At 55.2% G+C, this 130,901-nt stretch overlaps 14 protein-coding genes, 1 long non-coding RNA gene and 1 pseudogene across 30 annotated transcripts in view; 11 read left to right on the forward strand and 5 right to left on the reverse strand.

The window, feature by feature from the left end:
• Positions 1 to 262: 262 nt before the first annotated feature.
• Positions 263 to 7,477, forward strand: NOTUM (notum, palmitoleoyl-protein carboxylesterase). The gene is made up of 11 exons (XM_061392537.1): positions 263 to 660; positions 1,807 to 1,859; positions 1,942 to 2,037; positions 2,555 to 2,615; positions 2,870 to 2,928; positions 3,334 to 3,436; positions 4,103 to 4,294; positions 4,421 to 4,521; positions 5,092 to 5,239; positions 6,456 to 6,503; positions 6,735 to 7,477. The coding sequence occupies exons 1-11, from the start codon at positions 329 to 331 to the stop codon at positions 7,039 to 7,041; spliced, it is 1,500 nt and encodes a 499-aa protein (XP_061248521.1). The 5' UTR covers positions 263 to 328; the 3' UTR covers positions 7,042 to 7,477.
• Positions 7,478 to 16,277: 8,800 nt separating this feature from the next.
• On the reverse strand, positions 16,278 to 23,310 carry LOC133232745 (uncharacterized). Its single transcript, XR_009731450.1, has 2 exons — positions 20,886 to 23,310; positions 16,278 to 16,690 (listed from the first exon to the last, which is right to left on the reverse strand). It is a non-coding gene; the product is annotated as an uncharacterized LOC133232745 (long non-coding RNA).
• MYADML2 (myeloid associated differentiation marker like 2) lies at positions 18,191 to 20,471 on the forward strand. Its single transcript, XM_061392547.1, has one exon. It carries the CDS (start codon positions 18,328 to 18,330, stop codon positions 19,249 to 19,251), a length of 924 nt encoding a protein of 307 aa, XP_061248531.1. The 5' UTR covers positions 18,191 to 18,327; the 3' UTR covers positions 19,252 to 20,471.
• Positions 23,202 to 27,912, forward strand: PYCR1 (pyrroline-5-carboxylate reductase 1). Of its 2 annotated transcripts, XM_061392545.1 has the most exons (8): positions 23,202 to 23,289; positions 23,714 to 23,826; positions 24,068 to 24,138; positions 24,898 to 25,077; positions 25,328 to 25,549; positions 25,860 to 25,952; positions 26,105 to 26,268; positions 27,100 to 27,912. In XM_061392545.1, exons 2-8 carry the CDS (start codon positions 23,760 to 23,762, stop codon positions 27,263 to 27,265), a joined length of 963 nt encoding a protein of 320 aa, XP_061248529.1. In that variant the 5' UTR covers positions 23,202 to 23,289; positions 23,714 to 23,759; the 3' UTR covers positions 27,266 to 27,912. The 2 variants fall into 2 exon arrangements, with proteins under 2 accessions (XP_061248529.1, XP_061248530.1); XM_061392546.1 differs by having other exon boundaries at positions 23,273 to 23,826.
• Positions 27,913 to 32,446: 4,534 nt separating this feature from the next.
• Positions 32,447 to 41,507, forward strand: MAFG (MAF bZIP transcription factor G). 5 transcript variants are annotated; one of them, XM_061392552.1, is made up of 3 exons: positions 32,447 to 32,762; positions 36,497 to 36,560; positions 36,657 to 41,507. In XM_061392552.1, the coding sequence occupies exons 2-3, from the start codon at positions 36,525 to 36,527 to the stop codon at positions 37,107 to 37,109; spliced, it is 489 nt and encodes a 162-aa protein (XP_061248536.1). In that variant the 5' UTR covers positions 32,447 to 32,762; positions 36,497 to 36,524; the 3' UTR covers positions 37,110 to 41,507. The 5 variants fall into 5 exon arrangements, with proteins under 5 accessions (XP_061248536.1, XP_061248534.1, XP_061248538.1 ...); XM_061392550.1 differs by having other exon boundaries at positions 32,450 to 32,766; XM_061392554.1 differs by lacking the exon at positions 32,447 to 32,762 and adding an exon at positions 33,131 to 33,152.
• Positions 41,508 to 41,580: 73 nt separating this feature from the next.
• On the forward strand, positions 41,581 to 47,833 carry SIRT7 (sirtuin 7). 2 transcript variants are annotated; one of them, XM_061392540.1, is made up of 10 exons: positions 41,581 to 41,724; positions 41,795 to 41,932; positions 42,018 to 42,122; positions 43,832 to 43,902; positions 44,000 to 44,072; positions 45,125 to 45,223; positions 45,295 to 45,531; positions 45,664 to 45,744; positions 45,928 to 46,034; positions 46,482 to 46,653. In XM_061392540.1, the coding sequence occupies exons 1-10, from the start codon at positions 41,632 to 41,634 to the stop codon at positions 46,489 to 46,491; spliced, it is 1,014 nt and encodes a 337-aa protein (XP_061248524.1). In that variant the 5' UTR covers positions 41,581 to 41,631; the 3' UTR covers positions 46,492 to 46,653. The 2 variants fall into 2 exon arrangements, with proteins under 2 accessions (XP_061248524.1, XP_061248522.1); XM_061392538.1 differs by lacking the exon at positions 46,482 to 46,653 and adding an exon at positions 47,144 to 47,833 and having other exon boundaries at positions 41,583 to 41,724.
• Positions 47,834 to 48,097: 264 nt separating this feature from the next.
• On the forward strand, positions 48,098 to 55,339 carry PCYT2 (phosphate cytidylyltransferase 2, ethanolamine). Of its 4 annotated transcripts, XM_061392541.1 has the most exons (14): positions 48,113 to 48,280; positions 50,075 to 50,163; positions 50,748 to 50,909; positions 51,167 to 51,233; positions 51,895 to 51,979; positions 52,118 to 52,162; positions 52,357 to 52,410; positions 52,849 to 52,987; positions 53,253 to 53,335; positions 53,574 to 53,651; positions 53,842 to 53,907; positions 54,073 to 54,138; positions 54,419 to 54,507; positions 54,593 to 55,339. In XM_061392541.1, the coding sequence occupies exons 1-14, from the start codon at positions 48,192 to 48,194 to the stop codon at positions 54,702 to 54,704; spliced, it is 1,224 nt and encodes a 407-aa protein (XP_061248525.1). In that variant the 5' UTR covers positions 48,113 to 48,191; the 3' UTR covers positions 54,705 to 55,339. The 4 variants fall into 4 exon arrangements, with proteins under 4 accessions (XP_061248526.1, XP_061248527.1, XP_061248525.1 ...); XM_061392542.1 differs by lacking the exon at positions 52,357 to 52,410 and having other exon boundaries at positions 48,098 to 48,280; XM_061392543.1 differs by lacking the exon at positions 50,748 to 50,909 and having other exon boundaries at positions 48,111 to 48,280.
• Positions 55,340 to 57,423: 2,084 nt separating this feature from the next.
• NPB (neuropeptide B) lies at positions 57,424 to 60,026 on the reverse strand. Its single transcript, XM_061392555.1, has 2 exons — positions 57,775 to 60,026; positions 57,424 to 57,694 (listed from the first exon to the last, which is right to left on the reverse strand). The coding sequence occupies exons 1-2, from the start codon at positions 58,015 to 58,017 to the stop codon at positions 57,569 to 57,571; spliced, it is 369 nt and encodes a 122-aa protein (XP_061248539.1). The 5' UTR covers positions 58,018 to 60,026; the 3' UTR covers positions 57,424 to 57,568.
• Positions 60,027 to 60,176: 150 nt separating this feature from the next.
• On the reverse strand, positions 60,177 to 66,493 carry ANAPC11 (anaphase promoting complex subunit 11). 4 transcript variants are annotated; one of them, XM_061392556.1, is made up of 3 exons: positions 66,413 to 66,493; positions 64,843 to 64,963; positions 60,177 to 60,524 (listed from the first exon to the last, which is right to left on the reverse strand). In XM_061392556.1, the coding sequence occupies exons 1-3, from the start codon at positions 66,473 to 66,475 to the stop codon at positions 60,379 to 60,381; spliced, it is 330 nt and encodes a 109-aa protein (XP_061248540.1). In that variant the 5' UTR covers positions 66,476 to 66,493; the 3' UTR covers positions 60,177 to 60,378. The 4 variants fall into 4 exon arrangements, with proteins under 4 accessions (XP_061248540.1, XP_061248541.1, XP_061248543.1 ...); XM_061392557.1 differs by lacking the exon at positions 66,413 to 66,493 and adding an exon at positions 65,476 to 65,566 and having other exon boundaries at positions 64,843 to 65,017; XM_061392559.1 differs by lacking the exon at positions 66,413 to 66,493 and adding an exon at positions 65,350 to 65,469.
• On the forward strand, positions 65,637 to 69,502 carry ALYREF (Aly/REF export factor). The gene is made up of 6 exons (XM_061392549.1): positions 65,637 to 65,969; positions 66,446 to 66,577; positions 68,062 to 68,209; positions 68,761 to 68,824; positions 68,924 to 69,101; positions 69,196 to 69,502. The coding sequence occupies exons 1-6, from the start codon at positions 65,733 to 65,735 to the stop codon at positions 69,208 to 69,210; spliced, it is 774 nt and encodes a 257-aa protein (XP_061248533.1). The 5' UTR covers positions 65,637 to 65,732; the 3' UTR covers positions 69,211 to 69,502.
• A 21,852-nt stretch (positions 69,503 to 91,354) lies between these two features.
• Positions 91,355 to 93,786, forward strand: ARHGDIA (Rho GDP dissociation inhibitor alpha). Of its 2 annotated transcripts, none has more exons than XM_061392564.1 (5): positions 91,355 to 91,544; positions 91,646 to 91,729; positions 92,085 to 92,161; positions 92,242 to 92,305; positions 92,424 to 93,786. In XM_061392564.1, exons 1-5 carry the CDS (start codon positions 91,355 to 91,357, stop codon positions 92,621 to 92,623), a joined length of 615 nt encoding a protein of 204 aa, XP_061248548.1. In that variant the 3' UTR covers positions 92,624 to 93,786. The 2 variants fall into 2 exon arrangements, with proteins under 2 accessions (XP_061248548.1, XP_061248549.1); XM_061392565.1 differs by having other exon boundaries at positions 92,556 to 93,786.
• LOC133232751 (proteasome assembly chaperone 3-like) lies at positions 93,479 to 99,574 on the reverse strand (annotated as a pseudogene).
• A 105-nt stretch (positions 99,575 to 99,679) lies between these two features.
• On the forward strand, positions 99,680 to 109,810 carry P4HB (prolyl 4-hydroxylase subunit beta). Its single transcript, XM_061392560.1, has 11 exons — positions 99,680 to 100,041; positions 101,110 to 101,316; positions 102,669 to 102,802; positions 102,937 to 103,074; positions 106,674 to 106,778; positions 106,951 to 107,076; positions 107,260 to 107,460; positions 107,579 to 107,699; positions 107,783 to 107,964; positions 108,050 to 108,136; positions 108,894 to 109,810. The coding sequence occupies exons 1-11, from the start codon at positions 99,891 to 99,893 to the stop codon at positions 108,972 to 108,974; spliced, it is 1,533 nt and encodes a 510-aa protein (XP_061248544.1). The 5' UTR covers positions 99,680 to 99,890; the 3' UTR covers positions 108,975 to 109,810.
• Positions 109,811 to 114,351: 4,541 nt separating this feature from the next.
• PPP1R27 (protein phosphatase 1 regulatory subunit 27) lies at positions 114,352 to 115,563 on the forward strand. Its single transcript, XM_061392566.1, has 3 exons — positions 114,352 to 114,694; positions 114,774 to 114,924; positions 115,207 to 115,563. Exons 1-3 carry the CDS (start codon positions 114,505 to 114,507, stop codon positions 115,328 to 115,330), a joined length of 465 nt encoding a protein of 154 aa, XP_061248550.1. The 5' UTR covers positions 114,352 to 114,504; the 3' UTR covers positions 115,331 to 115,563.
• Positions 115,564 to 116,258: 695 nt separating this feature from the next.
• On the forward strand, positions 116,259 to 123,893 carry MCRIP1 (MAPK regulated corepressor interacting protein 1). 2 transcript variants are annotated; one of them, XM_061392568.1, is made up of 5 exons: positions 116,259 to 116,350; positions 121,827 to 121,882; positions 121,966 to 122,084; positions 122,711 to 122,812; positions 122,997 to 123,893. In XM_061392568.1, exons 2-5 carry the CDS (start codon positions 121,875 to 121,877, stop codon positions 123,059 to 123,061), a joined length of 294 nt encoding a protein of 97 aa, XP_061248552.1. In that variant the 5' UTR covers positions 116,259 to 116,350; positions 121,827 to 121,874; the 3' UTR covers positions 123,062 to 123,893. The 2 variants fall into 2 exon arrangements, with proteins under 2 accessions (XP_061248552.1, XP_061248551.1); XM_061392567.1 differs by lacking the exon at positions 116,259 to 116,350 and adding an exon at positions 117,091 to 121,558.
• Positions 123,894 to 129,455: 5,562 nt separating this feature from the next.
• Positions 129,456 to 130,901, reverse strand: part of GCGR (glucagon receptor) — an 8,531-nt gene continuing 7,085 nt past the window's right edge. For both annotated transcript variants that reach the window (XM_061392562.1, XM_061392563.1), the window contains 4 exons: positions 130,674 to 130,762; positions 130,398 to 130,536; positions 130,286 to 130,327; positions 129,456 to 129,964 (listed from right to left, as the gene is read on the reverse strand). In XM_061392562.1, coding sequence (XP_061248546.1) covers positions 129,743 to 129,964; positions 130,286 to 130,327; positions 130,398 to 130,536; positions 130,674 to 130,762 — 492 coding nt within the window. In that variant the 3' untranslated portion in view covers positions 129,456 to 129,742. The remainder of the gene's footprint in view (positions 129,965 to 130,285; positions 130,328 to 130,397; positions 130,537 to 130,673; positions 130,763 to 130,901) is intronic.

The raw sequence follows: 130,901 nt of genomic DNA on the forward strand, positions 1-130,901 counted from the left end.
GGCCGCCGCGGCCCCCGCAAACTACGCCCAGGCTCGGCCCCCGCCGCTCATTGGCGCGGGCCGGAGCCAGCGCACCCAGACCCTGCGCTGCCCTCGGCCGGCCGCGCGCGGAGTCCCAGCTGCCCAGGCCGACGGCGCCCGGCCCCGAGAGCCTCGACGCCGAGCCGCCCGCGCCTCCTCGGCCGGGCCCAACGCGGGGAGCGGGGCGAGCGAGCAGGCGCGGCTGGCGCGCCGCGGCCCGGGCGCCCCCGGCCTGGCGCCCTCGCCGCCGCGCCGCCTCAACGCCTCCTGCTCTCCGCAGGTGGCCGCGGGCCCGAGCGGTGCGGCCATGGGCCGAGGGGTGCGCGTGCTTCTGCTGCTGGGCCTTCTGCACTGGGCCGGGGGCGGCGAGGGCAGGAAGACCTGGCGGCGCCGAGGCCAGCAGCCACCCCCGCCGCCGCCCCCGCCGCGGGCCGAGGCGGCCCCGGCAGCCGGGCAACCGGTGGAGAGCTTCCCTCTGGACTTCACGGCCGTGGAGGGCAACATGGACAGCTTCATGGCACAGGTCAAGAGCCTGGCGCAGTCCCTGTACCCCTGCTCGGCGCAGCAGCTCAACGAAGACCTGCGCCTGCACCTCCTGCTCAACACGTCGGTGACCTGCAACGACGGCAGCCCGGCCGGGTAAGGCCTGCACCCGCCCGCCGCGACCAGCGAGCCCCCGTCGGTGGCCCCGGGACCGCCGGCTGCCTGGTCGCCAGCGGGTGCGCACCACCCGCCTCCCTGTCCCCGCTCAGACGCACGGAGCCTGCATTGGACCGTCCTTGCTGGCCGCAGCGGTGGTCGCCCACAAGGGAAAGGGCTCCCGTCGGGCCTCGGAGGCGCTGGCTCCGGGTAGGGCCCTGCTAGGCGACTAGCTGAGCGGGGGTTGGGGCAGCGTTGGTCCTGGGCCAGCCCCGGGCACTGACCCCTCGGCCACCGGTACCCAGTCCCTGTGCTCGCGTTCTTCGTTCCCTGGGCGGGGAGATGGCAGTCCGCGAGTGGCCCTGACTCCAGCAAGAGGAGGTGACACAGCGGGGCGGAGAGACGCCTGCCGTCCGCACCTCCACCCCCATCCCAGCTCAACTCGCCCCGTCTGCTCCGGGCTGCTGCTGGGACTGCCAGAGATCCAGCCAGCCGGAGGAATAGACAGGGGGCGCAGGTGGGACAGAAGGACCTGGGGTGCGGCATTCACCCCCTCTCCAGCCCCTAGCAGATAAAGGAAGGATGCGAGGCTGAGGGTTGGGGAGGGGTTAGGGCTGCCCATGCCCTCAAGTGACTGCACAGCCTGAGGAACACGACGTTAGGTCCGACCTTGGTAGGAAGGATGAGACGCCGCTTCGATGGCGCCCGCGCCCCTCCACGCCCGCCTGTGCGACCCCGTCCCCCTGCCCCACGCACCCTCGAGAGTGCTTTTCACTCTCCAAGCTCCACTGCGCATCCCAGGAGGATCTGGAGCCCTGGCGAAGACCCCACCCCCCACCCCGCCTGGCCGCCTGCGCCGGGGTTACAGCGGGTCCCGCGCGGGGCGGGCCGTGGGGATTTTCCACGGACCACACAGCCCCTCGCCGCCCTTCCCCGCCTCGCGAGCGCCACCTCCCGGGACTGACCGCCGCTGGCCCGGCCAGGCGCGCTCTTCGGGGGCCTGTCCGCTGGCGCCCCCGTGCGGCCGGCGCGTGCCCGGCGACAGGTGGAATGACCCCTATCTCCCCGAGCTGGACCCTGCAGCCCCCGCTCGCCGTCCCCCCTACCCCCCGCCATGACCACCCACTCCACTCACTTCCCTTGCAGCTACTACCTGAAGGAATCCAAGGGCAGCCGGCGATGGCTACTCTTTCTGGAAGGTGAGTCTCAGGTGCGGATGCAGCGGGGCAAGAGGAGGGTCCCCTCGGCACTGGACCCTGAGGTTGTGGGCTGTGCCCGCAGGAGGCTGGTACTGCTTCAACCGGGAGAACTGCGACTCCCGATATGACACCATGCGGCGTCTCATGAGCTCCAAGGACTGGCCCCGCACTCGCACAGGTCAGCGCGCCAGGGTTTGCCGAGGAATCCCCAGGAGGCGAGGGGAAGGGAAAGGGGCTCATAATTGGAAGTCCTGGAAGAAGCTTCTTCTCCTTCATTCCCTAGATCCCCAGAGAGGCCCCACCCCATCCGTCCCCCACCCCACCAAGATTAGGGAACATTCACTCTAACATTTCATTCTTATTCCACAGGTAACTTCCCAGGGCTCACCCTGGCTACACAGTACAGAGCTGGTCCCTGGTCAAAGTAGCTGGTGGAAGGGGGGGAGGTTGAGGGTCATGTCCAAAAGTCACAGCCCGGCTGGGCGTCCTGGTCATGGAGACTCCTTGGAGTAACTAAACCCATCCATTCCCCACTTCCCCGGCAACCTTAGTTCAGGTGGGTGTCACCACCCACCTCCTTGCTGGAGCTTGGTAGGATCCCTCCACATCCGCTTACCTTCCTGTAGTCTTCACCCCTGCCTGCATGCCCTGCTCCCACCAAAAAGACCTACTGCCTCTGTTCTTCCCTGTCACAGGCACAGGGATCCTGTCCTCCCAGCCAGAGGAGAACCCCCACTGGTGGAACGCCAACATGGTGTAAGAGGGAGCCAGAAGATCCTTTCTGGGGGAGGGGAGTCCTGTCTTGGGGGTCCTTTCTGGGGGCTCCTTCCTAAGAGGTTCTTAGGGGAAGTCCATCCTGGGGGATCCTGTCCTTAAGGGGATCTGGTCCTGGGAGAGGTCCTTCCTAGGGAGGTCCTGTCCTCAGGAGTCCTTCCCGAGGAGGGTGATCCTTCCTGGGGTCCTCGGGCAACAGAGGAGCATGGCAGGCTCACACCATCCATGTGTCACAGCTTCATCCCCTACTGCTCCAGCGATGTGTGGAGTGGGGCTTCATCCAAGTCTGAGAAGAGTGAGTCCCATGCCTTCCCCTCCACCCCCTCCCCCCCACCCCCACAGAGGCAGGGCAGGGAGGACAGCACTTGTGGGGAAATACAGACGTTCAGCCTTGTGACTCCCTCTAACCCTTCGATAGTGTGTCCCAGGGTGCACGCCCCCAGCGCCCACTGCCTGGCTTGTCCATGGCTGGCCTGACACTGGGGGAGGGGGTTCCTCACTCCTAGGTGTTCCCCGAGGAAGGGCCCCCAGCACAGTCTTGTGTACCTGACCCACCTTCCTTCAATCTACCCCTGCCCCTGTTCCCATCCTGTGGAAGACCCTCCAGACACCCAGCTATACCTGACCTCCTTCCAACCTGGGGATGGGAGGACTGGCTGTCCAGGCCACCACTTGAAGCCAGCTCTCCTTCTCTGTGCAGATGAGTACGCCTTCATGGGCACCCTCATCATCCGGGAGGTTGTGCGAGAGCTCCTGGGCAAAGGGCTGAGTGGGGCCAAGGTGCTGCTGCTGGCAGGGAGCAGGTGGGCTGGGCAGGGGCTGGGGTGGGAGTGTGGATGGAAGGGAGAAGATGGGGCTGAGCCAGGGCAGACGCATGGCCAGGAGGCTCAGCAACATGGGGCATCTCTGAGGTTTGGCTCCCGAATGCCATGTGGCTGGAAGCTGTCCCGCAGACGCTTCTGCCTCCGTGGTTGTTGGGTGTGAGGGAGGCTTTGGATCACAGTGACCTAGGCAGTTGACTAGGGGCTAGCTGTGGACCAATGCACCGCCAAGGGCTGGGGTCCCTGTAGGCAAGATCACTTCATTGTATCCCAGTGGGCTTGTATCCCAGTAGGGGACTCAGGGGTTGTCTAAGGAATGGACAGAGGGGCCTGGACCACAGAGTTCACCTTCATTTTCAGATAAGGGAACTGAGTCAGAGAGTGAGAAGGGGGGGAGGGAAGAAGGGGTGGGAGGAAGTGAGATGACCCAACACTTAGCTCTGTGTCAGTGCCTGGAGCTCTGCCAGCCCTTCTCTGCCTCCAAGACCTGGAAGGGCCCAGGGGCCTTACACACGAACCCAGAACGTGGTGGCAGCTCAGAATGCTCTTGGCTCCCTGTGCCCTGGGGAATGGGCTGGGGCTGGGCAGGCCTGGTGGGTGAGTGTCCTTCCTCAATCTGCCCGGCTTGACCTCCCACCTTCCCTGCAGTGCGGGGGGCACGGGGGTGCTGCTGAACGTGGACCGCGTGGCCGAGCAGCTGGAGGAGCTGGGCTATCCAGCCATCCAGGTGCGGGGACTGGCTGACTCCGGCTGGTTCCTGGACAACAAGCAGTACCGCCGCACAGACTGCATCGACACCATCACCTGCGCGCCCACAGAGGCCATCCGCCGGGGCATCAGGTGCCCCGGGAGGGAGGGCCCATTCTGTGCAGAGGGCCTGGGATTGGGTGGCATCAGGGGGTGGAGGAGCTCGTGGGGGCTGGGTGGGAGGGGGGAGAGCAGCCTAACCTGCAGTGTGTGGCCTAGGTACTGGAACGGGGTGGTCCCGGAGCGCTGTCGGCGCCAGTTCAAGGAGGGCGAGGAATGGAACTGCTTCTTTGGCTACAAAGTCTACCCAACTCTGCGCTGTGAGTGGGCACGCAGGGAGGTGGGGGGGGGGGGCTGGGTGGGGTTTGGCGGTGGGTGTCCAGCCTTTCTGTGTCTGCTGGAAACCCAGCCTGGAGTCCAGTCCTTAGAGGCTAGGCTCAGAGACCATTGCCACACCCAAGAAGGGTTGACAAAGTCATCTGAGCCTGGCCAGGACTTTCTCAGTTTTAGCACTAAAAGTCCACTCAGTTCAAAGCAAACTAGGATGGTTGGTTACGCTGACCACACCCACGGTGAGGAACGTGCCTTGGAGTTGAATCCCAGTGCTGTCCCTGCGTGGGGCCTTGGCTGTCCCTCGCCAGCACCACACTCGAAGCAACATAATCGCCATGTTTTGGTCAAAGCGGAGTCCTTGGAGCCAGGCCAAGGTGGGAGGAGGGAACGAGGCACCTCTTCAAGGCAGCGTGCCAGGGGGACTAGTCGCCAGCACTCTGTAGCCAGGGCCTGGCTGGGCTGTAAGCCTGCTGTGGAGCTGGCTTTGGCCTCTGCCCCTGGAGCCTGGGGTGGGGGGCAGAGCTCCGAGGCGAGGCCCAGCTGAGCCATCCCCCCAGGCCCGGTGTTCGTGGTGCAGTGGCTGTTTGACGAGGCCCAGCTGACTGTGGACAATGTGCACCTCACGGGGCAGCCGGTGCAGGAGGGCCAATGGCTGTACATCCAGAACCTGGGCCGTGAGCTGCGGAACACACTCAAGGATGTGCCGTGAGTGTGTGGGGACCCCACTTGGCCCCCCAGATACATAGTAAACCACTTGACTTGAAAAGAGAGGCCGCAAAGATGGAAAACAGGAAGCAGCCCAGGGGTCCTTGAGGTGATAAACTGTGGTCAATGTAGACAAAGGGGTACTACCCAGCGCTAGAGAGGAGTGAGCAACTGAGCCGCGAAAAGAGGAGGAACTGTAAATGCATGTTACCAAGTGAAAGAAGCCAGTCTGAAAAGGCCACATGTGGTGTGATTCCAACTCTGTGACATCGAACCCAAGTCTTTTGCATCTCCTGCATTGGCAGGCGAATTCTTTACCACTGTGCCACCTGGGAAGCCCCTATGACATCCTGGAAAAGGCAAAACTGTGGACACAGTAAAAAGATCAGTGGTGGCCAGGGGTTGGGAGAGAGAGGTATAAATAGGTGGAGAACAGTAGATGTTTAGGGCTGAGGAACTGCTCTGTATGGTACAACGGTGGACACATGTCATTGCAGTCGTAGTAGCGTTAGCCGCTCAGTCATGTCCGACTGCGACATGTAGCCTACCAGGCTCCTCTGTCCATGGAATTCTCCAGGCAAGAATACTGGAGTAGTAGCTGTTCCCGTCTCCCTCGGACCTTCACAAGCCAGGGATTGAAGCCTGGCCTCCTTCATATAGGCAGATTCTTTATCATCTAAGCCACCAGGGAAGCCCATGTGTCATTATACGGTTGTCCAGATTCATAGACAGTACAACTCCAAGGATGAACCCTGATGTAAACTACAGACTCTGGGTGGTGATAATGTGTCATCTAGGTTCATTGATTGTAACAAACATACCAACTGGTGGGGGATATTCATGATGGAGGAGGCTGTGAATGGATAAGAGCAGGGGATGAAAAAGAATCTATGTCTTCCATTCAATTTCAATGTGAACATAAAGCTTCTGTGAAAAACTAAAGTCTATTAAAAAAACAAATATTCACCTGTCCAGCAGAGCCCCTACTCTGAGCAGGATTTGGAGGCAGAAAGGGACAGGGGTTAATAGGGCACCTGGGAGCTGGTGGGGATAAGGCGTAGGGGGAGCCACTGGCCAACACAGCAAGCAGCAGGAGGGAAGTAGGAGCCAGGTAGGGGACAGCCTCCCAGGAGAGGAGCTGTGACCTATGCGCTTTGGGGTGGGGAAGGAGCTGAGGTGTGATGTGGTTGCTCACAGGTTGCCTTCTTCCTAACAGGGCCAGCTTTGCCCCCGCCTGCCTCTCTCACGAGATCATCATCCGAAGGTCAGTGCCCCCTGGCCCCAGAACAGCTTTTATCCATGGCTCTCAATCCAGACATCTGCAACGCCCCCATCCCCAGCAGGCCTGCCCACCAGCCTCCCCAGCTCTGGCTTCTTCTGAGGGTTTTCAAAACCACTTGCACAACCAGCTGTGTGGCAAGAACTCAGTGGTGGCAATGCCGTCCCCTGCTTTGGCCACACCCGAGTGATCCCCAACCTGGGTTTCTGTCTGCAGCCACTGGACAGACGTCCAAGTGAAGGGGACCTCGCTGCCCCGGGCGCTGCACTGCTGGGACCGAAGCCTCCACGACAGCCACAAGGCCAACAAAGCCCCCCTGAAGGGCTGCCCCATCCACCTGGTGGACAGCTGCCCCTGGCCCCACTGCAACCCCTCATGCCCCACCATCCGGGACCAGTTCACGGGGCAGGAGATGAATGTGGCCCAGTTCCTGATGCACATGGGCTTCGACGTGCAGACGGTAGCACAGCAGCAGGGCCTGGAGCCCAGTAAACTGCTGGGGATGCTGAGCAGCGGAAGCTAGGGCCCTTCGCCCCGGCCATCTCCCCTCCAGGCCCTCCTGCCCTCCTAGGACCGCAGGGCCCCTGCCATCCCCACCCTGGGTCTGGACACCCTCCCTTGGCAACCTTCACTGTCTCTCTCCTACTGCCTCTGAGGGGCCCCAGCCAGAGATGGTGGACCTGCCATCAGCCTGGCTGTGGTCCTTGGCCCCCTCCTGCCCCGCCCTCCTGACACCCCCCATCCCCATCGCCTCATTCCTAACCGCCCCATACTCCCTCCACCTCCAACCCACGGTAGGGAGCCAGAAGCACTGGATTCCTCAGCCTCCAGCCCAGAAGGCATACTCCCCCAGCCCAGCTCCCCAGCCTCTCCTGCCCTTTTGTATTATTTTATAAAGTGACTTTTTTATTAATTTTTTAAAAAAAGAAAAATAAGCAAGAAATATATAGTGAATGATATTGTTTTGTAACATATTTTTTTTAAATAATGAAGAAAAGATAACAAAAGAGCCTCACCCTGGAGACGTGTTTATTTGAGGGGGTACTTTGGCTGCTTCACACCCCGACCTGACCCGGACCCCTACAAACCCCGGGCAGCAGGGAGAAGCTGAGAGGGACTCCGGGGCCTTTTCCAACCCCTGCTCCTTCTGTTCATCCTTTCCACACACAGCAGTAACGGGCCTGTCTCAGACAAGCCCCCAGCATGGTTTGAAGCTCCCTTTCCTCTTTATTTTGATCTTGGGGTGACATTCACGCCACACCTCCTCCATTTCTAGGGGCACGACTCGGCATTTGTACATCGACAGTGCTGTGTCTCCAACAGCAACCTCCACTTTCAAAACTTCATCACAAAACACTCCCTACCCAGCTAGCACATTCTTTGAAGTTTGTATTATATTTATTTTCACAACATCACACATGCACATGGTCCAGAATTTGAAAGAGGCAGAATTTTGGAGGGTGAAAATTCTCCCTCTAGGCCAGCCCTTGACTCTGCTTCTGTGGTTAGTCCCAGAGGACACAGCCTCCCCATAAACACATACACACACACACACAAACATACACACATAGACACAATCTTGTCCTTCACGTGTGACTGCACACCATACACTCGTTGCCTGGTTTCTACCTCCTGCTGCAACTTAGGACTGAAGAGAACATTCCCAGTCTTCAGTGAGCTCTGTGCTTCATACTGTCTTCAGGTACAAAGGGCCGCGTGACTAGTCTGTGTCAGCGCCACTGCATACAGGCTCACGGGCCGGCATCTCCATGGAGGCACCCCGAGGTGGCATGTGCATCGAAGATAGTGAGCCCCTGTGGGTTTTGTGACATACTGATAAGCACCCCCTCCAAAGGTGGCCGGGTCATGACTCTCCAACAGACCTGGCTTCCTCAGCGTTCCCTGCACTAGGTGCCCCCCACACATGACACCCTGATTCCCCCGGTGCCCAGCAAGTAGGTCTTATTACAAGCCTCAATTTGCAAATTGGGATACTGAGGCCCTGGGACTTCCCTGGTGGTTCAGTGGTTAAGAATCTGCCTCCCAATGCAGGGGACACGGGTTCGATCCCTGGTTGAGGAGTTAAGATCTCCCACATGCCTTGAGGCCACTAAGCCCCCACCCCCCGCACCCCCAGCCACAACAAATGATCCCACATACTGAAACAAAGACTTGATGCAGCCAAATATCTTAATAAATATTAAAAAAAGAAAGAAACTGAGGCCCAGAGAGGCTATGCGAAGGGATAGAGGAAAGACTTGATGCAGCCAAATATCTTAATAAAAATTTTAAAAAAGAAACTGAGGCCTGAAGAGGCTATGTGAAGGGACAGAGGAAGGATTCATGCCTGGACCCTGCTCCTAGCCTCTGACCACCCAGTCTCTCTCAGGCAGCCTGCAGCTTCAATCCCAGAGTGGGGAGCATCACGGAGACCTCATCCTCTCAACGGCCCCCCAAGACTGGGAGTATGCCCTGAAGTCTGACCAGCTCTGGACCCACTGAAGTTGGCTTCCCCAAGGGGAGCTTAAATGGCCCATTTGTGGTTTCACTGACCCAGGGAGACAGTGAGGTCAGGGAGGGGTGTGGCCAAAGGCTGAAGATGAAAGAAGGGGGACCCTGGGGTGGCTGCTGGCTTGGGGAGCAGCCTCTTTGGAGAGGCATGAACAGGGTTCCCAGCATGACAGTGGCCTTCCAGTGGGAGAGGGGGCTCAGTTCAGTTCAGTTCAGTCGCTCAGTCGTGTCCGACTCTTTGCGACCCCATGAATTGCAGCAGGCCAGGCCTCCCTGTCCATCACCAACTCCTGGAGTTCACTCAAACTCACGTCCATCGAGTCGGTGATGGGGGCTGGGAGGACCCAAAAGGGACCTGGCCTTCACCTACCAAGGGAGACTTGCATGGAGGGAGGGGTCCATGCTGCGGTCAGAGCTGGGCCTCTGGGGGAGGGACCCCAGAGGCGCTGGCTGGAGGCCAGTTCTTTGTGTGGAGAAGGGCAGCAGGTGGTGACATCGGCACAGACAGATGCCTTACTCTGTATGAGGTAGACTGAGAAGAGTAACAGGGTGGCTTTGTGTGTCTCGGGCGTGCCAGGCCCACTGAACATGATACTTGTGGGTTAGGCCCAATGGGATTTCACCAAATGAATAAATCCTTTCTCCCCATGTTCCTGATAAAGAAGGATGGAGGCTTAGCTTACCTCCAGCGTCTGTGCCTTACTGCGAGTGCTGTTGTTCAGTCGCTCAGTCATGTCCGACTCTTTGCAACCCCATGGACTACAGCACGCCAGCCTTCCCCGTCCTTCACCATCTCCCAGAGCTTGCTCAAACTCATGTCCATTGAGTCAGTGATGCCATCCAACAATCTCGTTCTCTGTTGTCCCCTTCTCCTCCTGCCTTCAATCTCTCCCAGCATCAGGGTCTTTTCTAATGATTTGGCTCTTCACATCAGGTGGCCAAAGTACTGTGGGTACCATTGGCAAAATGAGCCTGGGACCCATAAGGCGAGTGAGTGATGTCAAACCTGTAGTGTTCAGTGCATGATCAAAGTGATAGGCGGAACTGTCTACCCTGATGTCTCAACTTCTTTTATTTTTATTTTCTTTTTTTGGCTGAGCCACATTGCAGGTAGGATCTCAGTTCCCCAACCAGGGATTGAACCCATGCCCTCTGGAGTGGAAGTGGCCAATTCTTTTTTTTTTTAATTTAATTTTTTGGGCTACTTTGAGTCTTCATTGCTTTGCCCAGGCTTCCCCTAGTTACAGCGAACAGAGGCTACTCTTCACTGCGGCACTCAGACTTCTCATTGCAGTGGCTTCTCTTGTTGCAGAGCATGGGCTCTAGGGCCCGAAGACTTCAGCAGTTACTGCTCTCAGTCTCTAGAGTGCATGCTCAGTAGTTGTGGCCTATGGGCTTAGTTGCCCCGAGGCATATGGAATCTTTCCAGACCAGGGAACGAACCTTTGTCCCCTGCACTGGCAGGCAGATTCTTAACCACTGGACCACCAGAAAAGTCCAGATCTTGGTCTCTTACACCGTCTCCAGTAACAGGAACCAGGGCTTCTTGGAAAACACCTGGTTCTAAGGCTGGGGAGAAATGCGCAGGATGAGCCTGGGATATCTTGCAGTGCCTGCAGTGAGGAGGTGCTGAAAACAAACCCCAACCCCCACTGATGGGGTATGTCAAGGCACACTTGGAAGGCTTTGAGCAACAGAATAAAAAATGTAGTTTTGGATTGTAACCCAAAATATAAAATGAATGTCCTCAAGTCGATCCTGATATAAGTAGATAATTGAAGAAAGTTAAGTGGGAGAGGAAAGACCAACCTCTTTGAAGCACTCCAAATAATTTATGTCGATACTGTCCCCTCAAGGAGGGGGAGAATACACTCCCCTTAAGTGTGGGCCACAAGTGTGGGTCCTCTCCCCAGAGAGAACAGGATGGGAAGGGGGAGAAAGAAAGAGGAACTCCTCAGAGGTGACACCTGAAAGACACACCTCAGCCAAGTGATCAAGGGCAAAAGGTGAGGAGTCATGTTGAGAGCACGGCCCTAGGGGGACGTGATGAGAAGGGCACTTCCCCTCTGTGGTCTTCCTCCCCAAACCCACAAGCCCAGACTAATAACGAGAAAAACATCAGATAGGCCAGCAGAGGGACAGTTTGTGCATCACTGCCCAGCCCTCCTCCAAACCACTGGGGTCATTCAAACCAAGAAAGTCTGAGAGACCCTCCTGGCCAAGAGCAGCTGAAGGAGACGTGATGGCTACTCGTCATGTGAGGTCAGGCGAGGTCCTGGAGCAGCCGGAGGGCATGAGGTTAAACCTGAGGAGACCTGAATAAATGTTAATAATAATGTATTGATATGATATGCCAATGTCTCATTAATTGTAACAATTGTTCTGAAAGATGTTTCCGATAGAACACTCTGGATGTGAGGAATATAGGAGCTCTTCCAGTCAATTTCTTCTGTGTGTCTACTGTTGTTCTAGAAAATAAAGTCTATTTTAAAATTTTGTAAAAGCAAGTTTTGTGTTTTTTTTGGCCACACTATGTGGCATGTGGGGTCTTAGTTCCCTGACCAGGGCTTGAACCCATGCCCCCTGCAGTGGAAGTGCAGTCTTAACCACTGGACCTCCAGGGAAGTCCTTTATTTAGTTATTTAAAAAATTTTTAAAGCAGCTTTTTTTATTTATACAAGAATATAAACCTAACCATGTTTAGAACTGTAGCAAAATGCACTTCATTTATTTTTTTAAATTATTCTCTTTTCCTGGTTTAGGAAGTAATAGCTATTTAGTTTAAAACTGGGAAAATACTGAAAATCCAAAGAGCAGAAGCACCCGCTGCGCCTCACCTTGGAGGTGATGGCAGGGCATCCTCAGGCGTTTACCCAGCCTTTCTATCTTCCGATGCAGATGTGCCATGGGCCCTTTAGTCTCCCACACTGCCCCTGTGATCTCCTTCCTTGTCACTCTGCTCTTCTACAAGGTGATCTCAAGGCAGCCTGAGTGTACCTCACACGGATGTTTCTTAGTCTACTCACCAGTCCCTACTGTTGAACTTTAGGTGACTTCCAACCAAACTCACTTAAAATTTTGTTGACATTTCCATAGTACGAGAAGCTGTCAATCCAGAATCACTGTGCTTCTGTAATTGTGACACATTAGCAAAAGCTCAAAAGCAGAAGACATTGTTGCCAAGCAGCACAGTGGCCAACCAGTTGGGAGTCGGTGTCTAGAACCAGAAGCATGGCCCATGCCAGGGTCCAGGGATCCTCACCACGGGTCCAGCCATGAAGCGCTTCCCTTGACCACGGTGGGGCCCAGAGCTCCCCCGGGGCTTCGTGGGTGGGCAGAACCCGACTGGCAAAGCAAAGAAAGATGACTTTGCTGTGATTTGTTCTCAGATTCTCAAGGCCTCTTTCAGAAAAGGAGCTGATACTTTTTTTTTTTAATTGAAATACAGTTGATTTACAATGTTGTGCTAGTTTCTGCTGTACAGTAAAATGATTCAGTTATACATATATGTATGTATTCCTTTTTTATTTACTTTAAATTTGAGGATAATTGCTTAAAATACTTTATTGGGTTTTACTATATACCAACATGTATCAGCCATAGGTATATGTATGTCCCCTCCCTTCTGAACCTCCCTCCCACCTCACACCTGCTCCCACCCCTCTAGGTTGTCAGAGCACCAGATTTGAGCTCCCTGCATCATACAGCAAATTTCTACCGGCTATCTAATTTTATATATGGTTATGTATACCTTTGAAAGCTACTCTTTCCATCTGTCCCACCTTCTCCTTCTTCCTGTGTTTGTAATTCTGTCCTCTATGTGTGTCTCCATTGCTGCTCTACAGAGGGTTAATCAATACCACCTTTCCAGATCCCATATATATGCATTAATGTACGTTATCTGTCTTTCTCTTCCTGACATACTTCACTCTGTATAATAGGCTCTAGGTTCATCCACCTTATCAGAACTGAGTCACATGCATTCCTTTTTATGGCTGAGTGAGATTGTACTGTGTATATGTATCACTGCTTCTTTATCCATTTATCGTTCAATGGATATCTAGCTTGCTTCCATGTCATAGCTGCGATGAACACTGGGGTACGTGTCTTTTTCAATTATCGTTTCCTGAAGGTATAGGCCCAGTAGCAGGATTGTTGGGTCATACGGTAGCTTTATTCCTAGTATTTTTAAGGAATCTCTATACTGTTCTCCTGGGACACGACTGAGCGACTGAACTGAACTGAACTGATACTGTTCTCCATGGTGGCTATATCAATTTGCATTTCCAGCAACAGTGCAAGAGGGTTCCCTTTTCTCCACACTCTCTCCAGAATTTATTGTTTGTAGATTTTTTGATGATGGCCATTCTGACTGGTATGAGGTGATACCTCATCATAGTTTTGATTTGCATTTCTCTAATAATGAGCGAGGTTGAGTATCTTTTCAAGTGTTTATTAGTCATCTGTATGTCTTCTCAGGAGAAATGTCTGTTTAGGTCTTTTGCCACTTAAAAAAAATAATTTTATTGATTCGTTCATTTTTGGCTGTGCTGAGTCTTCTCTTTAGTTGCGGCAAGTGGGGGCTACTCTCGAGCTGCACTGCACGGGCTTCTCATTGCTGTGGTTTCTCTTGTTGTGGAACATGGGCTCTAGGGCATGTGGGCTCTAGAGCACAGGTTCAATAGTTGTGGCGCACAACCTTAATTGCTCTGCGGCATGTGGAGTCCTCCCAGATCAGGGATCGAAACTGTCTCTTGCATTAGCAGGCAGATTCTTTACCACTGAGCCACCGGGGAAGCCCCTTCTGCCCACTTTTTGATTGCGTTGTTTGTTTTTCTGGTATGGAGCTGCATGAGCTGCTTGTATATTTTGGAGATTAATCCTTCCTCAGTTGTTCCATGTGATATTATTTCCTCCCATCCTGAGGGCTGTCTTTTCACCTTTTTATAGTTTCCTTTGCTGTGCAAAAGCTTTCAAGTTTAATTAGGCCCCATTTGCTTATTTTTGTTTTTATTTCCATTGCTCTAGGAGGTGAGTGATAAAGGATCTTCCTGTGATTTATGTCATACAGTGTTCTGCCTATGTTTTCTCCTAAGAGTTTTATAGTTTCTGGTCTTTAATCCATTTTGAGTTTATTTTTGTGTACGGTGATAGGAAGTGCTCTAATTTCATTCTTTTACGCATAACTGTCCAGTTTTCCCAGCACCACTTATTGACGAGACCGTCCCTTCTCCATCGTATATTCTTGCCGTCTTTGTCAAAGATAAGGTGCCTATAGGTGCGTGGGCTTTACCTCTGGGCTTTCTGTCTTGTTCCATTGGTCTATATTTCTGTTTTTGTGCCAGTACCATACTGTCTTGATGACTGTATGTATGTATTCTTTTCATTTTCTTTTTCCATTATGGTTTATTACAGGACATTGAATACAGTCCCCTGTGGTATACAGTAGGACCTTGCTGTTTGCCTAGGAAGCCCACACGTGGGCACAGCAGTCACTTAAGTGGGTCAGGAAAAGTTGGGCCCAGGAGAGGACTCAAGCCTGGACATAGCTCCCTGGTAGGCCCAAGCCAGATGGCTGATCGCAGTTCTAGGCATACCCATGCAGGCACAGGGTGGCTGCGGGAAGCTGGGCAGCTCAGGCCAAGACCTTCAGCTTCCTCATGTGGAGAAGGAAAGTAAGGATGCCAAAGGTGGGCATCTTGCTTCCCAGAGGGTTCCAGCATATGGTACTGACTTCGGCTTGACTGGCACCTGAGATTCCCTCACTGAGGTCCCCCCTCCACACCCACACACTGACCCCCATCCCCAGCACAGCACCCACTGCCATGTTCAGCCCTGCAGGCCAGCCACACCAGCCACAGCTCTCGCCTGGTCAGGCCCAGATGAAAGACTCCAGGCTCCGAAGGGCCAATTGGACTTTGAGTGGGGCCAGGTGGAGGGCTAGTTGGCATTCCTGGCACTGTTGGACAGCCACGGACACGGGTCCCAGGATGCCACTTCACCTGGGCTCCATACCCTCACTCAGAACCCGGTGGCCCCAACCACTTTCAGGGAGCTTCTCGGCCAGGCTTCCCAGGATGGTCATGTTGTTGTGCCTCGCCTCTGCCCAGCGTCTGTCAACCCATTTTTCAATTTGGTTTCCCAGCTTCGTTGTGCCAGAAGATGGAGGCACAGTGCAGTGTCTGATTTTGAGGAAGGGGACCAACTTCCTGGGGAGAAGGCCAGTCAGGTGCCTGTCTCACCCGCCACGCCGGCCACAGAGCGCCTGAGAGGCTGCCTCCTACCTGCACAGGTGTGCTGGTATCCCTGAGCACCTGGGGACACCCCAAAGTGCCCAAGGCTTCAGGTACTACAACCTGAATCCTTTTGGTTGGGGGTACGAAGGGAATGGAAACAGGGGCCAAGAGTACTGCAAGGCTGATGCCCCAAGGACAGTTTGTGTGGTCGAGAAATGTGGGCATGTTCACTGTTAGGATTCGCTGAGCTATGAACTTGGGCTGAAGTTTGCACATGTCTGCTTGAGATAAACTAAACCGTCCGCTCTGTGCAAGACTTCCTTCCAGGTTTCTCTGAGCAGGGGGCAGAAGGGTTTGGAACCAGCTTGTCTGTACCCCTGAAGCCTAAGGCCCCGTGCTCCCCTCATTCCCTTGTCCAGGGTCAGGAGCACCTGCTGCGGATGCCTGGAGAGAGGAGGTGGGTTATCCTTCCTAAGGGGCTCCATAAAAAGTTTGCCTGGTGAGACCTCACTGCCCACTCTGCTCCACCGCAGTGTCCAGACACTGTCTGAGGGCCTGCAAACCCTCCGAACAGCAACAGGAATCCTGTGTTTACAATCATGTTGACTGCTCTGGAAACATGGCCAACAATCATGTTGTCGGATGACCAGCACAATTCAGCTTTTAAAGAGGGTGTGTGTTCATGGAGAATGCTGCCCATAAGAAGCATAAAGGGATGCCAGGATGCCTGGGAGAATCACAGGGGCACGAGACATGGACACCACCCCAACCAGATGGTCAAACTTCTTACTCTGGATGTACAGCCATTGTGATTCTCCTGACAGGTGACATCTCCCACATGGTTTTCCTGCCAAGGGCATTTAGCCAGGATCTAAACATGAGGAAACAGACAGAACACGCTGAAAGACCACCAATAAAGCTGCCAGCTGGGGCATTTTAAAAAAATCAGTGTTATGAAATATATTTAAAAGAGAGAGAGAGACTATTCTAGAATAAAGGAAAGTGAGAAACATGACGGCCAAATGCAATGTTTAATTCCAATTAAATCCTGGCACAAAAACTTTAAATGCTGTAAGGTGTATTTCCAGGACAGGTGGGGAAAACTGAAAGACTATGTATGTGCTTAGTTGCTCAGTCTTGTCCAACACTTCATGACCCCATGGACTGTAGCCCATCAGGCTCCTCTGTCCATGGGGATTCTCCAGGCAAGAATAGAGTGGGTTGCCATTTCCTCCTCCAGGGGATCTTCCCAACCCAGGGATCGAACCCAGGTCTCCCTCATTGCAGGCGGATTCTTTACCGACTGAGCCACCAGGGAAGCCCATGACTGTGTATTAGGTGATCATTCTTCAATTTCCCAAGTGTGGCCACTGAATTCAGGTTCTGCAGGAGAACGGCCTCCCTCTTAGGTGTCCATGGAAGTATCTAGTGGAGAATTGTCACATTGCCAGAATTAATGTTATTATTAATTATTAATGGAGGAGGAGAAACAGCATGGACAGGGCAAAATATTAATAATTCTTGAATCTGGGTGAAAGACATATGAGTGTTCATTGTGCTATTTTGAAACTCGTCTGTAAATCTGAAACTTTTCTAAATGGAAAGTTGGGGGAAATACACACAAGACTGTACTTATAATTGTCTCTCTGTGTCAGAAGGGATAGGTTCTAGGACTACCCCCAGTCACACCACCAGGATACCAAAATCCACTGATATCCATGTCCCTTGTATAAAACAGTATAATATTATGCACATCCTCTCGTACACTTTATTTTATTTTTATTTATTTATTGGCCACACCTTGTGGCTTTCAGGATTTAATTCCCCAACCAGGGACTGAACCCAGGGACACGAGAGTGGAAGTGCCATGTTCTAATCAGTTGACCACCAGGTAATTCCTCTCCTCAATACTTTGAATCATCTCTAGGTAACTTATAGTACCTAATAGAAAGTCAATATTCAGGCAACTGAACACAGGTGATAGAATAGTAGGCAAATTAATTACACTTTTCATGTATTGATTGGGCCTGAACAAAAACTACTTTCACGGTCAAAATTTGTTTTTCCTTTTCAAAAACATTTCATAGATTTTTAATATTTTACTTCATTTGAATACTTATTGATTTGGCTGTGCTGCCCTAGGTCTGGTTGCAGCGTGCAGGATCTTTAGTTGTGGCACGTGAACTCTTGGCTGCGGTGTGTGGGATCTAGTTCCCCAACCAGGGATCAAACCTGGGCCCCTACATTGAGGAGGCCACAGTCTTAGCCACTGGACCACCAAGGAAGTCCCTCTTGTTAATATTTCAGGCTAAAAATGGGAGAGTTGAGTTTTTCCTAGGATTTTACATGACTAGGAGGATCAAGTAAAAAGTTCCATTAAAATCCCCACAAATAAAAGCTAAAACTCAGCCCCCAGGTCAGGGTGAAGAGAATGAGGGTGGGCATCTTCGGGAGGAGGGTCTCCACTCCCCTTCCCCACCACCTCCCAGGAATCAGAGCTGAGTGCTGGCCGAGGGACGAGGACAATGGGATCCTGACACCATCCCAGCTCTGAACCAAGCCCCGAGGGCCTCCCAGATAGACTGCTGCCTCAGAGTGGCTGCTGTCCTCTTCTCTCTGTGCCCCTCCCCCAGCACTGCTGCCCGAGGCTGCTCGAGCTGGGGTGCCTGGTCCCTTCTGCTCTTTTCCCTCCGCCTCTCCCCCAGCAACGCAGCTGACTGACCGACAGAAGCAGGTGCTTCAGAGGCGGAGGCGGTGCCAGCGGCCAAGGGGTTAATGGCTGGGGCTTGGCGGGACGCAAGGGTCAGATGTCGCTCTGGGATGGGGACAGGCACTCAGGCTGCTATTCCGGGGCTCTGATCCCGGTCGCCTATTTATAGTGCTGGGGGGGCCTCGGCCCCCCCACATACACACAGGCGGCAGAGAGGCTGCTCTGCTGCAATGTCACCAGCGGCGTCACTGCCACTGCAGGCTGCCGGCACCTGCCACTGCCGCAGGAGACGGAGCCGAGAGAGACCCCAGGGTTTACGGGCACTGTGTGAGGCGAGGACGCGGCCGGCCACATGGGCAGCACCATGGAGCCCCCCGGGGGCGGCTACCTGCACCTGGGTGCCGTGACATCTCCCGTGGGCACAGCCCGCGTGCTGCAGCTGGTCTTTGGCTGCACCACCTTCAGCCTGGTGGCCCACAGGGGTGGCTTCTCGGGCGTTCAGGGCACCTTCTGCGTGGCGGCCTGGGGTTTCTGCTTTGCGCTCTCCGTCCTGGTGGTGGCCTGCGAGTTCACCCGGCTACACGGCTGTCTGCGCCTGTCCTGGGGAAACTTCACAGCGGCCTTCGCCATGCTCGCCACGCTGCTGTCCGCTACAGCGGCGGTCATCTACCCACTATACTTCACCCGGCTGGAGTGTCCGCCTGAGCCCGAGGGCTGCACAGCCAGGAACTTCCGCCTGGCAGCCAGCGTCTTCGCCGGGCTCCTCTTCTTGGCCTACGCTACGGAGGTGGCCCTGACCCGGGCCCGGCCAGGCCAGGTGGCCAGCTACATGGCCACAGTGTCAGGCCTCCTCAAGATCGTCCAGGCCTTCGTGGCCTGCATCATATTTGGGGCGCTGGTCCATGACAGCCGCTATGGGCGCTACGTGGCCACCCAATGGTGTGTGGCCGTCTACAGCCTTTGCTTCCTGGCCACGGTGGTGGTGGTGATCCTGAGTGTGCTGGGTCACACGGGGGGCCTGGGCTGCCCCTTCGACCGTATGGTGGTGGTGTACACCTTCTTGGCCGTGCTCCTCTACCTCAGCGCTGCAGTGATCTGGCCCGTCTTCTGCTTTGACCCCAAGTATGGTGAGCCTGGGCGGCCCCCCGACTGCCCGAGGGGCAGCTGCCCCTGGGACAGCCAGCTGGTGGTGGCCACCTTCACTTACGTCAACCTGCTCCTCTACGTCGCCGACCTGGCCTACTCCCAGAGGATCCGCTTCGTGCCCACCTTCTAGCATAACAGGTGGCAGCAGCCCACCCACCTCTGCTCTCCAGGGGCTCAGGCATCATGAGAGGACCCAGGTGAACCCAGACCCGTGAGGATGAATTGGAGGGAGGCGGCCAATAGAGTCATGCCTGGGCTTCTGGCTGTGCTCAGCGGTGCAGCTCAGGGAGGCACAGAGAGGGGACAGAGGGGCAGGAGGCCATGAACAGGTCACAGGGGAGGAGTCTCGCCAGGCAACTCCCACTCTATCTCTCTGTCTCTCTCTCGTTCTCTCTCTCTCTCTTTCCATCTCTCTCCATTTCCTGGCATGCCCTCCCTCAGTGCTGGCCCCTGTAACACATGAGAAGCCTTTGAAGCAGGCACTCTTGTGACCCACTATGCAGATGGGGACCTTGAGACCAGGATTACAAAGTTGACCCAAAAGCCCATCAGTGTCTGGAGACCACATCTAGGTTGAGTCACCTAAGTAGAGTTGAAGAGCGACAATTCCCAGAGGTGTGGGAAGGGGTCAGAAGGAAACCCAGGAGAGGGCCAGAGCCAGGTCAGCAGAGGGGTGTGGGAAGCCAGTGCTTCCTCTGGCCTTGGAGGGGGCAGTTTCTGGAACCCTGGAAAGATCCAGACAGATACCTTCCTGCTGGGGTATCTGTGCCGGGACGAGGAGAGGAGCCGGGAACTAGGACCCTGCCTTGCCCACCTCTGGTGGCCACAGCCTCGGAAGCCGAGCAAGGACTCTAGAGTGGTCGCATAGGGCAGCCTCAGCAAGCTAGAGAGCGCAGGCTTGGAGGGGCCCACAGCAGCCAACAACACTGCTAAGGGCACAGCACTAGGAAGACACTGGGTTCTCACCCACCAGGGAGCCACCGCTGAGCCCCCAGCATCTACCCCGATGTAGCAGCTCCTGCCGTACCTGCCAAGGACCCGGGGGGGCTGGCCTGGGGCAGCCCTGATCCAGAGGAGGACCAGCTTGGGGCAGCCACTGAGACACGAACCTGGGTATCAAGCACCCCCTGGGGCTCACAGACCAACGACCTCCGCTCAAGAGTTCCTTTGCCTGGCAGCTGACCACAAGGGCCTGCTGGGGCCACTGCTCTCCACACTCCAGCCAGCTTCTCCCACTCAAGGGCCCAGACTGGGCCAGCTTGGAGCAGACCACTAGCTGCCCAAGCACAGTAGCCGCTCAGCCCGTAGCCTGGCCCAGGGCCTTGAGCAGGAAATAAACACCAACGCTGATTTGCACTGAGTAGTTTCTGCTAAGGGGGTGGTGGCCACCTGCACCTCTTGGGCCATCTGCCACAATGTTCCCAGAGAAGAGCCTAGACTAGACCTGGCTGAGTAAGGAGGCAGCCGTGGCGGGGGAGGGGGGTGCTGGGATACTGGGTGTGTGGGGGGGCAGCCTCCCCAGGAAGTAGTGGGTGACAGCAGGGGAAGATGGGGGTGGGGAGTTCTCAGCACCCCCACCACCACTGCGGTTCCCAGGGGTCTTGGGCATGGCAGTGGGCAGAGGGGCCACTACACTCGTGGTAGCAGAGCCCAAGCAGCTTTTAGGCACAGGGTCCGAGGGCTCCCTGTGCTGGCACCACGCACAGTAAGAGAGACATGGCCTGTCTGCCCACTGGGGAGGGCACACGCACAGGGGTCCTTCACCTGCAGAGGCTCAAGTTTAGCAGCAGATCCAGGAGGGGGCAGGAGCCCCTGTGTCCCGAGGTGTCCTGACGGCTCTGCTGACTAAGGAGGGTGGGGGTTGGAAGCATGTTACTAGGTGACAAAGGCGCCTACGGGCCACACCCTTCTCAGCCCACAGGGAGGCCTTAACAGTTTTCCTTCCTTTTCTAACCCAGTTTCTGAAATGAGTTATCTGTCACACGTCCCCAGTTTGTTCACTGCCCTGTGATCTTCTGCCCCCAAAGCTCCATCCACTCCAAATTTCAAAGGTCCTGAGCGGAGAGACAGAGGGGGAGGAGAGGGGTTCCAGGGCTCAAGATAAGCGTAGTAGATGTCCTCTGTCTCCCAGGAGGCTGCAATGGGGAATGTCCTCATGATATTCACTCCTTCGATCAGAGGACTCTTTCTTTTTGGAGAAAGGAGTTATTTGTTGTTGTCACGCGAAAAACAATACTTTTTAAAGGATGGACTCTGTTCTCTGATGATATGTGCGCGCGTGGGTGCTAAGTCGTTTCAGTCACGTCTGACTCTTTGCAACCCCATGGACTGTAGCCCACCAGGCTCCTCTAGCCATAGAATTCTCCAGGCAAGAATACTGGAGGGGGTTGCCATGCCTTCCTCCAGGGGATCTTCCATACCCAGGATGGAACCTGGGTCGCTTGCATTGCAGGCACATTCTTTCCCCACTGAGCCACCTGGGAGGCCCTCTCTCTAATAACATACAGTCAAAACACGGTAGGATCCCCGGCTTCACATCTATGCGTTTGAGTCTGGGCCACTCCCTGAGCAATCCATTTTGGACCGGAACTTACAACAGCTCCTCCCTCAGAGGGTGAGGACTGAACACCACAATAAACACAAGGAGGCCTGAACATCTGCTGTGTACACGAGCTCACTGCACAGTGGTCTGGTGGTGTCGGTGTTGGTCATTATTATGTCAAGAACTCACAGCCCTGCTTTCTGGGGCTGCTGCTGCTCCTGCTGTTAAGTCGCTTCAGTCGTGTCTGACTCTGTGCCACCCCATAGACAGCAGCCCACCAGGCTCTGCCGTCCCTCGGATTCTCCAGGCAAGAACACTGGAGTGGGTTGCCATTTCTTTCTCCAATGCATGAAAGTGAAGTCGCTCAGTCGTGTCCGACTCTTCGCTTTCTGGGGCACAAACATCCAAATACACTGAAATTACATTTCAGAACAGCTTGTCATCATTTAAGATACAAAACCAAAAAAAAAAAAAAAAAGCAGGGGAGGGGATGGGTTGTTAATGAGGATCGCTTCTTACTTTTGCTCTTAACTTTGCTGCTGACTGGGACTCCAGACTATTCTGAACCCCAAAAGCAGGCTCAGTTCAAATGAGCCCTGAGCATGTCCTTCACAAAGATAACTAGAAATCTTTTGAGAATCTTTTGAGAATCCAGGGCCAAAAGATTTCATGGACCCTGCAGACAAGATGTCAAGAGACATGGGGTGCTCTGTGGGAACTTGGGCCATTAGGAGGTCATCTTCCTCTGTCTACTGGTTGACCACTACCCACCCTGAGAGCCTGTTTGGGGAGGGTCACGGTGGTAATAGGCCAGTGACCCCCAGGGCCATGTAGTTTTAAAAGGGCGCCTGAGCCTGAGACTAACAGAGGGGAAACTAGTGGGTAAGGAAGGGGTACAGATCTCAGGGGGAAGGACCTGGACTTCCCAGGTGCCTCCCAGTTTTGAGATTCTGAGAAAGCCCAGGGCTGTCTCTCCAGTTTCCACACCTCCGGATACAATTAAAAAAAAAAAATTTAAGTGACAAAATACAGTATCAAAATAGTGTTATACCTTAAATGCTATTTGATAAATTGTTTTCAATCCCCCCTTCCCGAAAATAAAGCAAGAAGCCTAGCAAGTAATTAAAAAAAAAAAAAAAAGGCATTACAAGAAAGAAAGGAAAAAATCCTAGCTAGTTGTACTCTTCCATACTCGATAATCAAGTTAATAACATGTCTGGACTCAGCGAGCAAGAGCCGCGTCCGTGTTCAATCTACAGGGCCCCAAGAGGGGAGCCGAAGCCCAGGGCCGCTCTTTGAGAACCCGGCTGCTGTCGCCCCTCCCCCGCTGCTCTCGGTCCTCAAGCGCGGTCCGGGTTCGGGTGGGTAAGGGTTCAGAGCCTGGGCTGGGGGTAGCGGGGTGCGGGTTCTCAAGCGCTGGTCGACAGGGCCTAGGGGGCGGGGGCGGGGGCGGGGGGCCGGGGCGAGCAGATGATGCAACGGCCCCTCGGCACCTCCCGCGCCCCTGGATTGGCCGGCTCCAGGGCGGCCGCGCCGCGGATTGGCTGGGGCGGCGGAGGTGGGGCCCCCGGGAGTGGGTGCCGCGTGGCGGGCGCGGCGGTGCAGACTGGGGGCGACACGTACGGGGTAACTGGGTTATCGGGGGCCAGGCTGAAGTCGGGCTTGGGCGGGCGGTGGTACTGCGGGAGGGAAATGTGGGTCCGTGCCCTCGCCTTCGGCCTGGAGGGGGCTCGGACCTGGGGAGGTGTGGGCGTGGGGAGGGGATTCGGGCGCGGGTGCGTCGGGGCGCAGATGATTCGTCTCCCCACCCCAAGCAGCTGCGACCTCTTCCGGAGGCGGGCGCGCCTCTCCCTGCTCCCTGTGTCCGGGACCCTCGGGAACCGATCGGGAAGCCGCGGTGGGCGGGGCACCGGAGTAGGGGAGAGTTAGACCGGCTGAAATAGGGCGGGTGCGGGGGGACTCCCGGTGGCGGTGGAGTGGCCAGAGCTGGCACTGTCTGCCTAAGTTCTTGGGCTGGATTCTGCCCCATCGTCCCGCCTTGTTCTTGCAGAGCCGGTGCCAGCTGAGAGGGCGGTGGGCGCAGACCTCCAGACACTATGAGCGTGGGCTTCATCGGGGCTGGCCAGTTGGCCTTTGCGCTGGCCAAGGGCTTCACAGCAGCAGGTAGGCTCTACAGCCAGGAAAGGACAAACGTAAGAGGGTGGGCGGTTACCCTTCTCCAGGCTGGGAGGGAGTCCGAATAATATGCCTCCTTTGAGCCCTGTGGGAAACGGTAGCCTTGGGAAGTTTGGAGTAAGGCGGTGGTTGCTGTTTTACCCTGGGGTGGGGGGATTTCTGTTCTTCCTGGGATGTGGGGGAGGGATGCCAGGCCTGGCCTTGAGGGAGGGACTCTTGACTCCTGCAGGTGTTGTTGCTGCCCACAAGATCATGGCCAGTTCTCCAGATATGGACCTGGCCACCGTTTCTGCCCTCAGGGTAGGTGCAGGGTTGGAGGGTGACTGGGAGGCTGTCCCTCTGGAGGTTGGTCAGTATTTCTGGAAGCCAGTGTGTGACAGTCTTGACCCTGGAAGACTAGGAGTAGGGGCCCCAGTGGGCGGCACCATGCCGCAGTCCCCCATACCAATGAGAAGAGGGTCCCTGGGCAAGACTATCTTAAAGACTCTGCCTCTTGGACTACAGATGGCTTCCCTCCCTCAGCTCTTGGGACCTTCGTCGGGCACATGTGCAGCTGGTGGGGAAAGGGTGCTGGTCAGGAATGCGGTTCCCTTAGTGGAGCCCCCACAAGGGGTCACAGTCACAGTGTGGGGGCCAGGACAGACATCCAAGGGCTGAACACAGCTTCAGTTTGCCATAGCTGAGTGATGGCTCCAAGGGTGCTGGCAGGTTCCCAGCTTAAGACTACTATCTACAGCACTACTCACACCTGGAAGGCACAGGGCAGGGGTCTAGGGGCTGCAGACCCAGGTGGGCTGGGCCTGGACTGCGGGCAGTTTCCCTCTTCCGCCCACTAAAGGGTTACCTTTCAGAGCAGAATGCTTCCTCCACCTTGGGGTGGGAGTGGCAGTTAGAGAATGTCAGCGCCCCATGCCCTGAGCCGCTAGCCCTGCCATGCTGACATTTCCAGAATCCTCTATGATGAGGGGCTTTGTGAGGGGCTTTTGGCCTGGGGGGGGACACTGGGGGGGCCAGCCAGCCACGAATCACAGGCTGAGCCTGCCTGGGCACTCCCTGCAGAAGATGGGGGTGAACCTCACGCATCACAACAAGGAGACCGTGCAGCACAGCGACGTGCTCTTCCTGGCCGTGAAGCCACACATCATCCCCTTCATCCTGGATGAGATCGCCGCCAACATTGAGGCTCGGCACATCGTGGTGTCCTGTGCAGCCGGTGTCACCATCAGCTCCATTGAGAAGGTGGGCATTGCGGCTCAAGGCTGGCTCGAGGGTTTGGAGATGGGGCAGATGTGTGCGCTACAGAGGGCTTAGGAGTCCTAGCCTGCTCCACGCCTGGGGTCCCCCACCTGTGAAGTGGGTGCATTGGTGCAGCCCATAGAGCTCAGGAAGTGTTCGGTTGGGTGAATTGGGTGAGAACATTCACACCCACATCCAGCACAGCCCACAGGGCAAGGGGCCGGGATGGATACACAGCTGGTTTCTCCTCCAGAAGCTGACGGCGTTCCAGCCAGCTCCCAAGGTCATCCGCTGCATGACCAACACGCCGGTCGTGGTGCGGGAAGGGGCCACAGTGTATGCCACAGGCACCCATGCCCAGGTGGAGGACGGCAGGCTCCTGGAGCAGCTCATGAGCAGCGTGGGCTTCTGCACGGAGGTGGAGGAGGACCTGATTGATGCCGTCACAGGGCTCAGTGGCAGTGGCCCAGCCTATGTGAGAACTGGGGAGGGGCAGGGGCAAGTAGGTGGTTCCCAGGACCTGAGGGCATGTCTCCCCATCTTCCACCCTCCTCCTTGCTCTGGACTCCTGCGGGCAGAGCTACTGCAGACCCACCGCACACGGTGGTTCCCAACTATTGCCCACCAACTCGGTCATTCACACAGCAGCTGTTTATAGAGCTCTGGCCAGGCAGTGGGTAGGGCACGGGGAGCCATGAGGTTCCCTGGGGTTGTTGTCCTAAGCAGTGCCTGGAGGAAAATGAGAATGGGCCTGGGACAGTGGCTTAAACGCTTTCTCCCTGCAGGCATTCACAGCCCTGGACGCACTGGCTGATGGAGGTGTGAAGATGGGACTTCCAAGACGCCTAGCAGTCCGCCTCGGGGCCCAGGCTCTGCTGGTTAGTGTTTTTTCTGACCCTCTGGTGGGGGCCACTCCTTGCCAGGACCAAGACTGGTGCGTTGGGGCGGATGGGTGGAGAGTCAGTGGGTGTGGCTGGGATGGGGTGGGGGCAATACCTTCACAACCTTCAGACCCTCTGTCTGGCTTTAGGGGGCTGCCAAGATGCTACTGGACTCTGAACAGCACCCAGGCCAACTCAAGGACAACGTCTGCTCACCAGGCGGGGCCACGATCCATGCGTTGCACGTGCTGGAGAGCGGGGGCTTTCGCTCGCTGCTCATCAAGGCCGTGGAGGCCTCCTGCACCCGCACACGGTGGGCCTCAGCCACTGCCCACCCACTCTGTCACTGGCTCAGCAGATGGTTATCGAGCTTTGACCTGGCAGTGGGCAGGGCACGGGGAGCCCTGGGGTTGCAGTGTACAGCATCTCTCACCATCCCCCATCATGCTGTGAGGAGGCGCTGCCTCCCGGGCCCAGGCTGTGCTCCTCATTGTTTCATCACTTGTGGCCTTTTGACCGGGGTGGTCATCCAAGCCAGGGAGGCAGGCCAGGAGGAAATCTCTGTGGGGCTGATGATACCACCTTCCTCTTGGCCTTGCGGGGAGAGTGAGAGATGCGCCGGAGGTACTGGCACAACATCAGCGCGGTCAGTGAAAGCTGAAAGAGCAGGGGACAGACACGGTGTGGCATCTTGGCTCAGAGTTCCTGTTGCAAGTTCAGCACTGCAGGATGGACAGGACTGTTTCTCAGCATCCTGCCTGCCCTCCAGTCCAAGCCCCCAGGCTTCTCTACCCCTGTCTGACAGTGACGCTAGAACATAGCATTGCCCTCTGGGTGCCAGACTGCAAGGGAGGCAGATGAGGCCCGTGTCCCGTGCTCCGGGCTAGGAGGGCTCCGTGACTCAGGTGCTGCTGGTAGATTTGGTGACCCTGAGCTGACCTGAATGGGGTGAGCGGCAGATGGATGGCAGTGGAGGGGAGGGGTCGCTGGCAAAGGGCATTGCAGGGACAAAGGCCCTGAGGTAGGGGTGACAGCGCAGCAGCTCCCTGCTGGAAGCCATGGACTTCCTCCCACTTCCCTCTTGGGCCCCTGAGCTTGGAAGGAGGTGGGGCCCTGGACGCATCCCTCCTCACTGTCTCCCCAGAGAGCTGCAGTCCATGGCCGACCAGGAGAAGGTCTCACCAGCTGCCATCAAGAAAACCATCCTGGACAAGGTGAAACTGGACTCCCCTCCCGGCACCTCGCTGGCCCCTTCTGGCCACTCCAAGCTGCTGCCCCGCAGCATGGCCCCAGCAGGCAAGCAGGACTGAGGGGTCGAGCCTGCCTGTGGGCCACTCTCCACCTTCTTCTGGGCTCACAGCTCTTGCGCTGGGAGTATCTAGCCCCAGGCTACACAGGGTGTCCTCACGCTGATCCACACTGCCCATGGCTTGGTCCACTCGGACCCGCGAGTCATAGCCGGGGACGGGGCACATCACCTCCCAGTGGGAACCTCCATGGTCCCCCAAGTGTGTCCTGGTCCAAAACAAGGATTCTCTGGCCTCAGCCTCCTGATTCATCCGTCCCCAAACCACGTCAGGACCACCTTCCTCCAAAGCTCAGGAGGCTTGAGGGGGCTTTACTCTCCCCCCTCAGCATTAGCTGGCTTCAGCTTGAGTACAAAGGTCAAGGCCCCACCCCTCCCCACCCCCACCATGAAGGCCCACCCAAGGAGAGCATCTGCCCTTTCCCCACTCACCTTTCCTCAGTGTGGGAAGGACCTGAGGGTCCCCGACATCCTGCAGAAGAGCCCATGGTTCTTGGCCAGCAGGACATTTGAGAAAAAGGGTCTTCAGTCGGTTGGACTTCTGAGGCCCCAACACTCACGCCATCATCTCCCTTTCCTAGCCTGACCCACAGACGCTGTCAGCTCTGTCTCTTAACTTTTTAGGATAAATAAATTGGTTTCCAGCCCCAATGCCTGGACTTGCAACTTTGTCCCCTCGTGGGGAGGGAGGCTCCCACCTGTGCCAGAGGGTCATTGCTGTCTGGTATAACATTGAAGTCTGGCCACCCACATGCCCAGAGCCCTACATTCCAAGGCAGCCAGCCTGGCTGGTGGGGCTGAGCCTTCCAGTGAGCAGAGCGCAAGGCGGCTTCTGGGGAAAGTCACAAGAGGCATGACTGGAAGCTGGTACCATAGCTGGTCTTGGCAGGCCCTGCTGTGGCGGGGAGGGGTACCAGCCTCAGCACTCTGCACCTCTTGGTTTGGTGGAGGCTGGTGGAGACAGATGTCTCCCCAGCTCACCCAGGCAAGGCCAAGGGCAGATAAGGAAGAAGCCCCTTAGGAACATGTGTTAGAGTTCTTCAGAGGAATAACCAGTAGGAGATGGCTTATATATATATATATATAAAACAGGATTTATCATGTTTTATATATGTTGCAAAACTCATATCATATGATTTATCATGAGAAATTGGCTCACAATTATGGAGTCAAGCAGGCAGGTTGGAGACCCACAGAGAACCAGTATTTCGATTTGAAGGCCATCAGGCAGGGCGAACTGACGTAGACAGGTGAGGTCTGAAGTGGTCTGATGGACAATTCTGTCTTACTCTGCAGAGAGTCAGTCTTCTATTCAGGCCTTCAACTGCTTCAGTGATGCACACCCACATAAGGAGGGCAATCTGCTTTATTGATTAAAATGTTAATTTGGTCTAATGTTGAAGTCTACTGATGTACATGTTACAAAAATACCCTCACAGAAGTAGTATCTGATCACCCCACGGCCCAGTCAGGTTGACTTAAAATTATCCATCATCAGAGGCCCACAAGATCAGAGGAGCTGGTGAGGGTCAGAACCTTTTCTGGGGCCAAGAGGGCTCACATTTGTTTGATGAACAGTTACTGAGCATGAAGACAAGGCCCCTTGCCTCCAGAGGTTCACTATCACACACATGTGAGTGAGTATGTCAGAGGAGCAAGACGGGGCATCTGTAGGGTGTTGGTGGGGGGGCACCCAGGTGAAGCGATGGGTCCTAGGAGGGTGAGGGGAGGGGATCAGGAGAGCCCCTGGGCAGAGGTTTTCCAGGAACCACATTGCAAGGTCTCAGCTCTGGTTCATTTCTTTCCCCTGGGCCCACTTAGGACCAAAGCCCTGTGCAAATGTGGTGGGTAGAGGGAGCACTCTGGGGACAAGAACATGGCCTTCCAAATCTACGGGAGACAGAAAAAACAGTTAAGGGGCAAGACTACAGCAGTTAGGGCTTCCCTGGTGGCTCAGTTGTAAAGAATCTGCCTGCCAATGAAGGAGACACAGGAGACTCAGGTTCGATCCCTGGGTTGGGAAGATCGCCTGGAAGAGGAAATGGCAACCCACTTCAGCATTCTTGCTTGGAAAATGCCACAGACAGAGGAGCCTGGTGGGCTACAGACCATGGGGTCGCAAAGAGTCGGACACAACTGAGCACGCACGCTCACGAGGGGCGAGGTTACATTCCCTCGTCCCTGTCAGGGTGGCCTCCAGAGTCCCAGTCATTCCCCACGTACCAAGTGCCCAAGGCCCTCTTGAGGCCTGGAGTCCCTGCAGGGGCCCCCTAGGGCATGAGCCCCTGGCATCTCATGCTGGTGGGTAGAAGCATGAGTGGGCTATGGGCCTCACCTGGCAGAGTAATTGACAGTGCGGGGAGACCCTGGCACCATCCCTCTGGGGGAAATGTGTCCTGGATGAGATGGTCCCACAGACTGCACATCTGCCCAGGACCAAAGCTTCTCCTTGACTGTTCCCTTCAAGTCAAGGTCAGTCTCGCTGTTGGAGCGCCTCCTGTGTGTCAGGTGTCTACCAATAAGATGAGGGGGTCTTGCTGCTCCCACACGTGCCCTGGTCTGGGGTTTGGAGAAAGCCAGAAGGTGGTTCCAAAGTAAGGAATCACCCGTGGCAGCCTCAGAGGAGGCACAGGGATCCAGACGAACTTTGCAACAAGTTTTGTGCTACCCCGTGAAGAACACACTGGGTTTCAGCCAGCAGGTCTGTGAACCTTGATTCCAACCACCAAAGGCCAGAGATGGGGAAGTGTGGCAGAGCCACACAGGCCCGAGAAGGGATGTGATGTGGGGAGAATGCTATGAGGTGTTTGGTATCCTGCAGGAAGTGACACCTGTGGAAATCCCTGCAAGTATGAGCAGACCTAAGCAGAGCAGGACAGAAGAAGAGCCTGCAGCTGGTGGTGAGGATGCGAGAGGTCCAAGAAGACCTCTTTCTTGGCCTCAGAGGCAAGTCTTTGTGGTCTAGTAGATTAAGAGTTGAGGGTGGGATTTCCCTGGTGGTCCAGTGGGTTAAGAATCCACCTGCCAAAGCAGGGGACGTGGGTTTAGTCCCTGGTCCAGGAAGATTCCACATACTGTGGGGCAACTTAGCCTGTGTCCACAACTACTGAGGCTGTGTTCTAGAGCCCAAGAGTCACAACTACAGAGCCCACACATCTAGAGCCTGTGCTGTACAATGAGAGGCCACTGCAATAAGAAGCCCTCACTTGCCGCAACTAGAGAAAAACCCACACAATGAAGGCCCAGCGCAATCAAAAATTTAAAAAAAATTAAAAAAGAAAAGAGTTGAGGGCTTTAGAAGTCTCTCCCTGGGTATAATAAGGCCCTATAATCTGTGAGACTCAGGCTACACCCAGTGCAGCGGGACACGCCTTGCCCTTGAAGAACACAGACAGGATGATAAGACAACCACGTGCTGCTGCTACTGTTGCTAAGTCGCTTCAGTCGTGTCCGACTCTGTGCGACCCCATAGACGGCAGCCCACCAGGCTCCCCGTCCCTGGGATTCTCCAGGCAAGAACACTGGAGTGGGTTGCCATTTCCTTCTCCAATGCATGAAAGTGAAAAGTGAAAGGGAAGTTGCTCAGTCGTGTCCGACTCTTAGTGACCCCAAGGACTGCAGCCCACCAGGCTCCTCCATCCATGGGATTTTCCAGGCAAGAATACTGGAGTGGGGTGCCATGTTGTTGCTGCTGCTGCTGCTAAGTCGCTTCAGTCGTGTCCAACTCTGTGCGACCCCATAGATGGCAGCCCACCAGACACCACCGTCCCTGGGATTCTCCAGGCAACAACACTGGAGTGGATTGCCATTTCCTCCTCCAATGCATGAAAGTGAAAAGTGAAAGTGCAGTCGCTCAGTCATGTCCGACTCTTAGAGACCCCAAGGACTGCAGCCTACTAGGCTTCTCCATCCATGGGATTTTCTAGGCAAGAGTACTGGAGTGGGTCGCCACCCATTTCCCTTGTTTCTTACAGAACCAGTCTAATTGTAGAACAGTATTATACTTAAGAGACCCTCCAACTGGCCATTGTTCGCCGTCCTCCAATGGATACTGTGGCCATGCAGTATTACATAGGAAGATCAGGTGTGTCTTCTTTAAGCCCTGGGGATCAAATCTATCCCAGTTTTTCAGGATACAGTTCAAAGGAGTGAGGCTGGAATTGTTAGCTCCCATCTTGTCCTGAAGGATCCAAAGTAGGTGACTGCAAAGTAGGTCCTGTGGATTCTGAGGGAAATAGAGTCTGGGAGAGAGAGCTGCTGACAGCTTGATGTCTCCTGGCTTTGGGGGCCTCCTGGGTTGGCCTCCATTATTCATTCAGCGGCACTGAATCCCCCTGAGGACAGGCAACTTCTCACTCATCCCTCTTTCAGCTCACCTGATCCCTCTGACCTGCCTGGCAGGGTAGGTCCCCCTTCCTGGCTTTACACTTGAGAAGGTAAATCCAAAACTTCAAAGTAGAAATTGAATCCCTTCAATTTCCCGTCTGCCTTTTGTCACCTTTTTCTCTGGGAATTTTGAAGAGCCGTGAGAACTTACAGAAAGTTCAGGAGCAGACATGGACCGGTGACCTGAGCTCCAGGCAGATGCTGATGAAACAGTAAAGGAAAGGTGCAATTCCTACGTCAACTGTTAATTCAACAGATGTTTACCCCTCACTCACTCTGAGCCAGATGTGTTCCAGGGACCGCCTGAGTCCTTGTGAGGTCTCAGGATGTTGGGTGAAGACAGATTACACTACAGGAAGGATGCTGGAAGTGGCAGACAGACCTAAGTTTTGAATCCTGGACAAGCCCTTCACCTCTGGGAGTATATGGGTCTTCCGTGAGCCAGGCCAACGTTTCTGGCAGGGCTGAGGCCCGCTCCAGTTATGGGGGCAGTGCATGCAGAGTCTGACAGGCGGCATCAGAACTACCGTGAGAATCTTCTCCGTTATGTGTGGGACCTCTGATCCGCACCTGTACCCTGGACACGTGGCCTTTGAAATGTCCTGCACACAAGGCACCGAAGAATATTTGAGCAGGATAGCCAGGCCCCGCCTTGAAGGGGGCGTGGCTGACCGGGAGCGCGCTCCTGGGCTAGTCCCGCGAGACCTCACCCACCGGGCGCGGCGCACGTTGCCCAGGCGACGGCGCCTGGGCGCGCAGGCGCAGTGCAGGCGTGCCCCGCCCCCGCCGCCGCCGCCGCCGCACCTTCCCCTTTAAGCCCCAGCCGGTCGCGTCGCCGCTTCATGAATGGAGCCCACGTGACCAAACATCATGTGACGTCTGTGGAGCGGCGGCGGCGGTGGCTGTGGCGGCTGTGGCGGCGGCGGCGGCGGCGGCGGCGGAGAATCCCGAGCCCCGAGCCTGGTCCAGCCCGGCCTTCCCAACGCGCTCGGCGCGGCCCGCGCAGGCGGCGAGCCCCCACTCTGATCCCGGAGTACTCGCTCGGCCAGCCCAGCGCGGCCTCGGAGTGCCCACCCCGCCCCGCCCCGGCCTCGGCCCGCCGGGCCCGCAGTGTGGTGGGTGAGTGCGGCGGCGGCCCGGCCAGGGCCGGACGGAGGGTGGCCGGGGATTCCAGGCCGGGGACGGGTGCTCGCGGGGCTGCGGCTCCTCCCGGCGGCGCGGGCCGGGTACTTAGGTCTTTGGGTCTGCCTGTGCCCTGCTGGCGGCCCGTGCCTCGATTTCCCCACCGGTCAGGAGCGGTTCCTGACCTCTGAGCCGGGGGTAATGGGGTGGGCGCAGGGGCGCTCAGGGGCAGGGCGGGGCGTGTTCTGGGATGGCTAGGTAAAGCCGGGCGTCCTGGAGGGAGGGGCGGTCTGGGAGGCGGGAGGAAAGGGTGGGGTCGAGCAGGGCGCCCAGGGCCCCGCGGAAGAGCTCGGCGGCTCCGGCCTGAGCTGTTGATTCATCAGGTGTCTGTGTCAAGGCTTCCCTGGCGCGGGGTCTTTGGCAGGCTGGGGGCAGGAGGCGGCACGTGGGGGGCGGGATGGGAAGACCCTGCCCGCGCCGGCTTCGCTCCGTCACACGCGTACCAGAGCCCAGAGGGAGACTTGCTGAGTCATCAGCATGAGGTCACTAGATGCTCGTCCTAATGCCTGGGGGGATTTGAGCTAGGGGCCTGAGAGGCCGGGAAACGAAGGGTGAGAGGGAAACCGTGAGAAGTTAGAAGGGGCCAGGCCCCAGGCTGGGGCGCCTGCTTGTTTGGGCTGATACGTGAGTTTACGATAGGAGGGTGAGGAGTAAACGGAGCAGTCACGGTGCAGGTTATCCCGGGGTAGAGGGTGAAGCCCCTGGTGTGTCCATCCCCTCCCTGGCAGGCTTTTCTCAGGCTGCTGGTCCCTGACTCGCCTCTGGGACAGTTCCCCAAACTGGGAAATAGTTCTGAGAAGAGGGGAGGAGCTTAGGGGGGGCCGTCCCAGCGGGCTGGGAAGTAGGCTTTCCCTGTGGCTGGTGTGGTTGGCCAGGCCCAGCTGTCTCAGGTGGGAAGACATGAGGCAGTGGGAGAAGGAGGGTGCCTGTACTTGAGTCCTCGGTGACAGTGGACAGTTCAGGGGGCAAGTCGGTGCAGCTCTACCAGGAAATTGGCAAAGGAGAGGAAGCATAAGGACTTAGACTTCAGGGGAGTGAGGTGTCTGGTGAGCAGGCTTTGGCTTTCTTCACAGCTTGGCCTTGGGGTCTGAGTGGTGGTAACTTTGAGGGCGGACTGGTGTGTTGGCAGGACTAGGCGCATCCTGGTCACCCCAGAGTGGTTCCACTTGAGGTTGGGGCTCAGTACTGTGCAGGTTAGCAAAGAACGTGGCCCTTCTGGGTGTCAGGCCAGTGGTAGGGACTCCTGGGGAGTGACAGCCTGAGGGTGGTGTGGCCTGAACTACTTTTCCTGGGTGTATGAGTGGTTCCTGGTCTAAAGGATTAGGGGAGCTCTCCATCTAGACCAGAGCTGACTACTCTTGCCCAGGGGTTCATGGCTAGCCAAGGCTGACCTTGTGGTTTGTCCTCCTTCCTCTCCAGCCCTGGGCTTATAGATGCCAGGTGTTTTAACACTTAAGCTGATCTTTTGGCTGGAATTCTATGCCCCAGGAACATGTAGATTCTTCTCAGCTACTTATGCTCTGGTGGAAATTGTTTTAGACATTTTACAAAGGGCTTCTGGAGAAGGTTGTTCTGAAGGTCAGGGTGGGAGTGCAGTGGTCTAGGTGAGGGTGCCAGAGTGACCAAGGCCACACCTGCCAGGGCAGTCTGGCCACTGGTGTTTGCAATCAGGAGAAGGAGCAGGGGGTGGACTGCCTCCTGTCTGTTGGCCACACCTGGGAAAGAGGATGGGGCTCGCTCCCCTTTCTGGCTGGCTCTCAGCTTGAATGAGTGGCCCTGGGTACCTTGGTGGATCCCTGCCCTTGGGACCGCCCATTCCTTCTCCACAAGGTGTGCTCAGCCTTAGCGGCAGCAGAGACAAAAAACAGGGTAAAGGTTCTCCTTGATCCGGCCTCTGAAATCCCCTCCCTCTGGTTTCTTGTGGTGCCCTGAGCCGTCAGTCCAAGCCCATGCCCAAAAGCTGTCTCCGTCCCAGCAGTGTGAGTCCGCAGGTAGTGGAGACCAGGCCAGGAGGTCGGAAGTCCCCGCTTTGCTGAGACCCGCCCCTCCCCCTCATGAGCAGTGCACAGGCACACCTTTGATTAGGAGGCGATTGGCTACACTTGTGCTGAGTTCAGGGCTTCTGTGGAGGGTGAAATCTGCCGAGGAGGCACTTTTCAGCTCCCAGCCGCCACGCTCGGCACTTTTCTGTGTGATCTCTTCAGGAAGTCACCGTGTGCTCAGCATTTGGGGGTGGGGGGTGGGGGGAGGATGGCGCATGGGAAAAGCTGGTGCCGGGGCTTTTCCTTCGCGCTGACAGTGGAGGACCAATGCAGTGACCCTTGACCTGGACTCAGGGCTCAGGGAGCCCTTCTGGCTCCCCCTGGAGGACCTGGCTCCTGCAGTAGGCATGGGGCCCTGAAGACCTTGTGACCTCCAGCTCCTCTGCCCCACCCTCTGCTCTGGAAGAGCGGTGGTGCCATAGCCTCTCCAGGAGGGCACCATAATCCTGGTTAGGCCTCCATTTACCTCCCTGCCTCTAACCTGGAAGATCACAGAGGGAGCAAGGGGACAGAGGTGGTCCAGCTGAGCCAGGAATCCAGGACTCAGTGGGGAGAAATGTCCTTGGCAGGGCTGCAGAAAGTGAGGGCAGGATGCAGAAAAGATGACCAAGTGGGTGGGTGAGGGGGCTCTCTGGGTTTTGTTCCCTGCCGTGTGGGTGGGGACCCCAACCAGGGAGCCAGAGAACAGTCACTGGCCAGAAAGGGCTGAGCAGGCCCCTGGGGGGTCAGTTGTGGGCACTCTTGTGAAATACCCTGGATGGGGTGGGGCAGGGGCACAAAAAGCTGCAACCAAAGCCACAGGATGGTTACTCCATCGGCAGCAGAGGTGGACAAAGAGGGCACGGGGCTGGGCTCCTCTGGCAGGAGTGTCTGCCACCAGGAGGGTGGGGAGCTCCCACCCGTCCTAAAGACAAAATCAGAGTGGCTTGGACAACTCCGCTTGCTACTCTTCAAACTGAGCAGTCTAGGAGAATTGGCAGTCTCCTGCATCCTCCCCTGTGCTCCAGTCCCCAGTGGGGACAGCCCACTGAGCTTTGTCCCAGGCGGCTTAGGGGAGGTAGAACCCTGGCCCCGACCCTCACCTACTGTTGGCCAGGCTGGCCTTCGCCGCGCCCCAGCAGCTTGCTGCTGCCAGTCCCCTGGGGCTGTGTTGGCTGGCGGCCTCGGGGAGTGCCAGGCCGGTGAGAGAGCAGAGAGCGGGAGCGATGTGCTGAGTCAGCATGACTCGCCAGGAACAGCCGTGCTCTGGGGCGCACTGGGGTTATTTTTAAAGCTCCCGGCTTCCTTCTAGGCTGGCCCCTCCCGCATCCTTCTAATCTCTACCCACCGCTCCGGCCCCTTTTCTTGCCTCTGCCTCCCTAATAGCCCTTCAGTTCCCCTTCCCCCATCTGATCCTCCTAGCCTCCCACCTAGTTCCCTAGGGGCAGGGTGGACAGGGAGCAACCCAGCTCTGAGGCCAGGTATCAAAGGGAAGGGGCAGGCAAGGGGTGAGGCTGGGGTGGGGGGTGGATGGGTGTCTTCCCCTGGGTAGACAGAGGGTGTCAGAGGGGCTCAAGTGTCTTTGTGGATTGGGGAGGGAAAGAGAGTGGTCTCCAAGGTCCTGACCTTCGCTCCCTGTCTCGCAGAGTGCCTGCTTGCTGTGCCCTCCGGGTTATGACGACCCCCAATAAAGGAAACAAGGCCTTGAAGGTGAGCAGATAGGGTGGGAAGCGTCTCAGGGCTGGGGTGGCACAGGGGCGATGGCCCTCACTTGGCCCATGACCTCGTGCGCTGTGCCCTCCCCAGGTGAAGCGGGAGCCAGGAGAGAATGGCACCAGCCTGACGGACGAGGAGCTGGTGACCATGTCGGTGCGGGAGCTGAACCAGCACCTGCGGGGCCTGTCGAAGGAGGAGATCATCCAGCTGAAGCAGCGCCGGCGCACGCTCAAGAACCGCGGCTATGCCGCCAGCTGCCGTGTGAAGCGGGTGACCCAGAAGGAGGAGCTGGAAAAGCAGAAGGCGGAGCTGCAGCAGGAGGTGGAGAAGCTGGCCTCCGAGAATGCCAGCATGAAGCTGGAGCTCGATGCCCTGCGCTCCAAGTACGAGGCCCTGCAGAACTTCGCCAGGACCGTGGCCCGAAGCCCTGTGGCGCCAGCTCGGGGTCCCCTTGCTGCTGGCTTGGGGCCCCTCGTCCCTGGCAAGGTGGCTGCCACCAGCGTCATCACAATAGTAAAGTCCAAGACGGACGCCCGGTCGTAGGGACACACTTGGCCAGGCGGGTCTGCAAGGGGCCAGTAGGCGCATGGCAAATTCGGCAGCCCTGTCCCCTTCTTCCTCCCTCCTCTTCCTCTTCTCTCCTTTTCCTCCTCTCCTACCTCCTCCCTTCCCTGCAAAGCACAACCTGCACCCCAGGGGCGCTGGGCTGAGCCCCTTCGATCTCGTCTTTGTCATCGTGTGTTTTGTACGTTGGGATTGGTCAGTTTGGCGGTGACGTGGGGTCGCTCCCACCCCCTGTGTACCACGGGCAGATGGGCTTGGAGTCCAGAGTCAGCCTGTGGGAGTAAACAGAGGAAGATCAAGCGGGTTCTCTGGGGCATGGGTGTCCCCGAGCACGGAGGGCTGTAGGGCAAGAGAGGCTGTTCTCACTACGGAGTGGCCCACAGGCTCTGACGGCCACCAGGTTAGCAGGAGGCCAGGAGGTTCATTGTCAGCCCAGCCCACAGGCCTGGACGGAATTGGCTGTTCCCGAGAGCCCTGGATGGGCGGGCCACCAGTCTGGCGCTAGGGGGATGGGGCGTTGTGTGGCTGTGGGCCAGGGGCCTTGGCACTCACGCCTGACGTGTTGCACTGAACAAGACCAAATCACTGGTTGTGAGCGTGAAGGGTGTGTCCAGTGTCCTTCGATGGGTCCCGTGTCACTGTTTACATGACCTGTTTGTGTGGTTACATAGCCCTTTATTTAAAAGAGAGAAGTTCCTTTTACGAAGTTATTAAATTATATGTTTAAAAGCTAGAGAAAAAAAAAAAGCTGCAGAGTATTTATAAAACTGTCTTTTTAAAAAAACAAAAAAGCAAGAACATTTGACCATATACATGGAAAAGGGAAGAAAGTATAATAGAAACTTTGCTAGTTTAAAAAAAAGAAAAAAACAAAAAAATCCTTTCTTGTAAACTTACAGACAAGTCTTTGTGGCTGTTGGAGTTTAGTTTTTATATACACAGAGTTATCAGACGTTATTTATAAAACTTAGTTTAAAAAAAAAAAGACAAAAAAAAAAAATAAGCCAAGCCGCGAGCGACCGGAAGGCGCGTCCTGACGTCCTCCCTGCTATCTCTTTTGCAATTGTACCGAAAGTGACTTACTCCCTTGCCCCTTCCTGCTTCCGTCTCTTGCCGGTGCCGTGGTGTCGTCCGTGCCTGGTGAGGTCTTGTGCAGCGTCACGTGCTGGTGCTTCTGGTGACCTTTGACCTGTGGGTGTCACTTCTTGTGTCTGTTCTCCCGTGTTTGTTTTTTTGGATTTGGTTGTGGTTTTGCTTCTGCTGACTTGTCAGGCCCAGGCTATTGTGCCGGGCTGCGCCTGCTCCAGTGGAGCTTGGGGGTCTGCGCCGCCAGCCCTGCCTCTTCTGCTTTGGCACTCACCTTGAGCCCCAGGGCCGGGGTGGGGGGGTCAGTTGCAGGGTTCTGCCATACCCCTGTCTGACCCTTGGCTTCGCATGTGTGTCTCAGGCTTGGGCTGATCCAGCGGCAGTGTAGGTGAAACTGGGGGCCATCCTGGGTGCCCCCCCTGCCCCCCGCACTACTTCCTTATCCTCGGCCTCTGGCCCTGGGTCGGGGCTCGCACGGATCAAGGAGTCACTGTGGGTGCCCACCAGGCCAGGGCCAAGCTGCCCCTGGCTGTCTTCCTTCTGGCCTCCAGTCACCGTGTTTGGGCTCCAACCACCAATCTGAGATTTGTTTTTGTGGGTTTCAGGTGGGCCTCAGCAGGGGAAGCCCAGGGACCCACTGCCCACTCATCCCAGAGCTGTTTCCATGCTGCGGGACGGTGCTTCCCAGGCAGAGCCAGGTGGTTTCGGGGCCCACCTGGAGCAGCCCCTTCTCCTTGCCTGAAGGCCTGGGGGTCCCCACCAGTGCCAGACAAGGGCTATGGTCTCTGGGGCTAGGTCCTGTCCCTCCTCTCCCCCCGAACATGCTGGCAGCTCTTGGCTTTGGGCCTTCTTTCACCACCCTTTGGGGTCTGTGTCTTCCAGGGATCCGCTGCTCGGCTTGTGGAGGTGCTTCCCCAGGGCTGAGCCCACCTTCCCATCATGGCCACTCAGTGAGGCAGCCAGTCTCAGACTTGGCTTGGGCAGCTGCTTGTAGGCACGTGATGGGGGCTGCCTGTGGTGCCTGCCCCTCCCGCCCCCCAAGAGGCTACTCCTCTGGCTCTGGCCATGTGGGGCTTGGCTACTACTTGGGGTCGCTGGTTGGCTTCTCTGGGGGCCTGAAGCCCTCGAAAAAGCACAGAAGTGGGCTAGTGAAAAGAAAAACAATGTGGCCTGGCAGGGTTAACCTTGTGGACAGTAGGATCTTCATCCCTGAGTTTGACGCAGCATGCCCAAACTCTGGGGAATTTGGGCTGTCAACTGTTGTCTTGATGGGCTTGATCTTGACCCTAGACACTCAGAGACATTCCTGGCTATACCCAGGTTGGCCTGCAGTAGAGATTTTGACCATTGACTCTGAATCACTTAGTGGCTTCCTTTGGCTCCCTGCAGTCTGGCTTTGTCTACCTAAGGTCCAGAAGAGAGTGGTTGATGTTGCTTGTAGCAGCAAGTTGGAATCACATCATAAGAATCCCTAAAGAGAGATCATGCCCTGTCCTGAACAAGGAGAGGGACAGGCTCTCCGTGTCCAAGTACAGTCCCCACTTTTGTTCAGAGGTGGGGCCTCCATCTCTGTGCACTCCTGTCATGCTGTAGACCTGGAGAGAGGAGGTTTGAGGGTGGGCATGTGCTGAACAGAATTACAGGTCCTTGGTTTGGTTTATAGATGCGTCTGGAGTTAGGCTGTGCTTCCTTTTGAGGTTTTTGGATTTGGAGCGACTCTTCCTTGGATCTGGGGAGCATCCTGCTCCCCTTAAGCCAGCCTCTTGGGGCTGCTCTGCCCCTCCCCCACTTCACTTTGGTTCTTGGCAGTAGATCCTGTGTCCACATGTGGCTGTTTGGTGTCTTTTTGATTCTTGTTAATTCATTTTTCCTACTGTGAGTGTGTCATGTTCTCTTTCTCCTCAACTTTTTGACACAGCGAATTGAGGACTTTGGCCCAGGCCAGGTCTCCCAAACTTGTCCGCTAAGTAAACCATAATGTGCACCTTCCTTTACACTTTGCCCTCGCCCAGTCTTCCCTTATCCCGACATGGACACTGAGATTTCAGAGGCGAACCCTTTGGGAACAGGTCAGCTCCTGCCCAAAGTTATGGCTCCAGGGAGCCCTCCCCGTGGCTCTTGGCCACTGCTCCAGGTAGCACTCACTGCATTGGAGAAGCTGTGGCTGCTGGGTGGTGTGCTGGTTTCTGCCAGGTGCCAGGTCTCCCTGGAGGCTTTTCTACTCTTGGTCCAGGCCTCCAGGTCTGGGCACAACCCTGACCATCAGCAGCAGCCTCAGTGGTTGGTGCCTGGGCCTGCAGCTCTGATCCGCTGCAGCCTGCTTTGGGACATATGGTCAAGCCCCATCGTGTCACTGCTGCTTCCTTCTCTGGAGTGGCTGGTTGGCTGAAGCTTCCGTCCACAGCTGGGAAGCCACAGCCTGCAGCACTGTTTCCGCTCTAGGATCTTGTAAGTTACTTTTTTAGGCTGTGGTTTGGTGAAAGGAACCAACACATTAACGATTTTTCCCCCCCAGAAGCCACTGAATAATTCTTTCTGGCAGCTTTTTGCCTTCCAGTTAGCTGTCTGGTTTTGAAGCGGATGGGAAGAGGCAAGGGTGTGCCCTGGAGACTGGTAACTTGTCTTGCTCTGGTCTGTGTCCTGAGCATGTGCTATACTTGTTGGACCAGTCGCACACATTTCCACCCCACCCTGGAGCAGCAGCCTTGGTACGTGGGTGTCCCTCCAGTTTGAGCTGGAGTGTTAGGAGAGCCGTCCCTAGTGACCTGTGAAGGGGGACCCCTCTAACAACCTTGTGTCCCAGCCCCACCCTCTCCACATCCCCTCAAACTGCTAGTCCCTGAAGCCTTTAACCAAACGGGAGTGGGTACAGAAAACCTTCTCCTGGCATCTTACGGCAGCAGGATAAGGGCTGTCCAGTGTGTCCAGCTCTGCTGCTCTCCTGGCGCTGAGAAGGTGGGCCAAGCAGAGTTGATCAGATCCTACCTGCCCCGCCTAAGGCTAAAGACAGGAAGTGGGGGAGGGGGGCGGGGGTACGCTGGGATCTGCCGGGGCGGGCGGGGGTTGTTGAAGATCCAGGTTGGGAAGGGCCTCACTGGGGCACCCTGGCTGACCTGGGCGGCCGCGGCCTCGTGCCCTCCCTGCCCTGTGCAGTATTTATTGCTAAATTATTGTCCAGGAGGGGCGGCACTGGGCCAGGCCCCGGGTATTTATTGCTGTACATAGTGTATGTTTGTGATATATAAGGTTTTCTTTATTTTGTATATGATCAATAAACACCTTTTAAAGAGACTGGCAGGTGTTTCCTTGGGGCAACGCGCGGGCGGGGCGGAAGGGCGGGGCGGGTCTTGCGCGCATGCGCTGGTGCGTGGCCTGCCGGGAGGCGGAAGCGGAAGCGCGAGTCTCCTTAGGAGCGATGGCTGCCGGGGGTCTGAGCCGGTCCGAGCGCAAGGCAGCGGAGCGGGTCCGGAGGTTGCGAGAGGAGCAACAGAGAGAGCGCCTCCGCCAGGTACGCCGCCGCCCGCCCCGCGCCGCGTCCCCAGCCCGCGCCGCCCTCACCGCCCGCCCCGCGCCTGCAGGTGTCGCGCATCCTGAGGAAGGCGGCGACCGAGCGCAGCGCCGAGGAGGGCCGGCTCCTGGCCGAGAGCGAGGACCTGGTGACCGAGCTGCAGGGCCGGAGCAGGCGGCGCGAGGGCCTGAAGCGGCGACAGGAGGAGGCAAGTCTCGGGCGCGGGCGGGCTGGGCGGGCGCGCGGGCGGGCGGGCCGGGGCCGGCTCACGACCGGCCTCGGTGTCTTGGCAGGTGTGCGACGACCCGGAGGAGCTGCAGAGGAAAGTCCGGGAGCTGGCCAGCGCCGTCCGCAATGCCAAGTACCTGGTCGTCTACACGGGCGCGGGGATCAGCACGGTAGGGACCCGAGGCGGGGACGACTGCGCCCTGGATCGGCTCCCAGGTCCTGGGAAACACGGACTGCTGGAGCTTGGGCTTGGGCAGGCGGGGGGCGCCCCCTTCTGGGTGTCTGACTCCGGCACTGAGCACAGTATTCTGTTAAGCAGTGGTACCGATTTGCAAAAGCTTATTATAAAAGCACCTCCTGAGTGTCTTTACTTTTTTAGAGAAACTCGAAATGACTCCATTTGGAACTTCGTTAAGTAGATAGACGTTTTTAAATATTTGGAGTTTACATTATAGCCAGTTAGAGACAGGGAAGGAAGAGTGGTAAAAACAGGACTTGATAGTTATGTGGGCAGAGCTAAGCTCCGAACTACCTTCTCATTCCCCATTCATTCTGAAGGTTGAAGTAAGGTAAGTAGAAAGCAAGGCAGCACGCACTAGAGTGCACTAGATAAGGAAGGGAAATGCTATGGCTTTTGGGAAGTTTTATAGAGAAGCTACTTGGGCAGCCGAATGTGACTAGCTTGGATAGTGTGGATAGCACGTGCTTTAATTGCTGGGTGCAAGTTGAGTGTGACCTGCATGTAGGCCCAGCAGAGGTGAATAAGCAAGGATTTCCATCAAGAATCCATAGGTGATGATTGTAAGCCGTACAAGCAAATGACTAATGTGAAGCTGGCTGTGCTAGGCCTCTAGAATGGAAATCCAAATACACCCTCTGGTTTCATCTGGGAAACCCATCTGATTGTTTTTCCGTGGGAGGTGGCATGGCATTGAGTCTGGGCCTTGAAGGGTGGATAAGATTTTACAAGCACTTGTGAAGTAAGACACTCCATGCAGGGATGACTGAAGAGGCCCAATAGTGAGAACATGTAAGGTATGTTACCCGCTTTAACTTACCAACACCTGGAACCGTGGCACATGTGAACTATCACGTGATTATGTGGAAGCAGTGACATCACTTTTTAAAGAATTGTAAGCAGCTACTAAAACCATATGCTGTTCATTAATTTGCTCTGAGTGTTACTGTTTGAGGGTCCCATTTTCCATGTACATAAGAATTACTAGTCAGGGTGGGCATTTTTCTGAGCTTAAGCACCCGAGAGTTTGCCCCCCACAAGGGAGGTCACTCACAGCCTGGGGAAGCACAGGATACCTTGATCCTGGCACACTCTGTTTTTTTCTCTCGGGGTAGGTCTGTTTCAGTGCATTGGGAGCTTGGGAAATTCAGTGATGTTTATCTTGTCTGAAGAGGTTGGCCTTTGTAAAGGTAGGCCAACAACCATTTATAGCATCAGGATGTGAGAACTTGGAGGGTGGAGTGTTCCACTTACGGGTTCACTGTTTGCTAAACCTTGAGTACTGGCTAGACCCTGGGGACACACAGATGAGTCTGATCAGTCTTTCCCCTCAGTATGAGGACAGACCTGTCCATGAGCCCAGGCTGGACTACATGGTAAAGAGGCTCCCAGCATGGACAAGGCTCTTTGGAGCTTAGAAGGATGAGCTGGAACAGGTGGGGGCAGGGGTCCTAGCGGAGCGGAGAAGCCACTAGGGGTGCACTCTGTCTGGGTGGATGTTAGACTAGGAAATGCTCAGGCTATGGAACGAATCAACCAGTTTGTGGGCCAGCCTGGGAAGTACTGAGAGAAATTCTTGGGAATTCTATCAGTGCCTCCAGTGATCTTTTCACTGGGCTTATCTCCTTTCTGAACCTGCAGGCAGCCTCTATCCCAGATTACCGGGGCCCTAATGGAGTGTGGACGCTGCTTCAGAAAGGAAGAAGTGTTAGGTGAGTAACCTAGCACAGCTTTCCTACCTGGTTGAACAGGGGCACATGTACCTGTCCTTGCAGCTCCCCTCACCTTTGCTTCCCTTCCACCTGGCAGTGCTGCTGACCTGAGTGAGGCTGAGCCAACCCTCACCCACATGAGCATCACCCGCTTACATGAGCAGAAGCTGGTAAGAGCCCAGGGTGGCTAGTGTCCAGCCATCCTTCAGTAACCCCCTTAGATAACAAAGGTTGCAGATGCTCAAGTCCCTTGTATAAAGAGGACGTAGTGTTTGTGTGTAATTTGCACATCCTCCCCTATACTGTAAATTATCTATGAGTTACTTATAAAACCTAATATAACATCAGTGCTATTTAAACTGGTGTAAACGCTGTGCAGATTCTTGCCAGTATGTGGCCAATTCAAATTTTGCTTCTTGGAACTTTATAGATTTCTTTCATCCGAATATTCCCGCCGCACCCCCGCCACCCCAGATATTTTTGATCTTTGGTTGGTTGAATCTGCAGATGTAGAACCCTCAGATATAGAGGGCTGATTGTACTCACTGGGTCCATGACTAGGACCCGGAGGGCTACCTTGGTGCCCAGGTGACAGTTGCATACTACCTCTGTCAGCCAGTGGTACCCCTGATGAGCACCCACCAAGCAGTTTAGATTCTGGTTTGAGCTGCCATCTATTCCTCCTGTGTTTCCACTCCAAGAGCAGAGGGCAGCCTGTTTGCTGAATCATCACACAGGGAGTCCACCTAGGCCCAGAGCTCGCAAGGGTAGCCCCTTCCCCTCGTGTTTCTCTTGCATTTTTCCACAGACCTCAGGAACCACCTAGATAACAGGGCAAACTAGTAAGAAGTCTCTGGAGATCCTCCGCTAAGCACCTGTTGCCGAGTGGGAGAGGGGTCAAACTTCTAGGGCTTCAAGGACCTAAAGCATCAGTCTGGGTCCCGAGCCCCTTGTCAGCCAAGAGGAGGTGGTGCAAACATTTGCCCTCCTGGGGGCTCCTAGTGCTTCTGAGTTGGTGGGGGTGGGCCTGGTGCCCTCCTCATCAGAGCCTCCTGGGTCCTGCTGGGACCAGCCTGCTGCTCTGGGTTTGCCTTCGGTGCTTTGTGCAAGGTCGTAGTTTCTGCTGGGCTGTGGGCTCTGGGACTGGCAGGGTTTGGTATGCTTTCACACCTGAGGGCCGCCCCCCACTTCCTCCTGCTGACCGCTGCTGTTGCCCCTCCAGGTGCAGCATGTGGTGTCTCAGAACTGCGACGGGCTCCACCTGCGAAGCGGGCTGCCTCGCTCAGCCATGTCGGAGCTCCACGGGAACATGTACATTGAAGTGAGCGATCCCTCGGGGACTCGGGCCTGGGCAGGCCAGCGGCTCCCACTCACGGACCCTACTTTCCTCAGGTCTGCACGGCCTGCACTCCCAATAGGGAATATGTGCGGGTGTTTGATGTGACGGAGCGCACTGCCTTGCACCGGCACCAGACCGGCCGCACCTGCCACAAGTGTGGAGGCCAACTCAGGGACACCATCGTGCACTTTGGGGAGAGGGGGACGCTGGGGCAGCCTCTGAATTGGGAGGCAGCCACCGAGGCTGCCAGCAAAGCAGACACCATCCTGTGTTTAGGCTCCAGCTTAAAGGTATGCAAATAGCACCGTGGATGGGAACAGAGGTGAACCTGCCTGCGTCTGGTCAGCTCAACCTTAGACCCCATCTTCTGTAGCCTCCTTATCTGGGGTGTGTGTCGTCTGTCCATCTGTCCATTCCCGCAGGTTCTAAAGAAGTATCCACACCTCTGGTGTATGACCAAGCCCCCCAGCCGGCGGCCCAAGCTCTACATTGTGAACTTGCAGGTAACTCAGGTGCTCAGAGCCGCCTCCTCAGACCTGGGCCTTAGAACAGGAGAGCCAGCCATCCCTGGGACATCTGTGTCCCACAGTCAGGCACCGTGGAGGTCTGGCTGAACAGGGCCCGAGGCCAGCAGGCTGTTGGGAAGGAGTGAGGTGCTGTCCTCACTCACCTTCTCCTGTCCCCAGTGGACCCCGAAGGATGACTGGGCTGCCCTGAAGCTGCACGGCAAGTGTGATGACGTCATGCAGCTCCTCATGGATGAACTGGGCCTAGAGATCCCCCGCTACAGCAGGTGAGGGGTACAGGCGCATCCCCCACTTCCCTGCCCCTGTGTGGATGGGCTGTGTCTGTCGTCCTCTGTGAGCTGAGTGTAGAGAAAGCTCTGAGGTGTGGCAGCTGGCATCTGAGGCGTGACTGTGGCGTGGTGGCCTCTGCAGGGCCCAGCCCCAGCATTGGCTGAGATGTCCTGGCTGGTGTGATTCCTGCGGGGAGAGGGAATCTGCCAGGGTATGCCTGGATGTCCCCCCTTCCCCTCAGGCAGCCTGGACGGGAAGGTGCCTTGAAGGGATGTGCTCTCAGCAACTCTGCTTTTCAGGATCTGGGTGCACTTGGCTTGGGGAACTGGAATACTTTGGGGAAGCTTAAACAAATTGTGCCTTGATACAGAATTTTTGATAATTTAGACGTGGTGTGTGTATTGAGTAAAAAGTTTACACTTTCTTTCTCTGTGAATTTCCAGGGTCTTATAGGGGAAATCAATAACTTCTTTTAATCAAAGGGTTCAAGAATTAAGGATCCCTTCACCTTCTGGGCCTGGCAATTCTTGTATGTTATGTTTGTGGTGTTCTGTAATGTGGGCCTATTGTGTACTGTACTTTTTTTTTTCACATTAACTTAGCTCATTTTCTTTATCAGTGCTTATCTGTATCTTAAGTTTATAATATGTGGTTCTACATCTCAGACACATGATCTCGTCACGGTGTAGTGTTTAGGCCGCGCCTCCCTAGTCAGCTTTCCTCTTGTCAAGTCCTGCCGTCTGGGAAGGGGAAGAGGGTCTGATCTGCCTGTCCCTGGCCTTATGAATGAAAGGTGGGGCCCAGGGTTGGCTAGTGATTCATCCTTCCTGGGGCTAGTGCCTCCCCAACCCCTGTGTGCACAGCCCCCTCAGTCACCAATGAGGAGTGAGTTCTGCAGAGGCCAGGCTAGTCTGGGTCCTGGCCTTTGAGTTATTCAGGGAACTTACCCTTCTCACATGTTCTGGAGCCACCACTGAGCACAGCCCAGCCACAGTTAAGACACGGGAGGGACGCAGGGTGACCTCAGTCAGCTTTCCCGTCCTGGGGCGGGTTGTGATTGCCAGGGGCTCCCTGGCACACCTGACCCAGCTTTCCCTTTCCGTAGGTGGCAGGACCCCATCTTCTCCCTGGCGACTCCCCTGCGTGCTGGTGAAGAAGGCAGCCACAGTCGCAAGTCACTGTGCAGAAGCCGAGAGGAACCTGGGCCTGGGGACCGGGGTGCACCCCTTAGCTCAGCCCCCATCCTAGGTGGCTGGTTTGGCAGGGGCTGCACCAAACGCACAAAAAGGAAGAAAGTAACGTAACCTGGTGCTTGACCAAGGACAATGATGGCACTTTGAAAATGGCCGGGACTCTTGTTCAGGGGCAGGTGGCACCATTAATGCCAGGACTGCCCCCTGAGAATTATCTGGGGGTGACATTTTCACCCTGACATGTTTAGCCATTTGTCCTCGTGGGAAGCCCCCTTGCACTGCTGTGGTTGCCCCCTGCATGGGCCTAATGATGGAAGAGGCCTTGCTCAAGCGGCCTCTTCCCAAAGAGGTGGCAGTCACACCCTCTGTGAGAACAGAACTCCGGTTATTTCACACCTGGCCAGCTAAGAGGAAGCACAAAGCTGCCTTACCTCATTCACCAGGCCAGTCTCAGGGGCATCAACCCAATTTCTACTACTTCTTACTGAAAACGTTAAGTTTATAGAAGCCTTTTTCTGTATTGAGTATGCTGCAAAGGGGTGATTTTTGAGCCTAGGCTCTCAGCAGGCCTTTTTATTGTTATTAAACGTCTCTGCACTGTCTTCCCCGTGTCAGCGACTACCTTCCTGAAGCTGTGGGTGGGAGCAGGCGCCTGCCGAGACTCCTGAAGGGGCGGGTGCGCCCCACGTGGTCCTGCTCCGCCCCTCTGCCAGGTGGGCGCTAAGGGATGCTGGACACAGGTCATTGGCCGGGAGCGGAGGGCCGGAACCCGACTCGACCGGGGTTCCCCATTGGCCGCAAGTGTGGTGAGAGGGCGGGGCTCCGCGCGGGGGGTGGGGCGACGTTCGCCATTGGCCGCGCGAGGCGGGTGAGGCCCGCGTGACGGCGCGTGCGTGCGCGGGCTGCGGCGGCTCGGAGTCGGGAGCCGGCTGCCCAGTGTCTCGCCGCCACTACTGGGCCATGATCCGGAACGGGCACGGGGAGGCGGGCGGCGCCAAGCGGCCGGGCCCGAGGGCTAGGCGAGCCGTGCGGGTGTGGTGCGACGGCTGGTGAGCGCGGCGGGGGACGCGGGGCGGGGGCGCGGGTGCGGCCGGGGGCGCGGCGACCGCTGTGGCCGCTTTCGCTGGAATCGGGCCGCCGGCGAGCTCGGGACGGCGGGCGAAAGGAGTCACAGGCTGCGGAAGAAGCCTTGGACCCGAGTTGCTGCGGGCAGCGCGGCTGAGGGTCGCTGGAGGCTTTCTGCGGATCCCTACATAAGCGCCTTTCCTGGGTGTTCCTTTGCCCACGTTTGCCTTTAAGCTGGAGACCCATCCAGGCTGTCCCACCTGCCTGATTTGTGCACAATAGTGGCCAGAGTTGCGGGTCTAACCTTGGTGACTTTAATCATTTCAGTGCCTTAGGAACTATTTCTCCGAGGGAGCCGTGCACCCAAAATGTCTTCCCAGAGTTCTTGCCCAGGACAAAACCTGGAAGATTCTCCTGAGTGTTTGGGCAAGTGTCAGTGCAGGCATTGGCCAATCCGTGTAAGACCCTAGTGCAGCCCTCAGCCTCCTGGATCCATCTGAGGAGAGTTACAGTGCCAAACTGTTCTCTCTTTTTTGGCAAGCCAGACAATTGGAGTAGTGGTGTTTAGATAGGTTTGAGGCTGCCGGGGGACAAGAGAAAAGTGAACGTCTAGTGGTAATTTGCCACCTTGAATACTTCCTCAGACCTTTGTTTGATGGAAGCAGAGAAAGCAAGCCCAGGGCTTCAGCAGCCAGCATGCAGGGCTGCCATACTTCTGTGCCTGCACCTGAGTCACCTTGGGGAGGGGGTGTGGCTTCCTGTCTGTGGACTCTGACCTTGGCCCTGGCCAGGCCTGACCCCACCCTTAGCAGGCCACAGTGACTGTGGTACGGCCTGGACCCAGGACCACCCTGAATTCTCTGCTATGCACCCCTCCTGCCCAGCCTGTCTGGTGGGCACAAGGGCCAGCCAGGCTCCTGAATTTAGACTCCCCTCTTCCCTTAGCCCAGGACCAGAGTACTGCGCCCCACAGGCTCATCTGCTGGGGCCCGGTGTGCTGTGGTGGTGTTAGCAAGTAGTGTTGAGTAGAATGGTTGTGTACACCTGGTGGCCTTGGTCACCTGGAGAAGCAGGGACAGCTCCACCTACTCAGAAGGCAATACCAGGCTGAGAGGAAGCAGAGCAAGCATGAGGGTCCACCCCTGAGCCCAATGACAACTCGAGTGGAGCTGTGGTACTGTGTGTGGCCTTCAGCTGAGCATTCTCTCTTAACCAGACCTGAATTTGAGGATGAATGTTCTAGAACCCCAGGTGACAGGGAGGTGGTTGTTGGTTCCAGGGAGCAAAGCCTCACTGAGTTTCCAGAGGCCATGAGGAGCAGTCAGAACTTTTAAAGCCAGCAATCGCCCTTGAGCATTGGTTAGACTTCATTATGTGTTGGCTCCAGGGACTGCGTGGCTGTCTCAGGGTAATACAGAGTCCACTGTACCCTTGAATTATCACGTTTATATTACACCTTAAAGGGACTGCCCATGGGAGCTAAGGGAGCTAAGTGCGAACTTGAGCACTGTTCCAGGTGTGGGGAGCAGGGACTGTTCTGTGTCCTCACCAGCCCTCAGGGTCCCCAGACCTGTCCCTAGGCACAGCCATGCTTGCTCAGTCTGACCCTGGGCCCAGGGACTAGTGATAAGGAGAACTGAGCACTCCTCTCTCTGAAAGCCCAACTGGGACCCTGGGGGCAGTTCCCGTGGTGGCTTTTTGGCGGGCTTCCTGATGACACTGCAGAGGAACAAGGCTGAACCCCCAACACGAGGATGACAGCCCTGTGCTCTCCACAGCTACGACATGGTACATTATGGCCACTCCAACCAGCTGCGCCAGGCCCGGGCCATGGGTGACCACCTCATCGTGGGTGTGCACACTGATGGTAAGCCGGGCTGCTGTGCCCACCGCCGCCCATGCCACCCCCCCCCCAACCCCCGGCCCCAGTGCCTGTGACAGACCCCACAGGTCCCCGTGGAGGGTAGGGCCGGGCCTAGGCCATCCTCGCCATTAGCACAGCTCTGCAAGCTCACCCTAACCCCAGCCCAGGCCAGGCCGCCCATAGCTTTCCTGTCTTGTATCCTGTCATGAGCTTGGGTGTAGGGGGTGTCCAGTGGATCCATCTGGGTATGCCAGCCACTTCCTACCCGCTTTCTGATTCGCAAGGCCTTTGAGTACAGAGTACCCAGCCATCAAAGGCAACCCGGACTGTACCTGGAACTCTAATGGATTGAGGCAGGGGGTGGCGTGCAGTTCCCAGCAGGTACATCCCCAGTGCCTGTACCAGCTCACAGAGGACAGCAGGGCTGCTTGGTACTTCATGGGCTGAGGGCCCGGTCAGAGACAGCCTCCCTCCACAAGCCTTTGTGTAGCTGCAGACCCTGCTCAGTGCTGGGAGGGGCCGGCAAGCCTGTGGCCTGCCCTCCAGGAGTCACCCACCTTGTCCTTTGCCCTCTTCTCTCTCCCTAGAGGAGATCGCCAAGCACAAGGGGCCCCCGGTGTTCACTCAGGAGGAGAGGTACAAGATGGTGCAGGCCATCAAGTGGGTGGATGAGGTGGTGCCGGCAGCCCCCTACGTCACCACACTGGAGACTCTGGACAAGTACAACTGTGACTTCTGCGTCCACGGCAGTGAGTGGACAGGACTTAATCCAAGGGGCTGGGGACTCAAGCAGCTCAGGACCTGACCATCAGAGGGGTGTCTGGAGGTGCTGGCATCCTCACACTTGTGGGAGCATGGAGCCCTTTGAGGGTCTGAGGAAGCTTTGGGTTCTTCTCCAGAAAGGAGTGTACGCACACCGGGGCAGGCCTGGAGTGAAGGTATGGACCTGGAGGTCTTCGTGGCTTTGGGTTAAATTCGGTGTTCTTGTGTGCATGTCACCCCTTAGATGACATCACGCTGACCGTAGATGGCCGGGACACCTACGAGGAAGTGAAGCAGGCTGGAAGGTACAGGTAAGCTCTAGCTGCCGGTTGGCCCACCTTTAGAGGCGTGGGTTTCCTGGGGCCCCTCGAGCGCCTTCTGCTCGTGGGGGCAGCGTCCGGGCTGCAGCCTGTGCTTCCTGTGACTTGTGCGGGTGTGGTGCGGTGGCTGGGGGTGCCATGCAGCTGGGCCACCCAGTATGGGAGCCCCTTGGCCCCAGTGGCTGCAGAGCAGTGGAGACGTGGGGTTCGACTGGGGAGCTGGCTTCTATGAGTAACTCTTGAAAAGGCCCACATGGCAGCAGCTCAGATTGGGCAGTACTGAGATTCCCTTGGCAGAGTGGGTGGTGAGGCAGGACCTGGGCGTCAGCGGGCCGAACAGGATCAGAGCCACCCCCTCGGATGGTCTGCGAACTTGAGGCTTGATAATCCTGTTGTTCTGTCCAGTCATGTCGTTTAGTTGATAAAATGACAGTGGACCCTCCACCCTCTGGGTTTTGGTTTTCTATCCTGGCCAAGAGTAGCGAGGAAGTGCATGGGCTATGCACAGCAAGGCCGCCAGGGATGGACTGTGGTAGATTCAGCCACAAGCACAGTTGCCCTTACTCTTGGGTGGGGCAACTTAGGTGCCCTTAGGAGGCAGCCTTGTACATGTGTCCCAGGATGAGAGCCCCAACCCCACCTCTGTCCCCAGAGAATGCAAGCGCACCCAGGGGGTGTCCACCACAGACCTCGTTGGCCGCATGCTGCTGGTGACCAAGGCCCATCACAGCAGCCAGGTGAGTGTGGGATTGGGAGGGAGGGATCGCCTACCCTCCCCTTGCCCCTCAGAGGGCACTGGAACAGCAAGCTTTGGGGTCCTGGGGTTGGCTGCGTCTGGAGGGCCAGGCCTCTCACCCCTGTACCCTTCTGTGCAGGAGATGTCCTCCGAGTACCGGGAGTATGCAGACAGCTTTGGCAAGGTAAGCATTGCCTGTCCTGTCTGGGCCACTGCCTGACCCCCAGGCCACTCCCTGGGGAAAGGGGGTCTCGCTCTCTACCCTGCTCCCTGCTTTCTGGGTACTGACCGCCAATCTTGCTGGCTGGCCGGTCCCAGTGGCCACCGTGTGAATGAGGGTTCTCTAACCAGGTGGCCTGGTCCTCTCTCCTTCTGTAGCCCCCTCACCCGACACCCGCCGGGGAGACACTTTGCTCGGAAGGCTCCTCCCAGGTGACCAGACGGTGGCCTCAGGGTGCCAGGTCCCCACGAGGGCTGTGTCCACTGGCCTCTTCCTGGCGGGCCAGTTGCCGAGCCAAGGTGCTATTGGCTGCAGTGCCTGCTGTGGCCGCAGGGCAGGACCCCAGTCCTGCCAGCCACAGGTGCCCCGCCCACCCGGGTCTCGGTGTGGACCAGGCAGTGCCAGCCGGCCCTCAGCATCCCTGCCTGAAATGCCTGCCTGGGAGCAACAGCAGAGCAAACAAGCGAGTGGCCAGCAGCGGCTAGGGGTTTGGAGTCCTGGCTGTGGCCCCTGTATCTGCTCCCTCCACCCCACACCTGTGCCTCCCAGAGCAGATGGACAGGCGGGTGTGGGCAGGCCCAAGGGTGGTCACAGGCAAAGGACGTGCCTGCAAGGCTTCCGTCACTGACCAGACTGTTCTCGGCTTGCAGTGCCCCGGGGGACGGAACCCCTGGACGGGGGTGTCCCAGTTTCTTCAGACATCCCAGAAGATCATCCAGTTTGCTTCGGGAAAGGAGCCCCAGCCTGGGGAGACGGTCATCTATGTGGCTGGCGCCTTTGACCTGTTCCGTATCCTCTGGGATTGGGTGGCGTTTGTCCCTGCCCAAGGCCTTCTGTCTGCTCCTCCACATGCTCCCCAGTGGGCCCCAGGGCCTCAAGGGGCCTCCCTGATTCTCAAGGACCCTGAACTGGGGTGGGGTGCACAGCCGTTAGCAGGGACACAGCTGTTAGCAGGGAGAGGCGTGAGCAGGGGAGAGGGAGGGGACCTTACTGAGCCCCTGCTCCTGTGGATGGCTGCTCTGTATTGATTCCTCGCTCCTTAACCTGGGTGCAGACATTGGGCATGTGGATTTCCTGGAGAAGGTATATGGCCTGGCAGAGAGGCCCTACGTCATCGCTGGCTTGCATTTTGACCAGGTCTCACCCCGGGGCATCTGATAGTGTGGGGACTCTGGAAAGGCTCCTAGGGATGGGGTTGGGCACAAGTGAGGAAGAGGTGGTGAGCTTGGGCCTCTGCCCAGGGAGAAACCCAGGGAAGGTTTCCCCATACTGGCAGACGTCCGCGAGGGATTATTGGGAGGGAACACAGCCTCATACACACAAAGACACACCGGTCCCGAGGTTGCCAGCTGACTCAACCTTGCTCTGCCTCCAGGAAGTCAACCACTACAAGGGGAAGAACTACCCCATCATGAACCTGCATGAGCGGACCCTGAGTGTGCTGGCCTGCCGGGTGAGAGCCAGTGGGCAGACCAGCAGTCTGTCCTTCCCAGGCTGGAGCTGCTCCTCTCCATCACCCCACCCCCCACCCCCCCGGAACCCTCCCAGGGGTACGAGTCTGGGGTTCCACCGTGCCCCCTCTCAGCCCCTACCTTGTTGCCTGGCAAGTCCTAGTTAACCAGCCGCGCTTCTTGTCCACCCAGTACGTGTCTGAAGTGGTGATTGGGGCCCCATACTCGGTCACAGCTGAGCTCCTGGACCACTTCAAGGTGAGGGTGGGGCTCCTGGTGGGAGCTTTCCAGGGAGGACCTGGGCCGAGTGGGGCCAGGCCAGTGCTCTGAGCCGTGCTGGCCTCCCTAGGGAGGGTCCTCGGGGAGCAGGGGACCGTGTAGGGTGATGCTGGGAGGGCTCCCTGACCGCTGCCTCCTCCCCAGGTGGACCTGGTGTGTCACGGGAAGACAGAAGTCGTGCCTGACAAGGATGGCTCTGACCCATACGAGGTGGGTCCTGTAGGGCCCTCAGTGGACACGAGGCGGCCACTGTCTGGTGCTTCCCAGCCACCTGATGCCCCTGTGCCTCACCATGCTTGTCTGGGAAACGGGTGAGGGACAGCTGCCTCGCTGGTGGCCGCATGGTTTAAGGAGGCGGGACCTGAGCACGAGTGATCATGCCCATCGTGGTGGGGGCGGGGGGAAAGGCCGTAGGAGCCAGGGCAGTACTGCAGGCTCCCCAAGGTTCAGGGGAGGGCTCTCACCTCCTTCCCCTCTTTCTGGCCTCCAGGAGCCCAAAAGGAGGGGCATTTTCTGCCAGGTTGACAGTGGGAATGACCTCACCACAGACCTCATTGTCCAGCGCATCATCAAGAACAGGTGAGTCCTGGCTGGGGTGCTGGGGGCACAGGGTGGCACTGAGGCCCTGGCTCTGGGTGCACACCTCACCCCATCTGGCCCCCAGGCTGGAATACGAGGCCCGGAACCAGAAGAAGGAAGCCAAGGAGCTGGCCTTTCAGGAGGCCATGAGGCGGCAGGAAGCGCAGCCCGAAAGGGAGATTGACTGTGACTTCTAACGACAGGTGGGAGGATGCCAGGGGCCCTCTGAGGGGCTGGCCCTCTCTCAACCCTGCCTTGAGAGCTTGGCTCAGTTTTTAACAAAGCTGCAGTGCCCTCTTCTCCAGTCACCCACCGCGGAAGGGCTGATGTGGAGGACATGGCCTGTCACCCTGCTCGCAAGGTGCCTGTCTTGCAGCAGGCCATCCTGCCCTTCCTGCTGAGTTGCACAGAGAGGGCTTCCAGCACAGTGGAGCAGCCCAGCCGGCAGGATGGGCAGGGGGCACCTTCGACCAGAGGGGTGCCACCCTACGTGCCATGGAAGACCCAGCTTTCATCCTCCCGGCCCTGCTGCTGCTCACTATCTGCCCCTGGGAAGCTCCTATACGCCTTCCACTGCCCAGCTCGAGGCGGCCTACCCACTTGCCTTGCCTCAGTTCAAACAAGCTTCAGGGAGCAGTGACCCAGGGGGTTGCCCCCTTTCCTCCTCGGGGTGCAGACCAGGCCGCCTCCCACATGGGCAGCCTCTGCCCTGGGGCCTGGGGCCCAGACGCTGCACCCGTTTTCCTGGACCAGCCTCCCCAGAGACTGTTCTTGGTTTTGTACCTGACTGGCGGGTGTGCAACCAAATAAACCTGCTGGGAGGGGCTCTGCATCAGGCTGTCCATCCTGCAGGGCAGTACCAGAAAACCTTGGCCCTGCTCCCCGCCACCCAACAAGGAGGTGGACGGCCGCAGCAAGAAACGCCCTAGATCCAGCTCCCCAGCCACTTCCACAGTGGCCGGAAACGAAAGAGGGAGAGAGGCAAGGGCCGACAGAGCGTCTTTGGCCCTGGGGTCTGTCGTGAGGAAAACAAGAGTCTGACACTCTGCAGTCCCCATAGCTCCCTGATCCAAGAAGGAATTGGGGGCTGCTCCCTGGCCAAGTCCACAGAATCTCAGGGTCTCCTGCACCCAAGTCAGGGCCCACTTGGAGCGGTATAGCGGCTGCAGGGTGCTAACCCCAGTCACCTCTTTTGGGGGGGAGGGGGACAGTGGCTGTGGTTTATGGCTCTGATGTTCAAGAGTAAGGACTGGGATGTTCTTTCAGCCTCTTCAGTTCTCTCCAGAATTGCCTCTGCCCTGCAGCTGCTGGGCCAGATGGGGCCAGAGCACCCTGTGGCCTGGCCCCATGGGAGTCCTAGACCAGCATTCACTCCTGGAAGGTGGGCCTGTTCTTTCTGGAGTCTAGAACCTGTGCGGGCAGCTGCAGTGAGGGGGCTGGGGGACTGTCAGTGCACGTGGCTTCTCGGGGCAGCCCTTGCCCCACTTCCTTTCCTCCCTTTCCCAGTGGGGGCAGCACACTAAGCTGTGAGAAGCACAGGGCCCTCCCCGCACCCCTGCCCCAACTTCAGGAACCCAGTGTATTAGCCTTCTCACTCCAATCCTGCAGCGATCAGCCAGTTCCTGTAGATTGATGGGGGTGGGGATACAGGAGCAGCCAGTGGATTCCTCTTGAGACCAGAGTCAGCCCTAGGCCTGTTCAGAACCCCCTGCTGGGTGGCACCCAAGGTGAGGGCTGGGGGACAGCCTGCAGCAGCAACCAGGAAGCCCCCCTGCCGCGGCTGGACCATGGTTGGAGGGAACTTGGAGCCTGGGTATCCAGGAGGTGGGTGCCTCCGGACACTTGTCCACCCAGATACAACAGGATTGTGGGTCCCACCCACAGCTTCAGCAGAGGGCTGGCTGGTAGGTCCAGCTCCCTTGGGTCCTCTGAGGCCCAGCTGGTGGCAAGGCATTCCATGGGGTGGGGGACGTCATTGAGACAAGCTCCAGATCTCTGGGGCCAGAGCTCAGGCTAAGGGACTCAGGTCAGCCTCATTGGGGGCCAGGGTGTAAATCAACTTACTGAGATCCCAACAACTGAATTAGGGAATTAGCCTGATTGGGCAAGGGTGCTGGGCTGGCACAAGGCAGTTGTATTCAAGAGCCAGGGTCCTGCACATCCCCTCCCTTCTCCAGGTATGGCACCACCCATGGCTTTGGGGATACTGCTTTCCTGCGGGTCTAGATTGGGATGAACAAAGAGCTCCCAGGCCTGGGAGGAGCCAGCTGCCTGACTCAGGACTCAGCTGGGGCTGTGCCCAGCTCTCAGCTCTGTCATCCCCCCTGCTGTAGCCCCTCCCAGCCCCGGAGCCACACATCTCGCTGCCTTCCCCCTCTGGCTGGGCCCAGCCTATTCATTCATTCATTTGGACAAGTATTGTCCCATGCTGTGTACTTTGAGGTGTTTGGGGGGTGCTCCAAGAAAGGAGTCACTCCAAGAGCTGCCCCTCTAGTAAGGGAGGCCTCAAGAAACGTAGCATTTGAGGCAGGAGGGCGTCCTGGTGTGGGGTGTTTAGGGGAGGCTTATTACAAGGTAGGACTTTTGAGCTGGTTTGGTAGACTTGATGGCTAGTGGGGGACCGAGGCAGGACCTCCTAGGAGAATCCAGGAGCTGCCTGAACAAAAGCAGGGAGGGGGCAGGGCATGGAGCGGAGCCTTGCAGAGCCAGATGCGGGGCTTCAGAAGATGTCTGGGTTTGATACCACCTCAGGCCCACAGAAAGTTCCCAGCAGCATTTTACCAGCAGTGGTTCTTGGGAGCTCCTATACAGGTGTCTCCGTGCAACCTGGTGACCTGGCTGCTGTCTGCATGCCTAGGTGAGCAGAGTATGAGTGTGGAGATTCAGGAGACCCCCACTCCACCCACTGTGCCCAACTTCCAGAGGCTGCAAGTCATTTATTCATTAAGCCATTTACTATGGGGATGGATGGGCGGTACTGGGTGCCATCTAGCTCCAGGGCAGGGGCCGGCCCACGGGTACCCGGGACATTCAGGCCGGGTCCAGGTGCCGGGGTCGGGGCTCACTTGCGACAGTCCGAGGCGCTGAGCGACAGGAAGACGTCGGCCTTGCACTGGAAAGTGGCGCGGCCGTCGGGGAGTGGCTCGCAGCTCTGCAGGTTGGGGGTGACCTCCTCGACGCACACGGCCTGGGGGCACGATGGGATGGAAGGATAAGGGGGCACCCGCACCCTCCAGCCCTCCGCACCCAACAGCGCCCATTACTCACAAGACTCCGCAGGTTGGGGCGCATCTCCCGGAAAGTGCCGACCCCTCCCAGGGATCGCGTGCCCCCGCGGGGCTCGGAGCGCCGTGCGTACGGCGACCTGTGGAAGCCGGACAGCAGCCCCGCGGCGCGGCCCACGGAGTAGTACCCCTGCCCCGCCGTCGGCTTGTACCACGCGAGGCCAGGGGACGCCAGCAGTAAGCACAGCGCCAGAGCGGCGGCCACCAGCATCGCGGGCCCGGCCATGGGGGACTCGGTGGCAGCGGGCGGCGGGGTGCGGAACGGCAGCACCCTTGCCTTATATCTGCGGCGGGGCGGGGCGGGGCGCGAGGGCGGGCGCCGGGATGCACCGGCCACCGCATCCCGGAGAGAGAAGCCCGCGCGGGGTTCAGAGCCTCTTGGGAACAGGGGCACGCTGGAGAAAGATGCTCCAGGGCTTGGGGGGATGCGACGCCCCCTTCCTCCCCACCCACGCCCACCTCCCCGTTTCTGGCCCACTCAACTCTTGCTGGGAGGCAGCCCTCAGGCCCCTCCCAGACCTTAGTCCCGACTCAGTGGGGGGAGGGGCGTCGGTGCTGCAGAACCTTCAACGAGTCCAACGGCGCCCCAGTCCCGTCACCCCCCTCTGGGACTGTACCCCGTACCCCGGGGACAAGGAGCCGTTCCCACCCTAAAGGGAGCTGACCAGAGGACCAGGCTTCTGGAGGGGGCACTGAAATCTAAGAGGGCCGGGGGTGGGGAGGGCAGAGGTGGGTTTCACACCTATGAGAGTTTTATACCACTGATCTGGTCCTCAAACAGCTCGCAGGACAGGCAGGAGGGCTCACAGGACAGATGAGGCGAGGCCACGGGAGAGCCGTTGCAGAAGTGGGTGCTGTGACCCTGTGCCACTGTGGCAGAGGAAAAGGTGAGATTAGGGGGCCTGAGAGGAACTGGCAGAGCCCTTGAGCTTCCTGGGAGGGAGCCAATGGCTGGGCTCTGGGTGTGTGCTGGGCCTGGCAGGCAGCTCTGTGTCCCGCTTGAGGGGACCACGCAGGCCCTGGGAGGACCAGGCTGGAACCCAGTAAAGAATGGAGAGGAGCCCACCTGGCAGCGAAGTGGGAGTGGCCTGCCTAGAGGACTGTATGACCTGTGGCAAGCTCTAGGCTTCTGGGGTGAGGGCACCTGTCCCGGTGTGCCAGGGCTAAAAGCCTGGAGGCTCGGTTCACGGTCTGGCACCCTAGGCATGTGGGTATTTCCTGTCACAGGGGAGAATTCCCCAGGGAAGGCAGAACTCCAGGGACGCGAGGCGAGCAGGGCAGGCCAGGTCACCCTGTGGGATCCTCTGCAGCTGCCACTGCCCACCTCCCAGTAAGGGCTGGTCTTCTTACTGGTCTGTGAACTCAGTGACCATGGATCCAGACACGCTGTAGATAGGCGCTTAGAATTCAGAGTTACTGCCTAGAGTCCAAGAGCTAAATGGGAGCACCCAGGAGGCTGAGTCCAAGGGCCCAAGACGGAGGGCACACAGCAGGTGACATGAGGCTTACTCAGCTGCCCCTCCTCCTGCTCACACTTTCCAAACACCCTGGCACGTGCCTTCCCAGGACAGACACCAGCACAAGGGCCCTGGCAGCTGGGTTTCTGGGCAAGGAGCATATGACCTCCAGGTTCTGTGAAGGTTCCTTCCCTCTGGGCACAATGGTCCAGACCATGTACTGCCCTGCCTTCTCCCCTGGGGACTGGTGCTCAGAAACCAGCTACCCACTGGGCAGAAGGCATTACAGGGACACAGGGCAGTGACCCCAGGTGCGGGGGGAGGTCGAGAATAGACTGGAAGGAGCCCATGCTCACAGGACATGTAGCCTACAGCGGTTGCCATCCAAAAGCTGCTCAAAACCCTAGGGCTGGGTTCCTTGCCCCCACCCCACACCAGGCCACCAGCCAACGGGGGCTGTGGTGGAGCAGAGGTGCCCCAAGGATGTCCCAAGGGCTGACTTCTCTAGATGGGGAGACCCTTGGACACCCGTGGACACATGTCCTGATGTCAGACACTGGCCTTGACAAGGAGCTGGAAGAAGGGGACTGAGGCCACCAGTCACAGCAGCCTTGGCAAAGCCCTCTTTGCACAGCTAGCACCTACTCAAGGACAGCCTTCCAGAGGGAGGAAGCATGGGAGTGCCTGCCAGCCATGTCCATCCAGGGTCCCAGCAACCACCCTGAAGAGGGGGCCTCCCGGCCTCTCTACCCCACCAGGCTCTTCCAACCCAAGCCCACTCCTCCCACCCTGGCTCCTTCTTCTCCAGGGGTGTGACTCAGGGCCTCTCGGCATCTCATTGGGATGTTTATTCATGAGTTTTCATACTGGCGCACACCGAGGCTGCCTCAGCACCAAGAAAACAAGCAACTGGAGCCTCCGGCCAGGCTTAGGTGGTTTAATGAGTTTTATTTATTTGATAAAAGTGTCAACGTTGTGATGGGAGAAAATAAACGCAGCTCCAGTCCTCATTTCAACCCTGTCAGAGCCCAGAGGAGACTGTCTCCGTGGAGGAGACAGCCACCCAGAGCCACTGTGGGGGTGAGGCCGTCTCAGGGTGAGGGCAGGGGCATCGGGCAGCGTGGATGGCCTCACTCCTTGAACTTCCACTCCTGGCGGCACATGGGGCAGTGCTGCTGCACCTGCTGCGCGTTCAGCCACTTGAGGATGCAGTGCATGTGGAAGCAGTGTGAGCACTGGCCCCACACCAGCGGGCAGTCGTCACCCGGCACCTTGCCTGTGGGAGGGACGAGAGGACCTGTGAGTCACCCAGAGCACAGGACAAGTCCGACGGGGGAAGCATGCCCACGGTGGCCTCAGGGCTCAGAGAGGACAGGAACCTGGAAGGAAACCACAGGCTCAGCTGAGCAGCCACCTCTATATGAACCTCTGCAAAGACCACCCAGGCTGCTCCCACCTCCACGCGGGAGCTCAGCAGCAGCAAGAGCTCCGGCCGGGCCTGAACCCCCGTCCACTGGCCTCCCAGGGCCTGGGCCCATCTGCAGACACACCGCAGCTCTGCCATTTGGCACCCGTGATGCCAAGAAGGTTACATCAGTGTGTCAGGGCGCCTGCACAGGTGACCTGCCTCCGAGCGGCAAACCATTCTCTTGATCAAGGTGAGGTGAGCCGGAGCCTTAGAAACTAGATGTTGCTATCGCCAGGCAGTAGGGACCCAGTTCAGTACCAGGAAGCAGGTCGGGGACACAGGGGCTTATGGCCCAGCCCATCGGCCACTGGGAGTGACGTGGCACTGCCTCCCGTTTCCTCCCCATTTCTATCCTACCTGAGGTCCAGAGAACCTGGTGCTGGCCCTCCAGCCCACACACCTGCATGTGCTACCACTGTGAAGAGGGCCTGGCATCAACAGAAACAAGTCCCTGGTTTTTAAGAATCTACAAAACCCCATCACATACCTGGTGCCAGCAGAGCACAATGTCCTCCCCCAGCCACGAGCAGGTAAGGTCCCCATGAGCAGGGGGAGCTGCAGCTTGCTGCCACCACCCTCTAGGGGGGCCATTCCCCCAAACCATTGCCACAGGGCCCCTCATGCCTATTAAGCGTGAACCAAATCCAGAAGTCACTAGGGCACACAGTGCAGCAGCCAGATAAGCTGGGGTGAACAGGAGACATCTTGTCCACGAAGTAGTTCCTAAGTGCTGGCCTGGTCACATGTGGTCCTGGTCATCTCTCTTGACACCAGACACAGGGACAGGTGACTGTACGATGTGTTAAACAGATAACACCATGGCGAAGCCACATGGCAGTGCTCTCAAGACCTAATGGAGCACCTGCTCTGAGCTGCACAAGGGGCCGGAAACCTGACCTGAGCGCTTGTCCAAGCCTCACAGTGCTCCGCAGTCTCTATCATGCCCCCCGACATACCACCGACAGACGAGGGCACGTGACTCCCAAGGGCAGCTGCCATGGCCTGAAGGGAGCATGCCGGCCAGGAGGCTGGTGTGGGTGCCAGGTCTTAAATATCCTTCAGTGGCTGCTCAAAACCTGCACCTCCTTCCCAGTTCAGGAGCAGCCCTTGCCCCACAATGGTACATTCACCCTATGGAGTCAGACAGATGGGCACTACCATCTTCTTACTCTCTTGTTTGGGGCAGTATTTCTCAATTTTTTTTTTTTTAACTTTTTATTTTGTATTGGGGTATAGCCCATTAACAACACTGTGATAATTTCAGGTGAACAGTGAAGGGACTCAGTTATACATATACATGGATCCTTTCTCCCTCTCAAACCCCCAATCTTTTAAAAGTAATTCTCTCTAAAACAAAACATCATTCCTTTTCTGAATCTTTTACAACAAAACAACCAAAAAACAATTTACCTGGAAAATACAAAACCATCTAGCTCACTCTGCTTCCCAGGCCAGGGTCGGGGGCGAGGTGGACGGCCCTGTGCCAGGAGCCCACAGGGTGTGACACCTGATTTCTGTTGGTTCCCACACCCCACCCCACCCAGGGTCTTTCCCACCTCAGCAGAACTACGCTTGCAATCACCCCTAACACATTAGAGCCCTTACAAATAGAGGATGCAAGAGGATGCACAGGGGCCAGCTAGCCAACTGGCAGGAGTACCCTAGCCATCACGTCCATTCGTGGGGAATCTGACACCACCTTCCATGCTGACAGTGACTCATGCTAAGTGTCGGTGGGATCCTCTCCATAAGACTTTCACTCACAAAGCCCTGAGACAAGGAGCAGGTTTATCACAGTCTGAGTCACTTTGGATTCTTCGTAGGAATTTCATCTCAGCAGAGAAATCCACCATCACTTGATCTGTATAGAAGGCACCCTGGGCTGACCAAACACTTTGATCATTACAGCTGGCTCACAACCAGCAAGTCCAAAGTTCAGCCTCTAAACCCCGCCCCCGCCCCCCCCCTCTTCCCAGGAGCCAGCACACCTCAGCCAGCCCTACACACTGGGTTCCACAAGCTGCATGCAAGCCCTGGTGCCATCTTTGACACACAGGCTCACTCACCCACACTGGGTCAAGGGCATGACCACATAAACGCTACCCTAGGACTTTTCTTTTCAGAAGCCATATCTGCTGCTGAGAAAGTTGCAAGTACCTACCCATAACCTGTGTTGTAGCTTTGAGAAAGGGTGGTGTTAGGATTTCCCTGGTGGTACAGTGGATAGGAATCCACCTGCCAATGCACGGGACATGGGTTCAATCCCTGGGCCTGGAAGATTTCACATGCTGCAGAGCAACTAAACCCGAGCAATGAAACCACTGAAGCCTGTGCGCCTAGAGCCTGTGCTCCGCAACAAGAGAAGCCACGGCAACTAGAGTAGTGCTCCCTCACCTAGAAAAAGGCTGCATGTAGTAACAAGACCCAACTGAACCAAAAAAAAAGGGGGGGGGGGCGAGGTTTTAAACGGATTAAACCAAGCCAGACCTTGTGCTTCTATTCTCTCTCCCTGTTACATAAAATCTCATCAAGTAGAACCAATCACTGATTTCCTAAGATTATATACCAGCCTGATTAAATCAGGATGGATTAGCCCCTAGGTGATGAGATTTCCTCTCACCGAATGTAAAGATTTAAGGCTAGGATAAAATTATATTTGCACTAAAATTCAATTATTTGAATTTCACTGTAAGCAAAGATCTAGTACTATTTTGATGTTCACGGCCCCACAGGACAGGCCTGGTCATTGACTTCTCAGTGGTCCCCAAATCTCACTTCTCTCTTGGGAACACCTTCGTTCCCTAGGCAAAGCCTTAAGAGCCTTCCTACTGCTTCTAGTTCACTTGTGTCTGACTAAAAACTAAATTCACTGGTGCAAAAATCTCCTTTTGACCCAAATACTTTCACTTCACAGAACACACTGGAGACAAAGTGAAGTGAAAGTGAAGTCGCTCAGTCGTGTCCGACTCTTTGCTATCCCATGGACTGTAGCCTACCAGGCTCCTCTGTCCATGGGATTTTCCAGGCGATAGTACTGGAGTGGATTGCCATTTCCTTCTCCAAGGGATCTTCCCAACCCAGGGATCGAACCCAGTTCTCCCGCATTGTAGACAGACGCTTTACTGTCTGAGCCACGAGGGAACAATGCAAAAAAGCCCAGCAAAGATGAACTCTGATAAAACCTGAGGTCAGGCATTTTGCAAGACAACAGGTTCTGAAAGAATCAGATGTCTACGGGGAATTCCATGGTGGTCCAGTGGTTAAGAATCTGCCTTCCAATGCAGGGGATGTGGGTTTGACCCCTGGTCTAGAAACTAAAATCCCACGTGATCCAAGACAACTGAGCCCATGCAACACAACTAGAGAGAAGCCTGCCCAATGCAATGAAGGTCCCTACGCAGCCAAAAATAAATAAATAAAAATAAAAACAAATAATTAGATGTCTAAAACGCGATAGAGAAGTTGAAGCAAGACTATTCTAGATTAAGTAGTGAAGGGAAAAAGTGATCACACCTTGGGTCTTGGCTCACACCACCCAACAACAAAAAGACATTTGAGGACAACTAAAGAAATCTGAACAAGGACTGGGAATGAGGGGCAACGGTAAGAAATACGTTGTCTAAAGTGACAACAGTGCTGGGTGAAAGTCAGCACTGAAGTAGGGCCTCACATTTAGCATTTACTATGGCTTCCCTGGTGGCCCAGTGGTAAAGAACCCACCTGACAATGCAGGAGACATTTAGCATTTACTTTAAAACAGCTGGGCAAAAACCACCAGATATGAAAACGTGTTATTCATCATTTATGTGCTGGATTGAGGGGGAAACCTTGTAACATTACACTTTTTTGTTGACTTGAAATTTTCAAATAAAATGCTTTAACACATCTTTGTGTTCCACGTGTCTCATTGTGACTTTTATCAGGATAGCAAACTGTGCTCTTTTCCTTACAAAACTTTTGACAGGATCTTTGTACAAATATGGGCCCAAATAGCCTGGCTTTTCTCTATCAACTTTTCTTGGGAAGAGGAAACCAAACCCCAGAAACGCTGTGCAAGTACTTCTGGGGACACGCCAAGGCCAGATGATAGGCACAGCTCGAGAGACAGCGGGCAGGGGACACTCACAGTCCGGGCAGCAGCCATTGAAGGCCATCCGGCAGATGCCACAGTTCTCGTCGTTGGCTACCCAGAGCCAAGTGGCCACGCCGTTCCAGCATTTGATCTTCACCCTCATGGCGCGAGGAGCCTGCGAGGAGGGAAGAGACCACCCGGCTGTGCTGAGTCTGCAGAGCTACGGCACCTGGAAGCCAAAGAAGGGGTGTCGCCCCGAGGGTCCAGCGTAGGCAAGCAACAGTGGCCGCCGAAAGGCAGTAAGAGCTGTCTGCAAGGGGGCTGGGGCGGAGGCCGGGTCCTCGGGAAGCCCGGGAGGACCGGTGTTGGTCCTTCGCCAACACCGCACTTCTGCCCCGGCGTACGCAGAAGGGCTCGTCGGCTTTCTTTAACAACCGCAGAAACGCGCCGTGCGCTACTTCCGAAAGGGCTGACGGGGCTGAGTAGATGGAGACCCAAGCCCGCTCCCTACGAGGTCACCCCGGAAACAACCCAGGCGTGGGCCGCACGGGCCGCACTCACTCCCGCCGCGGGACTAGGGTGCGGGTTCCTGGTGCGGTGGGGGAGGGGCAAGGGAGAGGCGCCACGCTCGGCCACGCCCCCAACGGCCGCGCCCCCGCCGATCTAATCGCGCGCGGCACCACCCGCCTTCAGTTGGCAGCGCCGGCCCCGCGCGGGAAGGTACATAAACGCCTGTGGCCGCGGCTCGGCACTTCTCAGAGGCGCCCGCCGAGCTCCTTGGTTCAGTGCGCACGCGCGGCCTCGCCCTCTGAGACGCCGAAGGCCCGCAGCCAATCCGCGGTCGCTCTGAGGACGCGGCACCGGAAAACCCCCGAGCGGCGCTGGAAGTGACGCGCCGACGTGCTGACGCGCGGGCTCGAGCCGAGGCCGATTCCGCGCCCGCCATGGCCGACAAAATGGATATGTCTCTGGACGACATCATTAAGCTGAACCGGAGCCAGCGAGGCGGCCGCGGCGGGGGCAGGGGCCGCGGCCGGGCCGGCTCCCAGGGTGGCCGCGGCGGCGGGGCCCAGGCCGCCGCGCGAGTGAACCGAGGCGGCGGACCCATTCGGAATCGGCCGGCCATAGCCCGCGGCGCGGCGGGCGGCGGCGGCAGGAACCGGCCGGCGCCCTACAGCAGGGTGAGTGTGGATACCGGGTGGCGGGCCGCGGCGAGGAAGCGAACCGGCAGGGCGGCGCACGGGCGACCGACCGGGCGGCCGGCTGACCGACTGACCGACTGGGCCGGGGGTCGCGGGCGCCGGCCGGTTCGGCGGGCGGGAAGGTCGCACGCCTGCCGGGCACCAAGGCGGAGACCCTGGCGGCCTTTGTCTTAGCAGGGTGCCCGGCCTCACGGCTCTGGGGGCTGAGGGGCCGTTGGCGCGGCCGCCCCGGTGGCGGGAAGTCGGTTGGAGGGAACCGAGAAGTTGCGGGACGTGTGGCCTTGGCGGCCGGGTACGGCCTGACGCGGGCGAGAAGCGGGGGCCGCGGGTCTGTCTCAGTGCCTGCTTCCCCGCCGTGATGGGGGGAGGGTCTTGCTGTGGCCGTGAGGGCGAGGGCGAGCCCTGGAGTGAGACTCACAGACCTTTTTCTGTTCTTGTGTTTTCTTTTTCCTCAGCCGAAACAACTTCCCGACAAATGGCAGCATGACCTTTTCGATAGCGGTTTTGGGGGTGGTGCCGGCGTGGAGACCGGTGGGAAACTGCTGGTGTCAAATCTGGATTTTGGAGTGTCCGACGCTGATATTCAGGTAAGGGACTGGAGTTTCTTGGTGGGCGGGTCACTCCGCACGGAATTGGTTGTGGCGTTTGGGACTTGGCCCTGAATCCCCCCACACACCTTGGGAAGACAAGCTCTCCCAGGCACCCAAGGGCCAGCCACTGTTCCCTGTGAGGGGCTCCAGGAATGCAGAGCAGAGGTTGAGCTAGAATTGAAAGCCTGACCAATGTGTCAGTTTGTGCTGGAAGACAAGACCCCAGCTTAGTCTGGGGCGCTGCCGTTCTTCCTTGCTAAAACGTGTTCTGTAGATGAAGGCACTCTGCCCAAGCTCTTCTGACAGAAGCTTGGTTGAATGTGCTCCGTTTCTGTTTGTGGAAGAGCTAGGCTACTTGCTTTCCTTACGTTTTGCTTGTTTTAATGGTTTGTTGGGAGGAGAAAGTGCTTCTTTTGTAGAACTGACAGCATAGAACCAGGATGGTGCCAGCGTCACTCTGGTTCCATTTGCCTTAAGCCCTATGTCTTACTTAGAATTTCATCCCCTGTCTTCTCACTTATCCTCACCCCCTGGGTTTTGCTAGTGGCATGATTCTCAAACATCTTTGGTTGAAGCCTCTTTTTTTTTTTTCCTCTCTCTTTCCTCCCCTTTTTCTTTTTTTCCTTTTCTTTTTTTTTGGTTGAACCCTAAAGGCCTTTAAACTTGCTGCCTAAAATGGTTAAGTAATAACATCTTGGGGGTCAGTCCAGGAGATGGCTGGGCAGGGTACTGGGCCTCCCTGGGTTCAATTTCCCAGAGCCCAGCCATTTACTTTGCCTTGGGAGGACAGAGCAAGGCCAGTGAGCACTCACAGTGTCTCAACACTTTTTTTAAGGTGGTTTCTGGCATCCACTGGAAACCGCTTTTGGTGAACTCCACTTCCCGCTGTGTGCCTGCGGCCGGAGTAGCCCCACACTCTGGGTTCCCTCTCCAACTCCCAGCCTGCCTGAGGTCAGGGCAGTTTCCATGGCAGCGCTTGACTTCAGGCTTTGCGGCAGGCTTGAGTAGGAGGAGAGGGAAAGGTGAGCCAGAATCTGCCCTGGGGGAGGGGCTGGGTCAGGGCTCCCAGTCAGAGGGCCCTTGGAGCTGGTCCACAAGTGGATAGAGCCCCTTGCTCTGTGATCTTGGCCTTGGCTGCTTCTTGGCACAGTCCTTGGGTGTGTTGTAAATATTCCTTTGTTGAAGAAGATAGCAACTTAATATTTGCCCTTCATTGGTGGGCTTTGTGATCCTTCACCTGCATCGTGGTAGAGATGTCAGGTTCCCAAGTGGGCAGGAGCCCTCAGGCCCAGCTGCTCCGGGAAATTGCTGTCCCACCTGTCCCATCCCATACCCCAGGTCCCACCGCCACTGCCCTGCCCCACCACATGTATGTCTTCCTCCCAGGGAAATACCCCAAAGCAGTTTACACTTCCAGGGAGTGTCCCTGGGCCACCAGAAGAAAGATTGCTTTGCTAACAACTGCTCTTTCTGACTCTCAGGAGCTCTTTGCTGAATTTGGAACTCTGAAGAAGGCGGCTGTGCACTACGACCGATCTGGCCGCAGTTTAGGAACAGCTGACGTGCACTTTGAGCGGAAGGCAGATGCACTAAAAGCTATGAAACAGTACAACGGCGTCCCTTTGGATGGTGCGTTTGAGATTGGACCCAGAAAGGCTGCAGCGCTGTAGCTAGTTTGCGGAGCCAAAGGCTGGCCCCATCCCTGCAAGAGTAGGGTCCCCTCTGCTTGAGGACACTTTGTGTTCGCCCCTTTGTCTCTCTTCCACTACCACCTCTCATGCTGCCCCACACATCTGGACCAACCTCTTGTGAATCCCCATCCAGCAAGCTACATCCCTCCCCTCCTTCAGCTCCTTCCGGAAGATTCACTTCTGTGAAGCCTTCTCAGAATCACCATAGTACAACTCTTGAGTGCGGGGCTGTAGTCGTAAAGACAAAGGTACCTTTCTGCTCCTGGGCACCCCGGACGCCCGACAGACACCCACGTGCACTGGATGAGAAGGAGCGAGGAGGCGCTGGTGGGGCTGTTCTCCCACCAGCATTTCCAGGCTGTCCTCTCGTCGGGAGCATCAAGATGCACAGTGTCCCTTTCCAGTGCTTGCATGGAGGCCAGGGTGCTGCCCCTAGCAGGCTTCAGAGTCCTCTAACAGGAGCTGGCCCTCTTGTGTTCTCTGCCACAGGCCGCCCCATGAACATTCAGCTCGTCACCTCACAGATTGACACGCAGCGGAGACCTGCACAGAGGTGAGTTCAGGGCCTCTCTAGTCATGGCTGACTTGTGGGGTGTCTCCTCATGCTGCAGGTCTTCCCAGGCATGTGAGCAAAGTTTCCTTTTCTTGCTAGTGTAAACAGAGGTGGGATGACTAGAAACCGTGGTTCAGGAGGTTTTGGTGGTGGCGGCGGCACCCGGAGAGGCACCCGTGGAGGCAGCCGGGGCAGAGGCAGAGGCACCGGCAGGAGTTCAAAGCAGCAGCTTTCCGCAGAAGAGTTAGATGCCCAGCTGGATGCTTATAATGCAAGAGTAAGTCACAGAGGAGGGCTGGGTGAGGGTCAGTCCCAGACCAACTGAGAGGAGGGCCTCATTTTGAGTGAGCACCTCTCTTCCTCTGTTTCAGATGGACACCAGTTAAACAGACCAGCAAATCCGTGCATGGACCAGGACCCAGAAGTCTCGTCCGTGCTCCCTGGTGGGAGGGGGTGACAGACTGGGGCTGTGTGGCCAATGATGGATTTGTTTCTTTTGTGTTTTAAAATAGGATTTAAAATTCATGTAAAGGTTTCTTTTTCCTTTTTTTTTTTTTTTAAATTCTGAAACAGACCTGTTTTGTACTGAGTTATTTTTGGGATAACTTTTACTGGTTGTTGTTGTGGAGAAGGTGGCGTTTTCACCTTTGCCATAATAAAATAGAAATGTGTGTAGAACTGGAACTGTTTAATTCATCCCATTTTCAGGGTCCTCACCTGGGCCAGAATGCTGGTGTGATCTGGTAGGCGGGAGGGACGTGGGATCTGAGGAGGAAATGAGGCAGGCCTGCTGGGCACATGGCACCTGGCCTGTGGGTTGGAGTTCTGCAGGACGATGCTGGCTGCCACGCTGTTCCCACAGATCCAAACCCCTTTTTCTCATCCCCTCATCCCCCCTAGGTGGGAGGATATGGAGCAGTGGTCCTCCACACTCAGCCACCTGTTCATTGCCTGTACTGCCAGGTGAGGGGCAGGGCAAGGTGGGGTGCCCTGTGCTTCTGGCCAGTTTCAGGTGACTGCTGGGTTGAGCTATTCCTTTCCTTCTCGTGCTCTGGTTCTCAGAAATCTAGGTTTAGTAGTTCTGACTTTGCAACATAATCCCCGCGTGTTTTTCGTCTTTTGTGTCATGAAGGAAAGATCACAGTTTTCAGTGTTTTCTTAATTATGTACTTGGAGATGTAGCTAGTGGGAGCTGTGGTAGAATCTCATTTGACTCACAGGGAACTGGGGGGGCGGGCAGACAGTGGTGCCCATCTGGACCCCTCCTGGGACAGACAAGAGCAGGATGGTCATGTTACTTGCTCGAATGCTGGTGTGACCTGCCATGCAGTTCTATGGTTCAGGAGGAGCCAAGATCCCTGGGGTGTGGGGCATGGACATCTCTTTGGGCCTCCCCTCCTGAGGACATGCTTTTGAGCCACTCAGTTATGCCTACAACCCAGCTAGAGGGAAACTGGAAAATTCTTAAAGAGATGGCCCACCTTACCTGTCTCCTGAGAAACCTGTACGCAGGCCAAGAAGCAGCAGAACCAGACATGGAAAAACAGACTGGTTCAAAATTGGGAAAGGAGTACTGTCAAGGCTGTATGCTGTCACCCTGGTTATTTAACTTACCTGCAGAGTATATCATGCAAAATGCCAGGTTGGATAAATCAAATCAAACTGAAATCAAGATTGCTGGGAGAAATATCAACAACCTTAGATATGCAGATGACACCACTTTAATGTCAAAGTGAAGAGGAACTAAAAAGCCTCGAGGGTGAAAGAATGAAAAAAGTTAAAACTCAACATTCAAAAAAGAAGGTCATGGCATCTGGTTCTATCACTTAATGGTAAACAGAAGGGGAAAAAGTGGAAATACTAACATTTTATTTTCGTGGGCTCCATAATCACTGCAGACGATGACTGCAGCTCTGATATTAAAAGACTTCTTGGAAGAAAAGCTATGATAAACCTGGACAGCTTATTGAAAAGCAGAGAGAGACATCACTTTGCTGACAAAGGTCCATATAGTCAAAGCTATGGTTTTTCCAGTATTCATGTACAGATGTGAGTTGGACCATAAAGCTGAGCCCCAAAGAACTGATGTTTTCAAATTGTGCTGGAGACTTGAGAGTCCCTTGGACAGCAAGATCAAACCAGTCAGTCCTAACGGAAATCAACCCTGAGTATTCACTGGAAGGACTGATGCTGAAGCTGAAGCTCCAGTACTTTGGCCACCTGATGCAAAGAGCCGACTGATTGGAAAAGACCCTGATGCTGGGAAAGACAGAAGGCAGGAGGAGAAGGGGATGGTGACAGCCTTTTGAGAATAGAGACTGTGGGGAGGAGTAAGTGGGGGCCAGGAGAGTCACCCCAGCCTTAACAGCAGCCGGTGCCTTGGCTCTTCCGGAAGCAGCTACCATGGCCCGCAGCTCAGATGACTTCCATGTTTGGGATGAGGCTGGAGTGAGTCACAAGGAAGGAGTGTGATTAAGGGGTGGCCCTTTAACAGTCAGTCAATGTGCTGCCACTGCAGAGCCAGCAGCTGCCATTTGAACCATCTGAGCCATGTCAGGCACTGATGGAAAGATGATTGAGGTGACTCATCCCTACCTCTAGCCCAGTCTTAACGGGAGGGGATCAGCCAGGGCTCAGCTTTAGCTGCAGTGTGGTGAGGGGCGACTGGTGGAGGTCAGACCATCTGGACAGAGCCAGGCAGCCTCTCTGATGAGGTGGCCTTGGACTAAGCAGGCACATGCCAGGCAGGGAGAGTGCTTTCTGGATGTTGGCTCCGGTGTTTGGAGGAAGCGATGATGGGGAATTGGGGGCTTGTGGGGCATGGTAAGGGGTGGCCAAGGTGCCACATGGGCGGAGGGTGTCACTAGTGAAGAGAAAGTTCCAGGAAGAAAGCAGGCAAAGGACAGGCTGTGCTCAGTGTTGGGTCTAAGAGGCAGAAACACCGGTGCTTACACTGGTAAGCATCCAGATGTGGACCCAGGCAAGTGCTGCTGTCAGCTAGGTGTCTGTGAGCTGGAACTTGACGTGTGGACACTGCAGGTAGAGGCAGGGATATGGGGCTGGGGGTGACGGGAGTAGGGAGGGGTGACATATTTGCTAGAAGCATTTAGTGGGGAAGTGACCGAGTCAGAAAAGCTTGCAGTTTGGCAGGGAACTGAGAGAAATCTCCCCATCACTTTATTTTTTTAATTATTTTTGGCTGCACTGGGTCTGTTGCTGGGCATGGGCTTTCTCTAGCTGCAGTGAGTGGGGGCTACTTTCTAGTTGCAGAGCACAGGCTCCAGAGCACAGGCTCAGTAGTTGTGGTGCATGGGCTCAGTTGCCCACAGCATGTAGAATTGTCCCTGACCAGGGATTGAACCCCTGTCCCCTGCATTGGCAGGCAGATTCTTAACCACTGGATCACAGGGAAGTCCCCCCACCACCACTTTAATCCTCAATCTCCTTAACTGAAATGGGAAACCATCCATTATCTCAAGGACTGGAGGGCCATGTGCTTTGCTGTTCACATGGGGGTGCTCTTGGGAGAAAGCGCTCTTGGGTGGTAAATGTACAGGGGCAGTTTCTGTGCTCCGAGGCAAATGCTTCTGGTTACCTGAGGGCAGTGCTGGGTAACCCTGCAGTGGCCAGCACTTCATCCCTGAAAGTACAGACCGAGTGAGTGAAAGGATGAGATGCACTTGGTGCTTTTGCTCGGTTTCTCCTTCATGTTCTTTTCTCAAATGCTGGATTGCAGTCTCGCAGACCAGGTGGATGGGGCTGCCCCACTTGCAGGGCAGTGGAACGTACCCCAGCTCACCTCCGCCTTGTGGTCTGAGTGGAAAGTTCAGTGATCAGTCCAGGAGCGGGCACATGCCTCATCCGGACAGTCAGTCTTCAGGAATCTCAAAGATGTTGAGGAAGCCAGCGCCAGGGAAGAGCGTGGCATGCCCACAGGGCCTGGGGCTCCTGGACTCTGACAGGATGCTTGTGTGAAGAGGAGCCACTCAGCTCCAGATGCGTTCTGCTTTGCTTGGTTGAGCAAAGATACACGTGGTTTACAGAGCAACTTGGATAAGGAGGAACAGCCCTGTGTCCCTTGGCAGGTTGTGTGAAACCTAGCAGGAGTCAAGGTGCCAGAGTCGTTGAATGGTTGTCACACTCAGACGTGGTCTGAAATATCAGAAGAGGAATGTTGCTTTCTGTAAACAACAAGGGTTTTGTTCCTGCTTGCAGGGAGCTAAGGCTCTAATACAGGAAACAAAAATAAGAAATTATGATAATAGTGTAACAACTACAATAGAAATAAGTGAAGCAGGCAGGACATAAAGCATTTTCTGTTGTGGAATATACATTCCATGGGGGAAAGATGGGAAAAGTTAAATACAAGATGTTAGGTGGTAACAAGGCTGTGGAGGCAAACAGAGCAGAGGGTGCTAAGGAGTAGGGAAGGGCCTTGCTGGTGAGGTCGAGTTGTGAGCATGTGGATATTCGGAGGGGAGCCTCGCTGGCAGAAGAGCAAATGTAAAGGTCCTAGGGTGAGAACACGGGGACAAGCCAGAGCCCCACTGTGGCTGGTGGAGAGGGCGGAGGTCATGGGGCCTCTGTGCTGGGCTTCAAAGGAAGGGCATCTACCAGAGGTGCAGCCTGACCTGGGGAGGGGCTGCCAGGACTGAGCACTTAGGGACTGACGTGGGGGACATCGATAGACAATGAAAAGGCAGGGTCATGGAGTGGGCTCCTGTGTTTCTGTTTCAGTGAGTGTGGAATGTGAAATACTCTTAAGAACATTGGTTTTTTACCTGAAAAAATAAGTCAGTACAAAATTTGAGTTAACAATGTATACAGAATAACCTTCCCAGCACCATCCAAATGAAACCCTTATTACTGCAGGTTGTTTTTCTTAATAAGAGCTTTATTAACATATAGTCGACATACCATGGAGTTAACCCGTTTACAGTAATTTTACTCTATTCACCAAGTCACAAATTCACCTCTACATTCAAATTCCAGGATATTCTCATCACCCCAAAAAGAAACCCACTAGCCATCATGCCTCTGTTCCTGTTCCTCAGCCTTCACTTGTCCACTTTCTGTGGATTTGCCTGTTCTGGACATTTCGTACAAATGGATTTATGCAACCTGTGCCCTCGGTGTCTGGCGTCTTTACTCAGCACAATGTCTTTGAGGTTCATTCTTGTTATAGCCTGTGTCAGTATCCAGTCCAAATGAAACCCTTGTTACTGCAAATAATCCTATGGTGGATAGTTCACATTTTGTTTTGTCCGTTCATCAGTTGATGGACATTTGGGTTGTATCTACTTTTTGGCTATTGAAATAATGCTGCTGTGAGCATCGAGGTACACATTTTTATGTGGAGATAGTTTTCAGTGGTTTTGGAGTAGAATTGCTGGATCATAAAGCAACTAAGTTTGCTTCCCTGATATGTTGATGAAGAATCAGCCTGCAGTGCAGGAGACCTCAGTTTGACCTTCCCTAATCATTTCTATTAACATCAGCCTACTTCTCCATTTAACTGGAAACATTCTTAAGTGTCAGTTTGTAATTCTGATAGTTTAGTCGCTCAGTGTCCAACACTTTGCAACCCCATGAACTATAGCACTCCAGGTCTCCATGTCCGTCACCACCTCCTGGAGTTTACTCAAACTCATGCCCATTGAGTTGATGATGCCATCTAACCATCTCATCCTTGGTCGTCCCCTTCTCCTGCCTTCAATCTTTCTCAGCATCAGGGTCTTTTCAAATGAGTCAGTTCTTCACATCAGGTGGCCAAAGTATTGGAGTTTCAGCTTCAGCATCAGTCCTTCCAATGAATATTCAGGACTGATTTCCTTTAGGATGGGCTGGTTGGATCTCCTTGCAGTCCAAGGGACTCAAGAGTCTTCTCCAACACCACAGTTCAAAAGCATCAATTCTTTGGTGCTCAGCTTTCTTTATAGTCCAACTCTTACATCCATACATGACCACAGGAAAAACCATAGCTTTGACAAGATGGACCTTTGTTGGCAAAGTAGTGTCTCTGCTTTTGAATATGCTGTCTAGGTTGGTCATAACTTTCCTTCCAAGGAGCAAACATCTTTTAATTTCATGGCTGCAGTCACCATCTGCAGTGATTTTGGAGCCCAAACAAATAAAATCTGTCACTGTTTCCCCATCTATCTGCCATGAAGTGATGGGACCAAATGCCATGATTTTAGTTTTCTGAATGTTGAGCTTTAAGCCAACTTTTTCACTCTCCTCTTTCACTTTCATCAAGAGGCTCTTTAGTTCTTCACTTTCTGCCATAAGGGTGATGTCATCTCCATATCTGAGGTTATTGATATTTCTCGCGGCAATTTTGATTGCAACTTGTGCTTCATCCAGTTTATTTCTCATGACGTACTCTGCATATAAGTTAAATAAGCAGGATGACAATATAGTCAGATGTATAGAAAAGAAGTGATAATCAAAGAATTCCTGGATTGTCACCCAGACCACCAGATGGAACCCCGCTCCTTTTCAGTCTCTGTCTCTTCTGAACTGGTAGAGAATAAGTTGCAGCGTGGTGCCACTTTACCCCTAAATCCTTCCACATGCATGTCTATAAAAACAAATGCATCATCTTACATAATCAGACGTGAACACTGATAACAATACCATTATCTGAACCATATCCTTATTCAAGTTTAGCCAGCTGTCCTAATAGTCTATGTTGTAAATGCTTTGCCCTGTCTACATGGGAAAGGAATGTCTGGACCACTGCCTTGAGCTAACGATGCCTAGTCATCTTCAACTGGTAGTGCTTCTAGCCTTTTCATGTCTTTCATGACCTTGGCACTTTTTGAAGATCAGTCCCACTGGGGACTGTCTTACTTCGTTATGATTAGACCAAGGTTACATACTCTAAGCAAAAATATCACTGAAAGGGTTTCCCATGGGGTACAGCACGGTGGTCTGTCTCTCATTACCCATCTTATAACCTTGCTTGCATGATTCAGTGGGAGCTGCCAGGTTTCTCCATAAAGAAGGAAGAGTTATCCTTCTCTCCTTTGTAATCTATAAATTTTTTTGAGAACTTTGAGACTAAGTGAATACTTGTTTCTCACCATTTGGCTGCTAATTTTAGCCTCCTATGGTACGATAAGGGCTTCCCTGATAGCTCAGTTGGTAAAGAATTTACCTGCAATGCAGGAGACCCCGGTATCAGTTCTCCGCTGGAGAAGGGATAGGCTACCCATTCCAGTATTCTTGGGCTTCCCTTGTGGCTCAGCTGGTAAAGAATCCCCCTGCAATGTGGGAGACCTGGGTTCGATCCCTAGGTTGGAAAGATCCCCTGGAAAAGGGAAAGGTTACCCACTCCAGTATTTTGGCCTGGAGAATTTTATGGACTACATAGTCCGTGTATAGTGTCGGACACAACTGAGGGATTTTCACTTTCACTTTTTTTTCACTTTCATGGTGTGATAATTATTATTGTAGTGTTTAATGTTGCATTTTTTGTATTTCCCCTATTCTTTCAACATTAATTGGAATTCTTTTCTAAGAAAGAACAGTCCCTTCACCATTTATTCAGTTATTTCAGTCAGTATGGACTTGTGGCTATTTGATTCTATGAGTCATAATCTGTTAACTGATTATAATTTATGTGATTCTATGAGTCACAATCTGATAAACTCTGTTGCTCAGACATTAGGGTTCCTCCTATGCCTTTTCTTTTTTTTTCACATTTTTCAAAATAACTTATTAAGAAATAGGAAAAAAGGATATAAAGCACATAATCAAAGGAATCAAATCAAAAGAGTTTACAACATAGATTCTTCAGGCTGGTAGCAACTAAGAAGTATTTGCTGGGCCAACACCAAGGATACCGAGGCCCCAATTTCATTTTCAATCCCATTTCTCTTGACTGCTAACCCAGCCAGCTCAAACTTCCTCCAAAGAGAAGTCAGATTGCCTTCCAAAACCTCCCCGAACTACTTTCCAATTGCTTTCCCAGCCCTTCTCTGCCTGGCCTATAGTCCTCACCTAGGCTTCAGGTGAGGTCAGCCAGACCCTGTTGAGCCTTCTCCACTCCTCCAATCACTCTGTGGTCCCTAAATCTATTTTTGTTCCCATCTGGATTCATTTAATTAAACTACATTCCTGAACCAGTTGGGTTGGCTTGTTCTGATGCCTTTGGTCAAGATACCTATTTTTCTAACCCTACATCTGAACTCGATCTTTCTCCTGTTGGGAACAACTTCTTGAGCCATCTCTCTGGCAGCTCCCTGCCCCAGTTAGTTCAAGGTTACTTTCTCCCCTAGACAGAACTCTGCACCCCCCTCCAACCCCCACTTAACTTCCAGGTGGCTCTAGTTCTCAGCTAGCCCACCTGGGTGGTGGTTTAGTCACTAAGTTGTGTCTGACTCTCAAGACCCCATGGACTTGTAGCCCACCCGGCTCCTCTGTCCATGGGATTCTCCAGACAAGAATACTGGAGTGTGTTGCCATTGCCTTCTTCACACCTATGCCTTTTTGACATGCCATGTCCTTTTTTATGTTTTCTTTTTCCTTAAAAAAAAGTTTTTTTTTTAATGTTTTGGCTGCACTGTGTACATCATGTAGGATCTTAGTTCAACCAGGGATTGAACCAGTGCCCCTTGCAGTTGAAGCATAGAGTCAAAGTTAATTGCTGGACTGCCAGGGGAGCCTGTTTTTTAAAGCACTTCCTGACTTTCTGGCCCCAGAAGAGGCTCCAGGCTCACCTTCTATTCCCTGGCTCCTTTCGTGGAGACTGGTATTTAACAACCAAGATCTGGGTGTTGGGTGTGCTCATTGCTACTGGGCTGTTGTTGCTTCTGGGCCCTCTCAGGACAAAGCTAGGAAATATATATACTAATTCATGCATATACATCAATATTTATCTGCCCACTCTAGCACTCTTGCCTGGAAAATCCCATGGATGGAGGAGCCTGGTGGGCTGCAGTCCATGGGGTCACTAAGAGTCGGACATGACTGAGCGACTTCACTTTCACTTTTAACTTTCATGCATTGGAGAAGGAAATGGCAACCCACTCCAGTGTTCTTGCCTTGAGAATCCCAGGGATGGGGAAGCCTGGTTGGGCTGCTGTCTCTGGGGTTGCACAGAGTTGGACACGACTGAAGCGACTTAGCAGCAGTAGCAGCAGCATGCATTTAAAAAAAAACATGAGTTTCTACTGTTCTCTGATTCCAACCCAATTCCATAGGATTCATTCTCATCTCCCCTTATTTGTAAATTCTTTCCCTGGCAATAAGAAACCTGGCTCTGTAGGGGGACGAAAAGAAAAAAAAAGAAACCTGGCTCTCATTATCAACATGATATTTGCTTAAATGATGTCAGTCCTTTAAGTATCCCCCTAGCCTGATTTTAGAACTGCTAACATACACCCTGTTAGAAGCATTTACTAACTTGGGTACAGTATTGGGTTCATCCATGTGTTGAGCCACAGAGTACTGATTTCCAGTGAAAGTACCAGTTTCCAAAGTTGCTTAGGCAAGTCCTTCTCTTCTACCCCGTTCAGAGTACTTTGTACTACAATTAGTTTCTTTTGCTACACTTTGTATTCTATTGTGCCTTCCCCACATATCCTGCTTTTTTTTTGTAATTTACATTTATTACTTGTTATGGAATTACATAGGACTGTGTAATTTTCATAAAAGTTTATATGGTTTACATTAATTACCTGTCATTATTAATGAGTCATTCTGGAATCAACTGACCATTTAGGGGAAAGTGGCAATAATGGTAAAGAACCCACCTGCCAATGCAAGAGACATAAGAGACGTAGGTTCGACCCCTGTGTCGGAAGATACCATGGAGGAAATGGCAACTCATCCCACTATTCTTGTCTGAAGAATCCCATGGACAGAAGAGCCTGGTGGGCTACAGTCCATGAGGTGGCACTGAGTCAGACACGACTGAAGTGATTTAGCATGTATGCAGCAATAAATAATATACATCAATAAAGATTTAATGTGAAAATAAGCCATCAGAGTACTGGGAGATAATCTCATTAATTTAAAATATATCATCTTGTCTAAGTTATGCCAGAGTTAATTTTTATGTTATCTGTCCAGGTTGTAGAAACAAATTATACAATGTTTTAGCATGTGAACTAATTATAAATTAGTATCTATATAAAAGTCACTGTGTATTTTTTTGGGCTCCAAAATCACTGCAGATGGTGACTGCAGCCATGAAATTAAAAGACACTTATTCCTTGGAAGGAAAGTTATGTCCAACCTAGATAGCATATTCAAAAGCAGAGACATTACTTTGCCAACAAAGGTCCGTCTAGTCAAGGCTATGGTTTTTCCTGTGGTCATGTATGGATGTGAGAGTTGGACTGTGAAGAAGGCTGAGCGCCAAAGAATTGATGCTTTTGAACTGTGGTGTTGGAGAAGACTCTTGAGAGTCCCTTGGACTGCAAGGAGATCCAACCAGTCCATTCTGAAGGAGATCAGCCCTGGGATTTCTTTGGAAGGAATGATGCTAAAGCTGAAACTCCAGTACTTTGGCCGCCTCATGTGAAGAGTTGACTCATTGGAAAAGACCCTGATGCTAAGAAAGATTGAAGGCAGGAGGAGAAGGGGACAACAGAGGATGTGATGGCTGGATGGCATCACTGACTCGATGGATGTGAGTCTGAGTGAACTCCGGGAGTTGGTGATGGACAGGGAGGCCTGGTGTGCTGCAATTCATGGGTCCGCAAAGAGTCGGACACAACTGAGCGACTGAACTGAACTGAACTGAACTGAAAAGTCACTGTGAGCATTCCAGTTTTTTAAATGTACAAATCCATCATAAACAAGCCGTTCAAATTACCATTAGTGGTTTCATAGAATTAATATTTCTTTCTTTTTTTTGGTCAAATAAATAAACGTCCAAGAGTCCATATTGATATTTAAAAAAAATCTACTGTTCACCTCTGGAGATTCATTCTAAAAATTGGCCAATAAAAGGAAAGAAACAAATATTTTTTCTATACAAACTATAGTTTGAAGGGATTAAATAGCTGTTGACTAGGGGTTTTTTAAAAAGAATTCCAGCTAAGGGACTTCCCTGGTGGTCCAGTGGCTAACACTCTGAGCTCCCAAAGCAGGGGGCCTGCCTGGGTTCCATCTCTGGTCAGGGACGTAGAATCCAGGTACTGGAACTAAAGATTCTGCAGGACCCAATGAAGATTGAAGGTCCCATGTGTTGCAGCTAAGACGGGGCACAGTCAAATAAATAAATATGAAAAAAAAAATCCAGCTAAGAAACACAAAAGTGTTAGAAAAAAAATCACCATTTTGTGATGCCTAATAACATGATGCATGTTGGGAAGAGTCCTCAGCAGCTAATGTGATGATAGACAATAGTGGGCCAGGCAGTCCCAGGAGCCTACCATACCTCACTGCAGGTAGGACCAGCAGAGTGTCCCCTGAGATGAAGCACTGGGAAGCCCACAGCACTTCCTCAAACTGACCTGGGGCTCAAACCCCCTGAGAAGTAAGGGGAATGGAAGACACACCACACTAATCACACCCGAGGATTCCCCTGGCAAATCCACAAGTGCCCGTGGGAATGTCTCACCATAGGTGTCCTGGCTTCCTCCCCACCTAAGTGCTACAAGCATAGAAAAGGAATCAAAAGTGAATGTGGAAAAAAAAAGTGAATGTGGTGTAATAACTTTATAAGTTGATCTTTGTCCTTTGTTCCTAAATCCCTTGAGATTTCCTGAGTGATAGGATCATCTTTTGTTATTCATAACAAGGCCTTTTCAGTTTATGTTAATGAATGACTCTTGGTGGGCCCCTAGATAGTTTTAGGGTGGGTGCTGGTCACCAGAAAGACATAGGTTTGGAACTCTCAGCCCCACCCCCTACCCCCTGACCTCTGCAGAGGGGAGAGGGGATGGAGATTGAGTTAATCACCAGTGTCCAATGATTTAACCAGTCATGCCTTGTACTGAAAAACCTCTAAACCACGGGGTTTAAAGAGCTTCCGGATTGGCGAACACGTCATAATGCTGGGAGGACAGTGCACCTGGAGACAGCACAGACACGCCAGGAACCCCCACCCCGTACCTTGTCCTAAGCATCTCCTCCCTTTGACTGTTCCTGAGTTGTATCATTTACAATAAATGGATACTTGGAAGTAAATCGTTTTCCTGAGTTCTGAGTTGTTTATTGAACTTGAAACAGTGAAGGGAACCTTTGAATTTGTAGTCTGCTGGCAAAAAATGTGGGTAGCTCATGACTGGTGCCTGAAGCAGGGGCAGTCTTTGGAGTGAGCTCTCAACCTGCAGGGTCACTCCAGTTAGCAGTCAGAATTTCACTGATGTGTGGCTTCAGACAGGTATGAGAATAAACCTCTCAGTGGCACATCATCCGAGTGTGTAGTGTGGACTCCATCTGGATCCTGATGTGAATAAACCGACTGAAATGAGAGAGTTGTTTTTGTTTTTCCTTTTTAAGGTATTTTATTAAATGTAGTTGGTTTACAATGTTGTGTTAATTTCTGCCATACAGCAAAATGATTCTGCTTTATATATGTATTGTTGTTGTGCCACAGGGCTTGTAGAATCTTAGTTTTAGTTCCCTGATCAAGGATTGAACTTGGGACCTCAGCAGTGAAACTGCAGTCTTGGGGGGCACAGTGGTAAAGAATCTGCCTGCTGATACAGGAGACAGACACAAAAGACGTGGGTTCGATCCCTAGGTTGGGAAGATTCCCTGGAGTAGGAAATGGCAACCCACTCCAGTATTCTTGCCTGGAAAAATTCCATGGACAGAAGAGCCTGGCAGGCTACAGTCCATGGGGTTGCAAAGAACTGGACATGACTGAGCAACTGAGCATGCACAACCACTGGCCTGCCAGGGATTTTCCTATATATTCTTTTTCATAGTCTTTTCCATATGGTTTATTATAGAATATCAAATATACTTCCCTGTTCTATACCGTATACAGAATGCTATTTACCCATTCTATTTATAGTAGTTTGCATCTGTGAATCCCAAACTCCCAATCGACTCTCCTCGACTCCCCTGAGATAAGAGCTGAGATAGAAGAATTGAACATGAACTATTAGATAATATTAGGAAAGCATTGTTAATTTTGGTAAGCAAGTTAATGATACTGTTATGTTAAAAATAACATAAAAATTCCCCAGTGGTCCAGTGGTTAGGATTCCATGCTCGTAATGCAGGGGTGTGGGTTCCATCCCTGGTAGGGGAACTAAGATCCCACATGCCACACAATGCAGCCCCGCCCCCGAAAAAAAAAAAAGGCTTAGGAACAAATTTAACAATAAAAGTACAAGACCTGCACACAGGCACACTGAAAACTATGAAATTCTACAAAAAGAAACTAAAGATTAAATAGATGCCTGGGATGGGATGGGGGAGGGATAGACTGGGAGTTTGGAGTTAGTAGATGCAAACTATTACACATAGAATGGATTAACAACAAGGTCCTACTGCATAGCACAGGCAACTATACTCGATATCCTGGGAATTAACCATGCTGCTGCTGCTGCTGCTGCTGAGTCGCTTCAGTCATGGCCGACTCTGTGCGACCCCACAGACAGCAGCCCACCAGGCTCCTCCATCCCTGGGACTCTCCAGGCAAGAACACTGGAGTGGGTTGCCATTTCCTTCTCCAATGCGTGAAAGTGAAAAGTGAAAGTGAAGTCATGTCCAGCTGTTAGCGACCCCATGGACTGCAGCCTACCGGGCTCCTCCATCCATGGGATTTTTGGGCAAGGGTACTGGAGTGGGGTGCCATTGCCTTCTCCGAGAATTAACCATAGTGGAAAAGAATATTATAAAGATTGTATATATGTATACAACTCAGTCTAAGAGTCTCTGCTTCCACTACAGGGAGCACAGGTTCAATCCCTGGTCAAGGAACTAAGATCCAGTGTGCCATGTGGCTTGGTAAAAAAAAAAAAAAAAAACTTTAAATAAAAAAACAAATACATGCATAGAAATCTCATGTTTTGGGTTGAAAAACTTAATATTGTTAAAATGGCAACTGTCCCCAAATTGCTCTATAGATACAGTGTAATGGAGCTTCCCAGGTGGCTCAGTGGTAAAGAATCCACCTGCCAATGCAAGAGACACGGGTTGATCCCTACATTGGGAAGATCCTCTGGAGAAGGAAATAACCCACTTCAGTATTCTTGCCTGGTAAATAGCATGGACAGAGGAGCCTGGTGGGGCTATAGTCCATGGGGTCGAAAAAGAGTTGGACACGACTCAGCGACTAAACAACAATCCCTGTCAGTAAGTGCTTTTGTAGAAACTGAAAACAGATTTTAAGATTTATATGGAAATTCAAAGGACCTCGAATAGCCAAAACAATTTTGAAAAGAATAAAGTTGACAACCTACACTGCCAGGTTTCAAAACTTACTACAAAGCTATGGTTATCAAGAGGTTGTGACATATAGGTTACAAAACAGAATTGAGTCTATAAATAAAGCCTTAAGTTTATGGTGAATAAAATTTCAACAAAGGTGCCAAGACAGTTCAGTGGCTGAAAACTATTAGTCTTTTCAACTCTTAACTCAGTTATACACAAACATTAATTCAAGATAGAGTGTAGACTTAAATGGAAGCTGAGATTATACATATAATAGAAGAAACTATAGGAGAAAACCTTCACAGTTTTAGCTTTGGCAAAGAGTTCTGAGACACAGCATCAAAAGCATGAACCATGAAAAAAAACTGATGTTAGAATTCACTAAAGGGTTGCCCTGCAAATGATGTCATTAAGAAAAACAATGTTGGGCTTCCCTGGTGGTCCAGTGGTTAAGAATCCACTCCGCAATGCAAGGAACAACAGTTCTATACCTGGGCAGAGAAGATCCCACATGTCACGGAGCAACTAAGCCAGTCTGCCACAACTACTGAGCTCACGAGCTACAACTACTGAAGCCCTCGCGCCTAGAGCCCATGCCCCCCAACAAGAGAAGCCATTGCAGTGAGAAGCCTGTGCACAACTAGAGCAGCTCACACTCGCCACAAGTAGAGAAAGCCCGGGTGCAGCAACCAAGACCCACCACAGACAAAAATAATAATAAAAATTAAATAAATAAATATCTTAAAAACAAAACATAATGAAAAACAATGTCAAGTAACAAAGATACATCTGACAAAGGACTCCTATCCAGGACCCATTAGTGGTCTTGCAACTGAATAGAACAATCAAATTTTTAAATGGACAAAAAACTTCAATAGATGTTGTACCAAAGAAGACTCTTCATTGAGGAAATGCAAATCAAAGCCACAAACATCATGTCCCACCCACTAGGACAGCTTTAATCAAAAACATAGACAATGCCAAGTGTTAACAAGGGTGTGCCCAACTGGAACTTTTCCACATTGCTGTCAGGATTGTAAAATGGTACCTTCCTACCTTGGAAAAGGGCTTTCCAGTTGGCACTAGGAGTAAAGAACCCGCTTGCCAATGCAGGAGACATAAGGACACAGGTTCAATCCCTGGGTTGGGAAGATCCCCTGGAAGAGGGCCTGGCAACCCACTCGGGTATTGTTGATTGGAGAATCCCATGGACAGAGGAGCCTGGTGGGCTATATAGTCCATAGGGTCACAAAGAGTTGGACACAACTGAAGTGACTTAGCACCCATGCACACACCTTGTAAAACATGGGGAAATCCACTCTTGGCAATCTACCCAAGATAACAAACAAACCAAACATTCATGCGAAAACAAATGCAAATGTTCATAACAGACAAAAAGGAAACCAAAAGTGCATCAACTGACAAGTGAATACAAAACAAAATATGCTATACTTATACAAAAACAGGACAAAGCGCACACTCTACACTACAGACGGACTGCAAAACCTTGGGTGAAATCACAAGACACTAGAAGGCTATGTCGGCCGAGCGTATGCTCCTCGGTTTTTGTCTCGTCACAACAAAGATTTGGCGTGATGGACATTAAAGCCCCCTCGGCGTGTCACAGCTCTCGGGTCTTGGACAGACCGTGTTATAGCTCATAGACAAATCAGTGTTACAGCTCTATTTTATTTAGAAGCCAGCAGGAGAATCCATCCTCGAAGAAGAGAGAGAGTGGAGGAGCGCCCCAGCGCGCACACGGGGGTTGGGGGATGGGGGGGCGGGGCAGGGGTAGAGAAAGAGAGTAGGCACGCCGCGCGGGAGAGAGCGAGCAGCCCTTTGGCTCCTCTTTTTATCTGTTTTTTCCTTCCCCCTGGGCCTGCCCTATGCAAATTGCGCTTAGTCAGGAGTGCTGTTCTACCTGAAGTCCTCACTCTGGTCCTCGGACCTTCCTTTGACCTTCTTCTTCTGTTCTATTTTTGCGGGCTTTTTTAGCCGCCGCCATTTTGGACTCCTTTTCCCTGTTCTACCTGTCTTACAGTTACATATTGTGTGATTCCACCAACATGAACAGTCCAGGAAAGACAAATGTACAGATGCAAAAAGCAGGACAGTGGTTGCCAGAGGCTGTGGGGAAAGAGGGCTTAGAGTAGGTGTCAGCTACAAATAGTGCAAGGGAAACTTTCTTGGCCTGAGGATTATGCCCTTCTACAAATTTCCTAAAAAATAATTGAATTGTCAACTTTGAACTGATGGATTTTGTAAATTCTACCTCAGTAAAGGTGACTTTCTATGTCATTAAATATTTTTATATGAATAATGTAAAAAGTTTTAATTCATCACAGGGCTTTTAAATTAATACATTTTATTTATTACAGTGTAGATGCTCTGGGTCTGCTCAGTGATCTACTCTGCTTTTCAGATCCTTGTTATGAAAACGTGTGATACTGTGAAAATGGTGAAATAAATGTCCTTCTGTCTGGGACTTCCCTGGTGGTCCCTTGGCTATAAAACTCCTCACTCCCAGTGCAAGGGGTCTGGGTTCAATTCTTGGTCAGGGAACTAGATCCCACAAGCCACATCTAAAAGAACCTGAACACTGCAAGAAGATCAAAGATCCTGCAGGTCACAACTAAGACCCGTCGCAGCCAAATAAATGTATTTTTTTAAAGTCCTTGTAAGTAAATCTTTGCACACAGCCGCTCTTCTTTCCTCAGAACACTGTTAAGGTTCAAGGTATCCTTTCACAGCCCTCCCCAGCCTGGGTGCTCTGGGTGTGGCCATGCCACGTCAGGTCACATCTCTTAAGATTCTTTGCTCATCTGACAAAAGGTTCAAAACAGTGTCATCCCTCTCCCCGCTAGAAGTGTGTCACATTCCAAAAGGGTCTAGCTCCTGCCAGTCCAACCTGCACCTTCAGAAAGGATGGAGGGCAGGAACTCAATGTCAGTACTGGGGGTTGTGCTGCCATCCAGAGACAGTTGTGGGAGACTCGAAGGACCAGTGACCCTGGTCCTTCAACAAGACACTGCAAGGAGCAGAGACGATGATCCTATTATGAAGATACGAGCACAACTAATGCCATGTACAAAGCTCTAACCAGAAGTAAAACAATTCAGTACAATCAAGGGAAATAATATTTAGATCTTTAGTGATAAATTTGTTGGATTTCCCTGGTGGTACAGTGGATAGGAATCCCCCTGCTAATGTAGGGGACATGGGAGCAATCCCTCGTGCAGGCCAAGATCCCACATGCTGGGGAGAAACTAAAGCCTGCGTGATGCAAGTACTGCAGACCGTGCACCTACAGCCATGCTCCCTAACAAGAGAAGGCGCCACAGTGAGAAGCTCATGCGTCACAACGAAGAGAAGCCCCTGCGTGCCACTAGAGAAAGCCCACAAGCAGCAATGAAGACCCCGTGCAATCAAAACTAAATACAGATAATTAAAAAAACAGAATTTGTTAATTTTCTTGATTAGTATTCCAGGTACTTACTGCTCTATAAATTACTACAAAACTTGGTGTGAAACACACATTATGGTCACAATTCTGATGGTCGGGGAGTGAGATGACACAGGTTTGCCTCCTGCCACAAAGCAGGTCTTCTGGGTCTTCAGCCCCCACTTTTAGATTAAGAAAAGCCACACCCCCAGACTCATCCTCACCTGAGTCCTGACCAGAAACCATGATGGGATGAGACTTTGGGGGGTCCTGGGAGGCAGTGTGTGGTAGAAGGCCACACATCATCCTTTGCTCCTCTTCGCATTGAGAGGTGGAATCTAATCTGTTATGAAGTGATTTCTGTTATGATTCCTACTCACCTTGTGTGAAACTCGTGGGATTTAAGCTATATGAAGATATGTTAAGTAGTTAAAAATGGAGTCACACTGGCCAATGTGAACTTCCATGTTAGTTGTTTTGAAATGTCTGCTGTAGCACTGTATTTTAAGTGATAAACTAGGAGTATTACTTTAGATAAGAAGCTTGAAGGATGATGTTTGTCACTCAAAGAAAAAGAACTGTTAAGAGTCAAGACCCCTCCCCCTAGGGTTAACTGCTGCTCCTTAAGAGACCACTATGCCCAGTGACTTTGAAAACTCTTCCCTGGAGGAACCTACTCCACATTGTTGAGAGCTGTTCCAGCTATTTCGGACACTGCCAGAGGCCCTGCTGGAGCAGAAGGCAACTTCCCATTCATGTTTGTCTTGAGCCCTACTGCCCCGGGACCAAAGACGCTGCTCATGCTGAGAGGCCTGCTTCTCAAGCTTCTCCCTGTAGTGGTTCATTACCCCCTTGTCTTTGCTTTGTAATTGTGTGTAGTAAACTGAGTGATTTGTCAACTGAATGTTGGCTACTGCTTTATGTGTCTCTATTCCTAATTCTCACCTGCTCTTACTGCTGGGCCCTGCCCTTCCTTCAGGCATAGAAAACAGGTTTCTTGGAACATTTGTTTTTGAAGTTCCAGTGGCCAACATTCCGCAGGAGCCATATGGGAAGTCCTTGGGTCAACAGCCCAGGCTGAGCGCTATGCAACATGGTCATCTTTTTGTTGTTGTTTTCATTTTATCACCTCAAGCAGCATATGGGATCTTAGTTCCCTGACCAGGAATTGAACCTGTTCCCCCTGCATTGGCAGCTCAGAATCTTAACCACTGGACCACCAGGGAAGTTCTGGAGTGGTTTGTTACATAGTGGTTTGTTACATACATGGCATGATGGTACCGCAGTTATTAACTCCCAAAGGACCTTTTTACTTAGAATATTGTGTGTAGAAATATTTATGGTGAAGTGACATTGAGGTTTGCTTCAGACTTACTCCATGTGGTACGGAGATGAGGGCACACCTGGCACAGGGCTGGAGGTAAGCTAGAGGGCACCTGTAGACGCTGATGGCAGAAACTCTGGGCTTCATATTCCCATTCTTTCTGCCTCCATCCATGTGGTGGGCCACCTCCAAGATGGCTGAATGGCCCAGCTCGTCTCCTTGTCCTCATGTCCCCGTGCTCCCCTCCAGCCCTGTATTGAGGAAGCTCCACATGCCCAGCAGAAGAGTAGAAACAAGGGCACCTCTCATACTAGGTTGTGAGGGGCACTGTGGCTTTGTTTTGGGCATTTACTGTTTCCCTGGCTTGAATTCTCTTTCTGAGGCCTCACGTGGGGAAAGCCAGCTGCCTTACAGAGAAGCCAGAAGCTGTGGGCAGCAGGGAACTAAATCCTCCAGCCAACAGCCTGTGAGGATCAGAGCCTCCTGCCCACAGCACGTGCATGAGCTTGGAATTCCTGCAGATCCTGAAACCAGGGCCCTGGCTCACAGTTCAACCACAACCTCACTAGACTGGAGCCAGAACCACCCAGCGGAGCTCTCCCTGATCCTTGGTAAAGACAGTGTATGTTGGTCGTTTTAAGCTGCTAAATTCCAGGGTTATGTTTTTAAACAGCAATAGGTGACAGAGTTTGATAGTTTTCAAAAAGCGCTTGGGTTGTCGAAAAACAGACTTTTGCTCAGTCAGCGATTCTGCAGTGTAGCACGACGCAGGACGAGTGCGGCCGGGTCTAGCGGCACGGTTTTCAGGTGCGCCAACAGGAAGCCTCAAAAGCGCGTATGGAATAAATACAATATTGGAATGCTCTGCCTTTGGCCAACTAAACTTTCTACATTTTAAGCTGACCATGTGACTCTTAGTTACAGAAAACTCGCAAATATTCCCCCAAACTTAAGACATTTCCAAAAGATATCAAGGTCAGTATTTCACATTAGGTTCTGTGACCTAAAATGCCCCCACCACACGCAATCCAGGGGTGTGTGACGACTTCGTTGTGAAGCATTTGAGGTCTTGCACTCCGCGAGGAGGAGGTGAAGGAAGGAGAGTTGCATGCTAGACCGGCGTTGGCAGCGCAGGCTCCGCCAGGCTGGTTACAAATTATAGGCCCTGCTTGGGGCTGCAAAATGCTCGCTGGCTGAACGCGTGGGCATGTGTCCGACAGTCGCCACGCCTGGTGGCGTCTGGGCTAGGAGCTCCCAAAAGGGCGACGGCATGCTGACTTGGTCTGGAAGGGGAAAGGCCTGGAGAGAGCCATTTGGACACCCGTGGATGAACGTCCGACGGTAACTTCCGGGAGGGCGAACAGCGGCGAGTGGGCGCGAAGGCCGCCTAAGGCCGGACAGCTGCCACTCGCTGACCCCGGCTGCTTGATGGGATCGGCTGTGCCGGCTCGTCCCCGCGGCGTGATGGCAGTGTGCCCTCGGAAGGAGAGATGCCCGCTGACGGAGACGCGCCCGTAACACAAGCGCGTCCCAGCACCTCGCAGACCGTCTCACTTCCCCGCCCCTTCAGCTTGCCGGCTGACTCCTGGGGATACCCGGGACTAAGAGAAGCCTATGGCAAAGGGCACAGGAGCCCCAACCGGTAAGTCCCCTCTGCCGCGCTGCCCAAACGGACGCGCCCACGAGGCCGGCCCGCAAGATGGCGGCGGCGCGCTGCCCGCAGCTCCTCGCACATGCGCTATCCGCGGCCCGCCCAGCGCGAGCGGAAGTCGCGTGACCCCGGAAGTGGCCGGCAGGGCGCGCGCGGGCGGGGCAGCGACGTTCGTCATTCTGTGCGGGAGGGAGCGCGAGAGCGGCGCGGACGATCCTCCGGTGAGTGCGGGCAGCGGGGCCAGCGAGCGCGGTGGGCACGGCGGGCGAAGCGGCCGCGGGGAAGGAGGCCGGGGCCGCGCCTTTGTTCTCGCTTCCCGCCCCGCCCGCCAGTCCTGCTGGGGGAATCTGCGCAGGGCGGGGGCGGCATTGACAGCGGGCGGCGCCCCGGGCGCAGGGCGGGCCCACGTGCAATCGGGGGCGCGGGGATCTGGAGGCGGGGGCGCGTGTGCCGGGGGCGGGAGCAGGGGTCTGTGCAGACCTCTTTTGTGGTCGCTGCTCGTACTCGGCAGACCCCTCCTCGCTAGTGTGCGCGGATAGGGGCCAGGCGGGACGCCTCCTCCCCTGGGAGGTGAGGTCCCTGCGCCCCACCCTGCTTGCCGGGCCTCGCCTGGCCCAGATTGCAGGCCCTGCGGAAGTGCGGGCCTCGCCATCTCACTTAAATGATTTTGTCGCCTGCGGCCGCGCTTGGGTGACGTTAGGGCGTGAGCCTTCTAGAGGAATTCCAGAGGAAGCTGCAGGGAAGCTTGGAAAAACGAGCCGGCCCCACCCTGCCTGTGGCGGCCCGGCGGTTCCGGGTCCCCAGCGGCCCTTTTTAAGATAAGGTCCTCACGCACGTCCCGGCATTGGCTGCCTTTATTGGCAACCGGTGGCCCTGACCCACCTCCCACACCGCCGGGTCGAATCTGAGTTGGTTTCAGATACTCCTCAGGGATTCTACAGGGTGCGACGGTCATCCTTAGCGAAGGAAGTCCTGTGGCTGCCCCATCACTTCTCGCTTTGACACCACTGCTCTGGGCTCTTCTGGGGCCCGGGCGGAAGGAGGATCTTGAGACTACCCATCACATGGCTGTGCAGTTCCCAAATTCTAGGTCACAGACCCTCACAGTTAGAGATTGGTTTGTCGGACAGGTAGGGTCTTTTAGGCCATTTTAGGACTTACCTGTGGGACTTAGGCTAGCCCCGTCACCTGAGCTCTAGGGGAGCCCTGTGTTTGGGCTGGAGTGAGACATGACTGACCCATGTCCTGCACAAAGGCCTTGGTTTGTAGCTGGGGCGTTTTCGAAGGAACAGGATGGTCAGAGAGAACCCAGCAAAAGGGTTCCTTGAGGGGAGGGCCTGGGCAGCTCAGAACAGGAAGCAGCACTTGGTCCTGGTGCTTCCTGGTTGGACCCAGGTGCTGCTGCTTCCTGGGCAGCAGGGGAGCTGTGCCTGGTTTCCTCTGAGAGCAGGCTGCAGCTTTCATTTAGCTCTGGATGCTGGGGTGAGGTCCTGTGAGGTGGGCAGGGCGAGGAGGTGAGTGGCCGCTTTGGGCTTCAGGAGCCTGTGTCTGGGCCCTTTTTGAAGCTCTGGCCGTCACTGCCTTCCTGTTACAGAACGTGCACCTCCCCTTGGGCCCAGGTTGGGGGCTTGGCCACTTGCAGAGAGCTGTGCAGATCACCCGCAGGTCCTGCAGAAGGGCAGGCGGGGACACACTGTGGGTCCCTCCAGGCTGCCACAGCCCCTGCTACCCTGGTCACAGGTGTCTCACATCCAGCTAGAGGTGAGTATGGCTGAGCAGGAGCCCACAGCTGAGCAGTTGGCACAGATTGCGGCAGAGAACGAGGAGGACGAGCACTCAGTCAACTATAAGCCCCCGGCCCAGAAGAGCATTCAGGAGATCCAGGAGCTGGACAAGGACGACGAGAGTCTGCGCAAGTACAAGGAGGCCCTTCTGGGCCGTGTGGCTGTGTCTGCTGGTAAGTGGGCCCTGCTGGGGTGTGTGGACACCTGTTGCTTTTTTGCGTGTCTGCCACTATTTCCCCCACTGGCAGAGCTCTAACTTGCTGTCACTCTGCAGACCCCAATGTCCCCAATGTTGTGGTGACCCGACTAACCCTGGTGTGTAGTACTGCCCCGGGCCCCCTGGAGCTGGACCTGACAGGTGAGTGGCATCTCCAGGTTCCTGGCTGGGGCTGCCTGGCACCCTGCTGCTTCCCCTAAAAATAATTTGTTGAGGTGCTGGCACCCTCTTGTGGGGAGCCTAGGAAGTGCAACTTTTAATAAGGCTTTGGCTTTGGTATGGCCTGGGATTGGGGGGTGGGGTGTGTGTGGGTGTCTGGGTGTGTGGCCTGGGATGCCAAGGGGGGTGTGTGTATGTGTGTTTGGTGTGGTCTGGGATGCCAGGGTGTGTGTGTGTGTGTGTGTGTGTGTGTAGAGGGGCAGACGGAGCACCCCACCAGGGCCGGAGTGGCCTCCCCTACCTGAACCTCCTAGTGTGGCATTCCTCTCAAACGCAGGTGATCTGGAGAGCTTCAAGAAGCAGTCCTTTGTGCTGAAGGAGGGTGTGGAATATCGGATAAAAATCTCCTTCCGGGTAAGGAGGAGGCTCAGGGGGGATGCTGGGGGCTTGGACTGGAGAGTCTGGCTGAGCCCCGCTTGGGTGCCTCCTTGCAGGTGAACCGAGAGATTGTGTCTGGCATGAAGTACATCCAGCACACGTACAGGAAAGGCGTGAAGAGTGAGTGAGGGTGGGCACCAGGGGGGAGGTGGCCACCCAGGGGCTCCAGGGGCGTCGGGAGGGAGCGAGGAAAGGCCCGGCTCAGCTCCCTGACGGACGCCCTCCCCGCACCCCGCAGTTGACAAGACCGACTACATGGTGGGGAGCTATGGGCCCCGGGCGGAGGAGTATGAGTTCCTGACCCCCATGGAGGAGGCGCCCAAGGGCATGCTGGCTCGAGGCAGCTACAACATCAAGTCCCGCTTCACAGACGACGACAGGACCGACCACCTGTCCTGGGAGTGGAATCTCACCATCAAGAAGGAGTGGAAGGACTGAGCCCCTGCCGGGAGGCGGGCAGGGCAGGCGGACGGAAGGACGGACGCGCCCCACCCCACCACCCCAACCCCCTGACCCCAAACCAAAGTGCTGACAGGGCCCGCCCACGCTGCCACCACTGCCCCTGGGCTGCCTCCTGGCTGGCCTGTCCCTCCTCTACCCTCCCAGCCCACTGGCCCCAGCCTCCTCGGTGGTCTAGTGTTGTTGCTGCTTCCGCCTGTGCTGTGGGGAGGGAGGCCTCGACCTCCCCTTCTGTATCCCTCGAGATTCCCCCACTGTCCTGACCCAACCTGAGTCCTTGGCACGGGAGTCAGGCATCGCAGTGGGGTTCAGGGTGCTCAGGTCCCCTGGGCCTTCTCTGTTACGTTACCTGGACTCCTGTCGCCCCCTTCCTGGTGGGGGTGGGGTGTACCGCATGGGGCCTCGTGGGGCCGGTTGTCCTCCAGCTTTCACTTCTCCCCGGTCAGCCCATCCATCACTGTCAGTAACGGTCTAACCATGATGCCTTAACATGTGGAACGTGTGCTGTGGGGGCGTCACTAACCTCTAACCCTGTGTCTGCATGAGCATGTGGTGTCTCCCCGCCCAGTCCCTACCCTGTCTGTGATCCCCGTGGCCCGGGAAGGCTTCTGGGATGTGCTGGTCCCTAGTCTGCCCTGGCCTGGCCAGGCCTGCGGGGACAGCTCCAGGGGCTTGGGAAAAGCCAAATTGCCAAAATTCAAAAGCGGCCTCCAGTGCCACCTGGGAGGCTGGGTGTCCTCACGCCTCTGCCTTCTTTGTCCCAGTGGGCAGTGCCTACAGCCCACGGCCCCAAGAGAGAGCCCTCGGCAGACAAAGCCAGTGGCCGAGCCTTACTTGTCCCTCCTGGCCCGCCGGCCTGGAGTCGTGTGCCTGGCCCGCCAGTATTTATTGCCTCCATATGTGCCGTCCTCTGGGCCCGCTGGTCTGCCCCTCTGCCCCCGGGCTCGGTGCCACCATCCCCAGCAGGCCCTCCCTGGACCCAGCCAGGACAACTGTGGGACCAAGCTTGCACTGCTGGAGCCATCCCCTCTGCCCCCACCCCACCCGACCCCACCCTCCCTGGTCAGGCCCGGGCCTAGAATGCACAGGCGCCTGTCCCTGCTTCTCCTTTTCTGACCGGGAAATAAACTTCCCCCTAAGGAGCCAGGGTGTCTGCTGCTCATCTCCTGGTGGGGAAGGGGAAATGGGGGCCCCGTTGCTCTGCTTCCCTGGGGCACCCGCAGGAGGGCCAGGGGCCAGGCGCAGTCACCACTGTCTGTGGCTGGTGAAGGAGAAGGGGGTTACAGCCCTTACTCAGACACATCAGCCCCCCAGGCTAGCGCTGTCCTTTTGGCTGGTGGGTTCTGCCGGGGAAAGGGGTCGGGGACAGTTGGGTCCAGTGGGGCATCCGGTGTCTAAAGTGACTCCTGCACACCGCTTGTGGGCCCTGTCTGAGCCTCTGAGAGGGAATGGTTCCAACCTCAAAAAAGGGGAACCGTGCTGAAGACTTGGGAACAAATAGAATGACTGGGTCCCAGGGAACCCAGGACAGGAACTCAGAGCTGGATGGGAGGATGGAGAAGTGGGCAGCAGGGCCAGTGGAGAGGGTGGCATGGAAGGCCAGAGGGCCAAAGGTGGGATTGCTGAGGCAGGGTGGATGGGAGGAGATGGGGACCCTCGCTGCAAGGAGGCATAGGAGAGTGCCTGGGGAGCCCTGAAGGACTGACTGCCGAGACACGCATGCACCACTGCCAGTCCCGCTACTTGGCAGGGTCTCTTCAGGGCCTTGGGGTGGCAGGGATGGTGCTGCCTCAGCAGCACCCCCAAGGGCACCCAGGAACTAAGACACCCCTTACCGACTGGACAAGGAGAGGGCATATACGAATCCCCAGTTCCATCCAGACAAAGTTGAGTCCATAAACCCCGTTTCATGGCTCAGTGGCAAAACTTTCAGTGTGAAATCTTCCTTTGTGCTCAGCTGGTGAGGAAAGTGTGTGCCACACCTAGGCTGCTGCTGTCTGTGTGCCCGCCCTGGCCACGCCTGCCAGAGGCTGCCACTTTTCTCAGTTCTTAGCAGCAGGGTGAGCCCTTCAAGGATTTATTGCCAGCTGGAGCAGACCAGGAAGTACCCTTTCATTCCCACCCCCGTGCCAGTGACCACATGCCATGCCAGGATGGCTCCCACAGGGCTGGTTACCGCCTGGCTTTCCTTACCCCAGGGCCCCTGTGCTAGGTACCAGGACAAACTGCCACTTTCTGCAGCAGCTGGCCCAAACATAAATCCAAGAGTCACAGTCACAGGGGACAAAGACCCTAACCAACCTCCTGGGACCACCAGCCTTAGGCAGGGGAAGACAGACTGCACAGCCCTGGGTTCCCAAGCCCAAGGCCTTTCTCACAAAACTAAGATGCCCATACCTCTGAAACAGCCCTACCTTTGGAGGCGAAAGGCTTCCAGGCAGCAGCTATAGTCTCAGCCAGCCAGAGGAGCCCCAGGGCCAGCCAGAGCCCCTCCAACTCTCCTGGTCCACTTCCTAAAATGTCCAGTGAAAATCTTCAAATCTAGGGTTGACCTGTGCTGTCAGCAATTTGGTTTATTGGGCAAGGGCTTTCAGAGGCTCTGGCAGGCCAGAAGGGCTAGTCATGCCATCTTGACTCTTGGATTTTCCAAGCTTGATTTTGATTCGTGAACTCAGACCCCAAGTGCCAGGTTGGACAGGCACCCTGCCAGCAGCCAGGACTTTGTTCTGGTTCCTCCCCTCGTGAAGGCTAACATGAGGTGGCACCTGTAGGACCTGCATGACGTGTCTCTCAGGTCCCAAGTCTAACCTGATCCTCCTGGTTCCACCCCAAACCCGTTTGTACAGCTCAGTGCTCCTGAGCCTGGCCTCCCCACCCTTATGAGCCAGCACCTGTAACCCTCTCCACTCCCTCCTGTCCATGGCCCTCAGCCATCCCCTACAGGGACCCTTCTTCCACTGAGGAGCATGGCGATGGGCACCAGGTCAGCGCCTTTCATGGACTACCCACCAGTTATTGCAGCTTACTAGAATCTTCATACTCAGCACTGTCATGCTTTACAATCCAAGTCCACTTCAGTCTACCACGGCCTCCCTCACCACTGCACCTGGTTCCTATATCCCACCTGTGTCTCAGCTCACCTGTGTGCAAACCTCTGTGGCCCATAGCACAGCCCTCGGCCCCGTGCTGCTGCTCCACAGTAGAAATCTGCAAGTAAAGAGGATTCCTGCGTGTTCATGAGCTTGCTGTTAATACCTCCAGTTGGGTTAAAAATGAGTTATTTTATTCTGAGAATGCGCTTGCTTTTTTTTTTTCTTCACACCATGTGGAATGCAGCATCTTAGTTCCCTGACCAGAAACCCAATCTGTGTCCCCTGAGTGGAAGCCTGGTCTTAGCCATTGGATCACCAGGGAAGTCCAGAGAACTTTTTGGAGGGGGATATGCATTTATTTTTAATAAAAAAATTTCCCCCAACAATTGAGGGCCATGACTCATTCTGTCAATTCTCACACGGGTGTGGCTGCCTGGACCTGGGGAGGACTCGAAACTTTCTCAGGACATGTTTCCTGTCCTCCCTCTGCAGGGGACGCCCGCTTTCAAACCAAGGTCAGCCTGAGGTGTCTGTATTTCTTCCAACTTCAAGGGCCAAAGCCAGAGAGAGCTCCTGCTAACTAAAGGAGGACCTTCAAATCCTTGAGAGGGTGTCTGAGTTGCCGCATGGCCCTCCTGGAGAGCAGGGGTGACCATGCCAGCGTCACCACACCTGGCATGTCTGGATCACCTCCTTCAGAGCCATCACCACCTCCATGCTCTTGTCCTTCATGTCCAGGGCGAGGAGAACTCTCCAGCTTCTTGAGACACAAATGCCACCAGGTTCTTTGCGAAGACATGGATGAGAGGCCCATCCTTCCCGAGGAGGACTTTCGTGGTCAGCACAGGCTTGCTGATGTCACTAGTCACATTGCTGGGTTCCAGGGAGACCAGGGTACCCATCTTCCCCAACTGGGTCACCACCACCAGGATGTGACTGCTAAACGCCGTGCAGGCCCCCTGGGTGGGGACTCCACACACCACTGCAGTCTTCTCTTTGGATATCACCGATGGTTTACCTTCCATAGCTGAGTCTGCTCAATGGCACCCAGCCACCCGCCACGCTGCCTGTGCTCACCATGCCCAGAGAACTCAAGAGTAGTCTTTATCAAACACTGATCACTCAGTTGTTTAACCAGTGAGCACCTTCTCTGGGTGTAAGAGACCCCTGGAGGTCATCCTGAGCCGACTGTGCTGGGTTCAGAGATGCCAGAGCCACAGCTACCAGGTGGGTAGGCTCTGCCCTCCAAGGACACACTCAGTTCAGGGCATTGGCGTGACAGTGACCATGGCTTCATCACCTCTTCCTAGAGTTGCCCTTGAAAGGCCTGTGAGTGGCCTTAGGAAAAAGACACTAGCCCTTCCCTCAGGGCCAAGGCCTGCAGAGGTGCACACTGAACCTGGCCTATGTTCTGGGGGACAGGCTGCACCCCTGCACCTCACCCAGCTATTTACCAGCCCCAGAAACTGGAGACCTGGGGCTATCACCATACCTGGCCTCCCTCCCGCTTTTTGGGAAGCCCGCTTCCCTGCTCCTGCACAGGTCAGTGCACAGGTTGATTCATGATGGGTAACTGTGCTTTGAGAAGGTCCATCAATGCAGACAGAGCATGAAAGCATCATGCCCCCGCCCACGCCGGAGCCCCGGTGAGGCCCTGGTCCTCACAGAAGGATGACTTGGCTGTGTCCATCTGGGCTGCACAACAGTGGCTCTGTCATCACCTGCATCAAGACGTGTCCCAGTTGCCCTTGGTTTTGACCAGGGAGTTCAAATTGAACCACAGTAAGGCTCAACCATCACCAGCAGCTCAGATCCTGGCTGTTCTGCATCTGGTCTGTTCTCCCCTTGGTTCCAGTAGTCTCAACTATTTACCACATGCTATGAGGCCAAGTGGGAGAAGGCAATGGCACCCCACTCCAGTACTCTTGCCTGGAAAATCCCATGGATGGAGGAGCCTGGTGCGCTGTAGTCCATGGGGTCGCTAGGAGTTGGACACGACTGAGTGACTTCACTTTCACTTTTCACTTTCACGCATTGGAGAAGGAAATGGCAACCCACTCCAGTATTCTTGCCTGGAGAATCCCAGGGACGGGGGAGCCTGTGGGCTTCTATCTATGGGGTCACACAGAGTCGGACACGACTGATGTGACTTAGCAGCAGCAGCAGCATGAGGCCAAGCTCCCTCCAAAGTGTCACCAAGTATATCTTCATTCTGTTAGCTGAAAAAACTATAAAGTCCCCAAACTTAGGTATCTAAACTCAGATTTCATGAGTGCCTCTGAAATAGAGATGTGATACAAAGATCCCTTGTCTCAGGCCCCAAATTGTGGTCTGTAAAACAGTCATGGCAATCACAAAAACGTGGGAAGATTGGGCAGGAGACATGAGGCAGTTCCCACCGGTTCCCAGAGAGCAGAGCAGACCTGTGATGCTTATTATGAGCCGGGCCTGCTGCTCAGCAGGCCAGCACCCAGGCCAGAACACGGAAGTGGGCTGGAGGCTGCAGACACATCATTCACGGCCTTTTGTTTTGGGAGGCCCAGCTCCAGTAAAGTACCCCCCAGGAGGTACAACCACTTCCTCCTGATTCTTGCTCTACTGGCACTGGCGGAGGGGCACAGAGAACCTGATCTTGACCTTCCGAAATTCATATTCTAGAAGGAATACTGCATAGGATATGAGAACACATGCCCTCAGGAGCAAGGTGTCAACAAATGCAAACTCTCTAAAGTACAAAAACATACTTTTTCTGTTTTACCATTTTAAAAACCAAGATGTTACTATAGCCAACGTGTACATTTAATGTAGCAGTGTCTCCCTCCTGCCAAGTTATTAAATCGATGATGAGTCTTAGTGGGGGTGGCATTTCATAAAAGGAAGTGAACACAAATGAAGAGAGTGTCGACGGGGTTGGGGGTTGGGCTTTGAGCCTTTGAGGGCAAGGCGCTGCTCCGTCCAGAATTGCGCCGCCGGACAGAAGCTAACATTCCGGCCACGCATGTTATTTTAAATGCTCTGAAGCCACATTAAAGAAAAAGAAATATGAAATTTTAATACTTTCACTTAACCCAACAAAATATTCCAACGTATCCATACAAAAAGTCATCGAGGAAATATCTTACACTTCTCTTCCATCCTCAATTTGTGTGTTCACTGTGTATTACACTCACTCCGGGTCACACTGCCCGGTCGCATTGTAGAGCTCGGTGATAGTGGCCGCTAGCCAACCCCGTGGCGGACGGCACAGGTTTACCCGGTCGCCTGAAAGCTTCCCGGAGGCCGCTTCGTGGGAGGCAGCCTGTAGGAAGAAAGGGAGGTGCCCACAGTGGACGGTGCCGGACCGGAGCCTCTCACCAGGCGAGTGGCCCCATTCCGGGCACAGCTCCGGTGGGCGTTGCTGGCTCCTCCATTGCATTCCGCGTGGGGCCGTCCCCGGCCCCCCGCGCGCTGCCCCTGCACCGCGCTCTGCCGCCACCAAGTAGCGCCATGGCCACTCAGGGAGGCTACCCCGGCAACGCCCGCACAAGACACCAGCCGTCACGGCAGGAACCGCACGGGCCTCACGCGCGCCGGAAGCGCGTCAGCCCAGCTTCCGGCCTGCAGAGCCGGGGGGCGGTGTCAGGTGGGGATACGCGGTCCAGTCAGAAAGCAACACGAGGGGTTTCGGAGGCGCAAGCGTGGCTCCGCCCCTCAGCTGAGGAATCCTCCCCACTGCCACGTTCGACAAAGGATCGCGCGGGGAGCGCGCATGTCTTGGCCAATCAGGAGCCGCAGAACCCGGGTCCCCGAAGGTAGCAGCCATTCCAGGCCCGGGGAAGGTGTATGAGAAAACCACCAGTCACAAGTCGAGAGAGAGAAAGTTCTTCTCCAGGAGCCAATGAGATGCCGGGGACGAGTGCGAGCGCGAGCTCCTCGACCAATCCCGGGCGAGGGCGAGGGAGGTGCTTGTAGCAATTCCGAATCCGGGGCCGTGACTTGTGTGGGCCCCCAATGCGAGTGCAGCGGAGGCGGGCCCCGGACCCCCCAGGCCAATCGGAGGTGGGCACGGGCGGGCGCGCGCGCGGCGGCCGGACTTATAAGAGCAGGACGGGCGGCGCGCGCTCTCGTGGCCTCTGTCCTGGCGGCGCCAACTGAAGCGCCGCGTCTGTGCCGACATGCTGCGCCGCGCTCTGCTCTGCCTGGCCCTGACCGCGCTATTCCGCGCGGGTGCCGGCGCCCCCGACGAGGAGGACCACGTCCTGGTGCTCCATAAGGGCAACTTCGACGAGGCGCTGGCGGCCCACAAGTACCTGCTGGTGGAGTTCTGTGAGTGCCTCCAGCTCGTCCATCCGTCCGGGCCGGGCCTCGCGGTCACTCGCGGGATAGAAACGAAGCAGGGACAGAGGAGGGAGCAGGGGCACCGGGGTGGACTGGGGGACGGAGAGGGGCTGGAGGATGGGGGACCTGAGCGCACTTCCCCACGCTTCCTTCCCTGGCCCCGCCAGAGATGAGTTGGAGTCTAAAGGGGTGTCAGCGGGCCACCCCTAGACGCACTGACTTCTATCCCCTGGAGAGGCCCATCTGTAAGCGGAAACAGCTCACAGACTTGCTGTCAGCGTCCCTACGCTGCCCGCGTCCTGGGGGCATCCCTCGTGCCCAGCTGGACCTTGATATGATGACCGAGGGCAGACATCCTGGATGTGCCTTTGTGCCTGACGTCCACATGGCAGGATCCCTCTGTTAGCCTAAGGAAAGTAGGGTCGACTCTATGAACTGCCACAAATACGAAGGACTATGCAAGGGGTAGCCTCCGAATTGCTCACCTGGACCAGTTCCCGGAGAGCACTGCCCCTGCCCACACCACCGTTCACCAGGGACAGCTGTCTTCTGATGAACAGTGTTGCCCACCAGAATCCAAAACCTTTGTTTGTGTTCGTAAGTGTATGAGCCCTATCTCAGGTGGAAATCTTAGGCCCAACATAGCCACTAACCTGAGTTGAGAGAGAATCTAAAGAACTTGTGTTAGATGTGAGTCTCTGGCTGGTGTTCTCAGATGTGTGTCTCATAGTTATGACTCGTCAGTAAATATACAGCAGCCATGGCTTTAGCTTCTTAATTTCTCTGGTTCCAAAAGGGAAATTCTAGGACCCGACTGCATTAACTGCCTACAGGTAGTAGGAAGTTATTAACCATTGAAGATGAGGGAGAGTAGGAACCAGTGGTTTGTCTTTCGTACCCCCTGTCCAATACTGCTCAAGAGCATCCACAGCCCCTGCATTCAGAGGGGTTATCCTGGTGCAGAAATAAAGATTTCATGGAGGGCGGTACCAAAGGAAAAGGGAAGGGAGGCGGTGGAGTGGGTCGCTGCTTTCTAGGTCTTGCTTTCTCTCCCAGACGCCCCATGGTGCGGCCACTGCAAGGCTCTGGCCCCAGAGTATGCCAAAGCAGCTGGGAAGCTGAAGGCAGAAGGTTCTGAGATCAGACTGGCCAAGGTGGATGCCACTGAAGAGTCTGACCTGGCCCAGCAGTATGGTGTCCGAGGCTACCCCACCATCAAGTTCTTCAAGAATGGAGACACAGCTTCCCCCAAAGAGTACACAGGTGAGAACGCGGCGCTGTCCTTTCCTTGCCAGTAGACAGGGTCTTGGAAGATAACAGGTACGGAGGAGAAGTTGTTCTCTGGCTGGGTTCTAGGGTCTAGTTCAGCCTCAGGGTTGTGTGAGGAACGTTCTGTCAAGTGGAGAGGGTCATCCCACAAGGTGGCTAGCCGGCTGAAGTTGGTCCTTAGGTTGACCAGTATGGGGGTCGGGGGAGGCTGAGCAAGTGGAACAACACGTTTCAGCCTTTGCTCACTCTCTCGTGTGCCTGCCACCAGGGCAGGTGTGAGGGCCTTTCACAGAGGAGGGGCAGACAGAGATCAGCGGGTACCAAGCTGGGGCGTGTGGCGGTCGTGGTAGAGCTCAAATCCAAGCCCAGCTGCACCGGCCCCTCCCTCATTTGCTGCTCAGCCGCCGCCTCTGTGTAGCCCAGTCGGTACCGGTGACAAAAGGGGAATCTTTGTCTGTGAAACTGGTTCTGTGGCTTATCCGCACGAATCCTTTAGAGCAGCCCGTCTTGTTCATTCTGACATCAGCTCTGATCTCAGTAGGCTGCTGTTCTGTTGCTCCCACTTTTACTTGGGTTCACTTTTGGAACGGGAGTGCCATATGCAGAATTAACCACAATCCTGTCACTAACACTGAGGTCTTGTAGATGAGAAAACTCTTTTTGACTCCTCCTGTAACTGATAGCACAGCTTTTATTAATTTTAGGCAGAGTCCTTTTAAATGTGAGATTTGGCAACCCTATTCCAGGTCAGACTATGTAGTCACACAAGGGGATAAAGGGCAACTGGTCTCAGTCTTGGGAGGAGCAGATTTTTTCCTTCTCGTTTGATCTGCCGTGATGGTGTACCTGGGCTGATCTCTTCTGCCAGTCCAGGAGGTGTGTAGGTTGAGGACACCTGACCAGTCTGGGTGCACGAGGCAGCAGAGCCCAACCTGCTTTTTCAGGGGAAAGCTGGTCTCGAGGCTGTCTTGCTAAGCAGCCCTTTCTTCCAACCCTACCACATCGCTAAATAAGACGAAGCCTGGTGTGAGACCACTTGGGGTAAAGTACTCATGTGTTCAGTGAATTTAAATATCAAGGAAAATTTACAAGATGCAAAAGTGATTTATGATCTGTTATCCAGAGGTCACTGTTGCTTTCCCTTTCTTTAAACACATCCACAGTTTCCCATATACACATACAAGCCTTTTTAACCTTGGAATTCGGGTAGGTATGTAGACAAGATTCCTTTCCTTATGGCAAGGTGATGTTTTGCTCTGGTTTTGGCAGAGAGCTTGGATAAGGATAGGTGGGGAGGGTGGGTGCATCCCCGATATCAAGTGGACCCTGCCTGTGTTTGGGCACAGCTGGCCGAGAAGCGGATGATATCGTGAACTGGCTGAAGAAGCGCACGGGCCCCGCTGCCAGCACGCTGTCCGACGGGGCTGCTGCAGAGGCCTTGGTGGAGTCCAGTGAGGTGGCCGTCATTGGCTTCTTCAAGGTAGAGGCTCGTTAACTTCACCCTGGGTCTTCCTCCCACCTGCCGTGACCTGGGCACTGTGGTGTCCCCCATTGCTGACCAGGGCAGGGGTCCTCAGTGTTGGGACGGTGGTCACCTCTGCTTCTTCTCTCCAGGACGTGGAGTCGGACTCCGCAAAGCAGTTCTTGTTGGCAGCAGAGGCCATTGATGACATCCCCTTTGGGATCACATCTAACAGCGATGTGTTCTCCAAATACCAGCTGGACAAGGATGGGGTTGTCCTCTTTAAGAAGGTGAGTGCGGGGACTTCCCTGCTGGTCTAGTGGTTAACTCTCTCAGCTCCCAAAGCAGGGGGCCCAGGTTCGATCCCTGGTCAGGGAACTAGATCCCACATGTTGCAACTAAGACCTGGTGCAGCCAAATAAATGAATAAATATTTAAAAAAAAAAAAAAAGAAGGTGAGTGCGCTCCCCCCTCTCCGGGGTGGGGAGTTGAAGTTCCGGGCCTTTGAGGACCTTGCCCAGGTGGCGCTGGCTGCTGGACTGCGGCCCGCCTGTTATCAGGGCCCGTTTTGCAACGTCAGGTAGTAGGAGCCTCTTAGACTGTGGCCTTCAGCCCTTCTGCTGTGGGCCCTATGTCCAGCTTCTGTGTTGGCCCCATTGTGATGTTTTATGCAAGCCAAGTAGCTTCAGAGAATTAGCTTTTTAAAGGAAAGCTGTGGTGAGACAGACGTGATAAAGTTTAGCATTTTAACCACTTTGAAGTTTTCGGTGGCATTAATTACGTTCGTGGTAACGTGCAGCTGTCACTTCTGTTTCCACGGTGGGGTATTAGTGGCATGTGTTCCCACTCTGTTGCAGAGCTGGGCCTTTAGGCTTCTGCAGGCTCCCCTGGCCCCATGTCTGTTATGCTTGGTCATGAAGGGGCTGTGTGTCTCTTGACTTCTCTGCACTCTTGCTAGGACACAGCTGGGATTGGTGTTTGTGCACAGCAGTTGGTGGGTGATCGGGGTCTCTTTTTTATCTTAGCCACCAGATAGTGGGTCTGGGGCTGGCCAAGCATGCGTGCCCTTGGGACATAGCTGTCCCTGGATTGGGTAAGAGTGGAGGAGGAGGGAAGGCTATGACAGGGGGAGCTGGCGCTGGAGCTGCATCTTCAGGGAGAGGGGCTAGGCCTTGGACTCCTGTCCTGTTTTGTTCCCAGGGTTAGAAGGTAGTTGTAGCATTACAGCAAAGTGGTGAACTGAGTGATCAGAAAGGACACAGTGTTGGGGGGCCCAGCCTCCCCACTGTGTGCACTCCTGGGTGGGGCACTGCTGAGCCTCTAGCATCTGGGCTAGGGAGGGCAGCACTCCCAGGTGCTCTGGGTTCTGGGGTAGCTTGCTTTCAGCTATTTCTGAAGTCCTTTCCTCTTCCTCAAAACAAGAGGTATTATATACATTCTCTTCACTCAGTAGCCATCCTCACCCCATCCCTTAAAGGGAACAGAATTGCTAAATTAGTTAATTGTCTTCCCAAAGGTTCCCAGGAAACTGTTACTAACAGCTGATTAGGAGAAGACCCAGCCAAGTTGGATGGAGTTGAGTGGAATGAAGGTCCTGGGGGCCTTGAATAGAATGTCTTGGGTGCGTCCTACAGTCCTGGGTGAAGGATGGGGAGATTCAGGCCTGTGGCGCTTGCAAACCCCTTTTCATCAGCTTGATCCACACCGTCCTTTTCTATTACTCTTGAGATCTGGAGTGGCACTTGTCACACTGGATTGATGCTGGTTCTGGTGATCACATGTCCTTGAAGGTTAAAAAGGATGATTCTTTGTTCTACAAACACTGTAGTCATGGTTGCTCATCTCTTCTCGGCCTCAAGTCTCTGGTATCTACGCGGGGAGAAGGGGAACAGTGAGGGGGGCTTCCCTCTTCCACTTGCTGGCTTCTGGCAGCCATGCTGGAATGTCATGCTGCCTTGGGCAGTTGTGAGCCTGGCAGAGCCCACGGGCTTTGTGCTGAGGAGTCAGTTGGGGTCACAACTGCAGTCGGGCAGACAGCTCTACGGATGGGAGGAAGAAGGTGCAGATTCCCCTCGGCCCACTGTCCCCATTCTCCGCCTTTAGTGTTGCTTCAGGCTGTTTGCCAAGTTCCTGAGTGTGAGCAGGGTCTTCTGTGTGGGCAGCCTTGAGAGATGGGGCTCCCAAGAATGGCCAGCTGCCACTTGCAGCTCTGAGTCCGAGTCCCAGCTTGGGTCTGCTTGGACCACTGGTTCGAGAGCTGATCGTCCTGTGTCTTTGTTTGGTGTTTACTTTGTTTTTCTCTTTCATCTTAGAAGCCAGGGGCTTAAGAGTGGGGGTGGGGCCTTATTTTTGTGACATTTTCATTGCAGCCTGGTGGGGTGGCTTCTGCCCAGGGCCCCAAGACCTCCTGTGGCTGTCCCCAGATACATAAGGGCTGTTTGCTGTTTGTTTTTCACCAAAGGAGACACTGAACACAGTGTAACGTGGCATCATTACCTCGACCAAGGTCGTGTCTCAGTAGAGACACGGCGGTTTTGGGGGAGCAGGGATGGCTGTCTGCCTCTTAACGGGAGATCTGCTTTATGCCTGATGGAGCCTGGCCGTGGCCAGCCTCTTGCCTCCATGTCCTTCTTGTCTCTCTGCACCTTCCCATCACGGGTGTGGGGAAGGCAGAGCCAGCTTCAGCTAGTGGGGTGGGAATGGGAAGTGGCTAGTTACTTTGGGAAAATGCAGAGGGAAATGGCCGGGCAGGGAAGGTGAGTGATTTCTCTCTGTAGGTTCCATCTGAGTTCACACAGGTGACGGGAGGCTCACTGACCAGCCGCACAGGCTGAGGCACCGCTCGGCCTCCTCGCAGGGAGCTGTGTCTGCCCACCCATCTGGAGCTGGGACCACACCTCTCAGCTCTATGGCCGCAGCCTTTGCTTTTCATGGCTCCAGGACTTTGAAACTCTTTTTTAATAGATTATTGGAGCTCCCAAAGACCTTTTTTTTTGGTGTGGAATACCTACCTATTTTTATTGTGTTAGACATGTTAGAACTGAGAAATAAAAAAAAAAAACCCTGTTCGTTCTAAAATAATAATACATATTACATGTTATCAAAAGAGATGTTTTGGGGGGGAATTCCCTGATGGTCCAGTGGTTAGGAATCCATCTGGGATTCAGTCTCTGGTCGGGGAACTGAGATCCCACAAGCTGCATGGTGTGGCCAAAAAAATAAACATTTTTATGAAAATTTTTTCCCAGTGTTTTCATGGCCAGAGTGGTGGTTTAGATTTCTGTTGGTCTCTAATGTTTGTCCGAACAGAGGACAGCTGGGTTTTCCTGTTTGCCTTCAGTCTGACGCAGTGTCACACGCCGTACTACATACTCTGGGGGGGAATGCATGACAGGGCACCTGCCGTCTGAGCGTGGTTGTGAAAATCGGTCTGACCTTGCGGCCGCCCTGGAAGGGCCTTGGGTCCGCAGGGGTGAGGCCCACATTTGGAGGGCCGCAGTTTTGGGGACTTGACAATGAGGGAGTCCCCTGGCACCCCACCCAGGACATGGGGCTCTCATGGCTTGTCAGGACCGTGCCGGGCACGGTCTGAGCCAGCTGCTGCGGTCTCAGCCTGCGGGAGGCTGCCTGCCGGTGTTCATGGGAGCCTTTGTGCACTGCTGGTGACCTCACTGTGGCTAGTGCCCAGAGGGTGTGTCCAGCAGCCATCAGCTGGTTTGCTTTGGATGGAGACGTGTGTCCTGCCGGCCTCCCCCCCGCCCCCCAACTGCTGTCACAACCCAGACAGGAAACTGAGGCTGTAGACTGCCTTCCTGGCCATGGTCAGCTGGCCAGGGCCACAGGGGGCTTTGTGGAGAGCCTTGGCACCCACGCCTTTCTCTGTCCACAGTTTGACGAAGGCCGGAACAACTTTGAGGGGGAGGTCACCAAAGAGAAGCTTCTGGACTTCATCAAGCACAACCAGTTGCCCCTGGTCATTGAGTTCACCGAGCAGGTGTGTCTCTGTTGCTGATCTTGCCCCAGGTGGGGAGGGTCCTGATGTTTGGTCCTGGGGACCCTGACTTACAGAGACCAGGTGTGTGGTGGCCTTGGGGCCAAGGAGAGAATAGCCCGTGTCGATAGCTTGGTTTGTGTCTCAGACCAAGTAACCTGTGTTTCCAACGCAGACAGCCCCGAAGATCTTCGGAGGGGAAATCAAGACTCACATCCTGCTGTTCCTGCCGAAAAGCGTGTCTGACTATGAGGGCAAGCTGAGCAACTTCAAAAAAGCGGCTGAGAGCTTCAAGGGCAAGGTGTGTGCTCCCTGTGGCCCGCAAGCTGCTCAGCACCCTTGGATCAAAGGCTGATCAGAGGGTTCCTCCTGCCTTGGGACAGCCTGTTTTAGTGTGGGGTCCCAGTTGTTGGGGAGTGGGCAGCAGGGAAGTCTAGGGAGCCCTCATTGTGCAGTGCCATCAACATGCCTTTTCTCTCCCAAGATCCTGTTTATCTTCATCGACAGCGACCACACTGACAACCAGCGCATCCTGGAATTCTTCGGCCTAAAGAAAGAGGAGTGCCCGGCCGTGCGCCTCATCACGCTGGAGGAGGAGATGACCAAATATAAGCCAGAGTCAGATGAGCTGACGGCAGAGAAGATCACCGAGTTCTGCCACCGCTTCCTGGAGGGCAAGATTAAGGTGCGGACCTTGTCTGGGGTCAGGGTGCTGAGGATCCTTGGGGCGCACAGAGCAACTAGGTGGCAGAGGGGTCCCCAGGCAACTGTGTGTGCCTGACTCTTCTCTACTCACCCTCTAGCCCCACCTGATGAGCCAGGAGCTGCCTGATGACTGGGACAAGCAGCCTGTCAAAGTGCTGGTTGGGAAGAACTTTGAAGAGGTTGCTTTTGATGAGAAAAAGAACGTCTTTGTAGAGTTCTGTAAGTGAAGCCCTCCACTCCTCTGGGCTTGCTGGGGCAGGGTACTTCCCAGCCCAGCGAGACACAGAACAGCTTTCTTTCAGATGCCCCGTGGTGCGGTCACTGCAAGCAGCTGGCCCCCATCTGGGATAAGCTGGGAGAGACGTACAAGGACCACGAGAACATAGTCATCGCCAAGATGGACTCCACGGCCAATGAGGTGGAGGCGGTGAAAGTGCACAGCTTCCCCACGCTCAAGTTCTTCCCCGCCAGCGCCGACAGGACGGTGCGCCCACCACTGAGGGGAGCGCGGAGGAGTTGGGGGGCTGTCGGGGGGACCGCATCTCACATTTCATCCCCGCTTCTTACAGGTCATCGACTACAATGGGGAGCGGACACTGGATGGTTTTAAGAAGTTTCTGGAGAGTGGTGGCCAGGATGGGGCCGGAGATGATGACGTAAGTAGTCATTGGACCTGGCGGGCTGTGGGGCGTGCTGCCACGCAGTGCTGCACGGGGTGGGGTGTGAGATCGGAAGGGTCTTTAGGCGCCACTGTTTGCTCAGGAACCTTCGCAGGCACATCTAGCATGTTCTCTGTCAGCTGAGGTGCTCTGCCCGGTGTGAGCTCGGCCCTCTCTACATCAGCTGGGGGGAGTGGAGGGGATAGCAGAAGTGCGCCTGGGCCAAGAGGGTGGGGCTGGGTCGGGTGGTGGAGGGAATGGTCAGTTCAGGCCACAGGGTCCGCCCGGAAGTGCAGCGATGTGGGACGAGGGGCAGACCGGCTGCAGGGTGCAGTGGGGACAGTGAGGGCCGCCAGGGCCGAGTGCGCTGCTGGGATTGGTGGGCTGTCACCAGCCCCTTGAACTCTAGGACTTGAGGGGTGGACATGACACACCAGTGGCTCCCTGCTCAGTCTTCATACTTGTGCCATGGATGGAGTAGGTCCAGGTACTCACCCGCTTGACAGCACGGGGTGAAGTCCCAGAGCACCAGTTCTCCTTCCACCCTATATTGTGGGCAGGAGCCCCCATGCCTCACGGTCGTCCAGAAGCCACCCCACACATCTACGCATCTGCTCAGAGAGACCAAAGGTGGCTGCTTGTGTCTGAGCGCCAGACTGGTCCCTAGTCCTTGGCATGGTCTCTAGTCCATGGCCTCAGCAAGCTGGCCCAGCCTGGACTACTTACAACCCTTCCTTTCCATCATATGTCCCAGGATCTAGAAGATCTTGAAGAAGCAGAAGAGCCTGATCTGGAGGAAGATGATGATCAAAAAGCTGTGAAAGATGAACTGTAACGCAGAGAGCCAGACCTGGGCACCAAACCCGGCACCTCCCAGTGGGCTGCACACCCAGCAGCACAGCCTCCAGACGCCCGCAGACCCTCCCGGCGAGGGAGCGTCGATTGGAAATGCAGGGAACTTTTCTGAAGCCACACTTCACTCTACCACACGTGCAAATCTAAACCCGTCTTCCTTTGCTTTTCAACTTTTGGAAAAGGGTTTATTTCCAGGCCAGCCCAGCCCAGCCCATCTTGGTGGGCCTTTTTTTTTAAATCGTGATGTACTTTTTTTGTACATGGTTTTGTCCAGAGTGCTCGCTAAAATGTTTTGGACTCTCACGCTGGCAATGTCTCTCATTCCTGTTAGGTTTATACTATCACTTAAAAAAAATTCCGTCTGTGGGATTTTTAGACATTTTTGGACGTCAGGGTGTGTGCTCCACCTTGGCCAGGCCTCCCTGGGACTCCTGCCCTCTGTGGGGCAGAACCAGGCAAGGCTGGACGGGTCCCTCACCTCATGCGGTATTGCCATGGTGGAGCGTGGCTCCTGCATCATTTGATTAAATGGAGACTTTCCGGTCTCTGTCACAGGCCGCTCCCCCACCATGAGTGGAGGGTGTGGCTGGGCCCAGGACAAGCCCAGCAGCCCCCTCCTTCCCCAAGCCAGGGTCCTTATTGCTCTGTGATGTCCAGGGTGGCCTGAGGCCTGTGCCAGGCAGAACCGGGACCCTTCGTTTCCAGGCTGGGAGACAGCCAAGGATGCTTGAGCTGAATCACATGTTGACAGTTCTTCAGGCATTTCTACCACAATATTGGAATTGGACACATTGGCCAAATAAAGTTAAAATTTTCTGCCTTTTGTCGTCTCTGCCTTACAACTTCTAGGCACGGGGATGGGGGTTGGAATTCCGACATTCTAGGGAGAGGAGGTGAGCTTGGGGCTGCTCTTGTTGAGCCATCTCTTTTTTTTTGGAGCGTGGCAGACACCCAGAAGCATGTACACATCCCATGGGCGTGGAGCTGTCACTGCGTGGAGCTGATCCCACGTGTAACCTAGTGCACGTGGTCGGGGTAGGGGGAGGGCTGCCTCCTGGCCCTACTCCTATGCTATCCAGCTGGGGGTCTGCAGCTTTACCTGCTGTGGGCACCCAATGGTCACAGCACGGATTCTGCCAACATGCCACGTCAGGACATGACAGCAAGGGGAGCACAGGTCTGTTGTGCAAGAGTATCCCCAGCCCCTGCAGCCTAGAGCCACTGCAGCTTTGGATGAGAAATCGGGGGCATTCAGACTTCAAGATTGCTGTACTCAGAGACTTCCCTGGTGGTCCAGTGGCTAAGACTGAGCTCCCAATGCAGGCAGCCTGGGTTTGATCCCTGGGGAGGGAACTAGATCCCACAAGCCACAACTAAGAGATCCTGCCTGCTCCAACTAGAGTCCAGCACAGCTGGAATAAATAAAAATAATTTTTAAGTGCTGTGCTCATCACTAGACCTTTGTGTAAAAAAGAATCTGATGTAAAAAGCCAATCTCTTAGTTTTTAAAATGTAATTTGACTCCTTAGAGCCTCTGCTCATGCATAGTTTGTATAAGGAAAAGTAGTTCAGCTGACCTTTCCTTCCCCCTGCCCCGCCAGACTAAAAAACCAAAACTCAAAAACCATGACTCAAAGCTGTCATCCTGGCTACAGTGGCTGATGGCACCTGAACCTGGACTGGGGACACGTCTTGGCGTTCCACGAGGGCTCTGAGTGGGACATCCACAGGGGCCAGTGGGGCTCAGGTGGGCATCAGTGCCCAGCCAGGGCACCCCTGCCCAGGGCAGGGTTTCCTGTCTGTTCTGTGCACATGTCTGTAGGCACAGTGGGACATTGATGTCATTCTTGGAGGGAACAGGGGTGGAGACCCAGCCCACTTTGGGAGGTCAAGAACAGCAAATGTGGCTAGGTCTCCAAGGAGCCCAGGCTGTCATTCCACATGCTCCATCAGTCCCTCCAACGTGCTGCCCGAGTAGGAAGGATGCGTGCCTTATGCGATTTGCAGCCTCTAGTTCTGATGCGGCCAGGGCCTTGGAGATGGCTGGGGCATATCTGGCAGACGTGACTGTGAGACTTGCTATGAATGTGGTTCCCTCGGTGGTCTCAGTCTGCGGGGAGGTGTGTGTGTGTTATTTCCCCCATGACCACAGCTACATTCCAGCCAGAGGCCTGTGTGTCTGTGCCCTCAAACCCCAGGGCTGCTCCCTTCTCCTACCTGGGCATGTGTTCAGCTGGTGTTCAGCAACAACCTGGCGTTAGCACCTTGGGCAGCAGCAGCTAAGCCCCGGCTTGTCCACACACTCCCGTCATCTGAGTACTGCTCCCCAGCTCAGCCCACAGCGGGGCTCCCTTCCCTGGTTCTCAGGTGGCCTGTGCTGGGGCTGTTCCAGGGTCTGTGTGCGTTGTGCCTCGGTCCAGTCCTGCTGACATGGTGAGACATGTATTCGCAAAGTAGTGAGCTCGGGCACTTGGAGGCTCTGTGGGAGATTTCCGGGGAGATGTTAGCCCTGCTCTCCAAAATGGGAGAGGGTTCCTAGAGGTACATGTGTGGATTCTGGAAAAGGGGATCCAGGATGGGCCGAGAGCAGGGCTGTCTGGAGCCCCAGCTGCGAGGGGTGGGCTATGCCCAATGATGGACGCTGGTGACCCCGCTGAGCAGCTCCGCAGAGCCTGGCCCTCCACGCAGAAAGTTTGGGAGCAGGCACTGCTGCCCAGAGCACGTCGTCATGTCATGTGCTCCTAGCAGGGGGAGTGAGTCACCGATACCTTTCCCCTTTTGCCCAGGCAGCTGATTAGCACATTCCTTGGTCTGGGATTGCTGGGAGGTGGCGGTTGGAGTCCCAGACCAGGCAGGGCTGGTGGATTAGCAAGGTAACTTTGTGGGCTCTGGGGTAGGCAGTCAGGGCTTAACAGCCTAGGGCGTCCCAATCTCTCTCTTCCTCTCTCCAGGTGGCAGGAAGCGGTTGGCCTGGAACCTAAAAAGCAGCTGCTGGGCCTGTGTACTGGACCCTGAAGGTCTGGCTTCGGCATCTGCCAAGAGGCGGCTGAGTGGGCCCGCCCAGACTCCCCTCCAGGCCCCTGGCTTATTTTCTACTGGAGGCAGACCTCTCTGCTAGTTGAGTTTCCTCGGACTTTTCAAAGTGAGCGTTTTCCATTAACTGTTTTGGTTTAAATCAGTTCTCCTGAAAGCAGAATGTTCAAGTTGTGCAAACCAGGTCACTTGACAAGTTCACACGGGCAGAGGCTCAGGGACAAAGCTGTGTATATACAAGTTTGGTGGTGGTGTGGCTGTGTGAATAGCAGGTTAGACTGCTCATGGCTGGCTTCTGCCAAAAGTTGCTACAGGCTGTGTCCATGGCTTTGAGGACATGTTTCCCAAGTTGTCACCAGAATGCCTTTCAGGCATCTGTCCCTTCTCTGATCCAAATATCCAAACAGAAACCCCAAAGCCCAGATCCTGAGCTCTCTCAGCTCACCTCTAGCAGGATAAAGTGGGAGGGTCCTTCTTGGGGTCACTAGTAGGCCCACCCTGATGGTTTGCCTTATCTGGCCTGAGGCCTGTCACTGGTGGGAAAAACCAGGCTGTTGGTGGCAGCTTCTTCATCCAAAGTTCTTTCATTTGATCCTCTGAGCAGGGCAGGCAGACAGAACTTTCCACAACAGCAGAAAAGGCAATCTTCACATCAAAGGAAAGTTCTCTCTCTGTGTACAGCATGGTACTCTGTCTCTGGGCTTCGTGTAAACCGCTGATAGAAACTGTAGCTGCTCGTAAGTGACACAAGTGACCAAGAGTTAGGATCACCCAGCACTACACTCTGAGCCCAAAATACAGGAGCCCGGGGAACCACCCCTCCCTTGGGGCCCCGCGGGGCCGGGGCCAGTGGAGTTTCTCAGGGAACGTCAGCGGCAGAGGCAGGAGGAGAAAGCCCAGCAGGGCAGTGCAGTGTTTTCTGCAGCACTTGGCCCAGGGCTTTGCACCTGGAGTGTTGATGAATTTGTTGATTTTGTTGAAACGAGATCAACATGGTGGTACAAGGGCTTCTCATAACCAAGTTCCTGCCCCCACTACAGACTGCTGGCCCATCTCCAGCATCCAGGTCTTTAGTGACTGCCTGGAGGATCTTGCCAGCATTAGGGGCCAAACTGCGCCCCTCAATATTTATACGCTGAAGTGTTAACTCCCCGTACTCCAGCATGTGACCTTATTTGGAAATGGAGTCGCTGTAGATATAACTGGTTAAGATGAGGTCAAACTGGAGTAGGGTGGGCCCTACTCCCTGGACACCAGGAGGCTGGTGTCCTTATTAAAAGGAGAAATTTGGACTTCCCTGGTGGCCCAGTGGTTAAGAAACTGCCTCCCAATGCAGGAGACACAGGTGCAACCTCTGCTCTGGGAAGATTTCACATGCAGAGGGGCAAATAAGCCCCGTGAGCCACAACTATCAAGCCCATGCGTTCTAGAGCCCATGCTCTGCAACGAGAAGCCTCTGCAATGAGAAGCCTGTCCACCACAATGAACAGTAGCCGTCGCTCACTGCAACTAGAGAAAGCCAGCGAGCAGCAACAGAGACCCAGTGAAGCCAAAAATACATAAATAAAACTTAAAAAATAATTTTTTTTAATAATATTTATTTGGTTGCACCGGGTCTTCATTGTGGCACGTGGTATCTTCTATTTCCTTGCAGCATGCAGGATCTTTCCTCGCGGCATGTGGGATCTAGTTCTCTGACCAGGGATAAACCCAGCCACCTGCATTGGGAGCAGGGAGTCTTAGCCACGGGACCACCAGGGAAGCTCTGCACTTTGATTCTAATCTGGGAGGTTTCCAAGCAGAAGGGCAGTGCCACTGAAGCCCACGTTTTGGGAACACTGCCCTGAGAGTGATACAAGCCATGACAGAAAGTGACAAATGACAGGGAGATGGGTTGGGCTGGGCCTTCTTCTGTACAGCTTCTCCTGTGCTTCCTCAGGTGTGGGGAAGCATCCCCTTGCCTTCCCAGTGGGCAGAGGTAGCTGTGCTTACCACGTATCATGCCCTTCTCCCCAAGTTCTCCATATGGAGGGAGACCCTGGTCCTCAATGACCTTGGTTATCTGTCCACCTTGCTTATGGGCCTTGCCCTTCTAGTGCTTCTCCTGCCCTCTGTCAAGCACCTTCGAGGTCCAGTTGTGGGGCAGAGAGCAGTAGCCAGGAAGGATCTGACCCCTTTGGCCAGGCACAGCGACAGGTGGGCTGAAAGATGAACCACTAAACATGATCCTGAGGGCAGGGCTGGAGCGGCTCAGTTTCAGCCCCTCGGGTGCGAGCATGACTGCGCAGCTTTATATAGCTCTGCCGGCCCTATATAAGAAGAAGGTGCCCTGGCCAACGGGAGCACGGAGAGCACTGTGGCGGCGGTGCTGGAGGTCACCGTCAGTCAGAAGAGCCTGCACACAGTTCGGGTCCGTGCACCTTCCTTCCCTGAGCAGGAGGGTCCCCACAGGGGTGGCCCAAACCATAGCTGCCAGGATGCCCAGCAGAACAGCCCGCTATGCCCGCTACAGCCCAAGGCAGCGGCGCCGGAGGCTCCTGGCTGATCGCAGCGTACGCTTCCCTAATGACGTCCTGTTCTTGGACCACATCCGCCAGGGCGACCTGGAGCAGGTGGGGCGCTTCATCCGGACTCGGAAAGTCTCCCTGGACACCATCTACCCCTCGGGTGAGTGCCTGCGGGGCCAGTGAGGCTCTGTGGGGTGGCAGGGGAAGGCCTGAGCCTTGACCTCTCCTGTCCTGTCCAGGCCTGGCTGCCCTTCATGAAGCGGTGCTTTCTGGAAACCTTGAGTGTGTGAAGCTGCTAGTCAAATACGGGGCAGACATTCATCAGCGAGACGAGACAGGCTGGACACCCCTGCACATCGCCTGCAGTGACGGATACCCTGATATAGCCAGGTGAGAGGGTGGCCTCTAGGATGTAGTCCCCCCAAAAGGTGGCCCTGCTAGTGTACCTAAAAACTCTAAGGGCTTCTGAAATTTCCTTTCTGTCCTGTTGCCTCCCAAGAGCAAACTGCAAAAGTTAGCGAAACTTCCAAAGGGTCGGTTTCTTTCTCCTCACCTCACCTGGCAAGAGAAAAAACAGGTAGATCTCAGAACCGCAGGCTGCTACCTTCAGGCAGGGGTGAGCATTCTCCGGGCCACGTTCTCTCCTCAACCAGGGCTGCCCTTTGCACCCAGGTACCTCATTTCCCTGGGGGCAGACAGAGAAGCGGCGAACGACGATGGAGATCTGCCTTCAGACCTCATTGACCCGGAATTCAAGGACTTGGTGGAGCTATTCAAAGGGACTAAGATGGACTGAGGCCAGCCCTGCCCTCCCAGGGCGCTAGCCCTGCCTGGAGAAGTCAGGTGCCCATCTCCCCCGGATGCCAGGATTGCCCCACCAGCGGGGCTATGGGCCGGCCAGACTGGCCAGGACCCCACACCTGGGCAAAACCCCTCCCCTCTCCCAACCCGCGGCCTGGCTTTTTCTTCGGGTGAAAAACTTTTTTTTATTGCTATACTTTTTACTTTTTCAATAAACGTGGTTCCTAAGCCCGTGGTGATGGCCTGATTACTGGGGACCGTCCTGTCCCAGTCTTTCGGCTCCGTCTGCTCTGGTGGTCAGCGGCCAACCGCCGTCCACTCTGGTCTGGGGATCCGGCAGTGTCGGAGCAAGGAGCTCGAGTCTCGCGGCTCCCGACCACCGGTCCCTGCCGTCCATCGATCCCGCTACCCCCAGGCCCTGTCTGTCCCAGAACCCCGACCCCGCCGACCCAGGAGACTGTCCTCGACATCCCTCGACCCCGGGTGGCACGAAGTCTAAGAACCCCTCAGACCCCAGCCTCTCGGCCCCAGGCCTCAGTCTCCGCCCCTCCGCGGGCCCGCGGTCACGTGACCTGCGCCAGTGCGCGTGCGCGGCGGCGACACGTCACTTCCGGCCGGGCCCCTGGCAGCGGCGGCGGCGGCCGAGAGGGCGAGGTGAGGCGGTAGCGGCGGGGGCGGGGCGGGCGCGGCCCGGACCCGCCCTGGCGCGGCGGCCGCGAGGGGAGGGCCCCGGGCTGGGTCGCGGGGTTCCCGGCCCGCCGCGGCGGAGGCTAGGGAGGGCCACGGCGAGGCGGGGCGTGCCCGCGAGGCAAGGGGCTCAGAGGGAGTAGCGGGCCGCCGTTCTCCGTCGCTGAAGCTGCCGCCGCCTCGTCGCCCGGGGAGCAGCCCTGACGATGCTTCCTGACCGCGAAGCGCGGCCGGCCGGGTTCCCGCGGTTCGCCCTCCGCCGCCGTCCCGTGTATCCCACGCTCCTGGTCTCTGAGCTGGGCGAGGCAGTGTCAGGGGAGGGAAGGGGGTAAGAGGCTGCCATTTCTCCGGGAGCTCACCGGAACCCCGGGGGATGCCGGGGTGGGCGGGGACCGCCATGGGGAGGCCGCGAACGAAGCAACCCAGGTTTGTGAGAAACTTCAGGTAACGCGGAGGCGCACAAGTCGTATCCCCTACCTGCCTCCTAGGAGGACTTCCCAGAGAAGATGGTCATGAGCCGGGCCCCCAGGGCCAGGGCGACGACTTTGGGCAGATGGGGCATTTTGAGCAAAAGCCTTTGAGGTGTCAGGGGGAGTGTCCAGAGCTTTTAGAAAGCAGTGCGGGTGGGGAGGGAAGGGTCAGGCCCCAAGTCTTGAAGGAGAAGGCTTGATTTGGGGTGAGTGGAAGGGCTGGTGAGATTGCCAAGTGAGGAAGGAGGGGAATGCATACATTGGGGTTTGTTGCTTGGGAGGGAAGCTGCTGCTATCACCAAGGAAAGAGGGAGAGGGGTGGTGCAGTGCTTAGAGGCTTCGCCTGCGTCTTTTCAAGGGTCGCCAGGCCGATTTGGTATCTAAAACAGCAGTGTCCTGCTTGAGTGGTAGATTGCCTTCTAAAAGTCTCATTGGTGGAAACGGCTGTTGAGAACCCCACAGACACAGAATATGAAGGGGAGGTGGAGTCTTGAAAATTTTGAGTACCTATCAAAAATTTTAAAGTAACACAGAGTGGCTGCAATTGCATCATTGATTCTAACTCCGGAATATCCATTGTCATTTTTGCAGACAACAGAATATCATATCACCCCCTGCCTTTACACATATGGCTGTGTGTGGGGAAAGAGTTAAGACTGGCAGTCTGGAGACTGGGCTTTGGGCTCCCTTCCCTGCATTCCTCCTCCCTGGAGGTCTCTGAAGCCCTTTTTTCCCCATGAAAGAGCAAGGTGCTATATAGATCCATCCAGGAAGAGTCCCTCCCTGTCTCTTAGCAGAACCACATTGGTGCCAGGGGTCTGGAACCTGCCAGGGGTACAAACAAAGGCAGAGGCAGTCTCTGGGGTGCTCAGGGCAGCTCAGCCATCCTAGTCTAGCCCTGATTTCTGTGGCCTGGGAGGCCGAGAGGTTGGGAGTCTCTTGGGGCCCAGATCCCACTCTGCTGAGTGGCAGGTTTCTCATCTGCTAAACCTCCAAAGTGGGGTTTATTGGTGTTCTCCCTGGCTCAGTGCAGTGGCTGCTCCACAGCTGGCCCTTGGCTGCTGCCCCTCCACACTGTGTCATATGTTTGTGGGTCTACGCCATGCCTGAGGAAACTCTGCGTTCAGTTTGCCCAAGGCTGTCCTGGCTTGCACTTCATAATCAAGAGCAGCCCTTTTACGCTCAGAAATGCCCAGTTGGATGATACATTCCTTCTATGATTGCCCTGTCCACTGTCTCGTTGGATAAGCAGCCACAGAGATTTTGTTTGAGGTTGTGGCTTCATGTGGCTGTACTTGGGTCCCTTTGAGCAGGAAGGCCTGGTGAACATTCTTGGGGGTTGTTTTGGCTCAGATGGGGATTCCATGGCCCATAGAGGGAAGGGACGCTGCCCAGAGCAGCGATGGATGACCCTCAGTCACGGAGTGGTTCTGGACTCTGCCGGGTGCTGAGCGGGTAGCCCGCTGGCTGCTATGGGCTAGGCTGTTGTGGACAACAGTCAAGGCCTGTGGAGTACACCAGGGGACTTTGTGTGGTTCTCTGTGACTCTGGAAGCAGCAGAGCTGGCTCTCTGGCTCAGACTGTGATTGGGAAGGGCTGGGGGCCCAGTAGCTGGTGACACTCACACCTGGTGAATTAGATTATGGCCAGACTGAGGGCTTGATGGCAGTAGAAGGCCCTGGTACTATCTGAGTGGGGAGTGACTTGGGTGGGGGCAGGTTTTGGGAAGATCATGCTGGCGTCACGTGTACCAGGGATGGAGAAGGGTAGTGCAGGGTACTGTCCCGACATGGATTGGAGAGTGGGCAGTGGATGTCGGACCAGGAGTGGGTGGGAATGGGAAGAATAACTGAAGAGCACATACACGTAGGTGGAGGCTTGGGGTCTGTGGCCTGAGGGAAAGCTCTTTGCATCATCAGATCTGAGACCTCAGTAGTGTGAGCTGGGCCTCACAAGCTCCACCAAGCATGAAAAAACGGTGCTAACCTTTGTGCTGGCGATTGCCAGATACAGCCTGATTTCAAAGCTATTAAAAGGGTAAAAAAGTTTCTCAGAGTTGATGGGATGTAGTGAGGTTTTGAGCTCCAGTCTTCAGGAAATAATTGTCCCTGATAATCACGGTAAACAAAAGTCAGCAAGCAAACAAGAGGAGGGAGATGTTTGCAGAAGTGGATACTCCCTCCCCGCTGGCCAGAGGGACTGGAAACTCCAACCTCAGGGGATTCTCGTGGCCTACTGGGCCTTTTTAGATGTCCCTGGCGCTTTTCCAGGCGTGCCACTCTCCCCAGCCTGCTGGTTGCCTGGCTCCTCTGCAGTCGCCTCTGTAGAGGCCCTGCTCAGCACTTTGCTCAGACAGTAAATGTGCTCGAGTTTCCCTTTGCTTCATCACGCACACTACCGTCAGCCCAGGCCTCGCGCCTCTCTTCACAGCCAGTTGCCAGGCACAGGCAGTCTTGGCCGAAGGTCCCACTCCTCCCCGTGCTGCACCGAGCCCCTTCCTGCTAGGTCATTGGAGGTTTTGTCATGGCGGCTCAGAGGCCACCTCTCTGCCCTGGCCTTCCTTGAGTCCAACTGCCTTTTAGACATCTCCTCCCTGACCTTGTTTTGTCTCCCTTGTCCACGCCTTTGCGGCTCGGCCCTCTCCACTGGACAGCCGTGTGTTCCCAGGCTTCTGTTTTTAGCATCAGTGGTATGATTCGCCCGCCATTGCCATGGCTCATACTTGTAGCTGTCACCTTCCAGGGCGGAAACAGGCCCAGTGTATATGGGCCCCTTTCAGTGGTTCTTCCCTCGGCACAGACAAGTGCTGTTTCTCTGGTTGTTCCTGTGCACCTCTTGGTAGCCACCAGGCCCTTTCCTTTGGGTACATCCTGGAACTGGAATGGCTGTCACGGAGCATGCATATTTGTTAGATTTTTCCAGGAAATTTCCTTTGGGGTCAGCATGGGGGGCCCAACTCCTTGGAGGAGGTGATGAAGGTGGGTGAGTGAGTGCAGCTCACTGTCCCTCTGTCTTCAGGGGAGCAGCAGGCCCTGGCCTCACGGGAAGCTGCTGGTATACTCAGGTGAAGCCTTGGTTTCCCTGCATCCCGCAGGAGGCAGGGTATCCACGGGGGTGGGGCAGGGCCAGCCCAAGGTCCTAAGGAGAAAGGCCCCCGGAGGGAGGCCAAGCTGCTGGGAGAAGACGGAGGACTCGGGGGTTCCTCACGAGTAGGAACCAGCTGGTAGGACACAGGCCATTAAAGACAGACCTGGTTGGGTGTGACTTCCCCCATCGAGAGGAGGCAGACAATAACTCCTTTTTAAAAAGTCCTTTTACTCATTCTTCAAGTCCTGAGGACATGAGAGCCTGCTGGTGTCTTGCCCCTGGCCAAGGTACTTCCTGGCCGCTCTGTCCAGGGCACCAGAAACCTCGTTAACTCAAGTAGCACATCTTTGTGGGCAGGTGCCCAATGACAGGTACACAGCTCCTCAGCTTGTGGGCCATTCTAGCCTCTGGTCAGGAAGCACAGAGTAGGGGCAGCGAGGGATGGGTTCCCACTGTGGAGACCGAATGCTCCAGGGGCCTGGGGCCCAGGCCTTGGGAATGCAGAGACCAAGGGGAGCAGGTGAGGCGCTCAGAGAACCAGAGCCATGTATGCGTGTGCATGTGTGCAGTCGGGGCAATGGGAGCTGGAAGGGGCTGGCCTCTGAGTTAGGCCTGAGACTGAAAGGGGGCCTTGGACCAAAGTCAGGCACCCATAAAGGCCAGACAGCCCTCAGGCTGTGACCAGAGGAGGCCAAGGCCGAGGCTGCCCTGGAAAGAAGCAGCCCTGGAGATGGGCAAAGCTGGGAAGGCAGGTACCCTGAAGAAGTGGCCCCCGAGGTCTGAGAGGACAGACTGCAGGAGGGATGAGGGGCCTGGGTAGGAGGGGCCAGCCTGGGTTGGGCTGGGGCTGGCTGATCCTCCAGGCGCCTCCCTCCTGTTGCTTAATTGAAGCCTCCCACTTCATTGCACTGCCAACAGCCCCTTGAGACGTGAGTGTTCTTGAGCCCCTTCCGTGTCCCCAGGGCACCCTCAGGCCAGAGAGGGCTTTCCCTCTGTGCTCTGGTGTCTGTGGGACTGGCATCTGGACAGGAGAATCATAGGCAGTGAGATCCCGCGAGTCCAAGAAGGGAGAAGTCCCTTTGTGAGGAGCAGGGCCCCTCTCCTGGGAGGGCATAGGCTTCTATGTGCCCCCCAGGAAGCTGGCTTTGTGCTCTGTCATTACTACCTCAGCTTGTGGGCTGTTTTACCTGTGCAGATTTTTTTTCCCCAGCTGGGCTGTGCAGCATGTGTGATCTCAGTTCCCCTACCAGGGATCGAAAGCATAGCCTCTGCAATGGGAGCAGAGTGTCAACCCCTGGACTGCTAGGGAAGTCCCCCTGTGCGGGTGTTTAAATGCCAAAGGAACCAGAGAGGAAGTATCCACTGGGTCTCATCTTCCAGGCTCTTCAGGAGGGGCTGTGGCTGAGCGTTCTGGGGCCCCCAGGCTCCAGGGGCGGGGGAGGGGAGGCACTTGTGCTCACAGGCCCTTCCCAGGCTTCCCCCATTCCCCAACACCTGGGGTTGGCCTCCTCTGGGGCAAGGCCAGGCCTGGGACTAGCCCTGTGTAACTAGCTTCCTCACCCTGCGGTGCATGTCCTCAGCCAGAGAGGGGACTTTGTCCAATTGGGCAGTTTTGAGAGTGAGTCTAAAAATAGACCCCCATCCAGGGCTGTCTGGTTCCTGGGCTGAGAGAGCCTGTAAACAGGACACACCCCAGAGTCTCGGTCACTAGGATTGGCCTGATGGCTTCCTCCAGGCTCACAGTCCTCCCCCAGCCCTCCTGTCACACCCTGGGGACCAGGAAGCCGGGCAGGCACTTTTCCCATTGGGAAGCACATCCCCATTTTACAGATAGGAAACTGAGGCTCAGTGGAGACAAGATCCTAGGCCCTGCAGGCTGTGAGGGCACTGGACGACTGTGGGCCTTTCCTGCAGCCCCGCGCTCTTTTAGCAGTGGTGTTCTGAGACTTGGAATATCAACAGGGCTTCCCGACCCTGGGGTAGGTGTGTTCCCTGGGCCGCGGTGGTCCAAGTGCAGGGTCCACTGGAGCTCAAGCTGCTCTGACTCGGGCCTGTTGGTGGCCCCTGGCCAAGGGTACTGAACCTTTAGCCAGCTGGATTGTGGCTCGACCCTGTCTACTGGAAGGCAGGGAGACCACAGTTAAAGGGAAGAGGCAAATGCCCCCACGCCCTTCCCATCCCTGGACCCCTTCTGGAGAGGGTGGCAGGTGGCCTCTATCCCACTATGTCATGAGGCTTCCCTTCCAGAGGCCGAGGGGATCCGGCAGTGGAGTGCGAGGACCAGACGCCCCAGCGATGACCAGGTGGGTCTTAGGTAGTGGCATTACCTCCAGGTGTGGGGGGGTCCTGCCCTGTAGCCCCTCCTCACGGGCCGGGCTCCCCCCAGTTCCCCCGTCTCCAGGGTCGTCTACAACGGCAAGAGGAACAGCAGCCCCCGCTCTCCCCCCAGCAGCAGCGAGATCTTCACCCCGGCCCACGAGGAGAATGTGCGCTTCATTTATGAAGGTACACGGAGTGTCCGCAGCCAGCCCCCCTGAGCCCCTCCTCCCCTGAACTCCTGTGGGGTGTGGAGACCCAGTCCTGGTCATGGGTGTGCATGGTCAGCACTGTGGTGGTCCTGACAGGCAACACCCCAGAAGAGGCAATGTTTGGAATCAGTGGTGTTTGCTGGGGAAGAGGGGGGCCATGGAAGATGGCGCACCCTGGGGAGCCTGGGGTGTCTTGGAAGTGGTGTGGTAGAGGTGTGAGCACATGTACACAGCATTTGTGCTGGGAGGTGGGGGGTGGAGGACATGGGAAAGATGGGCACCCGCCTGGAGGAAGTGCTGTACCCTAGTGGGTTTCATAAGCCTCTGTGACTGGAGTTCTGGTCATGGTACCATGAGGCCAGAAGGGGCGTGGCTTGGGCAGGGCTCCTCGAGGGAGCAGGGTATGTTGAGGACAACTTCAGGTTAGGAGCAGGCTGGACTCGGGGGCTAGAAACTGTTGAAGTGGGAGTTTGGGCTCGGGGGGCCTGTGGGGCCACTCAGAGGGGAGGGATAGGGCAGGAGTGGGTACTGTCTGCTTGGACACTGACGGGGCCGGATGGCAGGCCCCGGGGTAGGGGCCCTGACCACCCCTGCTTCCCGCAGCCTGGCAGGGTGTGGAGCGGGACCTGCGGAGCCAGATGTCGGGCAGCGAGCGGGGCCTGGTGGAGGAGTACGTGGAGAAGGTCCCTAACCCCAGCCTGAAGAGTAAGTGGGGCTGCCCTGGGCAGGAGGGGCCGACCAGGGGGCAGGAAGGCCCACCCACCTGCTGCTTCCAAGCCAGCCTGGTGGGGTGGCCTGGGTCCCAGGGCTTTCAGAGGCGAGGGCAGGACAAGGGACAGACCCTCCTTCTCCACCTGCACCCACCACTGACCATTCTGTCCCTTGGCAGCCTTCAAGCCCATCGACCTGAGCGACCTGAAGCGCCGGAACACGCAGGACGCCAAGAAGTCCTAAGGCGCGCCAGTGCCCCTCCCTTGGCCTCCGGGAGATCTGGGTGCAGCCTGCTGCTGGCCGCCTCCTCTCCTGTGGGCTCAGCTCCTGGGAGGGGGAGGGGGCCTTGCTCCCAGTGGGCTGAAAATCCCGGGACCAGGACAGGCATGATTGATGGCCAAGGCCTGCCCCTCCTCCCCGAGCCTCTCCTTTCCTCTCGGGGGATCTCAGGTTACCCCCGTCCCTAGGAGGGCCTCGGCCCTGCCAGCCCGTGCCCACCCCGGGCCTGGCTGGACCTTTGGAGCTGCTGGTCCTGCCTGCCCCCAGGGCCTCGACCCTGATTCTTGTCGCCTTCTCCTGCCCCCACCCCCAACCCCTGGGCACTTCCAGGATCAGGAGGGAGATGAGGGGCCTTTGTTATCTCCTGTGCTGTGGGACTGGGCTGGTTTTGTCCTGAAGTGGCCAGGAGCCAGGACAGGGTGGTCCCAGCCACACCCGGCATGGGTCCCTCACCGACCCCTGCTGCATCTGTGCCCGGGGCACGGGGAGCGTCTGACCCCCCACCCCACTGTCCAGCCTGGCCCTTTCCTTCCTTGTCAGCTTTAGGATGACACCAGCTCTCCAGGCCTGGCACACTGCTGGGTGCCCCCTCCAAGGGTTCTAGGCAGCCAGGTCTGGCTCACCCTTAGGAAGGGGCGTGGGGCTGGCCTGAGCTGACGAGGCTACCCAGTGGGTCCTGCTCTGTGTGGTGAGTTGGGAGGGTCTTCAGGGCCATTTTTTTTCTTCCTGTGCCCTCCAGATTCAAGTGTCTGACTGGAACCTGAAGACCAGTAAATAAAGGTGGGGTGGCATTGGCTTGGCAACTTGGTCTGTGAGGCCCCTATCTTGGCTGCCCACACAGGTCTGGAAGTCCAAGGCCCAGAAGTTCCGTCTGATCCCTGGGCTCCACCAGGGGGCTTGGGCTTCTGGAGGGCAGTGGGAGGTGGACGTGGGGGCCCTGGAGGTAACACATCCTCAGCAGCACTGGGCCCTTGAGGGGTGGCCTGTCTGCTGTCCAGGGAGGGTGGCTGCTGGACTTGGAGAGCCCCAGTGCACTTGACCTTCAGATCTGGACGTAGCCCTGGCGGACAAGCCAAACCGGAATTTATTTCGGGAACAGCCCTTTCCTGTTAAGAGTATTCTGGGGCTCCAGTGGCCCCACAGGTGGCTCTGGGAGACGTCTTCTCCTGGAGGGGGTTCCCCAGGGATGAGGGTGCAGGAAGGATGGTACATGCAATAAGCAGCAGCCAGTGGGCGTTGGCTGGTGCCAGGCCCTGAGCCAGTTTCCTGTAACCACACAGGCCTGTTTGCTCCCCAGGGACCTATGGGGCATCCTGCCAAGGGTTTGAGTGCCTGCTGGGCTGGGTCACCCACACAGCCCCTGTGCTTGTGGCTGGAAGGAGGTGGGTGTGGCCTGGCTGGGGTTCAGGGCCCTGTGGCCAGAGGCTGGGCACACGGGCACAGGTACCCTTCACCCAGCATGTCCAAGACCACTGAGGATGGGGTGATGGTCAGCCAGCAGAGATCCCCCGTTGGAGAAGGGGAGGGGTGGGCCTGAACCTAGCCAGGCCACTGCTGCACGTGGCATTGAGCAAGCTGCTGAGTCTCGAAGCCTGTTTCCTGAAGTGGAGGTTAGCACCTTCCTCTGGTGGCTGCCGAGTATTAGGGCCTGCTGCCGCGACAGTCACCTCATGGATGCTCTTGACAGGGCCCTGGACCCACAAGACTGCGGGGGCCTGGATGTCTGCCCCCTTGCAGCCACGACCCTGGCCTTGCTGTGACTGGGGCATGTAACACTGCTGTCCTGCCTGTTTCCCATTTTAAGTGAGGTTTGGGCTGTGGTGACTGGAAGGCCTTCCCCTGAAGGGGTGTTCAGGCCCCCTGGCAGCACACTGGAAACATCTACTATGTTGCATTGGTTAAAAATTGACTTGACTTTGCTCTCAGCCCTCTCTGGGTCACTCGTCCCTCCTGTGGAGTTGGAAAGTGGGAATGGTGGCACACCGGGCCCCCAGCATCTGGGTCTCCCCTGTGTAGCCACTCTCCCCTGGCCTTGCCTGCTAGCACTGATACTTTGCCCCTGTGTGGGTGGGCCCATGGGACAACCCTTGAGGCCTTTTCATTCCTGCTGTCCCCGTCAACTTAAGGTTTTCTGAGAAAGAGACCCTACGCCTGGAGTCTTCAGAGGTGGGAATGTGGTTAATGGGCTGTGCCAGGGTTGCGGGGGACGGGTATTGAACTCCAGAACAGTGGTGATAGAATCCTCACCAGCACAGTGGGCTGCCTGGTCAACCCTGAGTGGCTGGAGACACCTCCGCTACCCTCAGACAGCGAGGAGAGAGGAGATGAGGGAGTGTCCTGGTGGACGGGGTACCCACATCTCCATCACGTTCTACCCTTGGCAGTGCCACACACGTCTCTGCTTTTATTCTGTGCTGGCAACTTGGTGGGGGATGGGGTTATTACCATGACACCTCAGGAGGGGGTGATTTTATTGCCCTGATTGTCCATATGAGGGAATGGTGACCTGCTGTAGGAGACTGGCCATATCTGATTTTTAAGGTTGTTTATCAAAATCTGAATTTAGCACGTACTTGCTGAGCATGTACTCTGAGCATGTTCATGTGTATTGAGCATAAACAACAATTCCCCAGTGTCGTAATACCCAGTCCATAGTCCCCTGCTGTCGACAATAATGTATTCCTCGAGGGTTATAGACTCAGAAAGGCCAAGTGCATAAGCTTGATGTGTCCCTTCAGTCTGTCTTAGTCACAGTACTGCCTCCTGCATTTTCCCTCCATTTATGATTGAAGACTCCCTGGATACCTGATGTTGGAGTTTCCCAAATTCCGGTTTTGCCTGGTTGCATCATTGTAGTGTTAACAGGCTCCTCTGTTCCCTGTGTTTCTGTAAACTGAGGTGAGATATGCGTGATGGGATTCACTGGAGCAGACTTTGGGTGTAAAGTGATTGCTCTGGCTGCTGTGTTGAGAACAGGCCATAAGACTCAGGGTACAAGTGGAGAGACCTGTTAGGAGGGCTACCTCTAGTGAATCGTAGGAGGAAGAAGCTGGGTGAGGGGGCAGGTAAGGAGCTTAATGTGGGCAGTGGAATTCGACATGCCATTGGATGTCTTATGTAGAGATGCCAAGTGGGAAGCTGAGTCTAGTGTGGATCTGGAGGGGCCACGGGTTGGAGATAAAGGTTGGGAGTAATTTTAATGTTGATGCTATTTTAAGGTTGATGAAGAAGGAAGGAGGGTGGGACCTGCATTCAGGGAAGGGAGGAGGAAGCAGGGTAGGGGGCTGAGAGCAGTGGAGAGCAAGGCAAGAGAAAGGGCGGCAGGGGAGGGCCTGGGACTGATGGCTGCCGGTGTCCAGGAGGAGGCCCAGGCAGGCAGAGTTTGGTCAGGTGCAGCCCTCAGACTTCTCTGACTCACCTAGAGGCAACTACTTTGAACTTTTCTGCTGATTGTTTTGTTTCTGTTTTTAAATAGCATACATGAACTGTGCTTCTTGGTTCTCCCCTTTCCTTCTTAAACTCCCAGCCCAACTTATTTGCATGCGTGCTCAGTCATGTCCGACTGTTCGCAACCCATGGACTGTAGCCCCATCCTCTGTCCATGGGATTCTCCAGGCAGGAATACTGGAGTGGGTTGCCATTTCCTTCTCCAGGGGATCTTCCCGACCCAGGGATCTTCCCAACTCCAGGGATCAAACCCACTTCTCTTACGTTTTCTTGCATTGGCAGGATTCTTTACCACTGGCACCACACACACATGTTTTTACCATCCACTGTCCTCCCTAGACAGTTTTTTTTCTCTCATAACTTTGGTTACATCAGTGTTGAGTAAATTATGATGTCTGTGTGTTCAGAGCTGAGCCATGTGGTAAACTGTGATTTTTTTTTCTACTCAACTTTCTGTTCTTGAAGTTATTAATTGCCACCTTTTTTCATTTGCTTAGTTTTCTGTGTACTAACACTAAAGACCTGAACTCTCCACCAGGTTATCTAAATCTTTTCTCGGTGTGTTCAGTCACTCTGATCCCCTTGAAGTGTCTCTCCTGTAAACTTGCCCTGCTTAAGGCGGCCTCCCCCAGTGACCCACTCTGCCTGGCACACTAGTGCCATCCTGGGGGTGCCCATCACTCCCCTAGGTGTGACCCTTGTTTATCGTAGTCCCTCTGAGTGCTACACACATGCACACAGACAGACAAGCTGGGTAGTTCCTATGCTTTTTTGGAGGGGAAGGGCGTGAGATGAAGGGCTGGGGTGGAGGTGGGAAGGGAAGCAGAGATGGCAAAGGGGCAGAGAGCCTGGAATGTTCATCTTCCTGAATGCAGGGTGATGCTGTGTGGGTGCTGGGCCCTGCTTTGGAAAGTGGGTTCCCCCACCGGTAGCACCTCCACCCCACCTGCAGGACAGCCTGGTCAGAGTCGATGTTTATTGGCTGGATGAGTCCAGCCCCTGCCTGGCCTCCACCCCATCTCCACCCTTGACTTCACTGGCCTGTTCCAGTTCCCTTGGGGACAGGGACAAGGTGAAGGAGGACAAGGGCAGAGGGAGTCCCCTGGGTGAGTGGCACACCCCCAGGGCAGTCACCAACCCTGAGCTCAGCTGGCGTGAAGGAGAACTCGTGCCCTGCTTGTGCTAGCTTGTGCCCACAAGGCTTCTGGGCACGGAGGATGGGTAGGGGTGCCCCTGTGGACGGGCTCAGAAGTGTGCTAGGTCCTGGGGAGCCTGGGACAGGAAGTGGTTGAAGCCTCAAGGTCAGGGGTCTCAGGTCCTCAGAGGTGCAGCCAGCCACGCTGCGCTGCAGCCCACACCAATCACAGCAACATCTCATCCCACCTGGGCCACAGGAGAGCCCAGTCTATTGCAACTCACTTTCTGCCCTTCCCTCCCTGCAATATCCGGTGGCATGAGGTCAGGGTCCCCCTCAGGAGGGCCCCAGTGCCTGGGAGGTGAATAATTCTGTTTACCTTTCATGAGAGGCCTCCTGTCCTTTCATTTGCCCCAATTAACCCAGCTTTGCCTGAGCAGCTCCAGCCCACGTGGCTGGGCGGAGACTGAACACCCCCTCCCCCAGGTCCCAGCAGTCACTTCCCACCAGCTCCTAGAAGCAGGGCCACCTGGCTGGCCCATTTGGCTTCTGCTCTTGGCTCCTGCTGCCCCTTCCTCTTTTGACAGCACCCCTGCTCCTCCCTTCACACCTCCCTGCACTGGGCATCATGGCACCAGCCACAGAGGCAGCTCGTGAGGCATGACCATAGTCCTGATGCTCCTGCACTTGCCTCTACCCTCTGCATCAGATGCACTGTGCCCCAGGGGTCCACAGCTTGGACTCAGGGCATGCCCATCTGACTTTCTGCATGAACATCAGCCCTCACTGACTACCAAGCAGGGTGCCCACCCCCCACACGACAGACAGCACCCTCGTGCACAGCTGTCCTGGAGTAGCAAGGACTGCAGGGACTTCCTGCCCACCCCCCACACGACAGACAGCACCCTCGTGCACAGCTGTCCTGGAGTAGCAAGGACTGCAGGGACTTCCTGCCCACCCCCCACACGACAGACAGCACCCTCGTGCACAGCTGTCCTGGAGTAGCAAGGACTGCAGGGACTTCCTGCCCACCCCCCACACGACAGACAGCACCCTCGTGCACAGCTGTCCTGGAGTAGCAAGGACTGCAGGGACTTCTGCCCAGCCGCCACACGACAGACAGCACCCTCGCGCACAGCTGTCCTGGAGTAGCAGGGACTGCAGGGACTCCTGTGAACTGACTGTTTTGTTGGGCCACAGTCTTAGGAAAACTCTGCTGTGCCTGCACTTGGATGGTCTCGATTTGGGGCATTCATCTCTCCCTGCTTCAGTTGGCAAGTGGACTGCGATGCTGGGGTGGAAGCAGAGACCAGTAGAGGACATCCAGTTCTGGCCTGTCCAGTGATGCCCTTACCCAGCCTGAGTCCAGCCCTGGCTTCGGCTCCAGCAGGGAGCCAGATGTATTCATGTGGGGTTGGTAGGACTGTGATGTCAGTGGCTCACCCCTAGGCCATCTACGCCCTTCATTTCCCTCTGCAGGCGAATGGTGACCCTCCAGGGGTGGAGGGGCCAAGACTGAATGGGCACTGTCCACTCTGGCTGGGGGTGGGGGTAAGCCCACCTAAACTGGGCTAGGGGCAGCACATGCAGGTGGGTCACTTCCAGCCACCACTCACATCCTGAGGGGTTCCAGCTCCAATTCACCGGTATGATGGGGTAGTGAGGAAAAGTCTAGAGGGGGTGAGCCCACACGGGCTGTCCTTGGCCACTCCCTTCTCATGGGGAAGCCCTGGGCTCAGCCAGCCCTTCTCCTCTAGCCCAGCTCTCTACGCAGGGTGTACACAGAGCTCTTTATTGTTGGAGGACACGTTTCCTTGAACGTGGACACGCTGACACCCAGGATGACAAAGGGGCACGCATTCACAGAACAGCTTTCCCACCACATGCTGTCCCCCACCCCTGGGCACAGAGCAGGTGCCCCTCAGACCACCACACTGGGGAATGTGTGGACAAGGGTGCTGTCTTGCTTCCACACTCTAGCCTCCGTTGGACATCAGTTCCAGATTTCTGGTGATGGCCTCTCTGGGCCTCTGAGTCCAGCCCCAGCTGGAATTCTGGGGGCTTCACTGGGGGTTTTCGGCCGATCCAGGAAGGCCACCAGCCAAGCGGGTCTCGGCAGAGGCGTCCTGGCCAGTCCCATTGCTGCTACTGCCCCTTGCAAGCAGCAGCTTCTTACTGGGGGGGCCCCTGAGGGGCCTGGTCGTGTGGCTGCCAGCGTGGCGCTCCTCCTGCAGTGCTTTGCCCTCACGCCAGCGATGCCAGTGCCGCAGCAGCTCTGACTGCACCTGGGGTGGGCAGGTGGGTCGGGCCATACCCAGGGCCTGCCCCTGCTACCCTCCCAGGATCCCCAAGCTGCTAGCTTTGAAGGGCAGTATGGTGCCCTGGGTATAGAACCAGGCAGGCTCTGTCACCACAGAAAGCTAGGGACATCTGGGAACCCCTCCCTCTCTAGGTGCACGGCTGAGGCTGACCCATCTTGGCAGGCCTGACACCCAGCATCCCGGCAACTGAGCCCAGTAAGTGCAGCTGGACACAAGGGGCTTGCACCCCTCAGGGGTAGGGTGAGGTTGTCTACACTCCCCCTGACACCACCACCTGCCACCTACCTCCTTGTTGAGGAAACAGTAGAGAATGGCCACCAGCAGACCCTGGAGAGAGGGGGTGGGGTCAGGGCCGCCCAGGGCCTGGGCTTTGGGTGGTTATGGGGCGGGAAGGCACCTGGAAGGAGCTGAGGAAGAGGTCGAAGAAGAGCTTGGCGGAGCGCAGGGTGCCCTGGGCGTGCTCATCGGTCACAAAGGCGAACACCACCTCGTGGACTCCCAGCAGGGGGATGAGGGTCAGTGTGGACTTGGCCAGCCTGCAGGGGCAGAGCCTGAGCCATCCGGCCCAGGCCCTCACCAGGGCTCTGGTGCCCCACACCCACCTATACCCACTCTGGCCCTCAGGGGTGTCTGGGTCTGTAAGCCGCCTACCCCCCAACAACCCCACACCCACCGGAATTTGTAGTCAGTATAACGCATCTGGTGGGCTCGCAGCTTGGCCACCAGGAGGTGAAGGATACGGATGAAGATGAAGAAGTTGATCTGTGTGTTGGGGGGGACACAGCTCAGGGTAGCCCCTGGCCCCCACCTATCCCTCCTGGAGGTGGGTCGGGCAGCCAGCCAGGCCCTGGCTCCTAGGCCCTAGGGTTGTGGGCACCCACTCAAGGATGAGAAGCCTGGC

Source organism: Bos javanicus, chromosome 19, assembly GCF_032452875.1.
Source record: "Bos javanicus breed banteng chromosome 19, ARS-OSU_banteng_1.0, whole genome shotgun sequence".
Classification (NCBI taxonomy): Eukaryota; Metazoa; Chordata; class Mammalia; order Artiodactyla; family Bovidae; genus Bos; species Bos javanicus.

Coding starts and splice junctions, on each gene's coding strand:
- NOTUM (XM_061392537.1), top strand. CDS start 329: ATGGGCCGAGGGGTGCGCGTGCTTCTGCTGCTGGGCCTTCTGCACTGG. Junction 3,437..4,102: donor CTGCTGCTGGCAGGGAGCAG/GTGGGCTGGGCA, acceptor CCTTCCCTGCAG/TGCGGGGGGCACGGGGGTGC. Junction 5,240..6,455: donor AACACACTCAAGGATGTGCC/GTGAGTGTGTGG, acceptor TCTTCCTAACAG/GGCCAGCTTTGCCCCCGCCT.
- MYADML2 (XM_061392547.1), top strand. CDS start 18,328: ATGGGCAGCACCATGGAGCCCCCCGGGGGCGGCTACCTGCACCTGGGT.
- PYCR1 (XM_061392545.1), top strand. CDS start 23,760: ATGAGCGTGGGCTTCATCGGGGCTGGCCAGTTGGCCTTTGCGCTGGCC. Junction 25,550..25,859: donor GTGGCAGTGGCCCAGCCTAT/GTGAGAACTGGG, acceptor TTCTCCCTGCAG/GCATTCACAGCCCTGGACGC. Junction 25,953..26,104: donor TCGGGGCCCAGGCTCTGCTG/GTTAGTGTTTTT, acceptor GTCTGGCTTTAG/GGGGCTGCCAAGATGCTACT.
- MAFG (XM_061392552.1), top strand. CDS start 36,525: ATGACGACCCCCAATAAAGGAAACAAGGCCTTGAAG. Junction 36,561..36,656: donor AAGGAAACAAGGCCTTGAAG/GTGAGCAGATAG, acceptor TGCCCTCCCCAG/GTGAAGCGGGAGCCAGGAGA.
- SIRT7 (XM_061392538.1), top strand. CDS start 41,632: ATGGCTGCCGGGGGTCTGAGCCGGTCCGAGCGCAAGGCAGCGGAGCGG. Junction 45,532..45,663: donor GTTTAGGCTCCAGCTTAAAG/GTATGCAAATAG, acceptor CCATTCCCGCAG/GTTCTAAAGAAGTATCCACA. Junction 45,745..45,927: donor TCTACATTGTGAACTTGCAG/GTAACTCAGGTG, acceptor TCCTGTCCCCAG/TGGACCCCGAAGGATGACTG.
- PCYT2 (XM_061392541.1), top strand. CDS start 48,192: ATGATCCGGAACGGGCACGGGGAGGCGGGCGGCGCCAAGCGGCCGGGC. Junction 50,910..51,166: donor TGACTTCTGCGTCCACGGCA/GTGAGTGGACAG, acceptor GTCACCCCTTAG/ATGACATCACGCTGACCGTA. Junction 52,163..52,356: donor ATGCAGACAGCTTTGGCAAG/GTAAGCATTGCC, acceptor CTCCTTCTGTAG/CCCCCTCACCCGACACCCGC.
- NPB (XM_061392555.1), bottom strand. CDS start 58,017: ATGGCCGGGCCCGCGATGCTGGTGGCCGCCGCTCTGGCGCTGTGCTTA. Junction 57,695..57,774: donor GCCCCAACCTGCGGAGTCTT/GTGAGTAATGGG, acceptor TCGTGCCCCCAG/GCCGTGTGCGTCGAGGAGGT.
- ALYREF (XM_061392549.1), top strand. CDS start 65,733: ATGGCCGACAAAATGGATATGTCTCTGGACGACATCATTAAGCTGAAC. Junction 65,970..66,445: donor GGCCGGCGCCCTACAGCAGG/GTGAGTGTGGAT, acceptor CTTTTTCCTCAG/CCGAAACAACTTCCCGACAA. Junction 68,825..68,923: donor CAGCGGAGACCTGCACAGAG/GTGAGTTCAGGG, acceptor TTTTCTTGCTAG/TGTAAACAGAGGTGGGATGA.
- ANAPC11 (XM_061392556.1), bottom strand. CDS start 66,475: ATGCTGCCATTTGTCGGGAAGTTGTTTCGGCTGAGGAAAAAGAAAACA. Junction 64,964..66,412: donor AAACACAAGAACAGAAAAAG/GTCTGTGAGTCT, acceptor CCCTCCTCGCAG/GCTCCTCGCGCCATGAGGGT. Junction 60,525..64,842: donor CAATGGCTGCTGCCCGGACT/GTGAGTGTCCCC, acceptor TCCCTCCCACAG/GCAAGGTGCCGGGTGACGAC.
- ARHGDIA (XM_061392564.1), top strand. CDS start 91,355: ATGGCTGAGCAGGAGCCCACAGCTGAGCAGTTGGCACAGATTGCGGCA. Junction 91,545..91,645: donor CCGTGTGGCTGTGTCTGCTG/GTAAGTGGGCCC, acceptor GTCACTCTGCAG/ACCCCAATGTCCCCAATGTT. Junction 91,730..92,084: donor CCTGGAGCTGGACCTGACAG/GTGAGTGGCATC, acceptor TCTCAAACGCAG/GTGATCTGGAGAGCTTCAAG.
- P4HB (XM_061392560.1), top strand. CDS start 99,891: ATGCTGCGCCGCGCTCTGCTCTGCCTGGCCCTGACCGCGCTATTCCGC. Junction 102,803..102,936: donor CCGTCATTGGCTTCTTCAAG/GTAGAGGCTCGT, acceptor TCTTCTCTCCAG/GACGTGGAGTCGGACTCCGC. Junction 107,965..108,049: donor CCGCCAGCGCCGACAGGACG/GTGCGCCCACCA, acceptor CGCTTCTTACAG/GTCATCGACTACAATGGGGA.
- PPP1R27 (XM_061392566.1), top strand. CDS start 114,505: ATGCCCAGCAGAACAGCCCGCTATGCCCGCTACAGCCCAAGGCAGCGG. Junction 114,695..114,773: donor GGACACCATCTACCCCTCGG/GTGAGTGCCTGC, acceptor TGTCCTGTCCAG/GCCTGGCTGCCCTTCATGAA. Junction 114,925..115,206: donor GGATACCCTGATATAGCCAG/GTGAGAGGGTGG, acceptor CTTTGCACCCAG/GTACCTCATTTCCCTGGGGG.
- MCRIP1 (XM_061392567.1), top strand. CDS start 121,301: ATGGCTTCCTCCAGGCTCACAGTCCTCCCCCAGCCCTCCTGTCACACC. Junction 121,559..121,826: donor CAGGGCTTCCCGACCCTGGG/GTAGGTGTGTTC, acceptor CTTCCCTTCCAG/AGGCCGAGGGGATCCGGCAG. Junction 122,813..122,996: donor CCCTAACCCCAGCCTGAAGA/GTAAGTGGGGCT, acceptor GTCCCTTGGCAG/CCTTCAAGCCCATCGACCTG.